At 34.6% G+C, this 102,221-nt stretch overlaps 4 protein-coding genes and 2 long non-coding RNA genes across 7 annotated transcripts; 4 read left to right on the top strand and 2 right to left on the bottom strand.

Moving 5' to 3' along the window:
• Nucleotides 1–7,139: 7,139 nt before the first annotated feature.
• On the bottom strand, nt 7,140–9,929 carry LOC137809674 (uncharacterized). Its single transcript, XM_068610774.2, has 5 exons — nt 9,651–9,929; nt 9,341–9,443; nt 8,510–8,628; nt 8,203–8,319; nt 7,140–7,988 (listed from the first exon to the last, which is right to left on the bottom strand). Exons 1-5 carry the CDS (start codon nt 9,735–9,737, stop codon nt 7,338–7,340), a joined length of 1,077 nt encoding a protein of 358 aa, XP_068466875.1. The 5' UTR covers nt 9,738–9,929; the 3' UTR covers nt 7,140–7,337.
• An 11,258-nt stretch (nt 9,930–21,187) lies between these two features.
• On the top strand, nt 21,188–26,068 carry LOC137811207 (uncharacterized). The gene is made up of 2 exons (XR_011081040.2): nt 21,188–21,523; nt 25,687–26,068. It is a non-coding gene; the product is annotated as an uncharacterized LOC137811207 (long non-coding RNA).
• Nucleotides 26,069–29,763: 3,695 nt separating this feature from the next.
• On the top strand, nt 29,764–32,715 carry LOC137811208 (uncharacterized). 2 transcript variants are annotated; one of them, XR_016518595.1, is made up of 3 exons: nt 29,996–31,358; nt 31,446–32,187; nt 32,480–32,715. It is a non-coding gene; the product is annotated as an uncharacterized LOC137811208 (long non-coding RNA). The 2 variants fall into 2 exon arrangements; XR_011081041.2 differs by lacking the exon at nt 32,480–32,715 and having other exon boundaries at nt 29,764–31,358; nt 31,446–32,311.
• An 18,537-nt stretch (nt 32,716–51,252) lies between these two features.
• LOC137809675 (uncharacterized) lies at nt 51,253–53,802 on the top strand. The gene is made up of 7 exons (XM_068610775.2): nt 51,253–51,514; nt 51,607–51,810; nt 51,891–52,163; nt 52,256–52,358; nt 52,497–52,624; nt 52,763–52,843; nt 53,002–53,802. Exons 1-7 carry the CDS (start codon nt 51,338–51,340, stop codon nt 53,518–53,520), a joined length of 1,485 nt encoding a protein of 494 aa, XP_068466876.2. The 5' UTR covers nt 51,253–51,337; the 3' UTR covers nt 53,521–53,802.
• Nucleotides 53,803–54,274: 472 nt separating this feature from the next.
• Nucleotides 54,275–58,066, bottom strand: LOC137811209 (uncharacterized). The gene is made up of 7 exons (XM_068612851.2): nt 57,503–58,066; nt 57,230–57,430; nt 56,844–57,122; nt 56,535–56,637; nt 55,699–55,817; nt 55,433–55,549; nt 54,275–55,199 (listed from the first exon to the last, which is right to left on the bottom strand). Exons 1-7 carry the CDS (start codon nt 57,689–57,691, stop codon nt 54,495–54,497), a joined length of 1,713 nt encoding a protein of 570 aa, XP_068468952.2. The 5' UTR covers nt 57,692–58,066; the 3' UTR covers nt 54,275–54,494.
• An 8,181-nt stretch (nt 58,067–66,247) lies between these two features.
• LOC137809307 (uncharacterized) lies at nt 66,248–97,217 on the top strand. Its single transcript, XM_090299409.1, has 8 exons — nt 66,248–66,487; nt 66,580–66,787; nt 90,481–90,752; nt 90,845–90,947; nt 91,036–91,154; nt 91,293–91,409; nt 91,642–91,700; nt 96,713–97,217. Exons 1-8 carry the CDS (start codon nt 66,311–66,313, stop codon nt 97,215–97,217), a joined length of 1,560 nt encoding a protein of 519 aa, XP_090155535.1. The 5' UTR covers nt 66,248–66,310.
• Nucleotides 97,218–102,221: the final 5,004 nt, after the last annotated feature.

The following is a 102,221-nucleotide window of genomic DNA, read 5'->3' on the forward strand; positions in this document are numbered from 1 at the left end:
TGTGACTTGCAAACTGAGTCCCGTTGTCCGACACCAGGCGCTTGGGCACACCAAACCGGCACACAATATTCTTCCACACGAAACCTTCGACCTTGTGTGCGATGATCTGGGCCACTGGTTCTGCTTCGATCCACTTGGTGAAATACTCAATTGCCACCACCAAGTACTTCATCTGCCTGATTGCCAGCGGGAAAGGTCCCAGGATGTCGATTCCCCAAGTATGAAACGGCCAAGGACTGTAAATCGACTTCAACTCCTCGGGAGGCGCCTTGTGCCAATCGGCGTGCTGCTGGCACTGTTTGCAACACTGCGCGTACTTCTTGCAGTCTTCTCTCATCGTTGGCCAGTAGTAGCCTGCACGGAGAGTCCTCGCGGCCAGAGCTCGACCCCCGACGTGGCTTCCGCATATACCTTCGTGGAGCTCTGCCATGATTCTCGTGCACTTCTCGCCATGTACGCATTCCAGGAGTGGGTGAGTGAACCCAAACCTGTACAGATCGCCATCAATCAATGTGTATTTGCTAGAATTTTTCTTTACCTTCCTAGCCTCTGTCGGATCTAGTGGGAGGAGGCCATCTGCCAGGCACCGCTTGTACTGTGTTATCCAGGTGTCTGGCTCATGGATAGCGCAGACCTGCGTCATGTTCTCCTTCTCTCCTCGACATGCTCTAATTCTCGGCGATCTCAAAGTTTCTTGCGTCAGGGATTTATGGCCTCTCGCTGCTTTCTCCGTCGACTTGCTTATCTGAAGAACCAGGTGATCTGCTACAAATGCCCTTGGTGTCTTCAGAGTTTCTTGAATCACCGTCCTCTGCCTACCCTCCTTGCCTGAGCTGGCGAGCTTGGCTAGCAAGTCAGCTCGGGCATTCTGCTCTCTGGGCACATGCATTACTTCAAAGGAGGCAAAGGAACTCTTCAATTCCTGCACATACTCCAAGTAAGCCGCCATTTGTGGATCTTTAGCCTGGAACTCGCCTGTTACTTGTCCTGTGACTAGCAGCGAGTCACTCTTAGCCATTAGCACCCTGGCTCCCATTTCTTTGGCCAGCAAAATCCCGACGATCAGCGCCTCATACTCTGCTTGATTGTTACTGGCTTTGAAGGCAAATCTCAAAGATTGTTCGATCAACACGCCATTGGGTCCTTCTAAAATGACTCCAGCACCGCTACCCTGCTGGTTCGACGATCCATCCACCGAGAGCACCCAACGGAAGTCGTCCCCTTCTACTCGTGTCGCCTATGATGAGAGCTCAACCACAAAATCTGCGAAGATTTGCCCCTTGATCGGGCCTCGGGGCTCATATTTGATATCAAACTCTGACAATTCTACCGCCCACTTCACCATCCTTCCCGCAACGTCAGGCTTCTTTAAGACCTTCTGAATGGGCAGGTCAGTCATCACCAGTATGGTAAAGCTATGGAAATAGTGGTGCAACCTCCTTGCCGAAAATACCACCGCCATCGCGGCCTTTTCCAGGGCCTGATATCTCGTTTCGGGGCCCTGCAGCACCTTACTAACAAAATAAATAGGCTTCTGAGCCTGATCTTGATCCTGGGCGAGCACCGCACTCACCGCCCTCTCAGTTACAGCAAAATACAACCTGAGAGGGGTTCCCACCAGCGGTTTACACAAAACCGGCGGGCTCGCCAGATACTCCTTCAGCTTGACGAAGGCTTCCTCGCACTCCTTCGTCCAAGCAAACTTGTTATTGCGCCTTAAGCACTGAAAGTAGGGATGTCCCTTCTCCCCGCTAGCCGACACGAAGCGAGATAGGGCTGCCATCCGACCTGTTAGCTGCTGGACTTCTTTCACCGTAGCTGGGCTCCTCATCGCCAAGATGGCGGCACACTTATCAGGGTTGGCCTCTATGCCTCTTTCAGTCAAGAGGAAACCCAAAAACTTTCCAGCCTCCACGCCGAAAATGCATTTTTCCGGATTTAGCTTCAACTTGAACTTGGCGATCGTTGTGAACAATTCTTCCAAGTCTTCAACGTGCTTGCTCTTTTCCGGCGAGGTTACGACCATGTCATCGACGTACGCTTGCACGTTCCTTCCCAGCATCGGTGCAAGTACTCGATCCATCAGCCTCTGGTACGTGGCCCCCGCGTTCTTCAGCCCAAACGGCATCACCTTATAGCAATAACATGACCTCTCCGTCATGAAGGCTATCTTCTCTTCATCCATGGGATGCATCTTAATCTGATTATACCCTGAGAAGGCATCTAGGAAGCTCAGCAACTTACACCCTGCAGCACTATCTACTAGGGCGTCTATGCTTGGTAAAGGATACGAATCCTTTGGGCAAGCCTTATTCAGGTCGGTGAAATCGACGCACATGCGCCACTTCCCGTTACTCTTCTTCACCAGCACGACATTTGCCAGCCATTCAGGGTACTGGACTTCCCTGATGTGGCCTGCAGCGAGGAGTTTTTGTGTTTCGTCCCTGATCGCCTGCCTCCTCTCCTCGTTGAACTTCCTTCTTCTTTGTCGCACTGGTCTCACCAAGTTATCCATCGCCAGATGATGGCACAAGAAGTCGGGATCGATCCCGGGCATGTCCGAAACGGACCATGCAAACGCATCCAGATGCCGTTCAATCACCTTGGCGATCTGGTCCTGGAGCTCAACCTCCAGGGATCTTCCCAACTTGAAGATCTTTCCCCCGATCTCTCTCTCGAGCCACTGCTCCACGGGTTTTGGCCTGGTCTCTCTAACGATCACCGCCCTGGCGATTCCCAGTTCTCTCGCTTCCTCAGGGCGATTCCTTGCCTCTTCTTCCTCCAGGCCAGCGCTCTTCTCCCCCAGCTCAGCGTCCACCATCTCCACGTCCCTTCCGGCGGTCTCTTCTGTTACCGTCGATCTGGACTTCACACCAGGAGGCGGGGTGGTCGTTACGTAACTCACCGATCTCTTGTTTTTCAGGCTATTCTCATAGCACTTCTTTGCTTCCTTCTGATCGGATTTGATGGTGATAACCACCCCCTCCATGGACGGCAACTTCACCTTCATGTGCCAGGTCGATGGTATGGCACCTATCCTGTTGAGCGTGGGCCTTCCCAACAGGATGTTGTATGTTGAAGGAGCGTTTACAATGAGGTATTTGATTTTTTCCGTTCTTGAACCCGCCACATCTGTAAACGTTGTCCTCAATTCTATGTACCCCCTGACCTCCACCTGGTCACTAGCGAACCCATACAAACACCCCCCATAGGGCCTCAGCTGGTCAAGGGACAGCTCCAGCTGCGTGAAAGTCGGCCAGAACATCACATCTACCGAGCTTCCTTGGTCCACCAGCACCCTGTGGACCTTTCTTCCTGCTGTTATCAAAGAAATTACTATGGGATCGTTGTCATGAGGCACAACATCCCGGAGATCTTGCTTGGTGAATGTAATATCCACTTCCGGCGAGTGGTCTTCAAACATATCCACCGTCATCACAGACCTCGCGTACCTCTTCCTCTGTGATGCGGTGCATCCACCTCCTGAGAAACCCCCTGCAATGGTGTGGATCTCCCCGTGCGTGGGCATCTCATGCTGTTGGGCTTCTCCACCTGCTGGTTGGGAGCTCGACGCGCCCCCCGTCTTTCTATCCAGCAGGTAGTCATTTAGGAACCCGCTCTTAACCAAATCGTCGAGCTGGTATCCTAAAGACAAACACGAGTCCAAAGTGTGGCCAAAGCCTTGGTGAAACTCACACCAGGCATCTGGCTTTGACCCCAGCACCTTGTCGCCCACCTTCTCGGGCGCTTTCAACCTAGCGAAAATATTGGGAATGGCGATCAGATCCGTCAATCCCATAACAAACTTGTGCTTAGGCGGGCGATTGTACTCCCGGCGTGCTGGTTGCTGGCGTCCTTGGCCTCTACCCTTGTTCTTCCTTGGATCATAAGGATGGCGAGCCCTCTGATCCCTTCTGGCCGCCGCTGTCTCCAGCACCCTGTGTGACTGGATCCTGGTCTGGGCACGTGGCCTGGTGGGAGCCACGCTTCCTCTCTTCTCGGCGACTTCACTCTCGTCGGCGATGTGGGCCACCGCAAGTCGCCTAACCTCAGCGAACGTGGCAGGGTGGGCCCTGATCAATGCCTCGCAGAATGGTCCCGGCAGCACGCCCTTCTTAAACGCATAGACCAGCATTTCCTCATCCTTGGCCGGCGATCTGACCATCTGCGCCCCAAAGCGATTCAAGTAGCGAACACCACTTACTTCAGCTACGATCGATTCAACGATCAATCGGAGAAAACTGTGCGAAACTCCGCAAGAAAACTCAAGAACACCGCAAACCTTCAAACAAACCTACAACTCCACCAGAAACCACCGCTTTCCCCGCGAATAACCAAACGAGCGAAAGAACTCAGACTCCACCGAACAAATCACGCGTAGACAGCAGAAAACCTCACTTCACCGCTCACAAATCCAAACGAACGGTGTAAAACGCGAAACTACCGAACAAATCTCAAGCAAGCAGCGAACGATGGTTGCACCAGCACACAACCACGCAGAAAACTTCGAAAACCTTCAAGAACTCACGCTGTGGATGAGAGCAAGTTTTACACGGCCCCACGGTGGGCGCCTGATGATCCTGCCTGTTGACCGGGACGCTGGAACCTGCCTCGTCAAAGGATCGACGTGTGCACCGCTTCGAACCTCCGTCCTTCTTCAAGATCCACCTCAAGAACCTGCAAAAGAACAGAGCGGCGCCGCTGCGGCCGATCGCACTCCAACGCCCAAGTCAGTGACCGAACCACCAAATACTGAGAGCAAGAACGCTCAAGAAATCTCAAGGAGCCGTGCAATGTTCTCTCTCACAGTGTGCTCAAGAACTCGCAAACGTAAAGAGTATAATCTGAACGTGCGCGTACCTCGAAAGTTCGTTGAGAACTCTTATATACCTGGTCATTTTCTCTCTCCTGGCAGTTACAGACTTAGACACGTGGCTCGCATCCAACTGTACACGTGCCATCATCTGGAGCCTCCTTGACTTGGACGTTGCTTCTATCTCTTATTTGGCTAAGTTACTTATGCATGGTGTTACTCAGTGCATAGCTAACTTGGGAGTGCGATCTCTACTGGAATTGGCGAGTTAGGGTGCCTTCATACACCTTCCCTGTGGTCTCGCCGGCCGCCTTCATAATCTGCACCACCTTCATCTTCGGCGATGTGCTTGCTCTGGCGATCTCTAATCACTTGGTCGCCTGAGTTCACATCTGGCGACTTCATCTTCAACTGGGCGATCGCCTGGCATACTGGAGATCGGAGCACGCCAACTTAATAACTGGCGACTACATGAGCCCCCCCGACTTCCTTCCCTTCTGCGGATCTGGCGCCTTGTCAACACGCCTACACTGTAGCTTGGTGCCACGTCGTCACTTCCGACTACCAGGGCGGTACACAAGCCCCCCAGTCTTAAGCGTAGACTTGTCCAGCGAAAAGACTAAAAGAGTCACGCCAATACCGATCTACGTGGCACTGGCGCGGAATTTCAAGCGGTTGTACCTTCTGCTTCTCTGACGCTCCACCAAACCCCTCACCCATCGCTCGACACGTGGCTTCATCAACGGTTACCTTCAGTTAACGTTTGCGCTTCCCAAACCCATTTCGAAAAACCCTTAAACCCATTTTCGTTCCTACTGTTCCATCACTTCTCTTCGTATTCTCGAACGCTCCAACCTTCTTCTGCGAAAAAAAGCTCTCGACGTTCTTCAACTTCCCGAATCACCAACATTCTTCATCGCCTTCCTGATCATAAAAAGGTACTTCCTTTCCTTTTTCTGCTGGTTTTTACTGCATTTTAACCGATTCGCATCATCCTTTAACTGTCTGGTGCATACGTTGTGGGTTGTTTTCGCTATTTCTCCTTCTTCGTAACTTAGGGCTTTGTCTCTGTTGCAACGAACCTCCGTTCGTTCGTTTGTTCACCCTTCGTTCATAATTAGCGTCAGCCCCTGCGAGTCCTGATTACCCTTTCCTTTCTTCTTCCTTTGCAGCTTCCACCATGACTCGCTCCAAGATCACCCCGAATCCACCTCCTTCATCACGAAACCCCTCCTCACAAGCACACAACGCACCGCGAGCGTGCGGTGCCTCATCTTCTCAGGCTGAAAGGCCTGCACCTTCCCGCCCCAACCCGGCCCAGGCTGCTCCGCCTGCCACTAGTGTAGCCGATTTTGCTGAACGTTCCTCCCCCATATTGCTGAAAGAAAGAAAAAGAAAGGAACGTAAGTGTAAAAAATAGGTATAAAGATGAAGAAAAGAAGGAAGGCAGAGCGCGCAACAGAGCTCTTCAAAGGAAGAGCTCTAATACTATAACAGAGTAGGCGTCGACCATGCGAAAGTGAGAAAAAAATGAAAAAGAATATGCGACCCTTGATTGAAAAGGGAGAACAGGGGAACCAGAAAAGAAAAACCGCAATAGCGGTGAAAGCAGTGAATAACAGAAAAGAAGCGAGAAAGGAAAGAGAAGAAGAAAAATGTATTATTATTATGCATGTGAAGTATGTTACAAAGGGGTATAAAAAGGAAATACAAACCGTGTTGGACAGCCCAGAAAAAACCCAAACTGGGCCAAAAAGAAAAATACAAAAAATTATATTTTATCAGCAATTATTCATAGAATATTGATGATGATGAAGAATATAATTCTTCCAAGGAAGGATCTGAAAATGATGACTCAGATGAGGATAATGAAGATGAAGACCAATTGTTGACTTCAGTGGGAGCTTAAACAGGAAAAACATGTTAATATTCCTAACATTTATGCTAGTGTTTTTCCGGTCACAGCTTCAGCTAGGCGACGTCTTTATCCACCAGACAGGATCATGCATATGATCCCTTCACATATGTCTGAAAATTCGAACTCAAACCATAGTGAAGCTGATGAAAAACATGTCTGCTTATTATATCAAACACCTACAAAGCTGTATGGAAAACTCAGATTTTCAGGAGGGATGGTATTGGATCATCCCACGACCAAGTATCTAAAGAAGTTACAACAATTAATCAATAAACTAGAGAAAGAGTAACTCAAATATCGTGGATGGCCAATTTAAAAAAATTAAATAAAAAAGTAATTGGTACTAATTTGCTCATGGAGACTTGGAATTAAAAGTAAATATCTTGATTCTAATTCTAAATATTTTGGTAAGGAGAGTGAAACACGATTCATAACCACCAAACACACTTCTCCTATTATCATCGGTCTCACAAACCAATAATCTTACACATAAAAGTGTCAGGCTACTACGGCTCCAATACACGCAAACAAACATAAAGAGGCCAATTTTAATTCAAAGGCTCCACAACCCTGTTAGGTAAAACCTTTGATATTGATTTTGGGTTTTCAGGCACCATAATGGGACTTCTCATCCTCTAGTTGATTGATTAATTGTTGTAGCACCTTCAGATACTTCCCTGTCATGTGATCAAATAGCATCCCTCTTGAAAGTCTGAGTTTTCCATACAGCTCTCTACTCGTTTCATACAAGACATGTTTCTCATCACCATCACCATTTCCAGTGGAAAGTACAGGGACAATATGCAAGATCCTTCCCGGTGGATAAAGATGATGTCTAACCTGCTTGTCTGATGTTGCCACTGTACTACCTCCTCTTTCTTCAATATGAACAACCTCATCATTCATTTCTGCTTCTGTGGTGCTTTCTTTTGTGGCTGCTTCTTTTTCCTTGGCATCACTAGTGTTAGGATAATCATTCTGTGCCTCAAGTTGAAGCTCCTTCAAATATTGATAAAATTCATCGTTAGCAATGTTGTGAGTAGCAGATATGATTTGCTCCTCTTCTTCATCCATGTCATCATTATCAGATCCTTCACTGGAGGATTTAGATCCCTCGTCCTCATCTTCATAAGTTGTATCTAATGATTGAGAGGCTTCAGCCAAATTTGCTGATTTAGAACTTGACAATGCCGCAGTATTCTCACGTTGGGGCCACGTTATCATTGACCGAGTTCTTTGTTTACTATTCATCACAACCTTCAGGTATAAAGAAAGAATCTTAATGTGAATAAGGAGAAATTAGTATAAAAGTGTACTTCTTGTAAGATCAATAGATCAAACATGGTTCCCTCGTATGCAACAGTAATAACTTGTTGTAATGTAAATGTTTTTTTTTCTTACTGTAACTGCTTAATGATCATATCCACAATGTAAACCACAATTAAGCATAAACAAGGGAGGTTGAAGGTACCTGGGTGCCACGTGATACTGCATGATTCACGATGGCTTTTGCATAAGATGCAAATGGTAAGCGAGATCCGATTGAGCTGCAAGCAGATTTTATGAACTTTTTACTCTTAACCAGATCCTGTAAATCATGCAATCAGTATTAATTATGGAGTGACATAATAAAAGCCAACTTAAGCTGAGCAAAGAACCAACCATTTCCTGAGAGAAAACGTTTTCCGAAGTTAAACCATTAACATAAATATGGACAACATATAAAAAAAAACACCTTTGGCAAAACCATGTATCGTTGAAAGAACTGATTTGAGCACCTCGGAAATGAAATCATGAACAGAAGAAATTGACAATGTAGGCACCATGTCATAACCATTTATAATGGAAGTGACAAAGGGCTTCCCGAATTCCGCCAAGTCCAGTGACATACAAGCAGCTGCATTAAAAATTAAAATTGTGAAACAACAAAACAACTAATTAATTAATTAACAATGACAGATAAAAGTCTTGAAAACTTTCATATTTAGGGTTGAAATATTATCCATCACTTTTTTAATAAATACCTTAAGTTTCATTTATTTAATGTTCACAAGAAGAAATATAGATATAAATTTACGAACACAACTTGGTTGCATTAAAACTAAATATGAGAGATCGATAGCAATATATTTTCAATTGGTGTTATAATGAAATATCACAAGGAAAAAAATATTATGCATTACTTGTCATAAATTGATAAAATGTATATTTATTAATCCCTATTGGTCATAACAACAATCTTTATTTATAATATAAACTCAAATGCAATTCATAGCATGGCTATCAAATGAATTATAACGGTCAATACTTTCTGCATATCTATTTCAAAACTATGCAGAATGAAGTCTCGTAGAAAAAAATGAGTTATTTTACATGGGGTGAAAGACCTACGTAGAAAACTCATTTTTACTTGTATTATCATGTCCAAGATGTGGGTTTGTCAAAAAGATTACAATTACTTCTTTAGAATCAGCAAAACTCGTACTATTCTACATCTGGTTAATTCCAGAGATGATGAGATGATTCAATTATAATAAAAACGTATTGAAAATTAATACTCAATCTAAAGCAGAATACAAATTTAGATAGAAATCAGTATTAGCACATGCCTGGACCAAAGGTGACACAAGTGCATGAAGAGAACTGTTTAATTTCTCTAAGCATATATGTCAACAGCGCAGCAGTACCACCACCAAGTGAGTGCCCAACGATCTATTAAATAAAGATTGGGTTGAGTTGCATGATTAAATAAAAACAATACACAATTTGAGTTTATAAAAACATTGAAGCAAGAGTGTGGCATATAAAAGTTGACCACAATATTTTGAATTAGAAATCGGGGAATTGTCATTATAGTGGGTGAACATTTTAATCAATGTTCTTCAAAAAAGCTTAAGTAAGAGGCTAATATAATAATACCTTGACTTGGAAATCGGGGTATTGATGAAGTTCATCAAGAAGTTTAGGAGTGCAGTGTTTTTTTATCCAACCAGCTGCAGCAACCATACCACGGTGCCCATGTCCTGAAATCACGTTCTTCCTCTTCAGCTCACCATCACTGCAAATGAAATGATTGAAGGAAACGGGATCACCGATTACATCTGTCAGAGTGTCTTGTATTTCACGAGTTCCCCGGATGAACACAAACAAACATTTTGATTTTTTATCACGTATGACTGTGAAAGCAGGCTTCTGAATCTGCCAAAACAAACTGTTAGATAAACTAGCATTTGATAGATTTGCTGCATCTTCAAGTATAAAAACTAAAATAACCCTTTACCCCAGCTCTTGTGTTCCTTAGGAGAACGTCCTCTTGGCGAATCCAGCAGTAAATAGAAAGGAACGAAAGTGTTTATTGCTTAAAAGCATGGTCCGTATCAAGCATTTTTTGAGCTCATACAACTCCTTTAATAATTCAGGGTCTGTGAGTTGCACACAATCATCTCTTTCTTTACATTCGATTGCAACTGTTTTCTTATCCTACAAGAACCCAGTAAGGACATTAACTAATGAATAAAACTTGAATGGAGGGAAAGAATGAAATGGATGTACCGTTTCCATGATAGCATAAAGGATGGCTCTATGCATGTCAAATGGGTCACATTTGCCGCCAAGTGTCTCTGCATAACCGAACCTCATCATGACTTCTGCTAAAGTGAATACCATATCCATGGAAGTTTTGGGCACCTCAGCAGGTCTTTTTTGGAGCTTCCCCGCAGCCCTCTTAACCGCTCTGGAGAGTGTCATTTTTTCCAGTGGAATGCAAAGAAAGAAGAAATTTAAGATCGGGAAAATGGAACTATAGAAAGAAGAAAGAACAATGATTTGAGTGGCTTGGAGTCTAATGTTGGAAGGGTGTGAGCTTATATAGATAAAACTGAGCATTTCAAGAATTCCAACCCAACCCTCCATTATACAAAACTTGGACAGAAACCATATTTTATCGGACACATTTTCCTGTTAAGCTATCTGTTTAATGTCTTTTATGCAACGGATATTGATTTAGTTCCTCAGTAAGTTTGTATTGCTTTTTTTTTCTGCACTTTGTTTATTGAAAAAAAATTTGTTTACGTTCAAATTTCCTTACTTTATTGCCCTTTTGCAAGTCATTACACATATTTTTTGGATTTGGTTTAAATTTAATTTGTATAATTTTAATTAATTTGAAAATATATATAAGTATTTAAATTGGTATTACGTGAAAACAAAACTCTGCAAGTACTATTACTTAATTATGTCTCCAATTTATTAAACACGATCATGTGGTATGCGTGGCCTTAGGCGGAAATAAAGTTAAATAAAAGATTTATGATAATATATACTCTGAAAACATATTTAAGAGGATGGAGTTGTCATTCTAATTAACAATTACTTCACATATTAACGTGTGAAAAATATGTGAAAAATATGTTTTTAAATAACCTTGATGTTTGGTATAGGGATCTACATTATTCGTGTCATATATATGCTAATCCTGCACCATTTGGTAAATTGTTTTCTTCAAAAAAATGAGTGGCATCGTTGACGTTTACCTGGCAAAGGAAAGTCACCTCGTGCATTCTTTTCACACTGCTATTAGCAAGCTATTGGGTTTTTCTTGCGACCTTGTAGTTGAACTTATTTTCTTGGTTTATAAATATAAACATTTTTTTATCAGTTAAAAAATACAATAAAATAAAAATGGATCATTTTAGATACTCCAACCCTTATAAAAAAATTCCACACATATTAAAGATACTCCCAATAACTAAACTTAGGAACATTTTCACAAGTAATTAAAGATACTATGTTCTTCCATCACAAAAGAAGAGAAGAATATTATTTATAACTCATACAACTATACCCTTGCTAATTCACTGCCCACACCTAAAAAGCATGGATTATCAATCCCTGTATTTCTGGGTTAAATCCAAGATAATATTTGAGATAAGTACTTAATAAATTAAGGAATTGTAAGTTCTTAATAAATTAAGAAATTCTCGACTGTTAAAGTAAGAAAATATAAAGAAATCACGTTTCCAATAAAATGTTTTAGTTATTATTTTTGGTTCTACTTATAAAAAATTCTTGACCTTAGGACCAGTGAAAGGTCAAAACGGTGAATGATCGAAATGTCGAATGATTTATTAAACAATATTTAATATTATTTTGTTTCTTGAAACAATGACAGGTAAATATGTTCAAAACATATTAATTATTAATTAAAGTGAAAATTATAAAATAAATTTAATTATAAAATTAATTAGTGGATATATTATGAGGTGAAAACACGGTAGTATAAATAAAAATACATTTAATTTATTAGTTAGATAATTAATTAACACTTAATAATCAAAATTAACTTAAGCATTGAAGAGTTTCACCCACCTTCTATATGTCATACCGGAAAGTTGATAGCTCATTCCACATTGTCGAAAAAGAAGGTCAAATAGCTTAAGAACAAGTTGATGGGAGTGAAGTAGTTACAGGATGAAGATTTAGGTGAATACACTGCATATTGTGTATGAACAATTCTTAAATTGAAGGTAATTAGAAAGTCAACAAGCAACTAAAAAAAAGCACTAGTACTTATCAACAAGCAACATAGTAACAGTTTTGGAATTAGCATTATGATTAGCATATTGTAGTTTTGGAAACCTAATTTTTTAAGCACTAGTTCGATCCACTCGTTAACTTTATCAAGTCATTAATAATAAATTAACTTATTAGAATTTAAATTTTCTACCATGCTTTAATGTTAATTTAGAGATATAAATAATGGAAAAAATTATTTACTCTAGTGTTAATTTATATATATATATATATATATATATATAAATTATTAAAAAGTGGACTTTAAGCTCACATACCCTCTCACACTGAGATATGCCAACTTGTGCTTGCGACCATATATTTATGTGTGGTCCGATAACGTCCTGTTAGTGGGTGACCTCATAAGTGTTGAATATTTCAAGGATCCTAACTTAAAGTGTTTGATGGAGCCATGATTGAAGTCTTGAGTGAAGACCTGTTGCCTTATGTGTCTATGTAGCTTAGGTTTTATTTTGGGTGGCTTAATTTATCTTTTACCTTTAGGAATGATGAAGGACCCAAGAACAAAATGATTTTCAACTGGTTAAACTGTTTTTTAATTGATTTAAATGGTTTTCAACTAATTAAAAATGGTTTCAACTGGTTTAAATTTTGTTTTTTTGGAAAGTTACAATTTTTTAATCTGTTATCTTACAAATCAATTGATTGAAAATATTGAAATGCTTTTAGATTTTTCTCTAATGTGTTTTACCTTTGAAAAACCATATTTTAATATGTAAGATTATAAGTATTTTCAGTTAAGAAAAAACAATTTTCACACAAACTACTTGTTTTGATTAAAATCAATAGATTGTTTTGTTTTTCATCCGGTTGATTTTACTTGACAAGACCCTTTTATGTTTTAAAAACTATTTCTGTTTCATCTTCTATAAAAGTGTGAGTTTGTTTTTAGAAAAAAGGTTTTGAATATTGCTTACACAAAATACACTTTTACAATTTGTGAGAATCAAAGAGTGAGTTGCTTTGGAAGAATTAGTTATTGTTTATCTTCGAGTGTTCTTGGTGCCTAATTTTCATCATCCAACTAGAGTTCAAAGGTTCTTCAAAGTGCTCATGTGAATTGAGAGACCCCTTTGTATTTCTTGGTTCACAATCAAGGTGAATCCGTTCCTTTTCAGTATTGTTCTTTAATTCTTTATATAAGTGCCAAGATAGGGTTTCTTGGTGGTACTCACAACTGTAATAGGGTGTTGTACTGAGTGGTTGGTTCTTGTAGTGTTCAAAAACTGTGTTGTTGTTCTTTTTGTAAAAGAATTTTCGGTGATCTAGTGAACTCCATCTTGGTGTGAGGTGGGGCTGGATATAGCTATGTTATGAGTGATCCAATATAACTTTAAAAGCTTTCTTTATCACTGCACTTTGTTTTTCTACATAATTGTTTGTAATAGTTTAAAATCAATCAATCATTTTTAGAATCAAGCAGTTATTCTTGTTATTTCCAGATCTTTTTGGTTTTCTGAATTGAACAAAACTCATGTGCTAAGCAATTTTGTGTGTAACACTGTGTATTGATTCTGTTTGTTGAGTCCAACAAACACTTGCCAGAATAATTCAATCTTACAAAATCGGTTCATAAGATAAGATTTTCACAAATTTATACTATGAAATATTTTTATCTATAGTGAATGTGAGATGTCCAACATAAATAATGAAATAAAATATTGTACTATTTTTTAATGCTTCTTAAAAGTATAACGATATTAATCCAAGAATTAGTTTTCATGAAGTTAATTATATCTATCATTTATGAAGATCAAGATGCGACATCAATCATAGTCCTCACTAGTACAAGAATACTGATTATAAAAATTAATATAATTTTAATCAATATGACATAAAAATATTTAAATTGATATTACGTGAAATCAAACTTTACAAGTTCTTTTACTCTCTTTTTTTTATATCAGCAAAAAAGTAAATAATTAAACATAATTAAACAGGGTGGTTAAACCTTAGCTAAATATAAAAAAAATCACCTTTCTCCATACTCAAATAAGTTCTTTTACTTAATATTGTCTCCAATTTATTAAACACGATCATGTGGCATGGTTGCTCTTAGGCTGAGCTGAAGTTAAATAAAAAGATTTATGATAATATATACTTTGAAAACATATTTATGAGGATGCACTTGTCATTCTAATTAACTATTAGTTCACATCTTAGCGTAATCATACGTTAAAACATATTTAACGTGTGAAAAGATGGTTTTTTAAAGAACCTTGATGTTTGGTGGGGATCCTGATTATTCGTGATCATATGCTAATCATGCACCATTTCTCCTCATTTTTTCTCTCTTTCATAAGTAACATAGTTGACGTTTTAAAGTCAAGTCAACTTTTTAAAATTCTGCATTCTTTTCACATTGCAATTAGCAAGATTCATTCCCGCCAAAAGATATTCAGCAGATAAAAAAATTTAATTCTGATATTTTAATATATATATATATATATATATATATATATATATATTCCTCAAGAAGGTAATCTGATAAATAATTTGAAACAGGATAAGTTGGATGATTTGCTGCTTTAATTTTTTTTATAAAAAAAATAAATAAATTAAAAAAGACACTTTAAAATGTCTCTATTCAAATGCCTACAATTTTTCCATTTTGCTTTCAAATCTATAAAGACTAAAAAATTTTTATCAGTAATAAATAAAATAATTAATAAAACACTTCAGGTGTCCCAGACCTTATAAAAAACATCTACAAAAGATACCAGACAAAAAAGATAAATACAAGCACAAAGGCCTAGATCTTTGGCACTTGCTTTTTCAAAAGCAAATAAACTAAAACTTAGTCTCACAGAAAGCATATTACAGCAAGTTGTTTCATAATAAAAGGCAAAGCTTTAAAACCAAAAAAAACCAATCAGCATAACCAAAAGTGCACCAGATCTGCATAATTTTCAGGTTATGCAGCATAATAAGTTAGTGGCTGCCATGAAATTTGTGTCACTAGCTACTCCATTACCCTTCGTCAATGGCCCACCGAGCCTACTATTGGTATAATCTTCAAATTCCTAGCACAACCAGGGCAACAAAAACCAACAAATTCCATGATTAATACTACAATGTACAACCAAAAACATAAAAGTTCATTCTATTTTGGGTCTGCAGAATTATGCAGCAAGCTTTAAAAGCCTAAACTACCTGCATAATTATACAACAATCTTTAAAGCCTAAACTACCTGCATAATTATGCAGTATACCCTGCATAGCGTCATGGCAGTGTCAAATTTTGTGTATTGGCATAAGTACTAACAAAACCATGTTCTGCATAACTCATCTTCTCAAACATTGTGCCTTATTTTTCTTGTAGTGAAAATCTCTAAGACGCAGGTGATTTGCTACTTCAGTATAATTGTCTATCAGTATATTTTTTTGAACTTGGTATGTCTTTTTTTGAATAATATTGTTTTTTTTCAATTTGTTTCAATCATTCCTTCTGAATGGGATTACCATTGCGGTTCTGGCATTCTGGAATAAATGAAAAATTAAAAAAGGCTAAGTTTAGGGTAAGCTAGAAACATCACTGCATATGCATATACCTGTATAGACAAAGTGGACCTTGATAGTACCCGAAACTGATTGTAGAATTGTTGATGTGCCAGTTGTCTTTTCGCTCCTTAATTCAAGTCTCATCCTTTAATTGTTGGTACTCAGTTAGGATTGACCTGAAAAAGGTACTCCGACAATCAAGTAAGTACTTTGTGTTAAGAGTGTATAGGGAAAGTTGATTACCTTACACATTTGTAGATGGTTTATTTATAGTTTTTTAATCATGGATCTTTGTTGTGATGGACCGAATCTATCAAATATCAGTGTTAACTAGTTTCTAGCATGATCCTTGATTTATAGGGAGGTATATTAATATATTGGTATATTTGGAGAATATCTTTAATAAATCAATATCTTCCACTAAATCAATGTTAGCTGATTTCTCGGGAATGTCACCCGGATTCGATGAGACATAATCATGATTCATAGAAATTTTTCATGATTGTCATTGTTCTCATTTTATTGAGCTCCTTTAATGTATATTAATGCGGTCGGTCGGTCATCAATACCGAGTGACATGGACTGTCCGGTACTGACCTGACCGGTACAATAAGTAAACTGTTTGCTGAATTAAATAAGTTCAACTTTAAACAAGAGGTCATAGAAACACATAAGGAAAATAAAGGCTAGAGGAGGATATAAATCACTGCAACATCTCTGCTCTTGATGGTGCTTAAAGTGGACTCTGGTTTAAGGATGTCATGAATGGAAGCATTGTATGTAGCTGCTGGGTGTGCTTAAGGAATTCAAGTGAGCAGTCATTGACATCGCTTGGCAATAGTCCGTGACATTATTTATCATTAGAAGGGCTGAACTAACCACTCTGTTGATTGAACAACCCATGTATGGAAGGCATAGTCTGTATGGTGAGGGTTGGTGGCAGAAACAACATCATCGGTGGAGTCCTTATTCAAAGGCATGCATTTCTTAGTGTTGGAATCTTTGTCTTTTACTGCATAATCTGCTGGTTATGATGACTAAAGTGTTGGAGAAATTACAGTTTTCTGCACTGATAGGGGAGCTAAACATATGTTCATTTTCACAGGTTTAGTAACTGCATTCAGAAGTACAGGCTAGAGGCAGCATCAAGAGTTTTTTAGCTGCTAAGAGGGTTTCTATAATGCTTAAAACTCTGTTTTTTTTGTTGCATAATGTGTTGTTTTTGTTGGCTATAGTGCTGGAGATTCTGCAGTTTTTGCATTGTTAGGGGAACCAAACTTGTGTTGTTCTTCATAAGTTTAGTAGCTTCTTAGGGAAGTATATGTTTGTTCTTATTTTGTAAAATGTTGTATCTCTTTTAATTCATTTAATCTTTGTGGATAAAAAAATACGAAATTTATTCTATATGAATGTCTGGTAAACATGTATGGAACTTTTATAAGAAATGAATAGGATTAATAACAGCTCATGGTAACCAAAGCAAACAACATTTTTACCACTTCAACCTGAGAAAAAGAGAAAACAATTGTAAGTTAGAAATAGAATAGTAGATAGTGATGAGATATTTTAAATGATATAATTAAAAGTCTCGAGATGGATCACTAATAAAAAATAAGCAAATACTTTGATTGATGTTTATTTCTAAAATCATGCATTTAATGTCTTATGTGAACTCTTTATCTTTTTATGTTTGGTGATGTGCTTGTTTGCCCTATGCTAGTTTTGTTTGGACTAGTCTAATAAAAGGGCATGCAATGATATGTTTTTTGATGTAAAATTCTAAATTTGATTTAACCAAGTCTTATATGGCATTTGAAAAAGGGTCTTTTGGTTTGCATTGTTTTTTCTGTATATGTCTCACTGACTCTAAAAGCAATACAAATTGTTTTTTTACTATCTATTTTCCCTTGTACAATAATAAAATTTATTTGGCATTATATTCTAGTGAAATCAACCTAGGGATGCAATGATGAATCATGAAAGCTTAAAAAACATATGGACCTTTGTTCAGTTCATTGCGCTTGCCAGAAACTTTTAAAGCACCAAATGAAGAGACATAGAAGAACACTTTTGAATATGACTTGTATTTTGTACCACTTGTATTACTGATAACAGACATAAAAACAACATTAGAATTTTTAGATTTGAACAGTTTTCAATTGGATTGACTTTATGTATTAATGATAACAAATATAAAAACAACTACAAGTATATGGGTCAGCACAATATTAAGATAAGTTGTGGCTCATTCTTATTTATATTTGTTATAATTCATTTCTATACAACTTGCAACTCTTACTCATACTTCATTCAACCCATACAAATAAAGCCAATTTCATGACGTCCTACATAAGGTCACACTCTCCTTGGCATTTGAGACTATTAAGCATGCAAAATAATCTATCTAGTGTTTGACTATGTACATGGATTTTTGTACTCTGTATTATATTTTCTATTGTAGTTTCATATTCTGTTGTATTCTGTATTCTATATATACCCTTAGGTGGTATATTTTCTATATATAACTTTTGCATAGACTTTTCTATCTTTGTATCATCTCTATTCTTCTCTTTATATGGTATCAAAAACATTTTTTTTCCATTCATGACTTCTGTTACTTCTTGATGTGACCCAAAAACACATGAAGAGAACTAAGGATACTAAACTTGAAGGGTCATCTCAACAAGTAAATAAATATGTCATCAATAGGAGGAATGTGCAAGGACCACAATGCTTGAAGTTCTTCTTATTAGTGTTCTTAACATTTGTAATTTCTTTAGAATAGTTTTAAAATAGAACATAAAAGGGAAATATGAAGGGAAATATGAATATGAGTATAAGACTTATGAGAAGTAGTAGAAAAGTCACTTTTGTCATGGGTTTGTGACTTGTTGGGCGACATTTGCAATGCCTTTTCATTTGCTTTTTCCTTTTCCCTTTGAATGACTGACCCTCTACTCTATATAAAGAGGTGTTTGGCTATTGTGAAAACACATTAAATTGAAATTGAAGTAAAGTTACTCTTCTCAAATTAAGAGAGATTTTGTGAGATTTGTTCTCCTTCTCATAGTCTTATCTTGTGAGTCTTTGGGAGCTCTCAAGTGGCGACATTCTTCACTCATTTTGGAGCCAATCACCTTCCAAGTGGCGTGACCATTCCCTTGTCTACAACCACATAAGTTTTTCCAACCTTTTCATCTTCTTCCATTTCCATGTCATATCAAAATTCTAAAACATGTCTTGTTCATTTGTTTGATGTTTCAATCGGTTGAATGTTGCTATTGATTGATTTCAATCGGTAGTTTGTGTGTTGTTATTGTTTTTAATGGGTTTAATCGGTTCATCTTCTCCTTTTGTGTTCTTAAAATGGGTTTTTATTCGGTTATGTGTTCTTGAAATTGCTTGAGAATCTTGATCCTAATTCTTAAAAGTGTCTATTAATGCTTCATCTTCTAATCAACTCACATCACTTCTTCTTCTACATCTTCCACCACCAGTCATTCATCTTCCTCTTTTCCCATGGGACCTCTTCCACAATCACTCTAAAGCTGGATAATGACAATTTTCTTCTTTGGAAACAACAGGTTCTATCTACAGTTAGGTTGGACACTTTCTTGAAGGCATTGGTGTCCTTGATCGGTACCTACCGTCCACCGCTAATCAATCTCCAAAACCTAATGATGCCTATCTTCACTATATACAACAAGATCGCCTCGTTGTGTCTGGCTTCTTGTTTCGATGACATCAACCGTTCTCACAAAGATGGTTGGCCTCGAGAAATCAACTAACATATGGAAATGCCTATGCACTTCATACGCGTCTCATACCAGGGCAAACAATCAAGAAACTGATTCTTCTTCTTAAAACCCCAAAAAATGATAAGTTTGTACCACTTATCTTCTGGATATAAAGAAAACTGTAGATACCTTGGCAACGGTTGGTGCTGCTACCTCCATTGAGAAACACAACGAAACGATTCTTGATGGCCTATCTGATGAGTATGATGGTTTCATTACATCAATTATATCACGAACGAATCCATATAGTGTTGATGATCATGAAGCTTTGCTGCTTGTTCAAGAAGAGCATTTTGAAAAGCACAAAACTCAGTCTTCTTTAATCCAAGCCAATATTGTTTATGGAAATGTCACTGTTACAAATCTTGCAAATGCTCGTTCTAGGTTTAATCCCAATTCTTCTCGTGGTGGTCGTATGCCTTAAAGAAACCATAAGTCTCGTTCAAATCGTTTTACCAATGCTCGTATTCCCAACAATAATGCTTCAACCTCGAATATGCCTTGGCACACCGACAAACATCCATGCCAGATTTGTGGCAAACTTGGCCATACAACACTTCGTTGTTGGTACAAGAATGACCAGTTTGAAAAAAATTGCTTCAGTGCTAACATGTCTCAATTTCCCTCTCACCTAGATGAAGAATCCTCAATTATTGGAACGCCATCCACCGTAATTGATCCTCTGTGGTACCCTGATAATAGGGCATCCCATCATATCACAAATGATTCAGAAGTCTTTATCAACAAATCAACCTATCAAGGCGCTGATCAAGTTCAATTTGGTAATGGTACAAGTATGCGTGTTGCACATATTGGTACTGCTAAATACACTCCATCACATACTAATACGAAATTATCTTAAGAAATCTTCATGTTCCTCACATCACAAAAAATTTACTTAGTACACTACAAAAAAATGATTGAATGGCAATTAATTTAGAAACCAAAAATAAATAGTTTCTATAATAACTAATTTAGATACCATTTTATAAACTAAAAATTATTGGTTACTAAAATAGTATCTATTATTAATAAAAATTATAATATAATTAGATGCTATATTTTTGGTTGCTAAAAATAAAAATAAAAATTTTTTTTTTATAGAAACCAATTTTTTAGTCTCTTGCTAAAATATAAATGGAAACCATTATTTTAGTCACTTTTAATCTAGTTTAGAAACTAATTTTTAGTCTCTAAAAATAATAAAATTAGAAACTAATTTTTTAGTTTCTAATCACCATATAATTAGATACTTAAATTTTTAGTCACTATTATTTAAATTTAAATACTAATTTTGAACTAATTAAATTTTATATAATTAATTATTAATTTATAAAATATTTTAAATTGATAAGAATAAATTTACTAATTTATTAATTTTAGTTTAATATTAAAATAATTAATATCAATTTATAAATTACATTTAAAATAATATTTTAATATTTTAATTTTATTTAAATATAAAATTAAATTAATATTTAAATTAAATTTTATAAAATTAATTATTAATTTAATTTAATTTTTTTAAAGTTGAGAGAATAGACTGCAGGTAGGTTTGAATTTCAAACTCTTTCTACCTCTTTATTTCTACATTTTCCGTTCATCTTTCACTCTCATCTAACAGTAACACACTCCCCAATCGGAACTGTACCCTGCGACGGCAACATTCCCGGTCGGAACACGTGACGACAACCCTGTGACGCGACGGGAACGCGCGACGGCAACGCTGCGACGCGACGAGAACGCGCGACGGCAACCCTACGACTGGAACCCTACGACGAGAACGCGCGACGGTAACCCTATGACGGGAACGCGCAACAGAAGCACACCCTGTGCGACGGTAACACGCTCTACGAAAACGAAGCTTCTCTGCTCTGAAGGAGGCTCTCTTCTCGCTCTATTGTAAGTTTCAATTCGTGCTCCATTCTTGCTCTGTATTTTTTAATTTTAAGGAGATATCAAATTTGATTTTGAATCTTTTATTTTCAATGTTTTTTCATTACAATGAACATATTCTTTATACATTTTAGGAATCTGCCTAGCTTTGTTTCATTGTTTCATTGCAGCAGAGTAGGATGTTTTTACTTATCTCAACTATCAACTGATAATTCTTTTAATTTATGTATAGATTCCTTATAAGATAATAGTGTTAGTTTTTTAGAATAGAGTATTCCTGTGTGGTATAAAATCCAAATCAATCCATTAATTTATTCACAAAATTCTCCATCACTTAAATTTATGCATCCTGAACATATTAATAAGATATATTTGTATGAAATTGGCCTTATAATCTTGCACACACTTTTTGATTCTATAAACAATACACATGATGTTTCTATTCCAATCACAACATATACAAATTTATTGTTAGTTAGTTTATTGCTGTTGTGTGTTTAAATACATATCTGTCTAGAAATCACTGTCACTGCCACGAGACCAATTGCTATCTCTCTAGAAGTTCCCATCACAGCATATACAAATTTAAGTACAAAAACAAAACAGAAAGAGAACATGAATATTGCTGGCTATCTGTAATAGAAAGAAAAATTGAGAAACGTATAAAAAAATCTACAAATTCATTATTTTGAAATTTTGGATGAAAAGTAGTGTGGTTGAAGTGAAACAGCTTGCGATAAAGCTCAATTTCATGATTTTCAAAAGCTGGGATAGGTTTGTAGAAAAAGTTGTTAATGTACTTTCCCTGAAAACTGTTTGAGCTAGAGGCATACACTGCTACAGTGATTAGTCTCTCTCAACCTCTGGGTTCCTAGTCTATCCGACCTGTCCTTCATCATCAAGTTCATCTAGATTTTGCCTCTTAGGTGCATCTTACAAGACAAGGGTATGTACGTATGTTCCTCGTCACTTTTTTATTATTATATTTCAAGGGTAGGTGCATCCATAACTATTATTACAAAACACAACTCAATTATGCAACACCACAGTGTAAGAACCGAGGGAAATCCTAGACATGGATGGGGCAACCTAGACATGGTAAAAAGCAACCAGAGAAAGGCTTACTCTAAGTGAAACCCTAAGCCTGCAAAGGAGTCAGACTCTGACTGGATATCCAGAATGGCCATAGTGAACACGGGCTTTTGAATTAATGTAAGATATTCTAATATCTCACAGAGCAAATATGGAAGCATATTGTGATACTTAGGCCTTGAGGCCCTCCTGACCAATAGATTAGCTTTGAGATGGGTTTTCCTCCTGGGTTTGAGTCGTACTAAAAACATTGGAACAAATCAAAGGGAGCATGTCCCAATTAAATAAAGACTAAATCAAATTTAAATGCAACTTTCACGTTTAATTTAAAAATATAAACTACTATTGCACAAATGTAAATATTACAGTAAAGGAAATATTAAGTGAGTGTAAATTGTAAAACTCCACTAGTTTTTTCTCTTCATTTCCCCAATTTAACTGATTTCCCAAGTTAAAATAAACCTTAAACATTATTAACAAATTTCACCTGTTGTCCCAGCCTGCCAAGTGATGGATCCTTGATGGCTGACCCAAATAAGAGTTCTTGACCTTTTCTTTTCTTTGATATTGGTGGTGATGAAAAGCCAGAGGAACCAATAGCTCCAGTTATGGCAGCATTGGCTGCCTGCTGAATATACACCATGTTGTTATTTTGATCTCCATGGAACAAAGCCTGTCTCTCTTCACTACCCTCAAAGTTTTTGCAATCCATGCATTTACAATTTTCAGAACAAAGAATGTTGGCTTGGAAGCACTCACAGTACTTCTTGAGGCACCCAGATTTTTTACAATGGCACCCCTTGTTGCGCTTTCCCAATATCAAAATTTCCCCAGCATCCTCCTACATTTATTTTGATGTCAAAAACAATTGAAAAGTAAAAAGAAAAATGTAACACTTTTATCAGTACTAGAAAAATTACTAACTTCTGAAGAAAAATCATTTGTTTACCGTTTTACACTTTATAGCATATATAAGTGACCTCCAATTACAATAAAGAAGCTTTGCATGTAAGTACACAATGAATTTAAAGAAAATTAATAAAAGATAACAAGATAAATGTCTTGCACCACCGTATCAGAATGAAACCTGACAAGGTTTTAAATTTATAATCAATAAAAACAATACCTTAAATCAATGCTAATGAACCGAGGGGAATCAAATCAGTGTGTTAGGTTGTTATTGGACATTGGAAAAACCGAGGAACCAGTATGACACCAAACCAACACTGGCAATTGCTTCTTTGGTGCCAAAGAGAAAGAGGGGAATTGCTGGCACACACATAGATCCTTACCAAATCAACCTCAGAGTACACTGTTATTATAGGTCACTGTTATTGTTTACCTGCACATTAATGAAAAGTTTCCAACTAATTTCTTTTTAATTACTTCAAATAGACTGAGAAGCAATCATTCATGAAATAATATCTGTTTGTTTTCTTGATCAATATTCTATTGGTATAAATATTCTATTGATGTTAACAGGCAGAATTTACACGTAAATTTGAAGACTTAACACAAAATGCATCTGCACGTAAATTAGTTTCTACATATTTGGTTACTAAATTAGTTTCTACACATTTAGTCACTAAATTAGTTTCTATATATTTGGTTACTAAATTGGTTTTTATTTAATGTCACTAAATTGGTTTCTAAATTAGAATCTAAATTGGTATCTAAAATTAGCGACCATGATTTTAGCCACTTAAGACTATTAGTTTCTAAATTAGTTTCTAATCAAGTTAGTGATTAATTTTATCATTTTAGAAACCAAAAATTTAGTTTCTAAAAGCACTTTTTCTTGTAGTGGTAAATCTTCATGTTCCTCACATCACAAAAAAATGACTTAGTGTATCTCAATTTGCCAAAGATAATAATGTCTACTTTGAATTCTTTCCTAAAGATTGCTATGTGAAACATTAGGTAACCAAATAGACTTTGCTTCTCGGAACTGTTAAAGATGACCTCTATGTGTTTTCTGAGCCTATTTTTTCTGTTTCTGCTGATGCAAACAATACTGTGCTTAAACCTGGAAATTCTGATATACAGCTTTGGCATGCTAGACTAAACCACTATAATTACAATACAGTTAAAACAGTTTTACAAAACTGTACAGTCAATATTGTGAAAGATCATGCTATAATTTTTGTTCGGAGTAGAGAGAGTGGATTCTGTGGTTGCTGCACTCTTGGACCAATATACTTGAGAATGGGAGTGCAGACAAATTCAGAGAAGAGGAAGATGATACCTCTTCATTTTGTTTTAATCTCAGAAAGTTCAAAAATAAGGAAAAAAGTAATTGGAAAATGAAAAGAATTATACAATTGGTTAATACTAAATATAAATCAATGGAGACGATTTTACTTAATCATTTAATCCGAGTTGAATAAGATGGAATTGGTCGTGTTAAAAGTTGAGTTTTTGCTTGCAAAAGTTATACAGTTTAGAGGGGGAGGGATTGTTGTGAAAATCAATCCAAATTTTCCTAACATTAATACAAGAAAGTTAAAAAGCCAAAAGATGTATTCCAAGAGGATGGTGAATGTATCTTGACTCTTGAAAATCCCATTATCATAATGAGATATAGATGAAGAGGCGGGATAGATAAGGGTCCACTAAGTGTTATTTATGAAGGAAGTCATGAACCTTTGCTATATAAATAGATCATGTGAATGAAGAAGGTACACACACAATAGAGAGAGAGCGGTCACCACCCTAAATCAAAGGGGGGTGGTTTTGTAATGGGTGACGGTTTCTCAGGTTGCCCTGAAAATTTGTAGTGGGAAGAGTTTCTCAAGTTTGTCCAGAAAGCTTGTAATGTGATGTAATATAATGAATACTTTTGAGACAAGTTCGTGGACAAAGGCAAGAGGTGACGTGTGTGTGCCGTACCTTTATTTATTTTTTCTGTGATGTTATGTGTGTGCCATACCTTTCATCCTCATTGTGTGTAAGAAGGAATATTGTTCCTCAATCTTGGCATACTCTTTTTTCTTAATATATTGTAGTTATTTCTTACCTGCTGGGCTTTGCAATTATTTTGACTGAAGTTTGTTCTCATTGTTTCTTATATTCGGCAGATCTTCATGGAATTGATCGAACTATTTTGAATCGTGCACTGAAACTATTAGAACAGAAAGGAAAGCTTGTGGTCTTTAAAGGAACTTCAACTGACGATGAAGGAGTTAAATTTTCTGTATAATTATTTTGTGTATTACTCCATTGAATTTCGGTGGATTTTACTAAGGTAATCAATAATAGAATCCTTTGCCATCTGCTTGATGAGTTTGTTGATGTTCAAGAACAAGCTGTAGTTAATTGCTGTCAATTTCCATTTCAGAAGCTTCCTTGTCGTAAGTGTTTAGCTTTGTGGCTAATAGAGGCAGTGTTCCCAACCGACAAAATCTATCCTGGTTTGTAACATTGTTTGATATTATTAAAAACAATGATGTCTCTGTTTCAGTGGTTACAAACATGATTGTTCTGTGCAGTATGAATAACGTGACTAGTTACTGAACTACTAATGTCATATTATTAATTAATGATAAAGACGAAAAATAATATTAATAAAACAAGTTCAAAATTTATAATAAATAAAAAATTGATTAATTTTTTTTAAATATATAAGGTTATATAAACAAAGAGATGTAGTAAACCAAAAAAATTTGGGCTGCCTTCTCTGATATTAGAATTTTGGTTTTAGGTTTCACTCAGCATAAAAAAAACTAGTTGAATAATTGTTTTATCTTTTAACTTTTTTATCGCCATGATAAAAAAGAAGTTATATTAAGCAAATTAACACTTTTTTTTTTATCTATATAACATAAACTGAATTACTATATGACTAAATTATTTACCCTACATTAATAATAATAATATTAATAACTTATGTCTTTTCTCAGTAGACATTTGGATTTCTTTTGTACCACATTGAGAAGAAAAAAAACATGTAAAAGGATGAAAGAACAAGACTATTTCTTCCACACCTCCATATATTCTTTTGTCACCGTCATACAAAATATGAAAATATTTTTTTATCATCCTCATATAGTACCTTCTGAATTATGTAATCCAAACACGTATTTAAAAAAAAAACTTTCAAATTACATAATTCGGATGTTAAAAAAGACTTCCGAATTACATAATCCATAAACTAATTATGCATATAAAAAAAGGCTTCGGATTATGTAATCCGGAAACCAATTACAAATTTTAAAAAAAAATTTCAAATTACATAATTTCAAATATTACATAAAGATATTTTTAAAAATACGAAAATCTATAAAAATAAGAGAAAAAATATATGGAGGTACATAAAAGAAACAGTCCAGACCAAAGAACAGGTCGATAGAAGACACGATACTGATACTATAAGAACTTTAATTTTCTTTTGAACTATTAATTTTCTTTCTTTATTTATTTTTCAATTTATTCTAATCACATTAAGACTAATGCAGATCCCGCCTAATAGAACAATGAGAAAATATTTCTTCATATAAACATGGGTTTTCTTCTTGTTCACATTTAACTAAATCTAAAATACGAAGTGTCACCCCATTTTGGTATTGGAGTAAAAGAAAGAGAAAGACAAAAAAGAAAGGTAGAGAAACAAAAATTTAAATGTAAGAAAAAGAAAAGAAGATCAATACATGCGAATAACCTAAAATCAACAATTTGCTAAATAAATTAAAAAATTACTTCTAACTATTAAATTTAGTATTCAACTTTGACCAATGTTTAAAATAGGAGACTTAAAAAAATTAAAAGGAAAAAGAAAAACTCTCACAAAAATGTTTAATAAAAAATGAACAAGGCGCTTCGGCTGGTGCTCTTGAAGGAGATTTCTTTTTGTACCCCATAGTTTCCACGTGCATTCCTATAGGGTGATGAAAAGATTAAACTCTTTCCTTCTTGCCTTCACCTCTTTGTTGAAAAGATTCCACTCATTGTTGTTGTCCCTTTATCGCTACACTACCATTATCTATGTGTTGTGTTATAGATAAATTCAAGAAAAAAAATATTTTACAATTCAAAAAAATACTTTTAGATTATATAATTAAGAAGTAATTTTTAAATTGTGGATTGTGTAATTTAGAAACAACTTTCAGATTAAATGATTCAGAAGTTAAATTTGAATTTCAGATTTTACAATTTGGAAGACTCTCAAATTACGTAATTTGAAAAAAAAATTATAAAAAAATAATTTTCAAATTGTATAATTTAGAAGTCTTTTTCTTTTATGCAAAAGACGACTTTCAGGTGACGTAATTCAATTTTTTTTTAATTATGTAATCTGAAAGTTAAAAGACGACTTTCAGGTGATGTAATTCAATTTTTTTTTAATTATGTAATTTGAAAGTTAAATAACTTATGAATTATGTAATCTAAAGTTTTTTTTTAATGTAAAAAATGATTTTGAATTGAAAAATCTAAAAGTTAAATAAGCTTTAAAAGTATTTTTTTTATAAATTACATAATCTAAAAACTTTTTTCATGTAATAAATTATTTTTGAATTATACAATTCAATTTTTTTTTATAAACTACGGGTAAAGTGGAAATTTTTTCATATTTAGGAGGATGAAGAAGAAAATTATGGGGAGAAAAAAGGAATTCCCTAAATTGAATTGGGTAATGAATGATAGTTAGTATTTTATTGAATTAAAAACAACTTACTAGATATAAATAAGAAAAATTAATGCAGTGGAGTTCCCTCCCCCACTCATTATAATTATTAGTTTGATGAAAAAGATACACCAAAATGTAGAAAAAAAAATCATTTAAAAAAATTAAAATTAATCAATTACGTAATTATAAAACCAGTCATATATTTATTAATTATTTTTTTATGAACGAAATAAATTTTAAAAAAAAATTAAATTAAGGTATTATTTTTGTCCCATATATTTATATTATGATATTTCTAAAGTAATTTTTATCATAAAAGTACAATTTTTCTTAAAAGGTTTGAATTACTTAAATCAATAAAATAATATTCCTAAGGTACGAATGTGGTCTAATTCCACTATATAGAAAAAAAAAATACTTTTTTTCAAAAATATTAGTTTGTTTATACTTTTTCCTTCTTGTATTCGAGTGAAAAATAAAATATGTGAAACTCAATAAAAAAAATGCATCTTTCTTTGCCTATTTATCAAACAATATTACTATTGTTTGCATTCAATTCCCTACCCAATTAAGTTTCTACTATAATTTTTCTTTGTTAAAATCGCCAAGATTTCACTGACTAATACATAACCATCATGAAACCAAAAATGGTAGCAGAAGTAATCTCTCGTTATTCATAATAAAAGGATACTATTTCCTGGGAATAACTCTACTTTATAACTTTTTTTTACCTTCTTAAATAGTACACACCACATTCAACATCCATAAAAAGTACTAATAAATAAATTTGGTCATTTTTATTAAATTAATCATTTAAATGAACTTTTCTAATAAATCGTAAGTAAATTTAATTAATTGTTTTTAATTTCTCACCTAATTTTCTTATTAAGAGTCAGTTTTGATTTTCAATATATATATACTAAAACAATATTGAATAAAATTAGATATTATTTTAAAGAATAAAATTATTGGTATTTAGATTAATTTCTATTATTGATAAATAGTTTTTAAATTGGTATGTATATTAGTTTTTATTATGGATAAATAATTTTTAAATTAGTATCTAATTAGTTACTAATGTTTTAACTATTAATTATTTAGATTTTAAAGTTGGTAGCTAAAACTTATAGCAAAATTTTTTGTAACTAATTAAATACCAATTTATAAACTATTTATCAATAATAAACATTATTTTAGATACTAAACAATTAATTCTGAAGCATGTAATCAATCTCTTCCATATTGTATGCTAAAAATTTCAACTTCTTTCATCTCTATTATTATTGTTGTTAACTTTTATTGTTTACAAATAGATTATGACCACAAATCTACTTACCATAATTATAGTATCATTTCTCTAACGTTAAACATATCTACGCTAGAATTATTTTAATTTAATAGTAAAACAACAATTATCAAATAATAACATTAATATATATATATATATATATATATATATATATATTCTCGCCGAGTTGTATTTAGTCAACTCAGCCGAATGTTTAATTCCTCAGTTCTCTTTGACGTTCTCTGCCTTTCTGTCTTTCTTTCTTTGTTCACCAACCAAAAATGTCGTCTCGTATCCTTTGTTCTCATTTCCTTTTATCCTTTCTTTCTACGCCACTTCGTTCACCTCACGTTCTCCACCCGGGCTCCATGTCCTCAAATGTTCTCCCTAATCTCTTCGTGTTTCCTTCAGTCTTGATCGCGCTTGCCTTTGATTAGTTAGACCAACGTGGCCTGCCTAGTCAGCAAAACGAATCCTTATTTCTTGCTTAGGTCGTGGTCAGTACTTTGACCAGATTGCTCGGATGGGACACATCCACCCTGCCTCCAGCCGAGTAGAGCTAGGCGAAGAGGCTAATATACCTGGCATACACGTGTTGTCTTTGCGCGGCTTGTACTGACAGGGTTTATCGTCCCAAGTCCTCATAATATTGAACCTCATGCTACACGTGTCGCGCAGGGATTGACCTTCCCCTCTTGGCACTTCCGCTTCCCCGAGAAGACAAGACTCTTCCGATAAGACTGTTATCCTGACTCTGACCATTGGATACGATCTAGTATGGGTTATGTGTCAGCTTCTTGATGACTTGATTCGTTCATTTCGAATTCCGCCAATGGGGCTCTTTAACATTCCACATTTCTACTACTAGCTTACTCCATTTTTTTGCTTCATTCGCTCCAAACCATAGCCACTATTCATTCTTTGTTCCAACGTGGTTCCCTAATGATTGACATATTAGGTATGTCTTTGTCACTAGTGCTACTTACTTTTAGCTTTTTGTGGTGGTGGTTTTACTATTCAATTGTCTTTTCCATTGCCCTACACCCTCTGGCTTTACTACTATTCATACCATTCCTGCCACCTGTTTCTGGCTTTTCTTAGTTTGTTCTTTCGCTTTTTTAGACTATGGATTACTCAACTCTTTAAACTTGGGCAAAAAAGAATTTTCTTAGGGAGACTTCTATTTAAACCTCTTGCCAGATAATTAAGAACCTTAGTGAGTCGCATAGCTTGAGTAGAGTCGATGAAAGATTCGTCAAGGTCGTTGCTTGTGAGCCCGACAAACTGGTGTGTAGGGACGAGTCCGGTGGCTCCCCAGGGTCATTTTGTTTTTTCTATGTCATCATTTTCATTAAATTATACCTGCATTTGTCCTTAACCATCTTTGAAAAAGAAATTCTTGCTAAGCTAAATGTTTGTCCGTCCCAGCTACACCCGAATAGTTGGGCCTTTATCCGAGCCTTCATTATCTTATGTTCACACTTCAGGATTTCATCGACTTTTAATATCTTTTTTTACTTTTTCGAATTTAAGAATTCCAATAAACAACTGTGGTCTTCCCTAAACAATTGTGGAAGGAGAGGAATTCTCTCCCTTTTCCAATCCTCCTACAAGAACTTCAAAGGTCGCTTTGTCAAAGCACGACCTGCAACCGAGAGCCCCACACTCTTGGATGGTTTCCTTTGTATTGGACCAACAAACCCGAGTTCTAAAGTGCTCGCCAGCTCAAGCAACTTGACCTCGTGGAGCAAGGTGCTTTCGAGTTTTTGGGAAATCTTCAAATCACTTTCGATACCTATACTCTCTTGAAGCGGGAGTATCGACCCGAGCTGATAAAGGTTTATATTTGTATAGCGTTTTCTTGGACTTCTGTAGGAATTTTGGTTTCTCTTGTATTTTGAGATGCTTTAACATTTTCCTTTCAGATAAGATGTTATCTTTTTTCAACAAAGAGGAATTGGTTGAGCGCTTGAGAAGGATGCGAGCAGCTAAGACCACCTTAGTGGCAAACCTGGCCTCCCCAGGTAGAGTCCGAATTCAATCTGACCCCAACGACCACACACAATCGGGAGCAAGTTTCAAAAGGAAGAGAGTAGAGGGCCTGATCTCTTTCCAACACTCGAGCTCGGATGTCGGTAACCTGAGCATTGCTGAAAACGAAAAAGGTAAGTCGAGTTTTTGGTATTCTGACTTCGACATGTTGTCTCATATCAAGACACAGTACTTTGAAAGAGGATGTCTCGAGGCTGAAAGGGTCGAAGGTAAACCTGCTTTGTAAAGAGGCCGAAGGCATGCTAAAAAAAGTGACAACACTGGTGTGTATAGCTAATGCCCAAGCAGAGGCGGACATCTTCGAGATCCAAAAACGGAAATGACAACTAGCAGACTCACAAAAGGAGATTGACCGATTGCTAGCTGAAAATGCTGAAGTGGATCGGCTCCGTGGAAACGTTGACCAACTAACTCGTGAGAAGTCCTAACTGGATGCCCAACTGACCCAGGCCCAGAAATATGATGAAGAGAAACTGGCAAAACTCGATGAACAAGGAACAAAAATGAAGCTCCTAAAAGATGATGTGGCTAATTCGTTCGCAACCGGTTTTGATGCGGCTTTGGAGCAAGTAGTCGTCATCCACAAAACTATTGATTTATCTATAATTGAGCCCTGTAAGTTTGTGGTGGACAGGAAGCTGACCGAAAATGCTTGATATGTATGTTTTGTTTTAAGTTTTATCTGGGTTGTAAAACTATTTTGAAAAACAAGTTACTCTATTTGTATGTCCGTTTAAGACATACACATTTTATGTTAACTTTATTGTATTGCAAAACATAACTTGCTTCCAAAACTTAAATTACTGGAACCAAAAGTAAATTGTGTTATGTGATGGATCATAATGACTTGCAAGTAAGTCCTAGATATTCATACCTGAATTTTTGCTTTTCCCCTTTTGTTTGATAGATCTTGGTATCTTATCCTTTTCGGCCGTTTGTAGTGTTCACCGAGGTTCTGGATGTTCGTTCTTCATTCTTTCAAGACTATGCAGTTGCTGGCTGATACAACTGGGCCCAACAATAATAGGCCCAAATGGATGGAAGACTACATTATGTAATTAATTAGGTGTTATTAGAAAGTTTAGGGAACAATGTAAGGCCAGTTGGGCCCATACAACTTCTATTTAGGTCAGTTTTTAACAGTAATGAAAGGAGGAGAATTTTGATGTTATCCTAGTTTCAATTATCTTAGTGTAGCCGTAGAAAGAGCCTATCAATTGGTGCTTTCATTGACCTTCCCAATGCCTCCTTCTAAACCCCAAACCAAAGACCTAGAAGAAATTCTACAATCCATTCAAGAACGTCTATCATGTATTCAGGTTCAAATGGACGATAATCACACCCGCGAGGCAGCCATGAAGACACATAATGATTCGGTTCAATCCATCCTCACATTTCTCATGAATCACATTCCCTCCACACACACCGATGGAAACACAAATCAACCCCCTGGCAACACCCAATATAATAGCAACCCCCCTTCCACTATCCGACCACCCAAACTCCAGTTAGCCTTTTATGAAGGCCCTGAACCTCTAGATTGGCTCTTCCAAGCAGAGCAGTATTTTGCGTTTTATCAGATTCCACCTGAACAAAGGATTTCTATGGTAGCTTTTCACATGAAGGGAGAGGCTCTCAGCTGGTTTAAATGGTTGCATCAGAACAACCTTATCACAGACTGGCCTTCCTTCACTCGAGCCTTGGAACTGCGTTTTGGACCGTCCACCTACACTAACCATCAAGCAGAATTATTCAAACTCCAGCAAACCACCACGGTAACAGATTATCAATCCCGTTTTGAGAAATTATGTAACTGCGTAGTTGGACTCACCCCTGATATTATACTTAATTGCTTTATTTCGGGACTCCAACCTGAAATCCGCAGAGAACTCTCCATCCTCAACCCATATTCTGTGTCCCAAGCTATTGGTTTAGCCAAACTCATTGAGGACAAACTTCGTGACTCCAAACCTAGACCCCAACGTTTTCTTACTCCCCAAACAACCCATCCTACCTCCAACTTCCCCATATTGCCTAACAACAAATCCACTGTCAACCATCAAATAACTCATCCCTTGCCCATTAAACGCCTCACACCAACCCAACTGCAAGAACGTTGTGCCCTTGGTTTATGCTACAACTGTGATGAGAAATTTACCCCAGGGCATAGATGCACCACTTCTCGTTTCCTACTTCTCTTGGATGACTCAGACTATACCCTAGACACTGTCGAGACTGCAACCACAAACATTGAATGCCCAAACACCATCCATTTTCATTTATCACCCCACGCCCTCACAGGCAACACATCTCCCAAAACTCTAAAATTTACTGGCACAATCCACAACCTGCCTGTCACTGTTCTCATTGATTCAGGCAGCTCCCACAACATTCTCCAGCCCCGCATAGCTCACCACCTTCATCTACCCATTACACCAAGCCCCCCTTTGTCAGTGATGGTAGGAAACGGGGCCTTCATACAATGCCAAGGGATATGCCCCTTAGTGGACATCTCTCTTCAGACTTCTACATTCACCATTCCTTTCTACCTATTACCTATTGAAGGAGCAGATGTAGTTTTGGGTATTGAATGGTTGCGCACTCTAGGGCCTATTCAGGCAGATTTCTCTGTACCCAGCATTGCTTTCACTCACCAGAACAAACAAATCACCTTACAAGTTGCCACTCCATCTACCCCAACTTCAACCACTTACCACCAATTTTGCCAGTACCTATCCACCCATTCCATTGCATCCCTTAACCTGCTTTCAATAGACAACAACCTGATTCCATCAATGACCTTGGACTCTGACCTATTCAAGGCACAAGGCACAACATTAAAGTTCAGTTCTGCTTATCATCCGCAAACTGATGGACAGACAGAAGTTCTTAATCGAAGTTTGGAAGATTACCTCCGATGCTTTGTGGGCGAACATCCTCACACTTGGTTCCAATATCTTCATCTAGCAGAACTTTGGCACAATACAACTTACCATTCTGCCATTGGAACCTCACCATTCCATGCTCTGTACGGAAGACAACCTCCCACCGCCCTAGATCTGTTGCACAGTCCATGCTCAGGCACCACCGTTGTTGATTTATTGCACCAACATACGCTGGTTCTCCATGCCCTCAAACAAAACCTTCGTCGAGCCCGTCAACGGATGTGCACCGATCTGAATGCTCTTTTAACCTCGATGACTGGGTATGGGTACGTCTTCAACCTCACCGCCAGCAATCGGTGGAGCGTCGTACATGTTCAAAGCTCGCCCCTCGTTACTCGGGGCCTTATCAAGTGCGCTGTGGCCTACGAACTCTGCTTACCAACCACCTCGCGAGTACACCCCGTATTTCATGTATCCCTCCTCCGTGCTTTCAAAGGAACCCATGGAGCTACGGGTATTAATTCACTCTCTCACGCAGAGAGAGACTCGCCAATCTCTTTGAATAACCCCCCCCCCCCCCCCCCCCCCCCCGCATCGGCGCTGTGGCCTACGAACTCTGCTTACCAACCACCTAGCGAGTACACCCCGTATTTCATGTATCCCTCCTTCGTTCTTTCAAAGGAACCCATGGAGCTACAGGTATTAATTCACTCTCTCACGCAGAGAGAGACTCGCCAATCTCTTTGAATACCCCCCCGCCTAACCCCAAAAGCATTTCAAATGTCCAACCACTTAACTCACCTGACTTTGAAAACCCTTCAGAAGAGCAATTAATGCCCCCACCTAACTCTACACCACGTGACTTAACACTTTCCCACCAGCATTTAATAGCCCCACCTAACCCCTCAGAACTTTTAAACCCACCATTAAGTCCCTCACCTAACTCTCTACCCCAACCACCCATTCCAACCATTCACACAAGGCCACGTAATGACCACATTTCAGATTCCCAAAACCAAGACTTCACTCCTAACAATGCTATAACATTCCAAAACAATCCACAAATGGGCCAATCCTATGTTCACCCTTCACACCCAACACATCCGCAAGCCCAATCCGCTAATGACTCTTCAGCCCAAATCAATCCAACTACTCACTTTGAGGACATAGTGCTAAAACGGGCGGATGGTACTGATACAACTGGGCCCAACAATAATAGGCCCAAACGTCAGATTGTTAAGCCCAAATGGATGGAAGACTACATTATGTAATTAATTAGGTGTTATTAGAAAGTTTAGGGAACAATGTAAGGCCAGTTGGGCCCATACAACTTCTATTTAGGTCAGTTTTTAACAGTAATGAAAGGAGGAGAATTTTGATGTTACCCTAGTTTCAATTATCTTAGTGTAGCCGTAGAAAGAGCCTATCACTGGCTCTGGCCAATCGTACAGGCTTGGTGAGTCGTGCGTGATTTCTTTATTTTCGTAGTGGTTTTAAGCAACTAGCTCAAACCGATCATGGGGGTTCAGTGAGCTATCTATTTGTAGGGAATCTTCAAATAAATGGCACCGACCGATCATAGAGGTTTGACAAACTGCTTTTTTGTAGAATCAATTTTAAGTAACATGCTCGAATCGATCATAGAGGTTCAGCGAGCTACTTTTTCGTAGAATCGATTTTAAGTAACAAACTCAGATCAATCATAGAGGTTCGACAAGCTGCCTTTTCGTAAAATCAGATTTAAATAAAAAGCTTGGACCAATCATAGAGGTTCGGTGAGCTACTTTTTCGTAGTATCAATTTTAAGTAACAAACTCGTGCAGATCATAGAGGAACGACAAGTTGTTTTCCTTTGGAGACAATCTTTTGAAAAAGTTGGACGACGTCGTTAAAAACCCTTTTTCGGGGGAAAAGTGTATCGCCAAACTATTTATTCCTTCATGAAAAAATATAATTCAAACTAACATGTATAAAAGAAATGCGTACGGAAACAAAAAATCAAAATAACATGCATGATTAAGCTAAAATAAAACTTGAGACTTGTTGCATTCCATGTTCATGGAATTTGTCCCTGTCTAAATTTTTTAGTCAATATGCCCCATTGCTGAATACCTCAGTCATTCAGTATGGACCTGTCCATCTAGGTGATAACTTGTTCTCTATTTGGCAGGGGTGGACTTTCCTTAGAACTAAGTCAGGTGTAATGCCGCCCTTCGACCCTTTGCTTCATTGCTTCAGAGTTTATCCGTGCATGATCTCGAACCTCTTCCAATAAATTTAAGTTTACCTGCTTCTCTTGATCAGATTCATCGACTAGAAAATTCAGTACTCGATTGGATTTTTCTAATATCTTGACTAGTATCATTGCATTTGTCTCGGAGATGACGTTGAATGGTGTTTCTTGTGTCGTAGACTGAGGGATGGTGTGGTAAGACCATAGGATTCTCGGGACCTCTTCGGGCCACCCTCCTTAGCCTTTTCCAACCTTATTTTTAAACCACAAAGTAATATCCTGTTGGACGACTCCGCTTTCCCATTGGTTTGAGGGTGTTCAACGGAAGCGAAGATCTATTTAATTTCTAGCTCCTTCAGTTGCCTACAAGTGAATTAAGTTCCGTTGTTTGAAATTAATTGCGTAGGAATGCCAAAGCGACAAGCTACATTCTTCCATATGAAATTACGAACCTTTTGTACTTATATAATCGCCACGAGCTCGGCTTCGATCCATTTTGTGAAATACTCTATGGAGACTATCATGTATTTTATATGTCGAGCTGCCAAAAGGAAGGGTCTGAGGATTTTGATTCTCCAAATATGAAAAGGCCACAGACTTTTTATTGATCAGAGCTGTTCGGGAGGTACTCGATTTCAATCGCGTGCTTCTGACACTGCTCACACTTCCTTTTATAACTGAGGTTGTCTTCCTTTATTATTGGCCAATAGTAGCCGATCTGAATGACCTTTGAAGATAGTGCTCGCCCACCGATATGATTGCCGCATATGCCTTCGTGGAGCTCAGTCATTATCCTTCTACCTTGGTCGTTATCTACACAGGTAAGGAGTGGGTGAGCGAACCCATACCAGAAAAGATTGCCATTGATAAGGACGTATCTGTTTGCATTTATCTTTATTAGTTTGGCTTCATCTTGATCTAGGGGGAGCAAAGCGTCTGCAAGGTATCAAACATAATGAGTCATCCAGGTGTTTCTACTTGACACCTGAAACACTTCTTCGGTTGATTTTGACTCACCTAAGTCGTGCTATGTTGTAGTCACCGAGAGTCTTAATGTTTATTGAATTACGAATTTGTTGGCACCACCTTTCCCAGATCTTTCCAATTTACACAGGAGGTCAGCTCGAGCATTCTGCTATCTCGGGACGTGTGTAAGCTCGAAAGTGGAAAATGTCGTTGCCAAAGGAAGCACATATTTGAGGTATGACGCCAGCTGAGGGTCTTTAGCTTGATATGCGCCTCCGACCTGTCCCATTACCAGTAGAGAATCACTTCTTGCCATTAGATCATGTACCCCGAGCTCCTAGGCCAACAACATCCCAACAATAAGAACTTCGTCCTCTACTTGATTATTGTTGGTTTCAAGGAAGACCTCTTTGGTCCTTCCAATATAATACCAACTCCACTGCCTTTTAGGTTCGACAAGCCATCTGCCGAAAGTTACCACTTGGAGTTACCATATGCTCCATCTACTCCGTCAGGGGCTAACTTGGTTAAGAAGTTGGCCCATCTAACCATTCGCCCTGCCACGTCGGGTTTTTGGAGTACCTGCTTTATGGGGAGATCTGTCATTATTATCACATAAAAACTTAGAAAATAGTGCCTCAAACAGCAAGTTGTGAAGATGATGACTAAAGTTGCTTTTTTCATACTCTGATATCTAAGCTCGACCTCTTGTAACACTTTGCTCACGAAGTACACTAGACGTTGACCTCTACCTGAATTCTGCACCAAGACCAAACTTATAGAGCGCTTTGTGATTGAGAAATATAATCGGATTGGTGCTCACTTTAAGGGCCTAGTTATCATGGGAGGGTTAGCTAAGTACTCTTTCAATTTGGAAAAAGCTTCCTCACACTCGGTAGTTCAGGTAAACCTGTTGTTCTTTCAGAGGCATTGAAAGTAAGGTATATCCCCTTTCACCACTAGTGGAGAGAAATTGCGATAAGGCTACAATCCTTCCTGTCAATCGTTGTACCTCTTTCACGTTGGTTGGGCTCATCATATTGATGATAGCGGCATATTTGTCCAGATTGGCCTCTATACCTCTCTTGGTCAGTAGAAAACCAAGGAATTTACCTACTTGGACGCCAAAGACACACTTTTCAGGGTTGAGTTTGAGCTTATGTTTTCCTATTGTTCTGAAAAGCTCCTCTAAGTCCAAGAAGTGGACATCAGGTCGGCCAGAATTGACGAGCATGTCGTCTATGTATGCTTGTACGTTTCGTTCGAGCATAGGTTGTAGGATTTTGTCTATTAATCGCTAATAGGTAGCACTCGCGTTCTTCAGACCAAAGGGCATGACCTTGGAACAGTAATTAGTTGTGTCTGTCATGAATGTTGTCTTCTCTTCGTCTCAGGGGTGCATCCTGATTTGATTGTACCTCAAGAAAGCATCCATGAAGCTTAGTAAGTCGCACCCTGTACCGCCCTAGGAGCCCTTATCTTAACAGTCTGGCAAGTTGGTATCTTAGGGTCAAGCATCTCTCCATGTCGTGACTGCGGGCTTGGTGAAATTCACACCAAGCTTCCTTTTTAGCGCTTAGAGTGCGGTTAGTCCCCTATGGGAAATGGAGCCTCTTTGCTACGTTCTCCTTACTTAAAAGATATTTGAACGAGGTGTTGAATTTGACTTCCTCCAGCTCGTGTTCTACAGTACGTTCTGTCGTTGGAGCATTTTTGGCGACATATGGGACGTACTTTTGTTCGGGTCTCCTCCCTGATGGAGCCACAACGCTCTTCAAACCATGGGCGTCTGAACTAACCTTGTATTTTCCTTGTTTTTGCAGCTCGTTCACCTTATTCTTCTCTATTGCTTCCTTTGCTCTGATGTGGACTGCAACCCTCTCTCGTATCTCCGCCAATAATTCAGCTCGATTTCGGATCAGTGAGTCACTGAACAGGCCTGCTCGAAGACCTTTTACAAACGCGTCCACTACCTTTTTTTCATTTGGGCTTCTTAATTGTACCAAAATCGCGCAGAAGCGGTTTAGATAATATTTACACGGCTCTTTCTCCTTCTGGCACACATCGAACAGGTCGGCGAGACGGGGAGGGGGGGGGGGGGGGCTCAATTCTATTGGCGGAGAACTGCTTTTTGAACATGTTGGAGAATTCTTGGAACGACATGATGCTACCGTCAGGAACTCCACTGAACCATTGTAAAGTTGTTCCAATGAGCTTCCCTACAAACATTTTACAATGAACCGCGTCAGACCCCCCGAAATTAACATTTGAACGCGAAAGGCTTTTAGATGCCCCTCAGGGTCCTCTGCTCCTGAAAAAGATGTTGCCCTGAGAGTGAGGAAGTGAGGCGGTATTGGCTCTTCCATGATAGTCGGGGAAAATGGTCTAGGATTATCTCTGGCCGATATGTCGAGGGATCGTGTCTGAATACCTCTCTATAGCTGTTGGTGCACATATCTGCGCAACTCCTTATTCGCTCTTCGTAATTCTTTGTTCGCCTGTACCGCGTCCTCCATAACCTTCCTTAATTGGTGATCTCCTCTTGCAACCTATCTTGGATGGTTCGAGACGCTTCTCTAACGACTCATGTTTCCTCTTGTAGTTGGTCTCGTTCTTCTCAGAATTTTTGTGTCGCTTGACTTCTTCATGATCATGCTGTAAAGCCGACATTGTTTCCATGATTTTTTGGATGTTGGGTGTTTCACCTTTGCCCCTAGCATGCTAGTGGATGTTCTCCATCTTTCGATCTCCTGTCGCTTCGCAGTTGGTACCGTGTAGAACTTGGGATCGGTTTTACCGGATCCACGGTGTGTGCCAAATGTTCTCGCCGAGTTTTATTTTAGTCAACTCAGTCGAATGTTTAATTCCTCAGTTCTCTATGGCGTTCTTTGCCTTTCTGTCTCTCTTTCTTTGTTTACTACCCAAAAATGCCATCTTTTCTCCTTTGTTCTCATTTCCTTTTATCTTTTCTTTCTATGCCACTTCGTTCACCCACATTCTCCACTCGGACTCCACACCCTCAAATGTTCTCCCAAATCTCTTCGTGTTTCCTCTAGTCTTGATCGTGCTTTAACAAATCCTGAGTTTAGGGTCTAGGTTTATTTCTCGTTCAGGCCGTGATCAATACTTTGATCGGATTGTTCGGATGGAACAATATATATAAATAAATAAAAATATATAAATCTGACTTGAATCTCAAATACCTAATTATATGCATTCTTTCATCAATTACATCTAATTGTTTAATTCTTCATTGTTATTTTTCTATGATACTCTTGGTTCTAATATTACAAGCTTCTATCATTTTGTGCACAAATTTCTTGATATATTGATTGGTTTTTAACATTAAATTTTCCTTTATGTATTATAACTATTATAGTGTTTATCTAAATTATTGTACACTCAATCCTAAAGCTTGAAAATAAAATATTGGGTGCTAAAATTTAAAAAAATTAAGAAGACGCTTAAATCAAAATTAAAAAATACAATATACATATATATAATCGGCTAAGTCTACTCTTTAAAATATTAATTTTAAAAAGTAAATTAACGATGATTGGTTAAGTGTGATATTTTCGACTCTAGGTTAATGTAGTCAATTATTTGTTCGATATATATAATAACTATGCACATAGTTGATTTTTTATTATAAAGTTTGCTTTTGATTAATTTTAAATGTTTATTCTTCAAAAGATGAGATGTAGACATGTTAACAATAATATAAACTCAACAATTTATAATAAAAAAATAATTTCAAATATTAAATTAATGTTAAATTTTGACCAATATTTCAAATTTCTGACTTAGCAAAAATAACATTTAAAGGATAAAATATTACAAATCTCACAAAAATTAAAGAAAAAATGAACACGCTTCTTGACCGATGTTTCCTCGGAAATGTCAACGAAAGAAGAGTACAGTACAATTAAATTTGACTTGGGTCTGTGATGGCTTCATAGTATTTTATTGAATTAAAAAACAACTTATGAAATGGAGCAAGAAGAAAACAAAAATTTATGGCATTGTGGCCAAAACTTTTTTTCTGACTAAACTGGTAATTAGTATATTGAATAAAAAAAAATTAATTTGATTCCTCAATCTAAATATATACGAGACATTGATAATTTATTTTAATAAAAAATGATTTATATTAACAAATACGAAGTCGTTTTAAAATAATTTAATAATAAAGTAATATTCTAATAGTGGAACCAGCCTTCTATCTACGAATTTCATGATTTGTTTAGGAGCATAGTTTCATTAAACATTTTTATACATAAAACTTTAAAAGAATTGAGAGTGACCTTGATATTCGCAGGTTAATTTAAATCCCGTTATTATATTTAATAAGAGATTTAGTGATTATTCATCATGGATGTATTGATTATAATATTGCTGAGAATTTTAAAGTGAAATTTTAGACTTTGATTAGGTAAATGATTTAACTTATCTATCAAGTGTTTATAACTATTAATAAATAAAAACTTAGTACGGGCAAATTCTTCCTCTCCAATATATTTACTATACACTTTCATACTAATTATACTAATTGTGAAAAGTGGCTTTTAATTTTTTAAATAATTTTAGATGAAATGTAATAAATCTTTCTAAATAATCTTTCGCTGCATTTGATATCTCCATATTTCTCTTCCAACTGCATATCAAGAAAATAATTATGGTTGTATTTGTAATAATTCAATCAAGTGGACTGTTATTATAATTTGAAATAAATTGTAAACCCTTGGAACCAATTTTTTTTTATACCGTATTAAAATAATTTTTTTTTTAGTTTTGTACTCCATTTTTTCATCTTACTGAATTTTGTAACTTCCAAATTGTACAACCTAGTATACAAAAAAAGAAACTAATAAAAACACAACCACCACCAATAAAAACACTACACAACTACCCCAACCACAATGTTCATCACTAGTCACTACAAGCAACTTGGAGACATAAGAATAATTGTACTTTTAAAGGTAAAGTGATTGATCATTCTGAATTTTTTTCCTTGACACAATTAAAAGTTTGGTTTTGGATTTCATCAAAAGTGTCTTTTATGGCATTCTCTTTCTCGGATTGGTGCCTAAAATCCATGGTATGTATGCATTCGATTAAAAGTCTTTGAAGTTTTTAGGTTGATTGGGCTAGTCATTAGTGTCTTTGAGGAGTGCTAGCTTTTGTGGTGGCTTATAGTGGTAGGGTGTTTTGGCTGGTAATGTTTGTATAGGTAGTTTTGTGGGTTCTGTTTTACGTATAGAAAGATGTGATTGTTTTTTTGATTTGTGTATAAGTGTTGGACCACCCCTTAATTAGAACACATTTATTTATCATCACTACGTGAAAATGAGAAATAAGATGTCACATATCATTCTCAAAAATTATATTATTGGAATTTAAAAAAATTATGGAGGTACCGATAGAATTTGCCAATGTATTTCCAACATCATGTCATCGTGAATCTTTAAAAAATCTATAAAATAAATATTATTATCTACCTTTTAACAAAATATTAGGAATAAAAAAACTCCTATTTTTTAAAAAAATCCTATTTTATAATAAAACTAAAATCATTCCTTTTATGTGAAGTAAAAAAAGTGATTTCAAAATTTTGAAAAACGTAACAGTTATAAAAATTCATTTATTTATACGAATTAAATATATATTTGAATCTTAATTCTTCTTATATAATTCGAGCAAAATTGATCACATCCATCCATTTGACATTATTATAAGAGAAATGAAATAGATGGTGTAAAAAATTGAAATTCAATGGCATTTAAAATAATTGAGATCATAATATTTGATAAAAATTGAGATAATATATTTTGTATCTTATATTTATATTTATATTTATATTTATATTTATATTTATATTTATATTTATATTTATATTTATATTTATATTTATATTTATATTTATATTTATATTTATATTTATATTTATATTTATATTTATATTTATATTTATATTTATATTTATATTTATATTTATATTTATATTTATATTTATATTTATATTTATATTTATATTTATATTTATATTTATATTTATATTTATATTTATATTTATATTTATATTTATATTTATATTTATATTTATATTTATATTTATATTTATATTTATATTTATATTATATTATATATTTATATTTATATTTATATTTATATTTATATTTATATTTATATATTTATATTTATATTTATATTTATATTTATATTTATATTTATATTTATATTTATATTTATATTTATATTTATATTTATATTTATATTTATATTTATATTTATATTTATATTTATATTTATATTTATATTTATATTTATATTTATATTTATATTTATATTTATATTTATATTTATATTTATATTTATATTTATATTTATATTTATATTTATATTTATATTTATATTTATATTTATATTTATATTTATATTTATATTTATATTTATATTTATATTTATATTTATATTTATATTTATATTTATATTTATATTTATATTTATATTTATATTTATATTTATATTTATATTTATATTTATATTTATATTTATATTTATATTTATATATATATTTATATATATATTTATATATATATATATATTTATATATATATTTATATATATATATATATATATTTATATATATATATATATATTTATATATATATTTATATATATATATATATTTATATATATATATATATATATATTTATATATATATATTTATATATATATATATATTTATATATATATTTATATATATATATATATTTATATATATATATATATATTTATATATATATATATATATATATTTATATATATATTTATATATATAGGTTGAAACATCTAAGTATATATTTTATTTAAAAAAAAACTTTGTCGTGGGGTAATGCAGTACTATATGAATATTGTATAACCATGAAAAGTTACTATATTGCTCAACTTGTTTTAAATTTACTTCGATGTTAGTTTTTTTATTATCCCAATTCCTTACTTTTTTTTTTATTGGTTTTGAATATATGTATATCTTACAAGAAAATTATTAAATAAAAATTAGTTTTAAAAATTAAAATAACTATTTAATTAAATTATAGATAATTTTATAAATTAATTTTTTTAATATATAAAATAATTTTTATTATTAATAAAAAATTATAAAATTATTTTTAAATTAATATATAATCATTAACTATTTAAATTTTAACTATTTTTTTTAATTTTAAATTTAATTACTATTTAATAATTTTTTTCTGGAAAATGTTTGTCTCGGTATTGTGTAACTGATATACTGATGGAAAACAATAGTTTCGACCTGGTCTCCTTTCTTTATCAATACAGTTGGAAGAACTTGTCCCACTTTAAATTTGTGGCATTGATTTGTAAGGATTTTTTTTTAAAATTACATTTCATTAATATAAAAGGAATAATCTTAAGTATTGTAATTGATTGAAAGGAACAAAATAATTTGTAATTTTTTCAACTAACATAGTTCTTGAGTTTTTCATCAACTAATAGAGTTTTTCATTAAAGTAAAATTATTTTTTCACAAAATAGTTTTTCTGTTTGTGTCAATTAATTATTATTTAATTTTACTCACGTTTTATTTGGACAATTAAATTTAATATAACCGTTTTTAATGGTGGGATTAAAGGTTTATTTTTTCTTGTCATTATAACTAGATTTTTAAGGTGTGTGGAGAGGAGAGTTCGATGGGGTGGTTCCATAAAGAAATCAAGTGGAAGATTGGTGATGGGGATAAGATAAGATTTTGGGAGGACTCTTGGATCAATAATAATAGTTTAAAGTCAATTTATCCTAGACTATATACTTTATCAGTTGATCAGGGGTTAAAAGTGAAAGAAGTTGGTAGTTGGGTGGACTCGGTATGGATCTGGAATCTAAGATGGAGACGACCTGGATTTGAATGGGAAGTTGCATTACAGGAAGAATTGTCAAGAACTTTGGCTGGATTTAAACTAGATAGAGAGATGAAGGATTGTATGACATGGAAAGGCGAAGACTTCTCTGTTAAATCTGCATATGAATGTGTTACAAAAAGTGATTCATGTAATAAGAGTATAATTTTCTAACATCTCTGGATGTCTAGAGCATTTCCAAATGTCCAAATTACAGCATGGAGGGTCTTATTGGAAAGGCTACCAACAAGGATAAACCTTTCCAGGAGAGGTGTAGGGGTAAATACATCTCTTTGTGCCCTTTGTCAGAAGTGGCCTGAATCGGTTCAACACCTGTTCCTAGAGTGTGAATTTGCAATACAGGTATGGAACTGGTGTTTTAGATGGATTGGAATTATGTCTGTACAACAAAAAATCCTCAAAGATCATTTTGAGAGCTTCTATTTGATGTAGATGAATTATAAAAAAAAAAATTGTGTGGAAAGGTGTATGGACAGCTATAGTATAGAGCATTTGGGATCAAAGGAACATAACTATCTTTAAACAAGATAGTGTTGATACGGAGGAAATATTTCATATGACTCAACTTAAAACTTGGTTATGGTTGAGGTATAGAATGAAGTCCTTCAATTATTCTTTTTCTGATTGGCTTTTAAACCCTATCTTGTGCATTAAAAGTTGCTAGTAGATGGAAGGAGTATAGGAAAGGAGTCGCTACTTGCATAGAGGTGAAAGGAAGATAGGTTAAGGTGGCAGGGTATAAGGGGTCATGTAGGAGGGATGGGTGATGTGTAATATAGAATTATTTTTAAGATTGTTACAACTGTTCTTTATCAATTTGTATTACTCATATCTTAGCTAAAAGCTAGGAAAGGTTTTCTGGTTTCTGGTTGGAACAGGATACCATGGTTTGCGTGGACAGAATGTTACAAGATGGGGAACTTATGGTTAATTGTTGTGCTGGAAGGTGTGTACTAATACAAGGTACAACTTGTGGAGATCCTATAGCCACAGAGGACTAACGCACTGTTGCTGTCTTTATTCTTGGTGTGGTCTGGTATGGGGGAATGGTGCTGTCAAAGGTTATTCTGCTGCACAGAATTTTAAGTAGCCAATTGGTAATAGTATTAGGAAAAACTGGTGCAGAATTTACACATGTGTACACCAGTTTGGGATCAATTAGTTGCAGGTTTTTGACATCTAAAGTTTCAGAACTTTTGGGTATTTGATTTTGCTCTATATCACAAGGAATGTAACTTTGTGATTGTGTATATGGGTTGGGTTACCCCTGAAGTAACCCTCTAATTTAATTTATTTATTGCTGATAAAAAAAAAAAACTAGATTCTTAAATTGACAAATCTATTTGGTGGAGGATATCAAGATTATTGTTGGTATGGAGAGTGGGGAAATTTTTTGAAAACAACATTCAGTAAACAATTGGTAAAGGAAAATATATAAGTGTTTGACATGATAGTTGAGTAGCTAATATATCACTCAAAGCAAGTTTCCAGGCTACATGACATATATAGTAATAAAGAAGCAAAATTATGTGAAATAGGAAGATGGGTAAATAATAGTTGGATGTGGAGTATAAATAGGAGATGTAGACGATTGAATGAGAAACAAAACAAATAAATAGGTTAATACAACAATTAGGTGACATACAATTAGGTAAGGATGTGGAAGATGAATGACAATGGAAGGATGTTTACATTGTAAAATAAGCTTAGAATAAGCTTTTGAATGATTTAAATGGAGATGAAAGATCTTTATATGAATATTTTTGGAAAATTAAAGTTCTCTCATATCCTCACTTACTAATATGGAGAATGTTAAAGAACAAAGTAACAACCAAAGATATGTTAGGCACCCGAGAAATACATCTTAATGACATATTGTGTGTACAAGAAGATGAATCTCTCAATCACCTTTTTTAACGTGTGAGTCACCTCTTTTAACGTGTGAAATAAAAGTTAACAAAATCTAGAAACAAAGCATAAAGGTGTATGTGAATTGTTGTGTGCAAAATCTAGAGAAAGAGAAACATTATTAATTTTAATAATGATAGGTCTAATCCTAAAGAAATCTTTGCTATGACATAATTGAAAACTTGGTCATGGATTATCGAAAAATGAACAAGTGACTTCTTTTTCATACTCCAATTGGTGTATGAACCCTATAAGCTGTTTAATCTGGTTAGAAGATTAATCTATATTGTTTTCACTAGCAATATAATCCGTAGGTAAATCAGCATTACCCACGGAAAAAAAATCTATGTCAATTGTAATTAAAGTTAGAACGAAACAGCAGGTGAGACTCGAAATCAAGTTCTTGAGGAATCTCCAAAGAAACTTTAACCATTACAACAATCAAGTTTTGTTATCACATTATGATTATTATTATACTTATTAGTAAGATTATCAACACTAATATAATTAAATATAATTAATATTATTAAATTTTATAAATAGTGTTAATATTATTAATATTATAAATAATATTAGTATTATAAATAATTTTAATATTTTTTTAATAGTATTTATATTATTAATGTTATTATTACTAATATTATAATTTTATTATATTATTAATATCATTAATACTATTAATATTACTAATTTATTATTATTATTATAATACTAATTATATTAATTTTATAATATTAATAATATGTTATACTTATTAGTTATGATTATTATTATTTTTTATTATTATTATTATTTATGAATATTATTTATGATTTTATAAGTAATTATATTATAATAATATTTTTAATACTATGTATATAATTATTAGGATAATAGATTGTAGGTAATAGAGATATGTGGGTAATAGTTTGTAGGTAATAGAGATCCGTGAGTAAAAGTTTGTAGGTAATAAGATCCGTGAGTAATGTAGATAATGTTAAATTTACCTACGAATTTAGATCTGTAGGTCATATCCGTAGATAATGTTGTCCATAGATAATATCCGGAAGTAATGTTGAATTTAATTACAGATTAAAATCCATGAGTAAATATTCATAAATAATACTATTTTTTTTTTAGTGATAATCGGTTTGCTAGATGTTAGATTTGGGTGACGGCTGTTAGCTTTGTTTGCAGGTGGAAGAATTATAAAAGATTACACCATGATTTGATATAAAACCAGTCAATATCTTGATTATAGATTCTTCAACATTTTGAGTCAGACATCATTTACATTTCTGACGAAGTTTTCAGGAACATAATATGCTCTTCACGAATTGGATCATAAACAAGTGGTATGATGACACAATATAGGGAAAGTCATTACCTAATTATGCAGGATTTTAGTAATTTTTTGTGATATCATTATGGATGTTTTATTGTTGGGAGAGTGTCTTTTGTAATTGTGCACAATTTTAGTAAACATGTTGTATGATATGCTGAATGCACCATTTTGCATGTTCATTTGCTGGGAGGATATCTTTTCTATTTGTAATGCCTTTTGGTGTCCTGTTTTTGGTCACGTTAAGTTTAAAAGTGTATGGTACATCGAGTTGAATGATTCCTTAAATGATCCAATTTATTTAATTATTTTTTATTGATAAAGAAAATTTTAAATTTAATTTAATTAAAAGATGAGTTTTCTTTAGATATTTTTATAATAATTTTTCTCATATTAATGTTGACTTATTTATTTAATTTTTTAAATAAATTTATGTCTTTTTGGAACAGGCTAATGGTGAAGAAAAATTCTGTATATTTTTAGTAAAATAAAGTAATGTAGATTAAAGTTGAGGAGTTTTTTTCTCTCTTTTTTCATAAGGATACTTCTAATTTTATTCAGTTAGAAACAATCAGAATGTGCATTGTGTAACCCTTGACTTGACTTGGTATGTTTCATAATTTTTATTTCATATCGTATAATTATATGAATGTTGATATATATATATATATATATATATATATATATATATATATATATATATATATATAACCATTTCCGAAGCTTCTTTGAGTGGTATGTATAGATAGGTAAACGTGACTCAAGTCCAGATTTAATTGGATTCTATTTCATTAATACAGTTTTATTTCATTAGTTTGCATTAAATTTGAGTTTATATTTCATTAATGCAGTTTTATTTGAATTTAATTTAGTTGTTGTTTTTTTACTAAATAATTGAGATACTTTTAGGATTATTGCTATTGTTGGGAGAAAAAATGACTGATATTGGTTCAATACACGTGTTTGAATTCTAATAGAAAATTTTCATTCTTTTCTTTTATGTTTTATTTTTTTTCTGACTGTTGGGGTATTTTTGTTCACAAATTATTTTCTCATTTTTTTTATCATGTACCTATGAAACACCTATATTTTATGGTGTTTTTAATTAGCCAACCTTAACCTTAAGTGTCCATACAAAAGGTGTCCAAATACAGGCAAATAAGCTGCTATTTATTTTTAATATATATATTTTTATTGACAAAAGAAGAATAGAATAAATAGAGATATTTCAGGAATATCTCAACCATTATTAAAAAATAGCGACATCCTTTAGCCTGCCACACGCATTGATAGTTATAAAGTGAACAACACAGTAAAAAGTTCGTCGACTATATATCCATACCCAGGTACAAAAACAACACCCCCTAACTTTGAGTCTTAAATCCAACACATAAGAAGACGCATTCATAAGCAATTTATAAATTTGACTCTAGTAAATAGTCACATTCGTAAATGCATTACTCCTCATTCTTAAAACATCATTCAGAAACATATAAGAATGCGACTATTTACCATAACCATATTTATAAATCGCATTTAAGAATGCGACTAAATAACCACCTTCTCATATGTTGAATTTAAGACTACGTGCAATTCAAATGCAACTATATAACCACCATTATAAATTAAAAATAGTCACCATCTTTAAACCTTTCTGCATGAGTGCCTCCTTCCTCGTTTCCTCCTTCCTCCTATACTTTGAAGAGCTTCTATATTAATAACTTATGACAAAACCAAACCTTTGTTTTCTAGCATTTAACCTATGAACACGTCTATGACTCTTTCCTTTCTCGAGAAAATTTTCCACATGTCTCTTTCATCATGGTCCACCGGAAAATTAGTGAGGAAGAAGCTAACCTTGCTTGTTATGATTATGATGTCTATAATGTATTTTTCTCCTATATCCCTAGTTTCCCGAACCTAGAAACAGCAGTTTCAAAGGCATGTTTGTCTGAGAGAAAAGCGAAGAAGATGATGACAAGAATTTGTTGCTTACTTAATTTTCCTTATTTTTTTTATAAATATTATAGTTTCTAAAAATTAAAGAATAAGATATATGATAAATAAATAAGTAAATTTGAATATTAATCTTTTTTACTTACCTCACTCGATCCTTAAAGTGCTTTGACACGAAGTGATTGATGACAGTAAAAGAGTATTTGGTCTATGTACGTCAGGGTGAATACGAAGAACAATGTAACATAATTAAAAGTACAATAGAGTTGAATTGTTGGATTTTTTTTTATCAGCGAGTTGAATTGTTGGATAATTAAAGACATATTGTAAGGTTGATAATTTATGCGTACCTACCACTTCATGTGGCCACTTGCAATAATTTTCTTTTGCTCATAATACAACCCAGAGAAATAAAGCCACTTGCATCACGTCCTATATAAGGTCACACTCTCCTTGGCATTTGAGACACACACCAACGCCAACCATATATTCAACTATCTTCTTTAACTCTTCTTGCTTCATTTGGCTGTGCTTCCTTCTTGTTCGCAAATAATGTCGGTGAGCAATGGAAATAATGGTTTGAGGGTTGAACGAGGGAAACTTGTAGCGCCCAAAACTTTGAGGGAGGTAATCAAGATATTGACAGAAGCGATAACGAAGCTCTGTGAAACCGAGAAAAAGTACATGTTCTACTTGCCCATAGCCATCGCTCACGCTGTGTTGGACAAGGTGGTTTCCTAGTTCTTATATCTATCCATTTATGTTGGGGTTCTTTAAAAAGTTTGTTCATGTTCAAAGAGCTTTTGCTTATCAATATGTAGGGTAAGAAAACAATTGGAAGTGAATGCCGTGAAAGAAGTGATTGTGTAGAACTGAAAGACTCCCAAATCTTAAAGGAGTTACATGAGTTGAAGAGAATGTTGACATGTGCCAAGTTTTTCAGCTCCTGCAAACGTTCTCTTGCGTTTCTATTTGCTGCGGGATTCGAGAAGGAGGATATCCTCTATAGGAAGAGAACAGCTAGGGTACGTTAATTAATTAGTATTAATTCTGTTGATGAATTTGTGTTTGGCCATTTGAACTGAAAATGAAGTTTGCATGTCAGATTCTGAAGCCCGCTTTCACGGTTATACGTGACAGAGAATCAAAAAGTTTGCTTGTGTTCATCCGTGGAACGCGTAGCATAAAAGACACTTTCACAGATGCACTCTGTGCTCCAGTCTCTTTCGATCACGTCATTTGCATTGGTCATGAGAGGCACAACATAGTTTCTGGACATGCACACCGTGGTATGATTGCTGCAGCTGATTGGATTAGAAAACGCTGCATTCCTGTCCTACTTGATGCTCATCATCAATACCCCGACTTCAAAATCAAGGTACTTATTAATGTTACTTAGCATATTTTATTAATCCAAATTATGGATTTTTTGCTTGTTATAATAATAATGATAATAATATTTCCATATAGATCGTTGGGCACTCCCTAGGTGGTGGAACTGCTGCACTATTGACTTATAAGCTTAGAGAAATCCAACAGTTTTCTTCAACAACTTGTGTCACATTTGGTCCAGGTGCACAAACTTCTTTAATTAACACATGTTCAGTTGAGTAACTAATTCAGTAGGGTTTTGTATTAGAATTAAATTATTACGTGATCTTTAATATTAATCTGATATTAACTATTGTTTTTACAATTGTAATTTTTGCAGCTGCCTGTATGACTTTGGAGTTAGCTGAATTCGGGAAACCCTTTATAACTTCTATAGTAAATGGTTCTGACATAGTGCCTACACTTTCAGCTTGTTCTGTTCATGATTTCATTGATATCATTGTTGAGGTAACAACCTACAATATTTTATCCAAATATTTATTTGTTTTGGTACGGTTAATTTCTCATGATTATATGCCTTAGAAAATGTTTCATTCTTTGCACAAGTAAGCTTTTATGATTAGGTATTGATACTGTAATTTACAGGGTCAGACTAAGGATAAACACTTCCGAAGCTCAGGAAGTCATTTATCTTTTGCGAAAACAATTGCAAAAAGTTGCAGCGAGGTAACTTCAAGCTCTCTTCTTCATATTATATATTTGAGATTGAAATCTCAGAGCGTCTAGCTGGCAAGTTTTTATAACTAAACATGTCTCGTTTTTGCGTAGTTCATTATAAACATCTATTAATTATCTTATACAATATTGATCCTTTTCTATGTCAGAAGTTTGTGAGGAAGCATAAACACTCGTGGTCTCACCGTCCATTGTCAAATAACTTGGTTGAAGCTTCTGGATTATCTGAGACAAGTTTTGAAGAGCAATTACTCATAGAATATGATGATGATGATGAATATAATTCTTCCAACGAAGGATCTGAAAATGATGACTCGGATGACGATAATGAAGATGAAGACCAATTGTTGACTCCAGTGGGGGAGCTTAAACAGGAAAAACATGTTAATATTCCTAACATTTATCCTAGTGTTTCTCCGTTCACAACTTCAGCTAGGCGACGTCTTTATCCACCAGGCAGGATCATGCATATGATCCCTTCAGATATGCCTGAAAATTCAACCTCAAACCATAGTGAAGCTGATGAAAACCATGTCTGCTTATTATATCAAACGCCTACAGAGCTGTATGGAAAACTCAGACTTTCAAGAGGGATGATAATGGATCATCCCTCGACCAAGTATCTGAAGAAGTTACAACAATTAATCAAGAAACTAGAGAAAGAGTAACACAAATATCGTGGAGGATTGGCAATTAAAAAAATTAAATGAAAAAGTAATTGGTACTAATTTGCTCATGGAGCCTTGGAATTAAAACTAAATCTCTTGATTCTAATTCTCTAGTTTGTTTATTATGAGTAAATATTAGAATTATGATTGTTGAATAGGTACATGTTGTAAGAGTTTTTTAGGAGTTTGTTATTTTTTGAATGGTAATTTCTGCTAAAGAATACGAGTTGTATTTGTTTCTTATTTATAGAACCATCCAATAAAGTTTTCATGTTCCTCTAACATGTTTTCTTTTCTTTTATGCTCTCAGAAAAACAACAACCAATTGGTAGAGTTTTTATCTGACATGTGAGTTGGGGGAAACCATAATATATATAAAAGAATATATAACTTGGCATTTTTTTTTTGTGGTAAGGAGAGTGAAACACGATTCAATAATGAATTTAAGGTGTACCAAACATTAGAATATGCACACAAAAAATAAATCAAATGATGATAAAATTTAGGGATACAAAACATGCCTAGATGCAAAAACTATACTCACCTGCCTGACTTGACGAATGTAACTTAATATGGCTTTGAAAAAAAATGAATCATTAAATTGAAAATAACAAAATTGAGTTAGTTTTCATCTATTTAATTATACGAACCATTAATTCGATCTGGTTAAGTATTAATTGAAATAAATTTTTCTTCTTTAAACTGGGGTACAGATGTTCTATATATTAAAAGACTTCTTTGGAGATTTTAGATATAGTGTAGGACTCATACTGTTACTTCTCATATTGGAAAAACATAACCACCAAACACATCTTCTCCTAGTATCATCGGTCTCACAAACCAACAATCTTACACATAAAAGTTTCAGGCTATTACAACTCCAATACACGCAAACAAACATAAAGAGGCCAACTTTAATTCAAAGGCTCCACAAGCCTGTTAGCTATAACCTTTGATAGTGATTATTTGGGTTTTCAGACACCATAATGGGACTTCTCTTTCTCTAGTTGATTGATTAGTTGTTGTAACACCTTCAGATACTTCCCTGTCATATGATCAAATAGCATCCCTCTTGAAAGTCTGAGTTTTCCATACAGCCCTCTACCCGTTTCATACAAGACATGTTTATCATCACCATCATCATTGTGGTTTGATTTAGAATTTCCAGTGGAAAGTGCAGGGACAATATGCCAGATCCTTCCTGGTGGATAAAGAGGATGTCTAACCGGCTTGTCTGATGTTTCCACTGTACTACCTGCTCTTTTTTCAACATGAACAACCTCCTCATTCATTTCTGCTTCTTTGGTGCTTTTTTTTGTGGCTGCTTCTTTTTCCTCGGCACCATCAGTGTTAGGATAATCATCCTGTGCCTCAAGTTGAAGCTCCTTCAAATATTGATTCAATTCATCGTTATCAATGTTGTGAGTAGCCGATATGATTTGCGCCTCTTCTTCATCCACGTCATCATTATCAGATCCTTCACTGGAGGATTTAGATCCGTCGTCCTCATCACTCGTGAACTCGGAGATTATTAACTCTTCTGTCACTTCATAAGTTGTATCTAATGATTGAGAGGCTTCAGCCAAGTTTTCTGATTTAGAACTTGACAATGCCGCAGTATTCTCACGTCGGGGCCACGTTATCAGTGACCGAGTTCTTTGTTTACTATTCATCACAACCTTCAGGTATAAAGAAAGGATCTCAATGTGAGTAAGATAACTATTATATGAGAAATTAGTATAAAAGTGTACTTCTTGTAAGATCAATAGATCAAATATGGTTCCCTCGTATGCAACAGTAATTAACTTGTTTAATGTAAAGGTTTTTTTTTTTCTTACTGTAACTGCATAATGATCATATCCACAATGTAAACCACGGTTAAACATAAACAAGGGAGGTTGAAGGTAGGTACCTCGGTGCCACGGGATACTGCACGATCTGCAATGGCTTTTGCACCAGATGCAAATGGTATGCGAGATCCAATTGCACTGAAAGTAGAATTTATGAATTTTTTACGCTTAATCAGACCCTGTAAATCATGCAATCAGTATTTATTATGGAGTAGCCAACTTCAACAAAGAACCAACCATTTAAGCCAAAAAAACACTGACAACATAAAAAAAAAAAAAAAACAGATTTGCCAAAACCATGTAATGTTGAAAGAACTAATTTGAGCACCTCCGAAACGAAATCATGAACAGAAGAAGCTGACAACGTAGGCACCATGTCATAACCATTTATAATGGAAGTGACAAAGGGCTTCCCGAATTCCGCCAAGTCCAGTGACATACAAGCAGCTGCATTAAAAATTAAATTTTTTTGAAACAACAAAATAACTAATTAATTAATTAACAATGACAGATAAAAGTCATGAAAACTGATCTTATAATAGGGTTGAAATATTATCCATCACTTTTTTAACAAATACCTTAAGTTTCATTTATTTAATGTTCACAAGAAGAAACATAGATATAAATTTACGAACACAACTTCGTTGCATTAAAACTAAATATGAAGAGATCGATACCAATATATTTTCAATTGGTGTTATAATGAAATATCACAAGGAAAAAAATATTATGCATTACTTGTCATAAATTGATAAAATGTATATTTATTAATACCTATTGGTCATAACAACAATCTTTATTTATAATATAAACTCAAATGCAATTCATAGCATGGCTATCAAATGAATTATAACGGTCAATACTTTCTGCATATCTATTTCAAAACTATGCAGAATGAAGTCTCGTAGAAAAAAATGAGTTATTTTACATGGGGTGAAAGACCTACGTAGAAAACTCATTTTTACTTGTATTATCATGTCCAAGATGTGGGTTTGTCAAAAAGATTACAATTACTTCTTTAGAATCTACAAAACTCGTACTATTCTACATGTGGTTAATACCAAAGATGATGAGATGATTCAATTATAATAAAAACGTATTGAAAATTAATACTCAATTTAAAGCAAAACACAATTTTAGATAGAAATCAGTATTAGCACATGCCTGGACCAAAGGTGACACAAGTGCATGAAGAGAACTGTTTAATTTCTCTAAGCATATATGTCAACAGCGCAGCAGTACCACCACCAAGTGAGTGCCCAACGATCTATTAAATAAAGATTGGGTTGAGTTGCATGATTAAATAAAAACAATACACAATTTGAGTTTATAAAAACATTGAAGCAAGAGTGTGGCATATAAAGTTGACCATAATATTTTGAATTAGAAATCGGGGAATTGTCATTATAGTGGGTGAACATTTTAATCAATGTTCTTCAAAAAAGCTTAAGTAAGAGGCTAATATAATAATACCTTGACTTGGAAATCGGGGTATTGATGAAGTTCATCAAGAAGTTTAGGAGTGCAGTGTTTTTTTATCCAACCAGCTGCAGCAACCATACCACGGTGCCCATGTCCTGAAATCACGTTCTTTCTCTTCAGCTCACCATCACTGCAAATGAAATGATTGAAGGAAACGGGAGCACCGATTACATCTGTCAGAGTGTCTTCTACATCACGAGTTCCTCGGATGAACACAAACAAACATTTTGATTCTTTATCACGTATCACTGTGAAAGCAGGCTTCAGAATCTGCCAAAAAAACTGTTAGATAAACTGGAATTTGATAGATTTGCTTCATCTTCAAGTATAAAAACTAAAATAATCCTTTCTTAAACTGGAAAGCGAAACGTATATACCCTAGCTCTTCTCTTCCTTAGGAGAACATCCTCCTTGACGAATCCAGCAGCAAATAGAAAGGCACGAAAGCGTTTATTGCTGAAAAGCATGGTGCGTGTCAAGCACTTTTTGAGCTCATACAACTCCTTTAATAATTCAGGGTCTGTGAGTTGTACACAATCATCTCTTTCTTTACATTCGATTGCAACTGTTTTCTTGCCCTACAAGAACCCAGTAAGGACATAAACTAATGAATAAAACTTGAAAGCAGGGAAAGAAGGAAATGGATGTACCTTTTCCATGATAGCATAAACGATGGCTCTAGGCATGTCTAATAGGTCCCATTTGCCAAGTGTCTCTGCATAACCGAATCTCATGGCTTCTGCTAAAGTCAAGACCATATCCATGAAAGTTTTGGGCGCCTCAGCAGGCCTTTTTTCAAGCTTCCCCGCAGCCTTCTTAACCGCTCTGGAGAGTATCATTTTTTCAGTGGAATGCAAACAAAGAAGAAAGATCGGGAAAATGGAACTACGGAAAGAAGAAAGAACAAGATTTGAGTGGCTTGAAGTCTAATGTTGGAAGGGTGTGAGCTTATATGGGACACATGAGAGGCTTGGTCTCTCCGTAAATAGTAACGAGAGGTGTTCTAACATGGTACATATTTTACTATATTCTTCTAGTTTATTCTCTCTTATCTCTGAAACTTTAAAACTATAAAATCACCAATGAATGAGATTTCTTGATTAAATGAGTAATATTAAGTCTGCATATATTTTTTCTGTGTGTACTGTCTCTGTGCCTTAGAATGTTATCTTTCTCTCATTTTACCCTTATAAGAGTAATTAATGTTATATCCTACTGTTAATCCATCCAGAAATCGTCCCTTATTTTCTTTTATGCAAATGTTAAATAAAATAAAAACATTAACGTCATGGAAATATAAAACGCATTTAATATCTACCATAAACTGCATATTTATAATGTATAATGACAATCTATTATTTTTTTTGGAATAATATATAAACAAAACTTCGTATGATGTACCTAATTTATAAAAATATAAGTTTTTCAGGAGGAATAGGTAGGGTTTCCAGCTTTTCAATATCTGTCCAATTTTTTAAATTTTTTTTATCAATAAAAACTAAAATAAATAGAATGAAACCTTTCAGGAATATTTCATTTTTTATATAAAACTCAAATAGAAACCCTACTTGGTCGAATATATTTTCCTCTTTTTTTTTCCTCTTAACCTATCTATTTAATATCTTTTATACAGTGGATATTGATTTAGTTCCTCAATAACAATAAGTTCGTATTGCTTTTTTTGTTTTTCTGTTATATGCACTTTGTTTATTGAAAAAAAAAAATTGTTTACGTTCAAATTTCCTTACTTTATTACCTTTTGCAAGTCATTACATATATTTTTTGGATTTGGTTTAAATTTAAGTAGTAGTGTAATTATATTTTTCACTTTTTTCATCTAATTCTCTCTCTCTCTCTCTCTCTCTCTCTCTCTCTCCCTCTCTCTCTCTCTCCCTCTCTCTCTCTATATATATATATATATGTCAAGTGTGATAAATTATTTTTTATAATACTAATTATAAAAATTAATATAACTTTAATTAATTTGACAATATAAAAAATATTTAAATTGATATACCTGAAAACCAAACTCTACAAGTACTATTACTTAATTATGTCTCCAATTTATTAAACATATTTACTTCACATCGTGGCATGCGTGGGGAAATAAAGTTAAATAAAAGGTTTATGATAATATATACTTTGAAAACATATGTACGAGGATGGAGTTGTCATTCTAATTAACAATTACTTCACATCTTAACGTGTGAAAAGATGGTTTTTAAATAACCTTTATGTTTGGTATAGAGATCCACATTATTCGTGTTATATATATGCTAATCCCGCACCATTTGGTATTGTTTTCTTCAATAATAAAATGAGTAACATCGTTGACGTTTACCTGGCAAAGGAAAGTCACCTCGTGCGTTCTTTTCACATTGCAATTAGCAAGCTATTGGATTTTTCTTGCGAACTTGTAGTTAAACTTATTTTATCGGTTTATAAAAACAAGCATTTTTCACATCAAGAAAAACTTGATTTACCTTTCAAATTTTTGTGTGGGTCATTTGCAGACGTTACTCTCATCGGCCAAAATAAGTAAAAGTCCACTCAAGATTTACATTTGACGCAAAACGGACGCATATATTGATTTAATTTTTCTTTTTAAAAAAAATAATTTTGCGTCGGCCGCGGTCCACGCATATGGAGCGTTGCCCACAGAACTCACGCATATGCGTCCGCTATAGCCCACGCATGTTTAGAATTTTGACTGCGATTAAATTTCTTGACGAGTTCGAATCTTGACTGCGATTAAATTTCTTCATTTGTCTAGATACCAACCATGTCACTATCTAGAGTGACGCCTTCATTGACCATCAAGAGAATTTATTCCTCTTTTGTCTCATCTTCCTCCACTAATTTTGCATTTTCTTTCACTCCTTTGCATAGTGTCCATATTTGTCGCAATTATAACATTCAACATTTTGAACTATGTGAACGACCACCATGATCACGACCTCGTCCATGCCAGTTTTGTTGGTTCATTTGTCCCCTTTCTTCATTGTTGTTTCCATGACCATGACCTCTGTTGTGATCTAAATAGCGACCTTCGTGTCCATGTCCTCTCCCTCGATTATGTTGCACATACATTACCTTGTTTTCTTTGATGGTCATCTTTGTTTGTAAGGCTTCATCTAAGACTTCTTGTTTCTTTTTCTTTTTTCGTTGTTCATGTGCTTCAAGAGAACCCGTGAGATCATCAATGGTCATCTCTTCCAAATTTCTTGACTCCTCAGTTGCACCATACAACATTTTCAAAGTCATCGGTCAATGACCGAAGAATCTTCTCCACGACCCTTGCATCCGTGAAAGTTTCTCCATTGCGTTTAAGTTGATTGGCTATCGTTTGCACACGAGTGATGTAACTAGATACATCTTCTAAATTATTTATCTTCATGGCCTCCAACTCACCTCGTAGAGTTTGAAGACGCATTTTGTTTAACTTAGACTGCACCCTTGAACACTTTTTCCAAGATATCCCATGCTTCCTTTGAAGTGGATGCACCAACAATCTTCTCAAAAATTGCTTTATCAACAGCTCTATACAACATGTACAAAGCCTGTCTTATCTTTTGATCGTGTCTCTTTCAACACTTTGTTTTGGACCGCTGAGTAACCAGTGATATTTTCTAGTTTTTCAAAACCTTCTTGAACCACCTCCCAAAAATCTTGGGATCCCAAAAGTGCTTTCATTTGGATGCTCAAATTGTCATAATTGGCCATCTTTGTTAATTGAGGAAGGGACATTTTATTGGTTATATTGACCATAACTCTGATACCAAACTACGAACAGAGAATATAACTTTTATTTCATCTGCTACTTTTCAAATGATAATACAATATCTCTAAGTATTCTAACAATAAACTTCTCAAATTCTACCTTTTCTCTCATAAAACCTATACTATAAATTACATTTAAAATCATACTATAAATGAAATTCAAAATTAGAATTAAAGGTAATAATTATTGACCGATTCAAAATTCTAAATATAACTTATAACGACTTTGAGTTTAATGCTAACATTGTGTGGTGTATTGATCATTTAGTTTGTCTTTATTCTTTTTAATTGTGTTGATGTTTGTTTTATGACAATGATAGTTTTTGAGCATTTGTTTGGGAGGCGTTTTGAGGTTAGATTATGATGATTTCCATCAGATTATCTTTGTTCATGTAAAAATGGGTTGGATTACCCCTGAAGTGATTATCTTGAACTTTATTGCTGATAAAATAAATTATAACTCATACAACTACCCTTGCTTAACATTCCTAATACACTGCCCTCCCTATGTTTCTGGATTAAATCCAAGATAATATTTGAGATAAGTCCTTAATAAATTAAGGAAGTCCTTAATACATTAAGAAATGATCGACTGTTAAAGTAAATCCGAAAATATAAAGAAATTCTCACGTTCATAATAAAGTATTGCTTTAGTTATGATTTTTTATTCTACTTAAAAATGTTCCTTGACCTTAGGACTAGTGAAAGGTCAAAACGATGCATGATCGACATGCTGAATGACTTGTAAGATGACTTATTAAACAGTATTTAATATTATTTCGTTTCTAGCAACAATGACATGTAAACTTGGTCCAAACATATTAACTATTAATTAAAGTTAAAATTATAAAATAAAGTTTAATTATAAAAATTAATTAGTGGATCTATTATGAGATGAAAATAAAGGTAATTGGTTCACTCTTGATTAGTATAAAGAACAATGTATTTAATTTAGTAGTTAGATAATTAATAAATATTTAAGAACCAAAATTAACTTAAGTATTGGAGAGTTCCTGCAGGACCCACCCCCTATGTCTCATACCAGAAAGTTGATAGCTCATTTCTTATTATCGTGAAGGAAGGTCAAATAGCTGAAGAACAAGTTGTTGGGAGTGAAGTAGTTAGAGAATGACGGAGATTTAGCTGAATACACTCTCCCCTACATGTTGTGTGAGAATAATTCTTATATTGAAGGTAATTGGAAAGTAAACAAGCAACTAAAATGTAAGAGTTTGTACATTATGATTAGCATATTTTTGTTTTGAAAACCTATTTTATTTAAGTACTAGTTTGACCCAATCACTAATGATAAATTAACTTATTGGAATTTGAAATTTCTTCCATACTCTAAAGTTAATTTAGATATATAAATAATAGAAAAAAATATTTACTCTAGTGTTAATTTAAATATATATAAATTACTAAGAAGTTGACTTTAAGCCAACCCACTCTCATCGAGATATGTCAACTTGAGCTTGCGCATATATTTATGTGTCGTTTGATAGCGACCCGATAGTGAGTGATCTCATAAGTGTTGGACATCTTAAGGATCCCAACTCTTAAAGTGTTTGATGGAGTCATGATTGAAGTCTTGAGTGAAGAACGAGTGTCTAGGTAGCTTATGTTTTATTTTGGTTGTCTTGATTTATCTTTTACCTTCAGGAATGATGAAGGGTCCAAAAACAAAATGTTTTTCAATTGGTTAAACTGTTTTTGACTGGTTATAAAGGTTTTCAACTGATTTTAATTTTCTTTTTCTGGAAAGTTAAAGTTGTTCAATTTGTTATCTTTCAAATCAATTGATTGAAAATAATGCTTTTATATTTTTCTATCATGTGTTTTAACTCTAAAAAAACATATTTTAATATGTAAGATGATAAATATTTTCAGTTTAAATACATTCACTTTAAGATAAATCAGTTTTCACACAAACTACTTGTTTTGAGTAAAACCAACAGATTGTTTTATTTTTCAACCCGATTGATTTTATTGACAATAAACTTTTCTATTTTAAAACTTGATAGATGTTGTTTTGCTGTCAAATTAAATTGATTTCAGCGTAGACTTGTCTAGCGTTAGAGAGATGAAGGTATAAAAATGGTTAGATGACCTTAAGTCATCTCCCAACAAATTTGTACTTGTGTGAGCTAAGGGGTCTAGATAGTACATGTGACTGGATGCATAATTGCTGATGGACTACCGATGCGATTCTGGAATGGACTACCGATGCGGTTCTGGAATTGGTGGAATAAATGAAAAATTAAAAAAAGGTTAAGTTTTCTAGAGATAAGTATAAGTAAAGTGTTTGCGAAGTTAAATGAGTTCAACTTTACTTTTGGGGCATCTTCTTTTCTCTTAGGAAAGCTCTTGGATAGGTTCTGGTCTAAGGGATTATGTCTTATTTTTTATGTAAAGATTGCTCCTATCCTTGCATTATTTATAATTGGGAAGCCTAAACATTTTCAATCGTTAGTTAGGCTGCAGATTTTTTTCTAGTTGTTGTAAAAGGATTGTGATACTTTTTTAAGTTAAACTTTAAACAATAATGTATAGTAAACATGTATGGAACTCTTATAATAAATTAACAGCTCACCATAACCAAGCTAACAACATTTTGACCAATTCAACTTGAATAGTTATTTTGAATAGTAGATAGTGATGGAATATTTTAAATGACACAATTAAAAGTCTGACATGGATCACCAATAAAAAATAAGCAATTACTTTGATTGATGTTTATGTTTAAAATCATGCATTCAATGTCTTCTGTGAACTTTTTATCTTCCTATGTTTGATGATGTGACTTTTTGTCCTATGCTACTTTTGGCTGGACTAGTGTAATAAGAGGGCATGCAATTATTAAAATTCTAAATTTGATTTAACCAAGTCTTACATTACATTTGAAAAACATCTTTTGGTTTGCATTGCTTTTATATATATATATATATATATATATATATATATATATATGTCTAAGTGACTATAACTGCATCCGGAAGTGAGGATGCATCCCTATTTAGATCTACAAATGAAAAGGAGGTGGGTGGGCGCAGAAAGGTGGGAGAGAGACTTATATAAATATATTTCTTAAGGCTGCAGATAAATGAGAAGGAGAAAAGAGAAAGTCATTCATAAATAAATAAAATAATTCGCATTCTACAATTTTTTTTAAAGTATACTGTACATATAATAAAATATTAAATATATTTTATTTTAAATATATTTAAATAATGATAATAAATATTAATTAAAATTATTTAATTTTATTCCAAATAAACTGTAAATATCCAAGAAATATTTAATATATTCATAATAAAACTAAAAATATTAAATATATTTACCTAAAAATATATTTATATATTTATAATAATACAATTTATTATATTTAAATTATATATTATAACAATCTAAATTTTGATTTATTAATGAAAATAAAAAATTTATTTAAATATTTAAATTTTAACAAGGATTAAAATGTTATTAGTGGGATGTCTTTTCTTTTTCTAATTAACATTATTATGTTCTTCATTTTTATATAATTTCAAAATTACAAACAAATTAACATGCTTTTATCTCTTTCCGGATCAAATATAATGATTTTATATTATATATTTTGACAACTAGTTAATATTCATGCTATGTTTTTTAAAATATATTTATTTTGTTATTGATAATAATAGAAATCATTATTAAAAATAATTTTATATATATATAACAACATAATTTAAAGAATCATAAATAATATTAAAATTATGTAAATAAATTAACTTTAAGTAAAAATAATAATAAAATATTAAATAATAAAATTATACTTAAATTTTAAATTATAATTAATTATTTCTTTCAATTTTACATTTTTTTTTATTTATAAATGAAACTTTAAATTATTTTAATTAACTAAAATATGAAAAAAAATTAATCATTATTTATTCTTCTTTTATATACAAGGGTAAATATGTAATTTTACAACTTTTACTATTCAAAATAATGTATAATATTCTTACAACCATCACATCACTCACCAATTTTAATAAACTTTCCTCACACATCCATTCTAACATACCCTGATCCAAACAACATCAACTTTCTTCACACTTCCACTCCCCCACACTCTCAACTTTTCACTCTCCCACACCCTCTAATCCAAACAAAGCCTAATGTTTTGGATTGGGGAGTGACAAGTTGAAGTGTGTGAAAGTGAAAATGTGAGGATTTGAGAATAAAAATGTGAAGAAAGTTGAGTGTGTTTGGATTGAAATATGTTAGAGTGGATGTGTGAGGAAAATTTATTTAAATACATGACAAATGTGATAGTTATAAGAGTATTTTGAATTATTTTTAATTGTGTAAATTATAAGATTACAAATTTATCCTTATATATAAAAAAAGTATAAAAATAAAATATTAAATAATAATAAATAGTATGAAAAATTGAATATTAAATATCAACTCTAACAATGTTCAACATGAAAAATGACCTAGTATAAAAAAAATGAATGTTCATGACAAAAAATATTTATAATTTTTAATTTAAATCATTAAAAAGATTTTTCATTAATAAAAGATTTATAAAAAGTAATTACATAAATATTTTTAATTTAAACCATATCTTAATTCAATAGTGTAATATAAAAAAAAATATAATTATTCTAAATTTTCAATATTAAAATTGATACTCAGTAATAAAAAAAAAATTAATAATTACATTAATAAAGTAATTATATTATTATTTTATTTATAGAATTGAAATATTCAAAATTCTCATTAATAAAATCAAATCTGAATTACTATAATATATCAATTGAGTTATATTATTTATATTTTTAGAACTTAAATATTTAAATAGATTTTATATTTTCATCAATAAATCAAAATCTAGATTATTATAATATATAATTGAATTATATTATTTATATTTTTAAAATTTAAATATTTAAATGTATTTTGTATTCTTATTAAGGATAAAAATGTAAATGTATATAGAAACATATGGCTTTCAATCCAAATGCACTCTAAAAGCAATACAAACTGTTTTTTTACTATCTATTTCCCCTTGTACAATAATAAAATTTATTTGGCATTATATTCTAGTGAAATCAACCTAGGGGATACAATGATGAACCATGAAAGCTTAAAAAACATGGACCATTGTTCAGTTCATTGGGCTTGCCAACAGCTTTTGAAGCACCAAATGAAGAGACATAGAAGAACACTTTTGAATATGACTTATATTTTGTACCACTTGTATTACTGATAACAAACATAAAAACAACCTAGAAGTAAGGGTAGGCACAGTATGGTTGGCATATTTAAATCTTGGAAACTTTTAAAATCTAAAACCAGATTTTAACAGTTTTCAAATTGGATTGACTTTATGTATTGCTGATAACAAATATAAAAACAACTAAAAGTATGGGTCAGCACAATATGGTTGCCATATTTAAATCCAAAATCCCAAATCTTAAGATAAGTTGTGGCTCATTCTTATGTGTATTTGTTATAAGTGCTTCATTTCTAAACAACTTGCAACTCTTACGGGGCGTACTTAATTTAACCCAGAGAAATAAAGCCACTTGCATCACGTCCTATATAAGGTCACCGACGCCAACCATATATTCAACTATCTTGTTTAACTCTTCTTGCTTAATTTTTCTGTGCTTCCTTCTTGTTCGCAAATAATGTCGGTGAGCAATAGAAATAATGGTGTGAGGGTTGAACGAAGGGAACTTGCAGCGCCCGAAAATTTGATGGAGGTAATCATCATGTTGGCAGATGCGATAATGTTGCTCTGTTACACCGAGAGAAGGTACATGTTCAACTTGCCCAGAGTCATCGCTCACGCTGTGTTGGACAAGGTGGTTTCCTAGTTCTTATATCTATCCATTTATGTTGGGGTTCTTTAAAAAGTTTGTTCATGTTCAAAGAGCTTTTGCTTATCAATATGTAGGGTAAGAAAACAATTGGAAGTGAATGCCGTGAAAGAAGTGATTGTGTAGAACTGAAAGACTCCCAAATCTTAAAGGAGTTACATGAGTTGAAGAGAATGTTGACATGTGCCAAGTTTTTCAGCTCCTGCAAACGTTCTCTTGCGTTTCTATTTGCTGCGGGATTCGAGGAGGAGGATATCCTCTATAGGAAGAGAACAGCTAGGGTACGTTAATTAATTAGTATTAATTTTGTTGATGAATTTGATTCTTCGATTCGAGTGTAGGATCTGACAATGATGACTCAGATGATGATAGTAAAAATGAAGACCAATTGTTGAATAAAGTGGAAAAGCTTAAATTGGGAAAACATGTTAACATCCCTAACATTCATGCTGATGGGAAAAATATCACGGAAGAAAGAGATTGTCCAGTCACAACATCAAGAAGACATCATCTTTATCCATTAGTTAAGATCATGCATATTGTCCCTCCACATTCGTCATAAAATTCAAATTTGGACTACAATGATGTTGATGAGAAACATGTCTTATATAAAACGTCGGACGCCTACGCAACTGTATGGAAAACTGAGATTTTCAAGAGGGATGATACTAGATCATTCTATAAAGAAGTATTTGACAAAGTTACAACAATTAATCAATCAACTGTTGCATCTTGATGAACGAAGTATCTTGATGAACGAAGTATCTTGATGAACGAAGTGCATTTAAAGAAGTACCACCACAATAACAACTACCCAACCAACAACAAAATGAATATGGACAATAAAATTATGATTATGCAGACTACTAAGAGCTTTATGTTCCAAGTTTGTTTAAATTGCAGTTTACATTTCATTTTTACTTGACTTTTGAATTATGATATCTTCAACTATGTTTCAAGTTTGTTTGAATTTTGAATTATGTTATATTTGAATTACTTTATATGATGAGACTCAATTATATATGTTATGTGGGTTTTATTTTATGTTAGGGGCATTGGATGAGACTTGATTGTTGTTGAATTTATAGGTTCAATGCACATTGATAATAGATTGTTCAATTTGGATATTTTAGATTACTTCATGTGTTGAAATGTTGATTATATCGGTGTAAAACATCTAAAAATGATTCATTTAAATGTTGAATGAACATTTAATGCATGCAAGATTCTTTATGGATTTACTTACGAAAAATAGTTGGTGGGTAATGTGTGCATATATATTACTTACGGACGGTTGTTGGTGAGTACTATCTACGGACTGATGTTAGTGGTATTACCTACAGACTGTCCACAAACTCATCATTCGTCGGTAAATTACCTACGAATTTTTTTGTGTGAATAATTTGTGGGTAACACTGATTTACCTACAAATTTTTTTGTTACCTACGAATTTTTTTGTTACTTACAAATTTCTTTTGTACGTAAATTCATTTTTTTTTTGTAGTGAAATCTTACCTATTACTACACAACCTCTAAAGACTTGAGATATAAATCTTGTTTAAGGTACGTAAAAATTCTACCTATCCCTACATACCCTCTCAAGTATCTCTTTTTTTGTTCAGTAATGAATAAATTAAATAATTTGGAACACTTCAGAGGTGTTCCAACCTTTATACAAAATGCTTAAATTTGGATTAACTAAGTTTGGATGGACAGTTCTAGCTTTCTGATCTCTCTTCGGAGATCTACATTCAAATCTCCTATGACCTTGTTTGTTACAATAATAGCATATTGTTCTTGTGCAAGTTTGAGAACGACCTTGGACTTTGCTTTTGTTTCTTCCACGGGATTCATTTTTCCCATGGGTTTCACCTCTTCCTCGCTTCTCAATAACATTTGCTTTATATTGAAAATTTATACCTCTTTCTTCCCTTATGGATTTTTCATTCAACAAACTGTCTAACATTATATGATCATGATCTGCTTGTTCATCAGTCTGGTCAGAAACTGGGTGAGTAGGATCTGTCTGTTGGTCTATTTGATCAGGATCTATCTGTTGAGGTCCCCCTGAATCAATGCGATCTCTAGACTTGCACTGATTTTTCTCTTGAATATCTTTGATCGTTTGATCCTCAAAAAATACAACATCTTTGCTTCTAACAATTTTCTTCTTTATAGGATCCCACAAACTGTACTCAAATTCATCCTTTGGGGACCCAATGTATATGCACTCCTTGGCCTTAACATCTAGCTTTTTCTTTCATCCTTTGGAATATGAACAAAGGCTCTGCATCCAAATACTCTCAGATGGTTAAAGGATGTCTTCTTCTTGTACTACACTTCCTCTAGAATCTCCCCATCTAGAAGTCTTGAAGGTGTAAGGTTTATGAGATCAACTGCAGTCTTTATTACTTCACCCCAGAAAGACTTGGGGAGGTTAACACCTTGTGACACGCATCTGACTTTCTCTTCAATAGTATGATTCATCCTTTTGACTACTCCATTCAGTTGAGGAGTCTTTGGTGGTTTCTTTATCATTCTAATGTCATACATCTTGCAATAGGCTTCAAAAGGACCACGATACTCTCCACCATTGTCGACTTTCAGACACTTAAGCTTTTTCCCAGTTTTCCGCTACACTAGAGCATGAAATTCTTTAAATGCTGATAGTAATTGATCTTTGATTTTCAGCAAGTACACCCATACTCTTCTTGAGTGATCATCAATAAATGTGACAAAGTAGTAGGCTCCACCAAGAGATTTTTCAGACGGTGCACAAACATTTGTATGTACAAGTTCAAGTACCTTTTGTCTCCTTGAGAGATCGCCTAATCTCTGAAAAATGACTCTGCATTGTTTACCATAAATGCAATCAGTACAGGATTCCAAGATTTGACCCTTTATATTTGGCAAGTGGTTTTTTGACAAGCATCTAGAGTGCTTTCTCACAGGATATAATATCAAGTAGTGGACGTTCATATTAGGAGGTTTTATGATTGATCCTCATCCCGAGTCTCAACCTAAGGTTTGATTGAAATGATGATTTTTGTTTTAAATTAGACATGATGGTATATTTATTTTTTAATAATTTTATATATTAAAGTGTATTTGTATTTGATTTGATATACAGGTGTTTAGGCATAATTGCAGGTCAAAGTGTTTGGGTGTTGTGAACAAGCACTTAAGAAAGCAACAAAGGATGAAGTTCGTACAATGACGGTGAAAGTTGTTCAACATATGCGCAAATGTGAGGAGCATGAGATATTAATCACGAGTATTGAAAAAGAGGTTAAAAGCATACTTGAGTTAATTGCAAGCAAAAAATTTGTTCCTGATGATACTCGTACGAAAGTAGTTGAAGTTGAACCTCTTTCAGTGAATTGCACATACTTCAAAAAGCCAGAAAGTAGTCATGAAGATGTAGATGAAGAGAAAGACTTACATGGAGATGAAGATCGACCAAATGAAGAAGTCAACATGTTTTCTAAAGTGAACCGTGAACCCAGGAAACGTTTCAAAACTGTTGTTTTGAAAACACCTTGGACAACATATTCAAGGAGAAAAAACCCAAAATCTGATGCTTAAGTAGTTGGTTAATTGATATGTTTTTAGGTTTTTATGTGCTATTGTACAATTTATGTGCTTGTAACAAATATTTTTGTTGAGGATTTATTTATTCAAAAAACTCTGAATGTGTGACTGGATTTATTTAGCATTATTTTTTTTTATCGGCAACGAATTAATTGAATTAAATGGGGCCACTTCAGGGGTGGCCCAACCCGTATACAGAACGAACACAAAAATAACAGCAGATTGCTACCAAAGCATACCTACTATAGTTGTAACCCACAAACTCCCCTGCCCACAAGTAGTCCACACCACACCCATACAAAATATCAAAAAGAGAACCCACAACTCCATGTTCGAGGTCCACACCACCCCAACAGTGCATAAAAAACTTGTTGCACTTGAATGCCTCATGCTGGACGCACCTACCAACAATCCTTTCCACCCTAGCTTTGGCATCACCACAGGTGCACCATTCGGGGTTCCATGCGTATGCCAACATCCACTACAGTTGATTTAGATCTGCCCTGCATCTAGCACACCTATTGGACCAAAACCCTTGAATAATGCAATGCAGGCCAAGCTACACTTCAGGAGCATGGCCTTATCCTGCTACATTTGATGGCCCCTTACTGTAAACCAGTGATATGCACTTGCACCCAGCCAGCAGCTCTAACAAAACCAACAAACCAGTACAGGCAACACATCAGAAGTGTGGAGTGAGGCTCCATACCAGTTAAACCAAACCAGCCAACAACTCCGACAAAAACCAGCACATCAGTTATGAGAAGTGAGGCTCCAAAAATGTTAACCAGCCACTTCATATATACAGACCATCTGATTTTAAGCCATCACTATATACATCCACTCCAGACATCATTTTAACGTGAGTTTTACTTCTATAACCCATGTGATTTGATTCTACCTTGCCCCTTCATGCCAAAACCAGAAAGAACCTCTCCTGACAGCAACATCCTTTTCCTCAGTTCCTTTGACAACTCAACTCACCTGTCAGACCTACAATAGTAGAGACAACACCCATTATCTAGTTTTGCTACATAGAAGTTTTTACATTCTTCTAGAAATGTTTAGGCATAACTAGTAGACCAAGGTTATTAATCTTGAATTACAAAAACCTACGACCCACCCATCAGTAACTGAGACCACGCCACCACATAAGCTATGCATATTCGATAAGTCTTTTACCTCAAAAGTTTATGGACTGCTACATCTAATACAACTTTGTGAGTCCAGAAACCTGCATCAAGTGAACCGCCCTTTCTTACAGATTCTTCAACAGATCTGCTACTCCACCCACCTCCTTCCAGCCAGATCACTTCTTGCTTCCTACCTCCACCAAGGCATAGCAACACTGTCTTCCCTCCTCTTTCAAGACATCTTGGCTCCACCTAGTGCAACTTACTTATAGTTACGCAGGACAATGGATTCAACACCCAATCTGCCAAAGAGTAGTTAAAATTTTGTGCCTTATGCTTCATCCATAACCACGATTTAAGTTGGACCTTTTGGAACACTTTTTATGCATTTGTATTTCCTTGGTTGAACACAACTGAGTTTCTATAATCCCACATACACTGAACTATAGCTTCCCATACCCCTTTCCAAAACAAGTTTTGTTTATTAGTACACTAGAATAGATGGAAGTTCTCAAAGTGAGTTATAAGATCTTTATGTTGGACAAATACAACTCCAATCCATTTAAATCACAAGGACCAAACACACAAGGCATGTTTGCATTCCAGGAAGAGGTGTTGACAAGACTCTTCCTTTGTCTGACAAAAAGCACAAACAGTAGTGTTCAACACCACCTCTCTCCTACTCAAACACTCTCTTGTTGGCATTCTCCCCAACAGTATCCTCTAGGCTGTGATCGTCACTTTTGGGAAAGCCTTAATCTTCCAAAGGTACTTGAACGCTTCAATTTGGGGGCCCCTTTTAGACTTGGCTAGGCATTCACAAGCAGAACTCACCGTAAAGCAACCAGATTCATCACCTCTCCACACCTGGGCATCCTTCTATTCCTTAATAACATTGGCCCTGGAGATATGCATTACAAGCTCTACTTCCATAAGGGTTTCCCACTCAAATCTACCACGCCTCCACCTTAAGGTCCACCGCCACACCGATTCTTCCCACACGCCTACCTCTTCCACCTTTTGACCCTAGTTCAACGACAACGTGTACAATCTGGGGAACAAAGATTTGAGAGTAGTGTTTCCAACCCACACATTCTCCCAGAATCTTGCTTTGTCTCCACTCCCTAGCTTCCATCCGACTTCTGCTTGAAACCACCTATCTCTTCCTCTCTCCTTACAAACTTTCAATAAATCTCTCCACCACTAGGATTGGAGTTTCACTAATGTTTGAGAGGTATCGAGTTCCATGCCATACTTTGAGTCCAAGCACTCATTCCACCTTCCTTTCTCGTTAGAGATACAATGCCATCTCCACTTAGCCAAGAGCGCAATATTAAACTTTCGAATATCTCTGAGACCCAACTCTCCTTCCTCTCTTAATTTACATAAGATTTTCCAATTAACCCATGAGATCGGTCTCTTCTCCTTTCCCCAACGCCAAAGAAACCTCCTTTGGATACTGATGATGCTTTTGCATACCGCCTCTGGAGCTCTAAACAAGGACAAGTAGTAAAGCGGTATGGTCGTGATAACAAATTTGGTTAAACATATTCTTCCTGCCATAGATAAGAATCTCCCTTTCCACACACTCAGCCTGGATTTCGGCTTGCTCAAAACCGGCTCCCAAAAGTTTTTCTTCCTTGGATTTCCCCCACTTCTAGACCCAAGTAAGTAAACGGGATACCCATTTGAGCACAGTTCAGAGTCTTTGTATAGCAGTCAATATTGCTTCTGAGGATATTTATGCCTGCTAGCTTTGACTTATGGAAGTTGATCTTCAGTCCTAAGGCTAACTCAAAGCCCCTTAGGATAGCTTTCAGTGTCATCACATTGGTAAAGGCATCCTCACATAAGAACAAGGTATCATCTGCAAACCGAAGGATGCACATTTCAACCTCCTTTCTTCCGAATTTGAGGCCAGATAACAGATTGGTCTTCACAACTTTCCTTACTAGCCCGACAAGGCCTTCAACAACCACTATAAAGAGGAAGGGGGCTAATGGATCAACCTGTCTCAACCCTCTTGATGGCTTAAATTCTTTCGTAGGGATCCCATTGACTAGCACTGACACAATAGCACTTTCCAGGCATCCTTGGATCCACATTTTTTTATCAACAATGAATTAATAGAATAAAAAGGGACACTTAAGGGGTGTCCTAACCCTTTTACAGAAACCACACCTGACATAAGCAGAGTTAAAAGATAAATCAGTTAATATAATACAACTCATACTATATATGATTGCCGCAATGTACTTAAGCTGCATAAACCAGCAAAGGTGCGTTGCTGGAAGCAGCAGACTGCTGGACTACCTCTGGATAGGTGAGAGAGAAGACCTCCCTTCCTTCCTATTGCGTGAAGCCAATGCCAGCTACTTGAATGCTGGGAGGTGCTCACAGATGAGCCAACATGTTTTGACAGCAACCCAACCTGGACATTCAGATTGAGCGTATAGCATTTCCATATATTGAAGAGAGGATTAGTGTTGCTCTGCTAACTCTACCCCTACAGGCACCCTGCATAATGGCACACACAAGCCAGCTTGATCACTTTATCATCTTGTCACCCTTCGCAGCTCCAGGACCAAATACCAGCACAAGGTATCAACTCCAACATTCCTTTGTTCAACTGCTCCCCCCTTAGGTACCTACAACACAATAAACTCCACCATTCCAGCTCCCAACCCCATTAGAGCATCCAAAATACATCATAACCCAACCAATCCTCACAACAGTAGTTTAGCTACAATTCAATGTTGGGCCGTACAGTAGCCAGCCCATACCTCAGCCACACCAGCAGTCCCACATCATCCCACTCAGCATCCAAAATGACAGAGCATACCAGGGGTACTGACCATCCGAAACTTCAGCTGTTGGCATGACATCTGTTTATACGACCAGGGAACTAACATAAGAATTTGGCCTAGGGTGCCAATTATAGAAGACTAGGTGATGTACCATATGCAACCACACCAATCCCAACCCCTGCTACATTTCCGATCGCCAAGCCTCCCTGAACCCCTCACTAGAGCACCAATGTTACATCCTCAAAGGGAACATGGCTATAATAGAATACAAAATCTTCTTAAATAAAGGGATCACCCAAGGACCCAAAAATTTTCTTGGACCATCTAGTTCTAAGTATCCATGCTGTCAAAAAACCATTCCTCACCTTCTTGGTCCCCTTTACTTATAACTCTTAATACAAGGCATTGGGTTCAAGATCCAGTCCACGAAGGAGTAATTAAACCTTTGTACCTTATGCTTCATCCATAACCACGATTTAAGTTGGGCTTTTTGGAACACCTCTTCTGCGTCTACTACTCCTTGCTTGAACACCACCGAGTTTCTGTGCTCCTAAATACACCTTACAATAGCTGCCCAAATACCTTTCCATACCATGTTTTGTTTGTTGCTGGCCTGGGTAAGCAAGAAGCTCTCAAAGTGGCTCTTTAGGACATTATGTTGTACAGACAAAATACCAATCCACCTATAACACAGGGCCCACACACGCAAAGCCAAGCCACACTTCATAAACATATGTTGACATGATTCAATCTTGTCTTGGCATAGCGCGCATAAGGTAGATTCCAGCGCCACCCCTCTCCTACTCAAGCACTCTCTAGTTGGTAGTCTATCCAACAGAGCTCTCCATGTAGTGATCATGACATTGAGGAAGGCCTTTTCCTTCCAGAGGAGCTTAAACGCTTCAATATGAGGCCATCCGCCACTCTTAGCTAAGCACTCATTTTCTTTATTTCGCCACATCTGTACATCTGGCTCTTCCATGTTAATAATGGCCCTGGAGATGTGTATTGCAAGCTCTGTTTCCAACCCCGATTCCCATTCAAATCTGTCACGCCTCCAGCTTAAGGTCCATTGCCATACTGACCCTTCCCACACGCCTACCTCTTCCACCTTTTGTCCCTGATTATACGATAAGGAATGGAGTCTGGGAATAAAGTTTTGAGATTAGTGTTCCCAACCCACACATCTTGCCAGAATCTTGCTTTATCACCCCGACCTAGTTTCCATCCGATTTCTGCTTGTAACCATCCATCTCCTCCTCCCTCCCTACATGCTTTATCAAGGTCCCTCCACCACCATGATTGCTTTTTCATAGGTGTTTGTACTACCTCACTTTCTATTCCATATTTTGACTCCAACAAATCCTTCCATCTCCCTTTCTCGTCCAAGAAGCAACGCCATCTCCATTTGGCCAATAAAGCATAATTAAAGTTACGGATATCTGTGAGTTCCAGCCCTCCCTCCTCTTTTGATTTGCACAAGTTTTCCCAGCTTACCCATGAGATCGACTTCTTCTCCTTCCCCCACCCCCATAAAAACCTCCTCTGGATACTAGTGATACTCTTACATACTGAGTTTGGTGCTCTGAATAGAGATAAGTAATATATAGGTACTGCAGTGAGAACAAACTTTATAACACATATTCTCCCAACCATGGATAAAAACCTCCCTTTCCACACACTGAGCCTAACTTTCAGCTTGTTTAGAACTGGCTCCCAGAACTTCTTCTTCCTTGGGTTGCCTCCCACCTCAAGGCCCAGATATTTAAATGGTACTTCCATCTGAGTACAGTTCAAGGTCTTCGTGTAACAAATGAGACTATTTCTATGGACATTGATGCTTGCTAACTTTGACTTGTGAAAATTAATCTTCAAACCGGATGCTAGCTCGAAGTCCCTAAGAATAGCCTTTAGGGTTGCCACATTTCTGAAGGAGTCCTCACATACAAACAAAGTGTCATCAGCGAATTGGAGAATGCAAAGCTCAAGCTCTTTCCTGCCAATCATAAGGCCTGAGAGTAAATTAGCCTTTACTGCTTGCCTTACTAGCCCAGTACACCCTTCAACTACTACTAGAAAGAGGAACGGAGCAAGCGGGTCTCCATGCCTTAGCCCTCTTTTAGGTTTGAATTCTTCCGTCAGACTTCCATTGACAAGTACGGAGACAGTGACACTTTCCATACAACCTCGGATCCATCTTATCCACTTATTGTGGAAGCCCAGCTTATGTAGCATATCATAGAGGAACTCCCATCGAACCGAATCGTAAGCTTTTTCAAAATCCACCTTCAGACATAACCCGCTTCTCCCGCTCTTTTTAAGATCCTCCACCACTTTATTAGCCAAAAGCACGTTGTCTAGAATTCCTCTATCCTTCAAGAAAGCGGATTGACAATCATCAATAACCATAGGGAGAACCTTCTTTATCCTTCCAGCCAACACCTTGGATATAATTTTGTAAATGGCGCCTACTAAGGATATGAGTCTGTATTGATTAAGGTGAACATGGTTCCTTACTTTAGGTACTAATGCTATGAATGACGCATTGCACCCCTTTGGTATACAACCTGTTTCATGAAAGAGGCCCATCACTGCCGTAAACTCCTTCTTTAAGAACTCCCAACTCTTTTTTAAGAAATTGAAATTGAATCCGTCGGGTTCGAGACTTTTTGAACCATCACATTGCCATACCGCATCCCTTATTTCCTCCTCGGAGAACCTTTCTAACAGACACAAGTTATCAGAAATAGATAAAGACTTGAACTCGACCGTGTCAAGTCTTACACCTAAGTCTTTAGTCGCTTCAAATCTGTTGTAAAATAGCTTTTTCGCTTCAGCACGAACAATGCTAGGCTCCTCACTCCACATGCCCTCGACCTCAACTCCCTTCACTTCATTTCTGATTCTTCTCCATCTCAAGGAAGAGTGGAAGAATTTTGTACAAGAGTCCCCATTCTTGAGCCAGCTAACTCTGGCCTTTTGGCAGAGAAGGGATTCAAGCTTTATATTAGTTTCCTTCAGCCGACTGACCAGTTCAACCCTTCTTAACCTTTCGCTTTCCACTAAGGCACCATTGCAGTCTTGGCTATCTAGGTCCTCAATTTCCTGCAAGATCCTCTTCTTACAAGTCTCGATATTGCCAAAGCATCCCTGTTCCATACCTTTAAGTCACCCTTCAAGCGTTTCAATTTTTCTTTGACTTTCATGAACTGACTCCCCTGAACTGAGTATGAGGACCATCTGCCTTTCACCATTTCCATAAACCCTTTCTCTGACAACCAAGTGTCGATGGTTCTAAAAGGTTTAGGCCCACAGTCCTTTTCCACAGACTTTACAACCAGCGAACAGTGGTTAGAGACTTCCCTACGTTGCACATATTGTTTACACATAGGCCATATTTGCATCCATTCTTCAGAGACAAGCACCCTGTCTAGTCTGCTCTTGGTCGATCCATTAGAGTTGGACCATGTGAATTTCTTACCAACAAAAGGAAGCTCGATCAGAAGGTTGGCGTCTATGAAGCAATTGAAATCTATTATTTCGCTTGACTGGTTGTCCCTTGCCCTTACGCCTTTCCTTTCACTTTGGCTTCTTACGGCATTAAAGTCATCGCAGAAGCACCAATTCAGAACTTGGGATGCCATTTTGATACGAGTCAGCTCTCCCCACAGTGCCTTCTTTTCTCTCAAGGAGCAAGCGGCGTAAACATTGACTACAACACACATGCTATTAGATTTAATGTTCTGCCCAAACACAACTATGAACCCTTTACCCATCACATGGCTACCATAAATGAAAGCATTTGTGTGCCACATAGAGAGTAGGCTACCTCCACCATTGTCACCTTCATAATGTACTCATCCTGCCTTGTTATCCCCCCACAGTGTGAAACACCTTGCATCCGAAAACTGGGTAGCTTTAGTTTCTTGTAAACATACAAATTCCACTCCCTCTCTAGCTATGATCTGATTCAGGTACCTAGATTTGGTACTTCCCCCCAGCCCTTGTATACTTAAATTTAAGATTAGCATAAGGAACCATCCTTATCACCCTCCTTAACACCTTTCACAAACTCTGTATCTCTCTCTTCCATACATAGGTATTCTTTGACAACTTCCTTTTCATCCCATTGACAGGCTAAACCTGCTAATTTCCCAATATCTCATAAATCAAAAGGTTTCGCCCCAGTGCCTTGATCACATATTCGTAGGTTGCAATTGTTTATATCCCCATCTGATATTGAAGGAGAATTCTTACCTCCTCTAAGGTGCGGGAGGGATCCCGAAAGGGATTGTCTCTTACTGATTCTTGCAGACCGTCTTGGAATCGAGGAAGACTCCCCCAATTCGGTGAGCCCCTTAACCTTGCGCTGGCGGGGTGGGGATGTAAATAGCCCTGGAATGTGCATCGCTACATCTTCTGTGTTGGTTCCCCCTGCAAATTGTCACCTTCACTAGAACCTTGAGACGCTGCTTTTTCATTCTGTACGTGGTCCTCCCTCTTCTTTGTCACCAAACTACTCTCCACAGGCGAGTTTCGCACCCAATTCCCTTCAGAGAGCATTGTGGTCTTCCTTTTGCTTGTTTCCCTCCTTTCATGCCCCTAGAAACCCACTAGCGAGGTAGGCACTTCCTTCCTCGCATACGGTGAACTCCTTCACAGACCCTGACCCAAACGCACCAGCTCCATCCTGAGCGTGGGATGGATTGGGGACCCACTCCTTACCAAGTTGGGCCTCCACTGTCCTTTCTTGGCCCAAACCATAACAGGTAGTCATATGGGCAAAGAGAAACCCTAGGTCAAAGTCTGATATCCCAAGGTCAGCAAGGGCATGACTGCTATTGCAGACAGGAGAGCATGCATTGGCAGAGAGAAACCCTAGGTCAAAGTCTGATATAGCCGTTTGTCCCTTACATTCCTCTTCCGTGATAGGAGGACAACTTTTCCACTGGCTATCGCTGCTACCTAGAGGTGATTCCTTAAAAATCGTCTTTGTCGTGTGTGATCCCACTATACCACCTACCTCTGCCTGGCCGTCATCGTCCTCCCCTTTTGATCGGGAAAACACACCTCCCCATTGCCTGAGCTCCTCCTCACAGCTCATGATAGATAACGAAGATTCTTCGACGTAGGTTTCTGATGATGAGACGCTATCAGACGAGTCAAAGAGGTTACACTTACAGGTTCCTCCATAGACTGATGGGGACTCCTCCTCCATGACAATGTTGTACGTGAGGTCATTGATCCTCATATTCTTCATCCATCTAAAGTTGCAGTTCTGAAATGTGCATACTTGCAATCTAGCAAATTCTAGGTTTTCCCAAGTTAACGTAGCCACATCAATAGACACCAGCGATGCCTCCTCCCGCCCCCCCCCCCCCCCCCCCCCCCCACCTTCTTGAAGCAGTCCTTGTTCCACAAGGAGATAGGTAAGCCATAACACCTGACCCAGACATTTCTGTGATCCGCTACAGTAGCTTCCGTCCATGGTTGCATGCTAACAAAAACGCTATCGAACCAATCTTTATTATACGAGATCAGAGCTTCCATATCCTCCCCTTCCTTTGGGGTCAACAAAGCTAGGTTGTCCCCCAGGTACCTCGCTCGTAGCATGTTCATACCCCCTTTCACAAGCTCCTCTCCCAGCTGGTCAAAACATATAACATCCTTGAACTGGCCGACGACACTTCTTTTCATCCAAGGTAGGGTGTGTTGTTGCACTCTGACAACTGGTCCCCTCCACCTCTCCTGAACAACGCCTTTGACAGCTTCAGCGTAGGACTTTTGACCTTTCTTCTCCACCCATACCTCCTTCCTATTCTTCTTCCCGAATAACCCGTGTTCCTTCTGATTCACCTCCCTGTTATCCCTCTTAATCCCCGATGCCTGGTTCCTCAAATTCCTCCTCTCATATCTTTCGGGCTCCAACTGATTTCTATGGTACTTCGGTACGTTCACAAAGAGCTTCATGTTTCCAACATAGATTTGGTCTAGCTCACTCTCCAAACCCTTCACATTTCTCACTTCAAAGAATCTCACGAACCCAAACCTTCTCCCCCATTTGTTTAGCCTTCGGGAAATAAAGACTTCTTTCACCCTGTCCCATCTTTGGAAGACCTAAATCATGTCTGCTTCTTCATAGCTGTTTGGGAAATTAGAGAAAAAGAACGTTGTGAAGTCTTGTGTGATGAACCGTGATCACCGTGCTATCTACTAGTGTTTGCTCTGTTATTAGCTTTCGTGGCAGCCATGATTTTTTTTGCTAGCTTCACCAAGCTCTCGAACAACTTTTTGCCTCACTTCTAACTCCTATTTCTCTCCCTTAAAGTTTTCTTTCTTTCTCTTTGCACCTCTTTCTGCTTTTTGAGAACGAGCATCCAAGATAAGAAAATAAAGTCCAAGCAAAAGCGGTTCAAGAATCTTGCTTTTTAACATGCCAATGGAAATCTGCTGTATCCTACGCTCCACCAACGTCTACCCCTCCAGTCATAACAAAATTACACCCTCACCCACGCATCACTTTCTTTCTTTTTTTCTGCACCCATGTGTCTTCACTCCATTATTATCTTTGGATCCACATAATCCATTTTTTGTGAAACCACATCCTATGTAGCATATCATAAAGAAACTCTCATCTGGCTGAGTCATATGCTTTTTCGAAATCCACTTTTAAGCACAACCCACTCTTCCTACCCCTCCTTAGATCCTCTACCACCTCATTTGCCATAAACACGCTATCAAGAATCCTTTTGTCTTGTAGGAATGTCGATTGACTATCATCAACAATTGATGGTAGTACTTTCTTAATCCTACCAGCCAGCACCTTTGATATGATTTTGTACATAGCATCCACTAAAGAAATTAGTCTATATTGCTCAACAATTAAATCAAAGTGCCTTTGGATTTACAGTAAAATAATGTGCACATCAACTAATCCAATCTTATCAGATGTGTACCGGTACGGGGCGAGGCCGGGACCCACCTGACTACCCGATGCCCAGTCAACCTGACCGAGATCAGGGGAACTTGGCTGAGACCTTAGAAGACTTGGCCGATGGTCCGAAAGGCGAGACCTTAGAAGACTTGGCCGGCTGGCCGAGACCTTGGAAAACTTGGCCACAGGCCGAGACCTTAGAAGACTTGGCCGGCTGGCCGAGACCTTGGAAGACTTGGCCGACTGTCCGAAAGGTCGAGACCTTAGAAGACTTAACTAAGACGACCGAGACCACAAGGATTTGGCCGATGGCCGAACCCTATTACAATTAACACTCAAACCAAGATCAGTAAAGTTAATCCATCATCAAGAAGTAGGTAATGCAACCCTAAGCGGTATCTACCTCGATAAACGGGCCCAACAAGGTAGGCCCATTAGAATAATATAAATAGCGCGCATCCCAAGGAGTAAGGTATGTCATTTATTACTGTTCACCTACCTGAGAGCTGACCACCCGCTTTACTGACTTGAGCGTCGGAGTGCCTTCGCAGGTATCCCCACCATCCGGTGTTCGCCTGACGACCGTGTGCCGAGTGCCGAAGGATAAGCAGGAGGACGAGAAGAATCCCAGTTCATCTACCTGCCCGACCGAAGGAAGAAGAAGAAGATTTCAACAGTTCTCTAGGTCCCATCTCCCTAGCAGGAACAAGATGCAATGTATAATCTCACTGTTTCAATTTTTATTGTCTTATTTGGACCTCTAAATCCTTTATCTTTTAATTTACAAGTTTTCATCTATAAAACCAGTCAATGTCTCCACATAGAATCGATTATGTATTATGTTAATCTCTTAGGTTTGAAGTCTTGCTGCTTCAACTGTATTATGGAGCTAATATTAAGCATTTGTACTTGGCTCTGTTTAGGATATTTGGGATTTTGATGTACTATATAATCTGTCGTGGTACATAAGGCAGTGATTGCAGATTGCTGTAAATAGATGTACCTAGTGTAGTTTTAAGGTTACTTGTATCTGCAGTATTATGCTTTGGATCAGCATCAGTCTTGGCCTTTGTCAAGCACTGTGCGGCTGTGGCTTTACATGTTCATTTTGATTGTAGATATAATCTAAAAATGGAGTCTGATATCAGGCAGAGGATGAAAGAACGTGTTCTTCTTTCGGCTTATCAGGGAAGGACCTTCAGACTTTAGAGCTAATTGGTGTTGATCTCGAAAGATTATGACATCTTATGAGAAATGGATATAGTTCTATTTATTCTAATTACTCTCCCTGAATTCTAATTGGATTGTATAAACGGTTAGTTTTAGTTCATGACGTGGATGTTTGTTTGGGATTGTTGCTTTTCATTAGCACACAATTCTGAAAACACCAAAATATGTCATTCTTTATCGTTTTAGCTATTTTCTTGGAAATCCCGGTAGATTTTTGCTGGACAGAATTAGATAATTCAGTACTTAATTAATATCTCATTTATAGCCTATATATATATATATATATATATTAATGATTTATGCTCTTATAGGCTGTAGTTGTATCTTTAGATTGATTTAATCCTTATTGGTGATTCAATTTGCATTTCGGACATAATTAATTTATGCTCTATTTGCAGGATAAATGTTAATCCTCATTCATTCGATGAAAATTTTGATTCAATGTTTTACTGATAGAAAATGTCCTGGCTATTTATCAAGAGATTTTCACTTTGGTGCTTCAACGTCAAAAGATGTAGGATCAACTATAAACAACGGTGCATTAAAATCAAATGATTGTTTTATGTCCGGTAATTTATAGACTATCATTACCCCGCTACTTCTTGTTAGTTTTTGTTTTTACTACCCTTGTTTCCCAACATGTTGGTTTAGAATTGGTTCTGAGTATTCGGTTTCGTAATTATATTTTGCGAATCAGATGTTGTGGGAAGATGTGGTGGATTATAGTTTGATCCTCCTGCTTTGTAAGTTAATGGACTGAACATTTTGTTTCGATAATTACTAATTAATTCTCAGGGAGGAACATATGCACCATGTTATGTACTTTCTATAATCGATATTGAATATCTATGTAGTAAGTAATTTACTGTCGAATGTTTCGTAGTCTAACATAATGGCCGAAGATGATGTGTTGCCGCATTTCAAACACGGCCTTTTAGTGAAAATCCTCTTCCATTATTTTTCCCAAGCAAAAATTGGTTCCTAAAATATTTATATTCGGGGTATCTAATAGTGAGAATTTTTGGACAATATTGAAATTGTTCATGGTTGGATGTAAAAGTGTCAACATCCAAGGCCTACAAGGTTTTAGTCTTTTAGCTATTTCATAGCACTATTCGTTTTATACTATTTTTTTCATAGTTTTTTTTTAATTCATATGTTGTATGAGTTTAAATTTCAATGACCTTATTTGATATATTTTGGTATATTTTTATCAATGATATGTTTTATCAATTGATAGAATGTTATATTTATTTATTTATTGAAAAATTACTTTAACAAACATAAATAAACAAATACAATAGATGTAAATATACATGTGGTTGAAAAAATACATGAATAAAAAAAATGTTTATGGTTTTGAAACTTATTTTACGAAGGCTTTGAACCTTAAGGTATTTTACGATGTTTTAAAACCTATGCTATTTTATGGAGGTTCCGAAACTTAAGATATTTTATAGGAGTTTTGAAACCCATGATATTTTACCGAGCTTCTGAAATCTATGATATTTTATGAAAGTCCTAAAACCAATGATACTCTACCAACATTTTGAAACCCATGATATTTTACAGGCATTTTGAAACCTATGATATTATACGAAGGTTTTGAAACTCATGGTATTTTTTGGAAGTTTTATAACCCATGATTTTATGGAAGGTTTGAAATTCATGATATTTTAAAAAGGTTCTTAAACCCAACGTATTTAATGGGGGTTTTGAAAGACTTTTTCTGGAATTTAAACAAATCTCGGGAAACACATTCTCCAATGATGGTTTATCGGAAAAAACTGTAACTCCGAGTAAATTACTTAATGGAGGTTTTAACCTTTGATAATGTAAAAATAAACCCCGATAAAACCATTTTTTTTCTTGTAGTGAGTATTTTGTAAAGGTTCAACAATAAACCTTTGTAATTTAACGAAGGTTAAAAAAATCACCGTTATTTTACTGAGATATTAGAATAACCTTTGGAATTCGACGAAGGTTAAAAACGCCTCTATTATTATGTTGAGGTTTTAGGATAAACCTTTGGAACTTAACAAAAGTTTAAAAAAAGAAATTCTTTATTGAGATTTTATAATAAACCTTTAAAATTTGACAAAAGTTAAAAAACTTTTGAATAAATTTTTATTTTGCTGATATTTTTTAATAAACTTTTGAAACTTAACAAATGTTTAAAAAATTTCTATTATTTAGTTGACTTTATAGAATAAACATTTGAAACTTAATAAAGATTAAAAAAGTATTTGTTAATTAAATTCATTTTTGAAATTATATTAACCTTTACTAAATAACTTATTAGGGAAATGGATCTGGAGACACTTAAGTCTGAAAAGAGTGGTTTATGAAAGGATATTATAAAGTCTAAGTATGGTGGGTGGAAGGGATTAAGATCTCAAGATCAGTCTTGTAAGGAGTCGATGTGGTGGAGGGACCTTAGGAAAGTTTGACACTTAGTGGGGTGGAGATTTGATTTTGAAGACAAAGGTCGGTGGGAAGTAGGAGATGGGAAAGAAATCAGATTATGGGAGGATAAGTGGTTGGAAAACATTCCTCTAATGCATAAATTCCCTAGACTATATTCAATTTCCTTGGATACTGGTTGTACTCTTTCACAAGTTGGGGGTTGGAGTAATAATGATTGGTCGTGGAAACTGCGGTGGAGAAGAAATCTTTTTGTGTGGGAATCCAGTCTGCTTGATCTTCTAATGCAGATGTTGGATACCAAAAGGTTAACAAGAGAGGGTGGAGTTAAACCTGATAAATGGATCTGGAGGGATGTGGATTATACGGATTTCTCTGTGAAGGCAGCATATAAATGCCTCATGGGGGAGGAGTCCATAGTGGGGGAGGATTTATTCGCGAATTTTTGGACTCTAAAGACCTTACCTTCGGCACATTTTATGGTTTGGAGGGTGTTACGTAATGCTATTCCTAATAAGGACAATCTTTCGAGACGTGGTATACCTTTGATGAGTGATCGGTGCCCCCTATGTGGTGTGGAAGAAGAGTCGGTAAGTCATTTATTTTTTGAATGTAAGATTTCTTGGAGAATTTGGGGTATTTGTCTCACGTGGCTGGGTTTCCCTTTGGTGCTACATTGTGATGCACAAATGCACTTTAGGATGTTCAAACCTCTTGGTCTGAACCACGCAGTTATCAGGTGTTGGGGGGGGGGGTATTTGGGTAGGTATTGTGAGTGAAATTTGGAATCACAGGAATAGGGTTGTGTTTGAGAATGGACGGGTGGATCTAGTTGAGGTATTTACCGTGGCACAAAGGAAGACTTGGTCTTGGGTCACAGTAAAAGAAAAATCGGTTGCCTTCTCTTACTCAGACTGGTGTTTGGATCCTCTTTGTTGTATGAGGTATTTGAAAGTCTGATTATCTGTGTTTGTAACTAACGATATTTCCTAGTTTTGGTAGTTGTGGTGTGGTTTGTGCATGTTTCATTGGTAACTCCTATCTACAAGGCTAGATTGAGGCTTGGAAAGTTTTGCGTGGATATGCAGGTTGTCTTGGTCATCCCTATCTGACAGAGTCAGACTGATGATTCTGCTCTGTACTGCGGTAAAGGAAGTGTTTGTGTTGTATGCTTATCGGTTTGGTGTTGTATCTTAATGGTGTTTGAATTGTGGCAAAAGGATTTGAGGTGTTTTCTAGTTACTTCCGTGGCTAGTTTGGGAGGTTGTTTTGTGTATGTTGTAGGGTATAATTGGCTTACGTTCTCTGCTCATAAGGGTCTGTTTGTCGTTGTTAGTACTTGGGTTTTTGGTACAACTCAGTCTGCTACAAAGTTATGGTTTAGTTGTTGGATGGTGTGTCTTGTATTGGTTGTTGAGTTTGTCTTTTGGGTAAGGTCCTTCAGCTTGATGATAATGACCTTGTTCTGTTGTTGGATGCATGTCTTTATTTGAGGGTGTGACCTCTTTGGTGGGGTGAGACAACTGTATCTGGTGGTTTTTATATCTTGGTCTGGGGTTTTACCTTGATATGTAGTACAATGTTTGTCGGATCCTTAGTTGGTAGAGTTCTAGGATTTTGTAATTTGGGGTTTTGTATAAGGGTTGAGACACCCCTGAAGTGTCTCTTTTTATTTTATTTATTCTTTGCTGATAAAAAGAATGTAAAACGTATTTTTCTTCTAGTCAGGGATACAGTTAGAGAAAGACTGGAGTGCTGTTTTTATAATTGTCAATATTGGCAGATTATGCTCCATATGTTTTTGAAGTAGTGTTGTAAGAAGGGAGACATTATTTTGTTGGTCTGGGAGTTGATTTGACATAATAGGTGCAATTTTTTTCTCATAATTCTGTTGTTTAAAAGCATAATATAAGTTAGCTATATACAATGAAATGTTCGATAGCGGGTGACATGATAGGTCTAACACAAACACTCGTTAGGATAGACTCGAAATGGCTCTGATACCATATTATAAAGTAAACTTTAAGCCTAACTCAACCCCATAAAACCAGCTTATGGGGTGAAGTTTGCACCCACTTATATACAATGAAAGGCTATAATCTCTAGCCGATGTGAGATCTCCAACATTCTATTTTGTAAGGGTTGAAATACTTTCGAAATTTTTTATTTTTTAATTTTTGTTGTTGATAAAAAACAATTCACTTACCATGTTTGCTCATAGGGAAATGGAGTTAAATTAAAAGGTTTATCATAATATATACTTTGAAAACATATTTATGAGGATGCAGTTGTCATTCTAATTAACTATTAGTTCACATCTTAACGTGTGAAGAGATGGTTTTGATGGTCTTTTAAATAACCTTGATGTTTGGTAGGGATCCAGATTATTCGTGATCATATGCTAATTCTGCATCATTTCTTTTCATTTTTTCTTTCTTTCATCTTGTAAGTTGTTTTATTGATTCAATAAAATAAGTAACATATAGTTGACGTTTACCAGGCAAAAAGGAAAGTCAAGTCAACTTTTTAAAATTCTGCATTCTTTTCACATTGCAATTAGCAAGATTCATTCCCGCCAAAAGATATTCAGCAGATAATTTTTTTTAATTGAGATATATTTTAATATTTTATATATAAATAAAAAATATTCCTCAAGAAGAAACAGATAATCTGATAAATAATTTGAGACAGGATAAGTTTGATGATGATTTGCTGCTTCAGTAATTGTCTACCAGTATATTTTTTGAACTTGGTATTTCTCTTTTGAATAATATTGTTGTTTTTTTCAATTTGTTTCAATCATTCCTTCTGAATGGGATTACCGATGCTGTTCTGGCATTGGTGGAATAAATGAAAAATTAAAAAAGGTTAAGTTTACTAGAGATAAGTATAAGTAAACTGTTTGCGTAATTAAATAAGTTAAACTTTAAACAAGAGGTCATAGAAAAACAAACACAAGGCAAAACAATGGCAAGAGGAGGATATAAACACCAAATTTATTCTATGAATGTCTGGTAAACATGCATGGAACTCTTATAATAAATAACAGCTCACCGTAACCAAAGCAAACAACATTTTGACAGATTCAATGTGAGTTGTTATTTTGAGAAGCATATGAGAGCAGGGAACACAATTGTATTTAGAAATGGAATAGTAGATAATAATGAAATATTTTAAATGATATAATTAAATGTATGGACATGAATCACCAATACAAAATAAGCAACATTTTTTTATTGATGTTCATGTCTAAAATCACAATGTTAAATTTATGTGAACTCTTTATCTTCTTATCTTTAGTGATATTTAGTGATGTGCCTTTTTGTCTTATGCTAGTTTTGACTGGACTTTTTATAAGTAAAGAATTAAATAAATAAAACAAAATATTTTAACTCTTATATATAACTTAGACAAAGTTCTTACAATACCAAATACAGCTCTCCTGCTAGGCTATATGCTTTTTGGCCAAAACTTTGAACAATAGGATCATAAAATTACTTGACAGGAATGTTTTAAAGTCCAGAAAAAAAGAAACATATATCTGCTAAAAGATGCATAAGCACTATCTTTATGTGAATTAGCTTCTGGCCCAAATTTACTTTGCAGCCAGTCAAAAAACATGTTGTCTCAATGACCAGCTTTATCTCACTATTCTTCGTTCACTTAACGTCTAACAGATTCTCCTACACTCCAAAATGCCCCTTGACCATAATCTTGAGCATAAACCAGAATTTTTGTTCCACTAAAAGCATTTATTTTGCTGCATGCCCCCTTTCTCACACTGCTTCATACTACTTGCTTTAGGCTTTAAACTTGATTGGGTGACTGGACTAGTCTAATAATAAGGCATGCAATGATATGTTCTTTGATGTAAAATTCTAAATTTGATTTAACCAAGTCTTATATGACATTTGAAAAAGGATCTTTTGGTTTGCTTTGTTTTTTTTCTATATATGTCTCACGGACTCTAAAAGCAATACAAACCGTTTTTTTACTATTTATTTCCCCTTTACAATAATAAAATTTATTTGGCATTATATTCTAGTGAAATCAACCTATGGATACAATGATGAACCATGAAAGCTTAAAAAACATGGACCTTTGTTCAGTTCATTGCGCTTTGTCAACAGCTTTTGAAGCACCAAAAGAAGAGATATAGAAGAACACTTTTGAATTTTTTTTATTGGCCAAAAAAATAAAATAAATGAAGGTATTTTAGAGATACCTCAACTCTTATACAAAAAACAGCGACGTCCTACAACCTATCACTCGCATGCTGGTAACGCGGGAAGAAAGCTTAATATCTATCCATACCCAAATACAAAACATAGGACTTCTAACTTGAGTCGAACCAGCTCAACCCGGCCTCCCCTCTAAACTTTTCTTTGTTGATTGATCTCATGCATACCAAAAATTCAAGACACCAATCTGAATAAGAAAAACATGCTAAGCGTACATTTGACCTTCTTAAATATGACCTTCTTAAACACTTTTGAATATGACTTATATTTTGTACCACTTTTATTCAACCGAGGAGTGGTATACTATTTTGAAGTTTTTTTTTTCTACAGGTTAAGGTTTGGTCTTGGGTCTTGTCAAATGTATCATGAGTGAGTGTTTCTCGTTCTCTTATTGGTAGCTTGAACCTCTGGTATGTATGTATTTAATTAAAAGTTGCTAATAGGAGAATAGAGTTAGTCCTTGAATTTAAGTTGCTTTTAGCTGATTTTGACATAGTAGTTAGAGTTTTTTTTGTTTGTTTTATGTCTCTTTTGCTCAATATGAGTGTTAGACAATCCCTAAAATAGATCATATTTATTCTATCTTTTCTTGCTGATAAGAAAAGAAAAATATTTTGTACCACTTTGTGATACTGATTTAGGGTTTAACATATATAAAAACAACACAAGAAGTAAGGGTGGCCACACTATCGTTGGCATATTAATCTTGGAAACTTTTAAAATCTAAAACCAGATTTTAACAGTTTTCAATTGGATTGACTTTATGTATTACTGATAACAAATATAAAAATCAACTAAAAGTATGGGTCAGCAGAATATGGTTGCCATATTTAAATCCAAAATCTTAAGATAAGTTGTGCTCATTCTTATTTATATTTGTTATAAGTGCTTCATTTCTATACAACTTGCAACTTTTACTCATACTTCATTCAACCTAGACAAATAAAGCCACTTGCATCACGTCCTATATAAGGTCACACTCCTTGGCATTTGAGACACACCAACGCCAACCATATATTCAACTATCTTGTTTAGCACTTCTTGCTTCATTTTTCTGTGCTTCCTTCTTGTTCCCTAATAATGTCGGGGAGCAATGGAAATAATGGTGTAAGGGTTGAACGAAGGGAACTTGCAGCGCCCAAAAATTTGATGGAGGTAATTATCGTATTGGCAGAAGCGATAATGTTGTTCTGTTACACCGAGAGGAGGCACATGTTCAACTTGCCCAGAGTCATCGCTCACGCTGTGTTGGACAAGGTGGTTTCCTAGTTCTTATATCTATCCATTTATGTTGGGGTTCTTTAAAAAGTTTGTTCTTGTTCAAAGAGGTTTTGCTTATCAATATGTAGGGTAAGAAAACAATTGGAAGTGAATGCCGTGAAAGAAGTGATTGTGTAGAACTGAAAGGCTCCCAAATCTTAAAGGAGTTATATGAGTTGAAGAGAATGTTGGAATGTGCCAAGCTTTTCAGCAGCTTCAAACGTTCTCCTTCTTCTCTATTTTCTGGATTGGAAAAGAAGGATATCCTCTCTAGGAAGAGATCAGCTAGGGTATGTTAATTAATTAGTATTAATTTTGTTGATGAGTTTGTGTTTGGCCATTTGAACTGAAAATGAAGTTTGCAAGCCCGCTTTCACGGTTATACGTGATAGACAATCAAAAAGTTTTATTGTGTTCATCCGTGGAACGCGTAGCATAAAAGACACTCTCACAGATGCACTCTGTGCTCCAGTCCCTTTCGATCACGTCATTTGCATTGGTCATGAGAGGCACAACATAGTTTCTGGACATGCACACCGTGGTATGGTTTCTGCAGCTGATTGGATTAGAAACCGCTGCATTCCTGTACTACATGATGCTAATAAGCTTTACCCCCACTTCAAAATCAAGGTACTTATTAATGTTACTTAGCATGTTTTATTAATTAAAATTATGGATTTTTTGTTTGTTATAATAATAATGATAATAATATTTTCATATAGATCGTTGGGCACTCCCTAGGTGGTGGAACTGCTGCACTATTGACTTATAAGCTTAGAGAAATCCAACAGTTTTCTTCAACAACTTGTGTCACATTTGGTCCAGGTATACAAACTTCTTTAATTTTCAATAGGATTTTTGTTACATGATATTTAGTATTAACCAGATGTTAATATAATTGTAATTTTTGCAGCTGCATGCATGACGTTGGAGTTAGCTGAATTCGGAAAATCCTTTATCACTTCTATAGTAAATGGTTTTGACATAGTGCCTACTTTGTCAGTTTCTTCTTTTCATGATTTCATTTCCGAGGTAACAACCTAAAATATTTTTGCCAAATATTTATTTGTTTTGTTACGGTTAATTTCTCATGATGATATCTCTTAGAAAATGTTTCATTCTTTGCACAAGTAAGCTTTCATGATTAGGTGTTGATACTATAATTTACAGGGTCAGACTAAGAATAAAAACATCGTTATATGTTTCATTCTTTGCACAAGTGCAGTTGGAACTCATTTATCTCTTGCGAAAGCAATTGCAGGACATGCAGTAAAGAGTTGCACCGAGGTAGCTTCAAGCTCCCTTCTTTATATCATATATTTGATATTGAAATCGCAGTGCTCTTCTATAGGTTATTCGCTAGACACTAACAAGAGTTTACAATTAATTGATTCAATTGTCTTAACAACTAGCATCTGGCTGGAGAGTTTTTATAATTAAATATGTTTCCCTTTTTCATAATTCATTATGTACATCTATTAATTATCTTATACAAATTGTTCCATATCTATGGCTAAAGGTTGTGAAGAAGCATAAACACTCATTGTTATCATCCATCCAACATGAGAATATTCAAACATTCACTACAAGAAAAATTAGTTTTAGTGACAAAAGGTTAATGATAAATATAATATTTGTCACTATTAATATATTATTTGTGACTATTATTTTCCATGTCACTAATAATATATTATTTGTGACTATTTTTTTTCTTGTCACTAATATTGTTTATAATAGTGACAAAACAAAAAAAAAAATATCACAATAGATATATTAAAAAATTAATAACACATATCATAAATAATTACTAAAAATTTATTTTTCTTAAAATAAAAATATAGTTAATAGATTTTTTTTGTTCTACTTTAGGTTTGAACTAATGACTCTTTAATGAGGTAAAAATGTAAGTTTAACATTTCCACTATACCACTTTAGAATTATTATGAAATTTGTGTCAATAATAATATCTTATAAATTCATTCTTACGTGTATAATACAAAATCTAAACATATATAAAAAATTATAAAATTTATATTAATTTATATTTGAATTTATGATCTTCCTTTTTAGAAGTAAACATTATTTTTATTTTGTGATAATGTAATTAATAGTGATATATAAAATTGTCACTATTTGTATATTAGTTGTGAGTATATTTTAATTTGTCACTATTTGTATATTAGTTGCAACTATCTTTAATTTATCACAATTGTTTTATTAAAAATGACAAAATATGCATGTCATAAAATAATATAAATCATTAAATTTATATTATTTTATATTTGAATTTATGATGTTTCTTTTTATAAATAAACATTATTTTTATTTTTGATAATGTAATTAATAGTGTTATATATAAAATTTGTCACTATTTGTATATTAGTTGTGAGTATATTTTAATTTGTCACTATTTATATATTAGTTGCAACTATCTTTAATTTGTCATAATTGTTTTATTAAAAATAACAAAATATGCATGCAACAAATAATTATTCATTAATATAAAATATCATATGATAAATTTATTTTTCTTTAGATAAGAATATAATTAATATTTTTTTTTGAATGCTTATAAAGTAATAAGGATGATATAATATTAATTTTCATTATTATTATTATTATTATATCACTAGTACTTGTTAATTTTTTTTTCTATTTTAAAATTTCAACATCATCTTTTATTCAAGAAACAACTTTCCCTTTATTGTGTCACTTTACAATTCCAATACTTATTTTAATACATTTATCTATTTATTCATATCTTAATACATTTTATTATAATATTAGTTAATAATATGTTTACTTCAAATTTAAATTTAGCATATAAAATTTTAACCACCTAACTATCTTTCTTTCTTTTTATTTCTCTTTCTCTCTTTCTATATATTATTTATATAAGTAAATAATAGTTATGTAGATAGATATATGAAAATAAATAGATAGATATGATTCATAAGAATAAACATAATTAATAACAAAATTTGTTTTAGAAAATGATCTAAATCAACAATTTGCATCCAACTTTTATCTAATCTCATACCTTTCAAGACTTTGTGTAAATAGTGTATAGTGAAAACTAAGTTACCTTACACCTCTGTAGTTAGTTTATTTTTAGTGTTTATTCATGGGTCTCTACTGTAATAGGTCAAATCTATCAAATTAATTGATTTCTAGTATGATTCACTAATTTATAGGGAGATATGTTGGTATACTGGTATATTTGGATAAAATCTTTAGTGAAACAATATCTTTTACTAAATCAGTGTTACCTGATTTATTGACGTCTCACTCGCATTTGGTGGAGCATAGTGATAACTTGTGACGAGCTTCCATAACTATCATTGTTGTCATTCACAGTGCTTTAAATGTGTTTTGACACGATTGGTTGGTCACCGAGACCCCGAGTGACTGACTCGTCCGATATTGACCGATACATTAACAATTTGAGTACTTATACAACTAATGTATTAAAGTGAAAATGAAAACATATAAATAGAATTCATGAAATTATAGAATAAATAATTAAAAATACATAATTCATCAATTTCTTTTCAATTTAACACTCTTTTTATTTGATTATGTTCTTCTTTTTCTTCATACTTTATAAATAATATAGACTTATACTATTTATTAAATTTTATCTCTTTTTAAAAATAAAATTTATCCTTATCTTTAATATATTTTATATTGTTAATTTGTTTAGAAAAACATGTTATAAAGTTTGTTATTACAGTCATACTATATAATATGATTATATTTATTAATTTATCATTAACAAGATAATATGATTATATATAATTATAAAATATCATTGATTAAGTATAAATTTTTTTATTATATATAAATGCATAAATATAGAAAATAAGGAATCAATCTCTATTTGTAGGTTTTTTTGTTATATGTTAAAATATTCAAAGATAAGTTTAGAAATGATACTTCAATCAATTATAACTATATCAGTTATAATGTATATTGTACATATCTGAGTTGTTTGGATTCTAAGAAAATAATATATCTCTAAATAAGAAGTTAGTATTTAGACTTATTATAAGAAAAATACAATTATTATCTTTAGGAATTAGGTTTATCAAATTATTAATGTTGTTTTACAAAAATATATACTAAACATTGTCATTAACATCGTAATATATAATATATAATTATTTAATTATAATTATTACTTTATTATGGATAAAATAATATATTTAAATAAATAAATACTAAAATGTGAATATAACTATATTTAAGTTAATATATAATCAACACCTATTTTTAAATAAAATAAGATATAAAAATAAAATTTATCCTTATCTTTAATGTATTTTATATTGTTAATTTGTTTAGAAAAACATGTTATAAAGTTTTTTATTAAAGTCATACTATATAATATGATTATATTTATTAATTTATTATTAATAAGATAATATGATTATATATAATTATAAAATATCATTGATTAAGTACAATTTTTTTATTATATATAAATGCATAAATATAGAGAATAAGGAATTAATCTCTATTTGTAGGTTTTTTTGTTATATGTTAAAATATTCAAAAATAAGTTTAGAAATGATACTTCAATCAGTTATAACTATATCAGTTATAATGTATATTGTACATATCTGAGTTGTTTGGATTCTAAGAAAATAATATATCTCTAAATAAGAAGTTAGTATTTAGATTTATTATAAGAAAAATACAATTATTCTCTTTAGGAATTAGGTTTATCAAATTATTAATGTTGTTTTACAAAAATATATACTAAACATTGTCATTAACATAGTAATATATAATATATAATTATTTAATTATAATTATTACTTTATTATGGATAAAATAATATATTTAAATAAATAAATACTAAAATGTGAATATAACTATATTTAAGTTAATATATAATCAACACCTATTTTTAAATAAAATGAGATAATTAAGTATTACTTTATAAAAAAAATATAAAAAAGTAACCTTATTTATTAAAATAAAAATTATAAATTTATTTAAAAATATATAAATATATAAATGTTATTAAAAGTATAAGAAAAATAAATATTTATTTTAAAATTATAAAAGTTTGAATAACATTTAACATGATTTATAATGAGATAATTAAATTTCTTTTAAATTAAATTATAAAAAGGACATGTTTTTTTAAATAAAATTGAAAAATAATTGATGTTATTTTGGGCTTTTTAGATGGATCCAGCACATATGTAACCCTAGAATTAAACTTCTTCTCAATATTACTCAAAGACTTATATTTGTGGATATCTAAAATTGAAACAGTTATTCTCCTGATACTTGAAGCAGTTATCTTCGTGCTCTCTGAAGTTGCAGGAAGACGATCCTATTATCAGTTCTTTTTTGTTTTCATGATTTATTGGTAAGTCTAGACTTAATTGGTTTCTTAAGACCTTTTTTTTTTGCTTCCCTTTGATAGAAGACACTCAAGGCACCATCGCATTTTCCTTTCTTTTCATCCTAGATTTCTCAATCTTTCACGGCACCGTCACATCTCCGGGTAGAGTGAACTGCGTTTTGCAACTGCAGACACTTTTTACGACGAACGTGGAGGAACATTGAGGGATTTCTTGTACGAGAGTTTTCGGAAGTGGAGGAGGATCCTGTTGGAGGAAGGAAGGTTGTGATGTTTGGGAGTTTGTTATTATTCTTTCATTCTTTGTTGCAAATAATATTTACAAGTCCAAATTTTAATTGGTGAAAATTGTATCAATACATACAGATCAATCAATATTGCCTCCTGTTATTTGATTTTTTAGCAATTTTTACATCTTTGTTTTATTCTTTATTATTACTATGTAAGTTGAAATTCTTTCGTTCTACAAGTGAAATGTAATGGATTCAGTTATTTGTGTTCCTATGCTCTCTATGCAGTTTCGTTTCTTATTTGTTATGTTTTTTTTTCTCAAGTCCGCAAGAACATCATCACAAGGAAATTGTTTATCACTGTGATCCGATCTTCTCTTAATACTGATAATGATTCAATTGACACATTTAAAATGTTAAAATTGGGCCAAAATGATTTTATTGCTTACTTTCAATACTTATTTCCAAAATCTTTACTTTGTTTAATCTCCTCCTCATTTAACCGTTGAAATGTTCCATTAAGTTGTATTAATAATTAAAATCAATTAATAAAATATTAATAATTAAAATCAATTAATAAAATAGTAATAAATTAAAACAATTAATAATAATTAATAATTAAAATCAATTATTAATAATTAAAAGAAATTAATAAATAATTAGTACATAAAAATTGACATTAAAATGATATTAATTATTAATTATAAATTATTGACAACTAATTTATTTTTATTCTTTTATACATTTGTGATAACTTGTTATTGTCACTATTACAAAAAGATATAGTGACAATATTACATTGAATTATTAGTGATAAGTATTATTGTCACAGTTTTAGTGACATTTAAAATGATTGTCACAAGTATGATAGTGACAAGAGCACTAGTGACAATGTAATTATTGTCACAAGATATTAATAGTGACATATTTATAAGTTTTAGTGATGAATGTTTATATCACTAAAACTAATTTTTCTTGTAGTGATTGTCAGATAATTTGGTTGGAGCTTCTAAATTACCTCAGACAAGTTTTGAACATCTTTTAAGTGAAGAACACCTACTCAAAGAATCTATTGACGATGATGATGAATATCACTCTTCGAGTGAAGGATCTGACAATGATGACTCAGATGACGATAATGAAGATGAAGACCAATTGTTGAATCAAGTGAAAAAACTTAAACTGGGAAAAAATGTTAACATCCCTAACATTCATGCTGATGGGAAAAATATCATGGAAGAAAGAGTTTTTCCAGTCACAACATCAAGAAGACACCATCTTTATCCACCAGGCAAGATCATGCATATTGTCCCGTCAGAAAATTCAAATTTAGACTACCATGATGTTAATGAGAATCATGTCTTATATAAAACACCTACACAACTTTATGGAAAACTGAGATTTTCAAGACGGATGATACTAGATCATTCCACAAAGGAGTATCTGATGAAGTTACAACAATTAATTAATCAACTAGGGGAAAAGTAACGAGATTGGAGGTTGCGTCTTGATGAACGAAGTGCATTTCAACAACAATATAAAGAAGTACAACCGCAACAACAATCACTCAACCAACAACAAAATAAACATGGAAAATTTCAACAACAAGATTATGATTATAGAGACTATTAGGAGCTTTATGTTTCTAGTTTGTTTAAATTGCAATTTATATTTCATGTTTATTTGACTTTTGAATTAGGGATATCTTTTATGTTTCAAGTTTGTTTTAATTTTGGATTATGTTATATTTGAATTACTTTATATGATGAGACTTCAATTTATGTGGGTTTTATTTTATGTTAGGGGTATTGGATGATGCTTGATTATTATTGAATTTATAGGTACAATACACATTGATAATAAATTGTTCAATTTGGATATGTAGAATTACTTCATGCGTTGGAAACTGGTGTAAAATATCTAAAAATAATTCATTTAAATGTTGAATGAACATTTCATGCATGCAAGATTACCTACGAATTTACTCACGAAAAATAGTTGGTGGGTAATGTATGCAAAAATATTACCTACGAACTGGAGTTAGTGAGTATTGCATGCAAACTGAATTTGATGGGTATTATCTATGGACTTTTGTTGTTGGTGGTGAGTATTATCTATGGACTATTGTTAGTGGGTATTACCTATGACCTGTTGTTACCCATAAACTTATTATCTGTAAGTAAATTACCTACAAATTTCTTCAGTAGGTAAATCCATTTTTTTGTAGTGGAATCTTACCTATTACTACACAACCTCTCAAGACTTGAGATATAAGTCTTGTTTAAAGTAGGTCAAAAATGAATAAACATTGATAAAATGGATTACTATATCGAGCTAAAAAAACTAAGGAATGGAAAAATAATGAAAATGAATATAGAAGAAAGATTTGTAAAAGACTTTGATACCATGTTAAATTCTATAGAAAAAAAAATAGACATTGAGATCAAATCATGTATTTATGAGACTAACACAAATGTTTAATTTATATTAAAAAAATCAATTAAATAAATAAAGTATGCAAAGGTGTAAGAATGACACTTTTATGAAGTATATGGAATCTTGGGGAGGAGTCTACAGTGGGTGAGGAACTTTTCGTGGAATTCTGGAATCTAAAGACGTTACCTTCCGTACAATTTACGGCCTGGAGGGTACTATGTAATGTCATCCCCACTAAGGACAATCTTTTGAGATGTGGTTTACTTCTGATAAGTGATCGGTGTCCCCTGTGTGGTGTGGAAGAAGACTCGATAAGACATTTATTTTTTGAATGTAGGATCTCTTGGAGAATTTGGGGTATGTGTCTCATGTGGCTTGGGTATTCTTCGGTCCTACATCGTGTTGGACAAATGCATTTCAGGATGTTTAAACCTTTAGGCTTGAAATAGGCTACTATTAGGTGTTGTGGGGCATCTGGTAGGTATTGTAAGTGAAAATTTGAATCATAGGAATATGGTTGTGTTTGAGAATGGACGGGTAGATCTAGTGGAGGTTTTTACTGTGGTACAAAGGAAGACTTGGTTTTGGGTCATAGTAAAAGAAAAATTGGTTGTTTTCTCCTACTCAGATTGGTGTATGGAACCTCTTTGCTGTATAAGGTATTTGAAAGACTAATTTTTTGGTTATTAACTAATGTTTTTTTGCCAGACCTTGGAAGTAGTGGTGTGTTTTTGTGCAGGTCTCACCGGGTACTTCCATCTGGCAAGGTTGGATTGAGGGTTGGAAAGGTTAGGTTGATGATTTTGTTTTCGGACTGTGGTAAAGGAAGTGCCTTTGATGTATTATGTTCGGTCTGGTGGTGGAATCTTGTATGGCGTTTGAAATTTGGGAGTTTGTGATGTGGTGTTTTGGTTTCTGACAGGCCCAGTTTTTGGAAAGTTGTTGTGTGCTTTTTTGCAGGTTATGTCTGGGTTGTGTATTCTTCTCGTATGATCGGTTTGTTGATGTTGGTTTTTGGTTATTTGGTGCATTTCTGCATGTTGCAAAGTTATTGGTTAGGTATTGGATAGTGTGTCTTGGCCTAAGGGTGTGTCCCCTTTGGTGGACTATTTTCTGTTTACAATTCCTTCTTGTAAGTTTAGGTATGTCGAGATTGGCTCTTGGTTACGGTACTTCTGTCTGCTGACAAAGATATTATTTAGGTGATGGGTGTACATCCTATTTTGAGGGTATGGTCTCTTTGGTGGGTTGATGTAACAGTATTTGTTGGGTCTCAATATTTTGTAATGGTGTATTATATTGGTTTGTAGTGTAATGATTTGTTGGGTCCTTAGTCAGTAGGATGTTAGGAAACTTGGTTTGGTTGTTCTGTATAATGGTTGTGACACCCTGAAGTGTTTCATTTTATTTTATTTATTCTTTGCTGATAAAAAAATGAAGTATATGGAATCAAAATAACGAGTTTAGGGTTTAGGGTACTAAGAAGAAAAAAACCAGTTTAATTTCGCTTACTCCTATTGGATTCTCTACCTCTTGAAACTGCTTGTTCTCCCTTAGTTAAGGAGCCCTCTTGGCAATATTTTGTATGGACCTACTCTTATCATATGGAACGACAAGTCCTCTAATGCAAGAAAGGGCTTCTTAGTGTTGTAGTTTTGACCTCTTGCTCAATGGATATAGTGTTGTAAAACCAGAGTATGTATTGCAAAATAAAGTGCAGAAACAGAAATAGAGGATGTGCAGAAAACCCTAACTTCTTCATAGTGCCGTTGGAGGAAATCTCGGAAGCATGGGTGAAGTGGAGACAGTTTCCAAGTTGAAAATCAAACGTTGCCCTTTCAACCTTGGATCGTGGCCGTACAAATCGGAAGTTGGGCGCCTCCGCACTGCTGGATTTTTGAACGTTGTAGATCCTTACGAGAGGAGTGAGAGGTTGACTCCTTCCTTCACGCTGGTTTTCCCTCTTCTGCGGCCACAACCTTGAACCCACTAGGGTTTGAAGAGGCGGCACCCTTGGGGGTTCTCCATCTATAAATACCGCTTTCCCCCTCTTCAGAAAACACATCTCTCACCCATTCTCTTCATCTCCTTCACCCACCGTGAATCACTTCTTCTTCCTCCCACCTTTTGATTTTTCTCTTTCTTCATTTATTATAATATTTTATTCATTTTTCTGAGTTATTGGGTTCATACTCCTTTCAAAGAGTTGCTTGCTAGTTTTGATTCTCGAAAATTACCGGGAAGTTTCTGTTGTATCCTGGGGGACTTGCGGAATACACCGCGGATAAGTCCTTAAGGACACGCCTCGGGAAACTATTTTTGTTCGTTTTAAAGCCTTTCTAACTACATATAGGTGGTTTATGAAGTGCCTGAGCCTTTGCTGGGTTCTGGTTTGCTCTGCTCCTTCTTGAGAGTTGTAACGCTGCTAAGGAACACCATGAGTTTGGCATGTTTCAGTGGCAAAGCTTTAAGGAATATTTGGAAACGAATGTAACAGTTTTTCAGTAGAAGGGTTCTATAGAGGATGTTGTAGGTGCACGGTTTTGGAGGTATATGCAGAACTTGAGTCAGTTCCTATATGCTGTATATTTATGGTCTATTGCATAATTGAGAAACCCAGACACACTCTATTTTAGGGGCTGGTTCGCCTGATATGATAGCTGGTAATGTGCTAGTTACCTTCTCAGGCCTTGGCCACACCAAGCAAGCAAACAAAATAAATTCCAGCTCATCAAGGATGAACGTAGTAGATGCATCAGCTGGCATCCCTAAACCATATATGAAGATCTAGAATGGAAGTGTAACTAGGCAGCTGTTCAGAATAAAAATAGCTCATGGTATGAAGGATCTTAGACAATCAGGAGAAAAAGGAATGGCAGGTGCATGCAACACACAAAATAGTGTAATATGCAGAATAGGCTTTGAATTGAGGTGTTACAGGGGATAGGCAAGTTTTCATGCAGATTATGCAGATGTTGGCTCCCAATGCTGGTATGGTAAAGCAAGAGCTAGATAATTAGTGAAATAATTATCTAGGTATGCTGTGCTCACTTTTAATCTTCCCCACCAATTAGTGAAATAATTGATGGAGCTATGGATGCAAATAATCTAGCTACGGTGGCTGCGAGTGAAGTGGTTCACCACAAAGAGTTCAATGAAACCCCGCAGCCGTTACCAAAAGGAAATGTACTGTGAGTTATGAAGCTTTCAGGTGTTGTACTGTGAGTTATGATGCAAGAGATAATGTATCTCTGCTGTTGAAGGAAATGAGATGGATGAATGGAAAGCAGAACCTTGGCATAAAAACAAATCTAAAGACTGTAAACAACAATAAAGAGGAACGCTACTGTGGTGACAGGGTAATAGAAGAGGATTGGCTTGGTTTGTTAGGTAGACTCTTTGGAACATTTTCTTCTGTTAGTGGAGCACAATTATGATCACAGCCTAAAGAAAGTAGAATGAAGTAGTGGTGAGAAAGGGTGCATGCAGCAAAAGAATTGCATTTAGTGGAACACAATTTATGGCTTATGCAGAACATTGTGGTCAAGGGGGGCATGATGGAGTGTAGGAGAGTTTGTTAGAAGTTAAGTGAAGGAGGAACAAATGAGGTAAATCTGTTCATTTTTATTTTTTTTATCAGCAAAACATTTGTCTATTAAGTTAACATGTTTTTTGTCTGCTACAAAGCAAATCTGGGCCAGCTGCACTTTCACTTATGTTATCTTTGTTTTCAGGTATGATTAGGGACTAGGGAGTAGGCGCTTTTTGTGTTTGTTTCACTAGTTTTCAGAGTGGATAGGAGAAAAGGTGGAAGTGATTTTTCAAACCTTCCATATATAATTATTATATTTTACTCAAATTTTATGCATATATTTATATAATATACAAAATTAAATATTATTTAACAATTTTAAAAATATTTAATTATACTATTAATAACAACATATAATTATAAATAATGAAAATAATAAAATAAAATAATAATATAAAAACACATATACAATTATATAAAATAATAAATATATAATGATAAATATTTTTTTTAATTTTCATATA

The sequence above is a fragment of the Phaseolus vulgaris genome, chromosome 2, assembly GCF_051622355.1.
Source record: "Phaseolus vulgaris cultivar YP4 chromosome 2, ASM5162235v1, whole genome shotgun sequence".
Lineage (NCBI taxonomy): Eukaryota > Viridiplantae > Streptophyta > Magnoliopsida > Fabales > Fabaceae > Phaseolus > Phaseolus vulgaris.

Excerpts from the sequence above, each read along its gene's own strand:
- LOC137809674 (XM_068610774.2), bottom strand. The coding sequence starts at position 9,737 with ATGGTTGCTGCAGCTGGTTGGATAAAAAAACACTGCACTCCTAAACTT. Across the intron at positions 8,320-8,509 it reads TTCATGATTTCATTTCCGAG|GATCTGGTTAAGAGTAAAAA; the intron begins GTGCTCAAATCA and ends CATGATTTACAG. Across the intron at positions 7,989-8,202 it reads CAGTATCACGTGGCACCCAG|GTTGTGATGAATAGTAAACA; the intron begins GTACCTTCAACC and ends TTATACCTGAAG.
- LOC137809675 (XM_068610775.2), top strand. The coding sequence starts at position 51,338 with ATGTCGGTGAGCAATGGAAATAATGGTTTGAGGGTTGAACGAGGGAAA. Across the intron at positions 52,359-52,496 it reads TTGTGTCACATTTGGTCCAG|CTGCCTGTATGACTTTGGAG; the intron begins GTGCACAAACTT and ends TAATTTTTGCAG. Across the intron at positions 52,625-52,762 it reads TCATTGATATCATTGTTGAG|GGTCAGACTAAGGATAAACA; the intron begins GTAACAACCTAC and ends TGTAATTTACAG.
- LOC137811209 (XM_068612851.2), bottom strand. The coding sequence starts at position 57,691 with ATGATACTCTCCAGAGCGGTTAAGAAGGCTGCGGGGAAGCTTGAAAAA. Across the intron at positions 57,431-57,502 it reads TTTATGCTATCATGGAAAAG|GGCAAGAAAACAGTTGCAAT; the intron begins GTACATCCATTT and ends GGGTTCTTGTAG. Across the intron at positions 55,818-56,534 it reads TTGTGTCACCTTTGGTCCAG|CTGCTTGTATGTCACTGGAC; the intron begins GCATGTGCTAAT and ends TTTTTAATGCAG.
- LOC137809307 (XM_090299409.1), top strand. The coding sequence starts at position 66,311 with ATGTCGGTGAGCAATAGAAATAATGGTGTGAGGGTTGAACGAAGGGAA. Across the intron at positions 90,753-90,844 it reads ACCCCCACTTCAAAATCAAG|ATCGTTGGGCACTCCCTAGG; the intron begins GTACTTATTAAT and ends ATTTTCATATAG. Across the intron at positions 91,155-91,292 it reads TTCATGATTTCATTTCCGAG|GGTCAGACTAAGAATAAAAA; the intron begins GTAACAACCTAA and ends TATAATTTACAG.